We start from the raw sequence: 144179 nt of genomic DNA on the forward strand, positions 1-144179 counted from the left end.
TATTTTAACATTATAGCAGCATATTTATTCTGAGGCTTTCCCATGTTACTAATTTATACTATGCTGTTTTCAGTATTCTATACTATTCCCACCCTCCGCACATCATAATTGTTAAGACATTAGTATATTATAGTATGTATAGTCTTAAATATTGGACAAATATTGTGTTCTCACTTCCCGAATTTCCTAATTATCTAAGCTATGCTGCACTGTTGGTATTTATAATTTATGATAAAGGGGTATAAAGCATATTATAGCTTCCCCTCTCTACGCATAGCACTCAGAAGAATTATATGTTCTCGCTCTATACTCACAAATGTTAAACTGTACTTTTTCATATGACTGATGCCTATAGCACCCGTATATATTTGTTCTTTTCTGTAGAATAACAATCTCCTACTGAGCGATTATAGCTAGCTCTCAAGGTACTAGATAGCCAGTAGTCCAGATAGCACCTATTACCTCACAACAGAGCTTTATCTCCCTCATAACTATGCTATTAAGAACAAATGTCAGCATCCATTTACCTGTAAGATTAATTATTCTTTTGTTTATACATAACCAACTATTATCTCAGTGGTTTATTATTTTCTGGTCATGAGCTGTGTGTGTTATTGCTCTGATGTATATTTATAGATTGTGTATCATTCCTAAGTCCCTGAGTATAATATACTATTTACTATATATTTTTAATTAGCTTTATTTGTAATCCATCTTTAGCTGAGCTTCCTATGGACCACTCCATATACTATTCCTCCTATATTTTGTTCCTAATTTTAGCAAGGTCCTAGAGTGGCCTTAGAAGTCTGCTTTGGAGGATCATCCTACAGTAAACATTGTAAAACTGAGGGTCAAGACACCATCTATCTGCCATATATTATTTTGTCACTTAAAGGGACAGTCTACACCAGAATTTTTATTGTTTTAAAAGATAGATAATCCCTTTATTACCCATTTCCCAGTTTTGCATAACCAACACAGTTATAATAATATACTTTTAACCTCTGTGATTATCTTGTATCTAAGCCTCTGCAAACTGCCCCTTTTTTCAGTTCTTTTGACAGACTTGCAGTCTAGCCAATCAGTGCCTGCTCCCAGATATATTCACGTGCACGAGCACAGTGTTATCTATATGAAATATGTGAACTAACACCCTCTAGTGGTGAAAAACTGTTAAAATGCAATCTGAAAGAGGTGGGCTTCAAGGTCTAAGAAATTAGCATATGAACTTCCTAGGTTCAGCTTTCAACTAAGAATACCAAGAGAACAAAGCAAAATTGGTGATAAAAGTAAATTGGAAAATTGTTTAAAATTACATGCTCTATCTGAATCATGAAAGTTTATTTTGGCCTAGACTGTCCCTTTAAGTTTAGATTGATATATATCCTTAGTTTGACACGCCCCCTTCCCCCCTTCCTCTACCCGTTTTATATAGCGTCTCTTTGCCCGCTGACTCCCCCCCCCCCTTATATACATTTTGAATTTTCATCTCATCATAAGGTCCAGGAGAGGCCTTTCTAGAGACTACCATATATGTTTTATTTCCATGACCATACGACCCACAAGTGGTCAGCTCAGTAGTCACCCCAATATGCTATTATTATTACAAAATGGAGGATTCAGAAGCTCATGTCACTTACTATTTCAATCACTAATTTCAATATAACTTGTTCATGTATTTTATATATTACTGTGTCTAAAATTGTAACACTTGTGACTGTTACTATCTGTTGTACTGCTTGAAAATCCTCAATAAAAAATTATTTTAAAAAAAATATATATATATAACAGTACACATGTCATGTCATAATCATTGTAGTGCAATGTAAACAGGTGAGCATAATTATTATAAAATGTGTCTGTACCTAGATAATAGAAGAGGTCACCAATTGAAATTGTAATTTTTGCAATCATTTATATATTAATAATAGAGCTTACTGTAAGTAATATGCACCGGGAAGAAAAAAGAAAAAATAACCGGTGTATGATTAGGAATTCATTTGGACAAGTAATAATAAAATAAACCTTAGTTTTTAAATAATATTGAATGATTCCCAAATTACACGTAGGGTCGCTCTTGGGCCCTCAAGTCCTAATCTTTCTACACAATAGGGAGGGGAATTGGCTTATTGACGTGGTTGCTTTTGGACCTTAGTATTTAAGTGAGCAAATGAAATGCTATGTGATATTGACCATTGACTTTTAAATACCTGATTGTACGCTAATCTTAGCATGGTCATGGGCATCCAGAGGGGGGGGGGCAAGAGGGGGCACTTGCCCCCCCCCCCCTGAATTTGCAAGCACACAGCATTTGCTCCAGGTCACTGTAGATGATATTATTAGGACCAGTGGTGGTACAGGTACAGAGGTCCCAGTGACTGCCAAACTGTTTTTGTTTATTTTCTTATCTCACATTGCAGCTCTACCGATTGTGGCAAAGCTGCTTTACTGTCATTTCCAGTGCTGTTTCAGCACAGTCTGCTTGTTCCCTTATTGTGAAGTTCCTGTGCAGTGACTCACATAAACTGGAGTGGCTTGTGCTTCTAAATGCTGCTGAGGGAATGGAGGTGCAGAATAGGTGTGGAAGCCAGCTAATGCTCTGAATAATGTCCAGCCCCTGGAGTTGTGCTGTAGGAGGTAGAGTGTCAGCAACTGGCATGTAAGTGTCAATGTTTCTATATTTATGTTAAAGTGGGTTTTATATGTATGTGTGTGTCACTGTAAGCAAGTGTGTAAGTTTGTTCCTGTGTTTGTATGTGTGTGTGTGTGTGAGAATGAGCAAGAGTGTGTGTTTGTTCCTGAGTGTGTATATGTGAGTGAGCAAGAGTCTGTGTAAGCAAGAGTGTGAGTTTGTTTGCGTGTGTGTCAGAAAGAGTGTGTTTGGTCATGTGTGTGTGTGTGTGTGTGTATCAGAGTGTGTGTGTTAATTTTTGCATCACAAAAGAGTGTGTATGTGTATGAGTGTCAGAAAAAGTGTGAGCTTGTGTGTGAGAGTGTGTTTATTCGTGTATGTGAATAAGAGTGTGTATCCGTGTATGAGCAAATGTGTGCATTATGGGTGCTGTAATAAGCATATATTGCAGAACTAAGTTGCAGTGTTTAGATTGGGATTTTTTTTAAATGAACCAGTAGATCTACCTGTGTGCCTGGGTAGAGTTAAAGGATGCTGGGGGCTACAGGGGCGGTGTACATGATCTAAAATGTAATTTGGGCATATATCGGACATGAAGAATATCTGAATATTCTTCATGCCCAGATCTTATTGGGCACAGAGCTGGCATTAAGTGTTGGTCTGCAAGCATCAAACAATTAATGTTAGGTGGTATCTGGGCATATAGCAGCAATAAAGGGGGCTGCTAAGACCATATATCTGTTCAGATATCTAATTTAGGCTGTGCGGCCATGTATCTGACCTGATCTCTCATTAGAGCATACTGCTGGGCTGATGTCTCATTTGGATGTGTATTTTGCACAAATAGAGCTACAGGGGCATAGGAAGTGATGGAATAGCATGTATGTGATCTAAACTATTACTTGCATATATAGCTGGCAAATCATTGATACTATTTGGTAAATAAATTGACTATATACACTCACCGGCTACTTTATTATGTACTCCTTTCAATTTCTTGCTAACACAAATTGCTAATCAGCCAGTCACATGGCAGCAACTCAATTCATTTAGGCATCTAGATGTGGTGAAGATGACTTGCTGAAGTTCAAACCGAGCATCAGAATGGGGAAGAAAGGGGATTTAAGTGACTTTGAACGTGGCATGGTTATTGGTGCCAGACAGGTTGGTCTGATTATTTAAAAAACTGCTGACCTACTGAGATTTTCACGCACAACCTTCTCTAGGGTTTACAGAGAATGGTCCGAAAAATAAAAAATATTCAGTGAGCGGCAATTGTATGGATGACAATGCCTTGTTGATCAGGACAATAATATATTACTGGCACTTCGTAAGTATTATAGGGTAAGGAGGAAAAAGGACCCAAAATAAGGTACCGGTGCTGCCCCTTTAAATATAACTTAAAGATAATAAGAGAGAGAAAGAATAAGGGACTCTAGTAGCACTCAATCCTGCCTATTAGGTATCAACATAAAATAAAACTTTAATTGTAAATGATTGAAAATCAGAGTGGACTCTGTCCTCCACATACCATACCCCTTCCCCGTAAAATACGGTGAGTCACTCCACTGTTTCCCGGCCGATATCTGGATGCGTTGGCTTCAGGTGACAGAAGTGACAACCACGGTTTAGTGTATATAACAGATGTGTTTCGTCCGTTACCCGGTGTTTCTCAATGTTCACGGATGTGAAAACGGTGTAAAATGAACAAGCCGAAGCTCTCCGGTAAGCTGCCTTATAACCGTCCATAGATATTAAGGTAGCCAATCGCACAGTGACCAAAATCACACACCCCTTTACACGTCATTAAGGGTGGGTGTGTTGTCCTCACTAAGTACTGATAGGTAACCTAACTGTAGGGCTTCCTGTTATATAAGCGCAGCGTCACTATAACAGTGAATAATATAGACTGACATAAGGGACAGATATGACAGATGATCATTTTTACAATATGACTGGTAAAACACTTATATAGTGAGATATAGCGAGATGTAACTCATCTCTACTGGGACTAAAGAAATAAAATCCCTTTATACAGTTGTACACACTTACGGTCCTTTAATAGTGTAAAACCTAAAACTATCCTGCCACTTATAGATTGATCTCTTATAAACAAACAAATTAAAGCAATTCATGGGGTAAATGTAACTGGAATTGAGTAAGAACTGACACTGAACGATATGATCTTCAAAATGGTATACTTAGCATGATAGTTGTGTAAAAGGATTACGAGTTATTACTACGTGTATGAAAACTTCCGCATATATACTGCCAAACGTATATCCTTCACAATGTAAGGTTAAATAACGTGTAAATATAGGTTCACCTGTCAAGATAATATCTTATCTATGGATAACAGTAAGCGCTATGCAGCTGAGAGGATAGCTTTGTGGCTATCATATAGAATAGAAGAGGTCAAGTGGGTTGGTCCTATTGTTATTCAGTCTACAGGATAGATCTAATACATCCCTCTGCCGCTAAGTGGTCATTGTATGGAAAGGGATGAAAATTATGAATACCACCCAAAATATTAGGTATAAGGTGTATATAGTTATAACTAGTGACAAATAGCTGAAAACACAGCTTCATAGATTATAGTTAAATGTTAGTGCCTTCAGTTTAACACTATACACGTTCATATTTCATAATAGAACATGGAATAAATACAATTATAAAACATCTTCTCAAATAATGGAAGAAACTATGTGGTATAGAAGGCCAAAATAAAGTAAAGTCCATTTGATAGTAAGATCCAACTCAGTATACATAACATGGAAGGAACTATAATCTATGAAGCTGTGCTTTCAGTTATTTGTCACAAGTTATAACTATATACACCTTATACCTAATATTTTGGGTGGTATTCATAATTTTCATTCCTTTCCATACAATGACCACTTAGCGGCAGAGGGATGTATTAGATCTAATCTGTAGACTGAATAACAATAGGACCAACCCACTTGACCTCTTCTATTCGATAATATAGCCAGAAGGCTATCCTCTCAGCTGCGTAGCTGCTATACTTACACGTTATTTAACCCCACATTGTGAAGGATATACGTTAGGCAGTATATATGCAGAAGTTTTCATACACGTAGTAATAACTCGTAATCCTTTTACACAACTATCATGCTAAGTATACCAGTTTGAGGATACCATATCATGTTGTTTAGTGTCAGTTCTTACTCAATTCCAGTTACATTTACCCCATTAATTGCTTTAATCCGTTTGTTTATAAGAGATCAATCTATAAGTGGCAGGACAATTTTTAGGTTTTACACTATTATAGGACTGTAAGTGTGTACAACTGTATAACGGGATTTTATTATTTTAGTCCCAGTAGGGATGAGTTACATCTCGCTATATCTCACTATATAAGTGTTCTACCAGTCATATTGTAAAATTGATCATCTGTCCCTTGTGTCAGTCTATATTATTCACTGTTATAGTGATGCTGCACTTATATGACAGGAAGCCCTATGGTTAGGTTACCTATCAGTACTTAGTGAGGACAATACACCCACCCTCAATGACGTGTAAATGGGTGTGTGATTTTGGTCACTGTGTGATTGGCTGCCTTATAACCGCCCATAGATATTAAGGTATTTTACGGGGAAGGGGTATGATGTGTGGAGGACAGAGTCCACTCTGATTTTAATAATTTACAATTAAAGTTTTCTTTTATGTTGATACCTAAGACGCAGGATTGAGTGCTTCTATAGTCCCTTATTCTTTCTCTCTCTTATTATCTTTAATGCCTTGTTGATGTCAGAGGTCAAAGAAGAACAAGCAGACTGGTTTGAGATGATAGAAAGGCAACAGTAACTCAAATAACCACTCGTTACAATCAAGGTATGCAGAATACCATCTCTGAATGCACAACACTTCGAACCTTGAAGCAGATGGGCTACAGCAGCAGAAGACCAAAACGGATGCCACTCCTGTCAGCTTAGAACAGGAAACTGAGGCTATCAAAATTGGACAATAGAAAAATGGAAAAACGTTGCCTGGTCTGATGAGTCTTGATTTCAGCTGCGACATTCAGATGGTAGGTCAGAATTTGGCGTGAACAACATGAAAGCATGGATCTATCCTGCCTTGTATCAACAGTTCAGGCTTTTGGTGGTGGTGTAATGGTGTGGGGAATATTTTATTTGCACACTTTGGGCCCCTTAGTACCAATTGAGCATTGTTTAAATGCCACAGCCTACCGGAGTATTGTTGCTGACCGTGTCCATCCCTTTATGACTACAGTGTTCCCATCTTCTGATGGCTACTTCCAGCAGGATAATGTACCATATCACAAAGATAAAATTATCTCAAACTGGTTTAATGAACATGACAATGAGTTCACTGTACTCCAATGGCCTCCACAGTCAAAAGATCTCAATCCAATAGAGAACTTTTGGGATGTGGTGTATTTGCAGCTGACAAATCTGCAGCAACTGTATGATGCTATCATGTCAATATGGACCAAAATCTCTGAGGAATATTTCCAACACCTTGATGAATCTATGCCACAAAGAATTAAGGCAGTTCTGAAAGCAAAAGGGGGTCCAACCAAGTACTAGCAAGGTGTACCTAATAAAGTGGCCGGTGAGTGTATATATACCCAGGGAGAAAGGGATCTTGACGTGGCCCTGGGCCTATCACTATTTGGCTAAACTCTGTAACTAACTCTTCCATTTTGCTTTTAATCTAGCTGTGTGCTTGCAAGAGAGTGCCAGACTTTATATCTTTTTTCATATACAGTGGATATAGAAAAAAATCACCCCCCTTGAAAATAATCACATTTTGTTTCTTTGTAGCCTTAAATAAAGACAGATACATTTTTTGTTTATCCAGTTGTAATTACTCAGTGCAACTTATAACACCCAAGTGAAGGATATAACACCAACATGTCAGGCAAAAATAAAGACAATTCAAAAACAGAATCACTGAGTTGGAAAAGGGATCACCCCCTTGTGTCAGTATTTTGTTGAACTACCATTTTCTTTAATTACAGCCTTTAGTCTGTTGGGATATGTCTCTACTAACTTTGCACATCTAGACTGTGCAATATTTGCCCACTCTTTTTTTGCAGAACTGCTCCAGTTCTGTTACATTTGTTGGTGACCGTTTGTGGACTGCAGTCTTCAAATCATGCCACATATATTCAATGGGGTTTAAGTCTGAGCTCTGACTAGGCCATGCAAGGACATACACCTTTTTCTCCTTCAACCACTGTGTGGTCATTTTTGCTGTGTGCTTTGGATCATTGTCATGTTGGAAGGAAAACCTTCTTCCCATTGACAACTTCCTGGCAAAGGGCAGCAGATTTTCTTCAAGAATTTGATGGTGTTTTGCCCCATCCATTATTCCTTCTATCCTGAAAAGTGGTCCACTGCCTGCTGCAGAGAAACACCCCCATAACAGGATATTACCACCTCCATGCTTTACTGTAGGTATGGTGCTATTTAGATGGTGAGCTGTATTGGATTTCCTCCAGACATATCGTTTGTTGTTGAGGCCAAATAATTCCATTTTAGTCTTTTATCGGACCATAACCCCTTTTTCCATGTGGCCTCAGAAAGTATCTCCTAGGTGTGTTATGGCAAAGGGTAGTCATGACTGCATGTGGCCTTTCTTGAGGAGTGGCTTTTTTCTTGCAACCCTCCCATACAAGCCACATTTTTGGAGAATTTGTGATATTGTTGTCACATGCACACAATGACCAATCTTTGTCATAAATTCCTGCAACTGCTTCAGATTTGCTGTGGGCGTCTTGGTAGCCTCCAGTTTCCTCCTGGCTCTTTCATCCAGTTTGGAGCGACGTCCTGATCCAGAGAGGGTCTGTGTTGTACCACATGCCTTCCACTTCCTTATAATAGACTTCACTGTGCTTCTAGGTCTTTGATATTTTCTTGTATCCATCTCCTGACTTGTGCCTGTCCACAACATTATTACGGAGATTTTTTGACAGTGCCTTGCCACCCATAGTTGATTGTTTGCTTCAGTTGCACTACCAGGGACTGAGGAAAGCTCTTTTCATGCTGAGCTAATTAATATGCCCACAGCTGATCACAGTTGAAGGTCAAATGGTTTTGTGTGTGCCATTGAAGGTGATTAGCTACACCTGATTGAGTTTACAAGTAATTTTAGGAGGGGGTGATCCATTTTCCAACTCAGTGATTCTGTTTTTGAATTGTCTTTATTTTTGCCTGACATGTTGGTGTAATATCCTTCACTTGGATGTTATAAGTTGCACTGAGTAATTAAAAAATTAACAAAAAAATGAGTCTGTCTTTATTTCAGGATTCAAAGCAACAAAATGTGATTATTTTCAAGGGGGGGGGGGGGTGATTATTTCAATACCCACTGTATATATCTGTAAATAAAATGTTTTCTCATCATATTGCAGGCCTACTTTTTGAATTTGTTTCTCAAGCCCTGTCTTATATCTAAGTGTAAGCACTCACTTGAGTTAGGGTTTTGACACCAATGAGTTATAAAATTATCTGCAGCTCATGTGCATGACAAGCAACTCTGTCTGCTTCACATGTTGCCACTAATATTATTATGCTTAGGCCAGTTTATTTATTTTTTTGCCTCCCTCTAGAAAAATTTCTGCGGACGCCCATTAGCACAGTCCACCAATATTGATAACCCATCCTGATCTATTAAAGGAGCTCCACTTGTAATCTGGGCCTCAGTCATCCCAAAAATTAGACTTATTAGTTGTAAATAGCAAACACAGACACACAGAAAAGAATTAAAGGAATAGTCTAGTCAAAAATAAACTTTCATGATTCAGACAGAGCATGCAATTTTAAGGAACTTTCTAATTTACTCCTATTATCAATTTTCTTCGTTTTTTTGGTATCTATATTTGAAAAAGCAAAAATGTAAGTTTAGGAGCCGGCCCTTTTTTGGTTCAGCACCTGGGTAGCGCTTGCTGATTGGTGGCTACATTTAGACCCCAATCAGTAAGCGCTACCCTGGTTCTGAACTAAAAATGGGCCTGCTCCTAACCTTACATTTTTGCTTTTTTAAATAAAGATACAAAGAGAACAGAGAAAAAATTAAGAGTAAATAAGAAAGTTGTTTAAAATTGCATGCTCTAATTTTGACTAGACTATCCCTTTAACCTCTTAAGGACCAAGGATGTACAGGGTACATCTTACAAAAACTTTCACTTAATGACCAAGGACGTACCCTGTACATACTCAGGGTTTTCAAGCGCTGGATGCGATCATGAGCCACTTTTAGGGTATTGCAGTGATGCCTCGATATTGAGGCATCCTGTAATACCCTTTCTTAAGCATCCGATGCAGAGAGAGCCACTCTGTGGCCCTCTCTGCATCAGCCAGTGATGGTGCCGATCGTTGGTGGGTGGGAGCCATTGCAGGGAGGTGGGTGGGCGGCCCATCGCTGGGAACTTCCGGCCAGTGGGGGATCTCATTTGCGTGTGTGCGTGGGAGCACGGGCGCAACCGCTTACCAATAAGTGGTGGGAGAGGAGGGTGGGAGAGGATGGTGGGAGAGGGAGGGGGGAATAATGTTGGGAAAGGGATCTGGGAGGGGGAGAGTATTGAGGGGGCAGCTACACTACAGAAAAAGTTTGATTTATATAAAAAAGGGAACATTTTATTAAAAAGTGGGTAATGGCAGACAGCTGCCAGTACCCAAAATGGGTGGCAAGGGGGGGATCCTACACTGCAGAAAATATATAATTGAAAAAAACATAAAAAAAACAAACAAAAACCTTTTATTTTTATACTGGCAGACTTTCTGCTAGTACTAAAGATGGTGGTGACAATAGTGAGGTGTGGGAGGGAAGAGAACTGTTTGAGAGGGGTCAGGGAGGGAACAGGGGGTGGGATGTGTCAGGTGGGAGGCTGATCTCTACACTAAAACTAAAATTAATTTTCAAGCTCCCTACAAGCTAGTGCTACCTAATTAACCCCTTCATTGCTGGGCATAATACAAATGTGGTGCACAGCGGCATTTAGCAGCCTTCTAATTACCAAAAAGTAATGCCAAAGCCATAGATGTCTGCTATTTCTGAACATAGAGGATCCCAGAGAAGCATTTTCAACCCTTTGTGCCATAATTGCACAAGCTGTTAATAATTTCAGTGAGAAACCTAAAGTTTGTGAAAAGGTTTGTAAAAAAGTTAACGATTTTTTTTTATTTGATCACATTTGGCGGTGAAATGGTGGCATGAAATATAAAAATGGGCCTAGATCAATACTTTGGGTTGTCTACTAAAAAAAATATCTACATGTAAAGGGTTATTCAGGGATTCCTGACAGATATCAGTGTTAAAATATAGCTTATGCAAATTTTTAAGAAAAAATGGTTTGGAAATAGCAAAGTGCTACTTGTACTTTTTGCCATATAACTTGCAGAAAAATGGTATATAATATGTGTGGGTGCTGTAAATGAGTAAGAGGAAATATACAGCTAAGCACAAACACCTCAGAAATGTAAAAATAGCCCTGGTCCCAAACGGTAAGAAAATTGAAAAGTGCTGTGGTCACTAAGTGGTTAACGCATGACGCCTTGAAATGAAGATGTTTTCAAGAAATTCCCCAAAAGATTATAAACCCGGTGATCAAACTTTTTCCAGCATGGAGAGAAATTGTAGTGCAGACTTATCAGGGGCTGAACCCTCTAACTTCTCTAAGAAAAAGGGTGAAACCTGGAAGTCCCAGAGAGATAAAAGATGCCTCCCATAAAACTCTCCGCTCAGATGATATGGTCTAAAATTATCCTCCACCACTGCTAGATCTCTCACAAGATTCTAGACATGATAATCTTGCTATATTTCTAATTGCTAATTTGTAAAATCACTGCTGTATACAAAATCTAAATGCATTAAATTACAAAATAGAAAGTGCAAAGTCATATAAAATACAAAGTGCAATGTGTAAATGCAGCAGAACTCTCAAGCCATGCAGTGCTATATTGCACTGGACTTGTCTCTCCTTCATATACAGAAATGGAGGGAACACCCCTTAGAGAAGTATAGCACAATCTGCCTTTCTAAAAGTTTGTGAGGGATCTCAAAGTGCTGGAGGAACATTTTAGATAATCTCATCTGAGAGTAGAGATTTAGAACATCAAGCCCTATATATGATTGTGACTATATTTGGGCATAAATAAATGAGTTAGGTTACTCATTATCTAGTGCTACGTTGGTGGTCTTTGCAATACAGGATAATTTATGTTTCCTTGGATAGATCTATGGTGGGGTTGATGGTGGTCCCCTTACACCAGAGAAGAGGTCTGAAGAATATTCGCATTTCCAAATTTTTATATTAGAGAGAATCTGGGAGTTTTCTGGATCCCATTACAGAGATACATTTAGGAAATCTTTACTTATAAATATTAAAATTCAGTTTGTTCTGTTATTTTTTACTTTTGGTGTAAAGGGTATAGGGATTTATTAGCCTATCCAATTTTATATTAGAATGTTATATAAATATATTTTTGTACAAATGTTATTTTAATGTATTCATTTTTTTGGGGCTATTCTACAATGAGTAAGTATCATGATCATGTACTCTACGTTGTTGTATAATATTTTACAGTGTTTTACAGTGTTTAATTCTGAGATATATATATATATATATATATATATATATATATATATATATATATATATACTGTATATATATATATATATATATATATATATTACACATACATATATATGTCTAAATATGTAATGTATGTATACAGATATATATATATACAGGGAGTGCAGAATTATTAGGCAAATGAGTATTTTGACCACATCATCCTCTTTATGCATGTTGTCTTACTCCAAGCTGTATAGACTCGAAAGCCTACTACCAATTAAGCATATTAGGTGATGTGCATCTCTGTAATGAGAAGGGGTGTGGTCTAATGACATCAACACCCTATATCAGGTGTGCATAATTATTAGGCAACTTCCTTTCCTTTGGCAAAATGGGTCAAAAGAAGGACTTGACAGGCTCAGAAAAGTCAAAAATAGTGAGATATCTTGCAGAGGGATGCAGCACTCTTAAAATTGCAAAGCTTCTGAAGCGTGATCATCGAACAATCAAGCGTTTCATTCAAAATAGTCAACAGGGTCGCAAGAAGCGTGTGGAAAAACCGAGGCGCAAAATAACTGCCCATGAACTGAGAAAAGTCAAGCGTGCAGCTGCCAAGATGCCACTTGCCACCAGTTTGGCCATATTTCAGAGCTGCAACATCACTGGAGTGCCCAAAAGCACAAGGTGTGCAATACTCAGAGACATGGCCAAGGTAAGAAAGGCTGAAAGACGACCACCACTGAACAAGACACACAAGCTGAAACATCAAGACTGGGCCAAGAAATATCTCAAGACTGATTTTTCTAAGGTTTTATGGACTGATGAAATGAGAGTGAGTCTTGATGGGCCAGATGGATGGGCACGTGGCTGGATTGGTAAAGGGCAGAGAGCTCCAGTCTGACTCAGACGCCAGCAAGGTGGAGGTGGAGTACTGGTTTGGGCTGGTATCATCAAAGATGAGCTTGTGGGGCCTTTTCGGGTTGAGGATGGAGTCAAGCTCAACTCCCAGTCCTACTGCCAGTTTCTGGAAGACACCTTCTTCAAGCAGTGGTACAGGAAGAAGTCTGCATCCTTCAAGAAAAACATGATTTTCATGCAGGACAATGCTCCATCACACGCGTCCAAGTACTCCACAGTGTGGCTGGCAAGAAAGGGTATAAAAGAAGAAAATCTAATGACATGGCCTCCTTGTTCACCTGATCTGAACCCCATTGAGAACCTGTGGTCCATCATCAAATGTGAGATTTACAAGGAGGGAAAACAGTACACCTCTCTGAACAGTGTCTGGGAGGCTGTGGTTGCTGCTGCACGCAATGTTGATGGTGAACAGATCAAAACACTGACAGAATCCATGGATGGCAGGCTTTTGAGTGTCCTTGCAAAGAAAGGTGGCTATATTGGTCACTGATTTGTTTTTGTTTTGTTTTTGAATGTCAGAAATGTATATTTGTGAATGTTGAGATGTTATATTGGTTTCACTGGTAAAAATAAATAATTGAAATGGGTATATATTTGTTTTTTGTTAAGTTGCCTAATAATTATGCACAGTAATAGTCACCTGCACACACAGATATCCCCCTAAAATAGCTATAACTAAAAACAAACTAAAAACTACTTCCAAAAATATTCAGCTTTGATATTAATGAGTTTTTTGGGTTCATTGAGAACATGGTTGTTGTTCAATAGTAAAATTAATCCTCAAAAATACAACTTGCCTAATAATTCTGCACTCCCTGTATATATATATATATATATATATATATATATATATATATATATATATATATATATATATATACAGCACACCATTTTTTGTAATAATTATTATTATTATTAATATTTTTAATATTTTATATTTCAAGAACACGCTTTGAGATTTGTAATTTTTCATGTGCGCTAACCCGACACCGCATTAGCCCTAAAGCGCAAAACAGAAATCGCGTTACGCATATTTTCCATTCCTATGTTCTTCACATAGAAATCTTTAAAAAAAATTATTATTAAATATATTTGTCTATAAATGTATCTGATAATGCTAATGTAAATAGATATTTATACCTATACGTCTATAGGAATATATACTAATAGAAATATATATTTACAATAAAATAATGTATACATGTTCCTTATATGAAGTGCATTGGCTACAATTGTTTACTAGTAGAGCAATTAATTTAATGAGATAATGGTAAGTTATGAATACACAGAAATATGTCAGTGTGCAGTTAGCATATGGAGCTGTACCCTCTAGACTACAGTGGGGGAAGAGGTTAATACACATGCCGTTCTACCTTATTGTGCTGTTGTGACTCCCAGCAGCTTGCCCTGTTCCTCTGAGAGTTGCTTGTTATAAGAAGCATCAGGTGAAGAGATGGGTGCTGATGAAACACTTAATGAGAGTTTGTCACCCTGTCAGGGGCTGGAGCTGACTTGCAGAAGAAGCAGCCAGCCAAACTGTTATTTACATATGTATTTATAGTTTGTTCAATTCACCATCAGTTAGACTTTAAATAAGAAATCTGAATATTTCAGAAAATTAGCACCCGTTATTTTATTAAATATTTTTTTTATCTGTATCCTTTATGAGTGACTACCATTAAATGATGTAGATATACAGTTTATTCAGAGGTTAAGAGGGATACATTTAGTACACACTGACAAAAATATGAAATTGCAATGAAACATACACACTAACACATAAATTGACACAAACATAAAGTGCAAGAGTAGCTAGAATGTGCACATAAATAACTGTACTTTGTGAGTGATGCTATAGCTTGCTAGCATGACTCACAACATTTTGGGTGATGATTTTTGAATTGTCATGAGCGGATCTGGGTAGTCTAGGGCTGGTCTTGCCAGGCGTGAGCTCGCAAATAGTTTGAAGACTTTGGGAAGGGCACACAAGGAGGAACAGTATCGAGAACAGAGGTTCCAGTTCAGAACATACTTCAGGAAAACTGAGACCTGTTTGTAGTATTTTCCTCTTGTAATTCCCAGAATCCCATCTATTTTTACTAAATTTAGTTAACTGATACAAATATAGATACCTACAGACACAAACAAATATGTACACATTTACACATAGACACAGACTGCTAAATATACAATTCCACTGTTTCTGTCTAAATGTGAATGAAGGGGTTTATTTTCTATCCAGTATTACCCAGTTTTCAGTTGAACAGTATTTGCTTTAGATTTTTTCAGAAGAGTATGAGGTTATACACACCACGCAGTGAATTATTACTGTATAGCTGATTTTAGAGGAATGCCTGCTAGCATATTCAGATTAAAAAACGTAGAGGAATACATTTGATCTGACTCTTCTGAATGATGGACTATTCACCAGGTCATTGGGAACCAGTAATATATATTAGTTTAGGGCCTTACCTACACCTATAGGTATGCACAAGAATCCATATGGGGGTTTTTCTATACAAAACCTCATCCTTGTCACTAGGAGGCATAGTCTAAGTATTTCAGTAATTCATGAGACCCTTGGTGGTATTTATTTCTCCATCATTTCTATGAATCAGATATTAGGATTCAGCTTAGGAATCTGATATGCTTATAAGGCCCTTGTGGGTTATTTTATTACAGGGCTCATTCTCTATTTTTGGAGTAGGATTTCTAGGTATACTATAAGTCTATAACATGGCATGATTTTTATTTGTATTTAGTCTCTATTGGATACAATGTAAGAAGGATTTTAATTGGTTTTCTAGAACACAAACAAAGATGTGGGATTATTTTTTTTTTAGATTTTATACTTTTTATATTTTATCTTCTGGTTAGAACTAGCTCTGGATTTAAGAGAACACAGTCAGAACTTAAGCCTCCATTCAGTTTCATGACTTATAATAGGCCTTCAAATGACATTGTACTGTAAAGTGTCCTCCCCTTTATTGTCTTCCTAGTGATCCATTTACCTGCAGAGGTGAACTGTTTAATGATAATTCATTTACATGATTTTGTCTTTTGAAATAGCTGATTTTGCCTGTTGAATACACCTCCTAAACTGAACATTGCATTACTGCAGTACTGACTATAGTAAAACTATGTAATCAAGAGGCAGAAACAGAAATTAACCTCCCACTGGGTGGTAGAAAAAGGAAAGCACAGCCTATTTGAAAGAATGTTTCAGCAACAGTTATGAATCTAATGGAATCGTATCAGCTGGTTTCCCAAGTACATTGTTCCTCTAAAGGGTCTCAGATTTGAGTTAAATGTGCATTTCCTGTGGATGAAGAGTGACATCCAAAGATGTCAACCCCTTTTCTACTGGCTCCCCTACAAGCAACATCCTGCACTTAAAAATACAGCAGTTGCAGCCTTACAAGAATCAATAAATAGCAGCTGATACTACTTTCTATGGGAGTAGCAAAAACCCATTTACTTGCAGTGTTGCAAACTGGTCACAATTACATGTGACTTGTAATAAACCAGCTGATCATATATTTTTCATTCCACCAGCGTAAACTATAAGAAACCAGCTGCAACTATAGTCCTGACTAGTATTTAAAGGGACAGTAAAGTCATAATTAGGCATTCATGATTCAGACAGAACAGACAATTCTCTTGTCTCTTGTTATCTTTTGTTAAAGGGTTTATCTAGGTATGCCAAGGAGCATCTAAGCACCTGGGTACTAGCTGCTGATTGGTGGTGGCATATATATGCCTATTGTCATTGGTTCAACCCATGTGTTCAGTTAGCAACCAGTAGTGCATTGCTGCTCCTTCAACAAATGATACCAAGAGAATGAAGCAAATTTGAATAGAAGTAAACTAAAATATGTTTATAATTGTATGCTCTACCTAAATCACAAAAGAAAAATGTTGTGTTTCATGTGCCTTTAATATTGTGCATCAGCTAGGTGAGAAAATACAACTGGTGCAAAGTCTTACACCAGCCTGCGGAATCAAAGATACTGCTGGTGGTAAATATCCAGGATGATGCGAAGAGAATATTAAATTCAAAATGCAAGGCCTCATAAATTTGTTATTATGTATATAAAATTATTAATGTACTCATTGTTTATTTTACCCACTTTTTTCTGCAATGTAAATTACCCACTCCTTAATACAATTGACATAGACAAACCTAAAGTTCACCCTTAGAAATAAAACTAATCATGACTCATGTCACAGTCAAGGGGCAAGCATACATAGCCCCCCCCCACACACATAAACCCCGTAGCAAGCCGTCATAATCATCATCAAAAGCATCCCAACCCCAGAAGTCCCCTGAAACTGGCACACAGGCAGCAGATTTCCCAGAACACATGTGCAATAATGCCTTGTATATTATACATGCACATAGTCTTTGTTACAGTAATGAGTTAGGTGGCAGATTGTTATGTGAAAAGAAAACAACACTGTGATAAGGAGAGTAGATACTTGTGCGGAGCAATTCTAGGAATTTGCTGCATATGAGTGCCCTATGTCTATGACACTTCTTGAGAGTATGAGCCCAAGTTCTCTGAAGAAAACAGAAAAAAGCCTTTTTGGACAGTTTGGTAGCACTTAAGGTTGTGTGGAAACAATTGTTTTGTACTTACCACCTTGGTCAATTCCACCAAATTTCACCACTCCTGGTCTAGGAGCTTTACTTACCTAAATTGTACCCGTTCTGTGATTAAACTATTTTCTATATGCTCCAATTATATAATAAACACAACCATACTCTTTGACAAACCATCTATATTAATAATTTTAATTTCTTTCATTTTAGAAACACTGCAAAAAAACAAACAAAAATAACCATACAAATACTGTGTAATAGATGGACTACAGAATCTGGCTGGCACGTTCAGGATACAGATAATGGGGGAGTATCTTTAGATTAGTTAAGGATGCTAAGTGATGCTTATATTCCCAGGCTAGTCTATAGTAGAATACAGGGCATGAGCTCCCTGATAAGTATTAGGATCATTGCATTTCACCCTCGCATAACTGCAGGTTACAGTGCAGAGAGAGCACCATGGGGTATTGCTGGATGCAGGTCATATTTACCTGAAGGTCACTACAGGATTTAAGCCCTATTTCATGCTTCTGTTTTTATTCACAGTGTGCAGTGGGCAGAGTAACCAGAGACAGCTGTGTTACAGTTGGGATCCAAAACCCTGAAATAGTCTGATAAATAATTACACAAGTGAGAAACACAGACAAACAGAAATGCTTCTGTGGTTTGTGACTCACAGAGGTTTTGAGACAGCTGTATTGCTATGTGTTTGTAAGCTATTGCTTACAGTTTCCATTTAAGGGCACTGACTCCATATTTCTAATAATACTCCTTCTGAGTAATGTTTGTATGAAGACTACAAAAGGATATCCTAGGCCATAAATTACTGCAGGTAACCTGTAAGTCTGTACTGAGACAGAAAGGTCATCATTACACCTAAGACACATTAAATACTAATGAAAGCCATAATGCAAAATTAAGTCAGTCAGAAAGCAAATAAATTGCTTAGCAAAGACATTGTGAGGTTACTTGGAAAATAAAGCTTCAGGTTAGCTTAGCCAGCATCCATGATAGACAATCTGAATTCTCCATGCAAAGCTTTGCTTCAAATAGAAGACACTGCACAATATCTGTGTGTAATGGTGCTGAAGTGTGAAGATTAATTACAGGTATTAATGTCTCATAAAGGATCAGAATAAGATTCCTGAAATAGCACACACATCCCAGACCTCTCAGATCTCCAAAGATCTTTTTGTGTGATATACAGAAGCTTCACTCTGGGATTCTGGGAAAGAAAAGCCCAGCTGTATTAATCAGTGTAGGAGTTGACCATCCACAGGAGTGATTTTCACTACACTTCAGCATTCTCAGATGAATTCTGTAGGAGAAACCAGAGCAATATTACAGCATTTTAGTGCATAATGAGGTCAGATTGTTGCATATGGGGACATCATTAGCAACCGAGCAATTAACAACTTCAGGAATAATAAATGTTATGTGTGTTTTTAATGTTTCTTATAAAGAATTAAACATCACTAGCACATTACACAGTTTCTAGTAAGGAACAATCCAATATATTTTACAGAATGTTGAGGTATATATTGTTATGGAGCAAACAAAATATGCTTTCTGGGTTTTACTGGTTTTGGATTTCTATAACTACAAAACTGTCAATCAGAAAACAAAGTTGTACTTGTCTATAATCTAATAGACTGTGGTGTGATCAGTAATAAAGTACTTAATACCACTATCACTTTAAATTTCCATAAACCAGTCATTTGCTCATCCCTAGTTATACAGGTTACAAAGCTCCTCCCTATCCTTTATATTGTGTGATTGTCACAGTTTGCAAGCCCTGTACAGTTGTGCACAGCACTCTGGGTTATAAATATCGGAAGTGAACATACAAACAAATGTATGGCCTATCCTAACCACGCCTACTATATAACAATTTGGCTGTGGTGTGCCCCAGCTCCGCCTACAGAACATCTGCAACTCCACCCTCAGAACTCCAGTCCCAGATAGTATCCAGAAAATGAATCTAACATAATTTGATGCCCAGGTAAAGCACTAAGGACACACGGCATCAATACATTTGGTGCTTCAGGCAATAATAACTACAATAGTAACTCACCAATGCATAGATATTATATTTACTACTAACTTACTACCTCACTAGATAGAAATGAATAACCTTTTGTCAAACTTGATTAAAGGGACTTTAAACTCATAAAAGTACTCCCATACATATAAAAGAGCACTCTTTAAACATGTTATAAATATGTTTTTTTCCATAAAGATAAAGCTGTTTATTTTAAAACTCTCAGGAAGTGCCACTGGTCCATGGAAGAGAACCTTAGTGCTTATATGGAAAACTCACACAGCAACACACCCTCAAACACAAAAAAACAATCTTTTATTATTTGTCAGCACAAAAACATCTGTTTTTCATTTAACACAAAACTGTGATCATTTTAAAATGTCCTATTGTAGATGCAACAAACATTACCTTTATGCCCCTTTAAGGGGCTTTAAACACTTAGGGCCAGATTACGAGTGGAGCTCTAATTAATACTCCAGCATGAGTGTTAATTGCGCTAGAAGTAAGCTTTTTGCACGCATCGGGTTGCGCTCGTATTATGAGTTGAAAGTAAACTGTTTTCACTTGCACACTAACCTGACGAGTGCAAAAAAACTAACTTAAAATAGCATTTGTGCGTTCACGTATTCCCTCATAGAAGTCAATGCAAAAAAAACACCCTACAATCACGCATATTGCATATTCTCATGTGCGCTAACCCAACATGAAAATATGAATATTTCACATTCCAATGATCTTCACATACAAGAATATGTTCTATGTATTCATAAATAAATACATACATATATATATATATATATATATATATATATATATATATATATGACGGTTTTTGGTAAAATATATATTTATACCTATATACTGTATATATAGATGATTATATATAGGTATAGCTATATACATATATATTTATATATAGAAATATCTATTTAGAATGTTTTAGAACATATTGTGCTATGTGAAGAACATTGGAATGTGAGATATTTACAGTATAACACTTTATTAAACCTGAATATTGCATAAATATTTTTTTTCAGGTTTTCATCTACTTAATTGCAAAGGGCTCCAATGCACTGATATCTATCTAGATATAAACTGTATACGTATGTATTTATGTGTTTATATGTGTATAAATGTCTGTAAATACATATATACACACAAATACGTAAAGACATATGTATACATATATAGAAATACATATATATATATATATATCATTAGACATGTATATGTATGTATCTCAACGTTAAATCCCTTTACCTGACTTTTTTTTCTAACAACTTTGCAATATATTTGTGAATAGTTTTTATTAGATAGGGCTCCATGTACGAAGCAGCAAAAGCTGCTCCGGAGCCTTTGCGGGGCAGGTTCGCATATGCGAGCCTGCTTCCTGCAATGTAAGAAGCAGCGGTCATTAGACCGCTGCTTCCTACACCCTACGCCACCTCTTAGGTGGCGAGGCAAAATCACAGAGAGCATGCTCGCTCTCGGTGATTGACAGCCCCTTCAGTCGCGTGATTGGTCGCATGATTGAAGGGGCGGGCATTACACACTCCGATGAGTGTGTAATGATACATACGGGCAAGCGGATCAACAGATCCGCTGCCCGTGTGTAGCGAAGGCGGGCAGACAGCTTCGCGAGTTGAGAAGCTGTCCGCCCGCCATTTAGTACATGGAGCCCTTAGTGTTATTATGAATATGTGTAATTTGTAATGTATTTTTTATTTGTTTTGTGATACTTTTTAGTTTTGCAAAACAGTTAACCAGAGCTCTGAAGTCGCGGTAATCATTCTAGCGTAAATCGCGATTGCTCTCTAATGATCGCGTTCACTTTCAACTCTTAATACCTGCGGTAAGCCTGATGATCGCAAAACCCGCGATAAACCCCTTATCGCTCGCGTGCAAATGTTTGCGCTCCACTTATAATCTGGCCCTTAATAAATTCTAGGCAGAATGATGCATTCAAAGTAAAGGTTAGCCTGAGAATATGCAGATGTATTTTAAAAAATATACGGTATTAGTTCTTAAAATATAGATAAAATAGGGGTAAAATCTGTTTCCATATTGTAATCTAGTTTTCTTTCTCTGCTGAGGCCAATAAGGGATAGCTATAAATAGAAGGTTCAACCAATGCCTATACGGAATATAGTATATATATATATATATATATATATATATATATATATATATATATATATAAGCCTGGAGTCTGCTTTTCCACTTTTAACAGGAATTGGAATGTTCAAATGAAATGATCATAAAAGGTGAATAAAATAAATAAATCATAATGCAAATATTTTTTACAAAATATAATTAAAGATTTTATATTACAAGCTCAAGATTTTAAATGTCCCTTTAACCTCAGACTCACGTTAGATTTCATGCTTCTTTTTTTCAGCAGCGAGGAAAAAAAAAACATAAACTGACAAAAATGCATGAAATCTTACAATTTTAAGCACTTCTCTGATATTTTTCCTGAAATCAAGATGTTTGTTTTTCAAGTCACTTCCCAGTAAAAGGTATGAGAGAACGTCATTGCTGCGTTATATAAAAACACGCTATAATTTGATGGTAATTATTGTTTTGAAAGGGTGGCACACAGAAATAAACCAACGGAATGCAAATTGTCTTTTTTTAAGTGATTGTGGGTTTTAAAATTCCATGGATTTCAGCAGAAAGCACTGCCAAAGAAAAAGGTTTATTTGGTAAAATCAGAAATAGCTTCACTAGCTATAAATTATAGACAGGAGAAAGGAGTCTGGAACAGACAATGCTTGTAGGAGATGACTTTAACCAGCATGCAATTCAAAGTACTAGCAACAGACAATATGCTATTTACTAGCAACAGACAATTTGTTATTTGCGCGCACAGGAGTAGAATCTCATTTTGAATAAGATATGGTTTGTGTGATGTCTGTACCAGATTTTAATCTTGTTTATAATCAGGGAAAAGCTACCAGTGTATTTCTTTGAGCAAAGTGCTGTTTTAAAACATGCATGTTAGGTATATCTGTATATGCTCATTATTTCTAAATACATCTGTGCAATTAATGTAATAAATTTTGTTAAGCATCAATGAAATGTGTTCTGCCTAAGATTTTAACCTCTGATTCGGAATATAAATAAGACTGAATTCTCAGTTTCAAAACATATTTATAGAGATCCGTAACACTTTCAGTTGCTGTAGATTTTTTTTTTTTTGTCTAAACCTTCAAAGGGGTCTGTTCCAGTATGTTATAAGAGCTATGCTCTTGCAAGTCTTTTTAAAATTGAGGTCATTTAATTCCATTAGAATACTGTGGTATATTTTATTCCTTTAGAAAAGCATTTTGTAGCATTTAGCTTCAAAATTTGTACTGTAAAATGTTCTCCCCTTTAATTGGCTCCTAATGATCAATGTTACCTCCAGGAGTATATTCAGTTAAGCTACAAATAGCTTATTTGTCTTTTTTTTTATCATTTGAAATATCTTATTTTGTCTGTTGAACTTCCTACTATACTAAAAATTTCTAAACCATAGCTCCGGTTATAGAAAAGCTGTGCAAACGAGAGGCAAAAGACGAAATCAACCTCCAAATTGAGTGGGAGAGCAACACCCATACTTTAAAATTATATAAAAAAAAGTTACACAAGTAAAATACAATAATCAAAATGTGAATTTATGATGTCTGGAGAGCTAATTAAAGGGATATGATACCCACATTTTTTTCTTTCATTATACAGATAAAGCATGCAATTTAAACAACTTTCTAATTTACTTCTGCTATCAAATTTTCTATGTTATCTTTGTATCTTTTGTTGAAAAGCAGGATTGTAAGTTCAGGAGTGTGCACATGTCTGATATGGCAGCAATTCTGCAAGAATGTTATCTATATGCAAGAGCACTAGATGGAAACTGGAATGTTGTTTAACATTGTATGTTCTATTTAAATCATGAAAGAAAAATGTTGGGTTTCATGTCCCTTTAACATCCTTGAAGGTCTCTAAAAGTCCACACATGTTTTATGTTTAACCAGATAATTTTGTTATATTGTAAATGTAAGTCAGCTTAAAGGGACATTCCAGTCAAAATTAAAGGGACATTCCAGTCAAAATGTAAATGCACTTAAATGAATTACACCAATTTGCAATATACATTTATTGACAAAAATTATTCTAGTCAAAGTTATCACTGTTTTAGTGTTAACATTTTTTTCTGCACGTGCATGTGAAGCATAGCTAGATATTCTCAGTGCACCAGCATTTTAAATATTGCATGTGCTCATAGCGCCAGTGGGGCTTGTACCATGTCAGAAATTAACAAATTGAGTCATTACCAGATGGTACAAGCACCTTAGGCTCTCTGAGCAAGTGCTGTGTTTAAAATGCTGGTGCACGGTGCATACTTAAATACACTTTTGAAACATCTATAGCTTTTATTAGAAGAATTTTGCTTATAGATGTATATTACAAAATTGCTTCTGTTCAATACTGAAATGCATCCATGTGGATTCCAGTTTTTTTCTGGAATGACCCTTTAAACTTTCATGGTCTAGATAGAGCATGCAATTTTAGACAACTTTCCAATTTACTTCTATTATCAAATTTACTTTGTTCTCTTGGTATTATTTGTTGAAGAGTAAACCTATTTGGGCTCATAGGACTTTACAAGAGCACACGTGTCTAGCAGTCTATTGAAGTAGTGTTTGCAACATTGTTTATAAAAATGTTATAAAAAGTTACAAATACTGCTGCCATAGGGGCCGATTTATCAAGGCATCAATCTCATCGCATTTGCGATGGGCCATACATCGCTGGCGCGAATCTACATTCGACAGCCTTATTTATCAAAAAGTCTGTCAAAAAGACGCGCGTAAAGTCCGGCGCGATTAGCATCGGACTGTTGATAAATAAGAATCATCGATGTTGCGGATATCGTTATTTATCAAATGATCTACCCTGAATATCTATCAAATGAAGATATTTTAGTCTTCTTATTCCAACTTTATTTATAACATTGTACATATATCTTTGCATATACTTGTGTATTTATATATATATATGTTTAAATGTATGTGTGTGTATGTGTATATATATATATATATATATATATATATATATATATATATATATATATATATAAAACACAGGAATGGACCGCACTCACAGACTGGACTGGGTACACATCCTAAGCCACTGTTAACTCCACAGCCCTGAACACTGACAGACAGCTGCAAAGTTCCCAGCAACCCAGGCAGTTAACCCCCGAGCAACCTAGGTGTCAGGTCCGCAGGGGAGCATTACAAACATTAACACAAAAAACCCAGCACTCACTAGCAGATTCACAGCAATGTTTAAAAGCAAAACTGGGGGAAGTCAGTTACATTTGGCGCCAAAGGATCAAGCCCAGGACCACGACAAGGTCTCCCCCTTCCTGGGACCCTAACCAGCACCCACACAATGCATACTTCCAAACAAACCAACTGGGAACCTCCCAGGGTGACACAGGCTTTTGTAACCTTCCCTATGTAAATACAAAACACAGGAATGGACCGCACTCACAGACTGGACTGGGTACACATCCTAAGCCACTGTTAACTCCACAGCCCTGAACACTGACAGACAGCTGCAAAGTTCCCAGCAACCCAGGCAGTTAACCCATGAGCAACCTGGGTGTCAGGTCCGCAGGGGAGCATTACAAACATTAACACAAAACACAAAAAACCCAGCACTCACTAGCAGATTCACAGCAATGTTTAAAAGCAAAACTGGGGGAAGTCAGTTACATTTGGCGCCAAAGGATCAAGCCCAGGACCACGACAAGGTCTCCCCCTTCCTGGGACCCTAACCAGCACCCACACAATGCATACTTCCAAACAAACCAACTGGGAACCTCCCAGGGTGACACAGGCTTTTGTAACCTCCCCTATGTAAATACAAAACACAGGAATGGACCGCACTCACAGACTGGACTGGGTACATATCCTAAGCCACTGTTAACTCCACAGCCCTGAACACTGACAGACAGCTGCAAAGTTCCCAGCAACCCAGGCAGTTAACCCCCGAGCAACCTGGGTGTCAGGTCCGCAGGGGAGCATTACAAACATTAACACAAAACACAAAAAACCCAGCACTCACTAGCAGATTCACAGCAATGTTTAAAAGCAAAACTGGGGGAAGTCAGAGGGAGACCTTGTCGTGGTCCTGGGCTTGATCCTTTGGCGCCAAATGTAACTGACTTTCCCCAGTTTTGCTTTTAAACATTGCTGTGAATCTGCTAGTGAGTGCTGGGTTTTTTGTGTTTTGTGTTAATGTTTGTAATGCTCCCCTGCGGACCTGACACCCAGGTTGCTCGGGGGTTAACTGCCTGGGTTGCTGGGAACTTTGCAGCTGTCTGTCAGTGTTCAGGGCTGTGGAGTTAACAGTGGCTTAGGATGTGTACCCAGTCCAGTCTGTGAGTGCGGTCCATTCCTGTGTTTTGTATTTACATAGGGGAGGTTACAAAAGCCTGTGTCACCCTGGGAGGTTCCCAGTTGGTTTGTTTGGAAGTATGCATTGTGTGGGTGCTGGTTAGGGTCCCAGGAAGGGGGAGACCTTGTCGTGGTCCTGGGCTTGATCCTTTGGCGCCAAATGTAACTGACTTCCCCAGTTTTGTTTTTAAACATTGCTGTGAATCTGCTAGTGAGTGCTGTTTTTTTTGTGTTTTGTATATATATATATATATATATATATATATATATAAATATGTGTGTATATATATATATATATATATAGATATATATATATATATTTATGTAAATATATGTGTTATGTCTTAATTTTTTTCAAACATATTTACATGTATTATTTATCTTTTAAATTCTTTTCATTCAAAAGTAATGCAAGTTCAAGTGCTGGCCCAGATTTTGTGCTACACCTGTCTATTGTTTCCTGATTGGAATCTCTATTTTAAGACCAATACTACACAGGTGTTAAAATCCTGGGCTGGCCTTCTAGATTAAACATTTAAACTCTAAAACAATTCAAGAGATAATAGGAAAACATTATAGAGGTGACTATAATTGCTGCTTTATCTGAATCATGACAATTTCATTTTTTGAAGACTATCCCTTTCTGCTTAAAATTATATTGAATCAAACATCATTTCCAGATTTTATTTGATTATAATACACTTACAAATGTTGACTAATTATGTATTTTCTGAATATTAAATTGTCTGATCTTTTTTGGTTATGTTCATGTGACAACCAATTGTTCATGTAGTGAAAGTGACAGCCATTGTATGTCTTAGCAATTATAATACACAATGTCACTTACAATTTTTGACAATTGATTTTTTTGCATCGTCAAAGGTCACTTTATCGCCTTATACATATTATTCCCCCGTCATATTTATCCCAAATATGCGGTACGTGCATCCCATCATCTCATGAATATTATAATCCCTTTTTTGTCATCTCTAACACTAACTACTACTGCAACACCAATTCCACCAGTATTGACCAATTTGATTCGTTATTGAGAGTAGAAAACATATGTTAACTTTTGATTCGCTTATTTAATTAATCATGTGATTATGGATTTCCCAATAAAACATGGTCGATAATTGACTTATTTGGTAGTTATTAGAAGTTAGAGTATTGCGTGGAAGAAGGAGCAGAAATGTTCTTTTAACTAGGGAGCAATTGTTCCATGCGTTAAACATGCCGCAAATTTTTTTATTAACAAATGAAGTTATACTCTTTGGTAATCTAAATATATAATGTAATATCTTGTTTGTTCTCTTTTATCCCTATAAATTTGACAGCATCTAGTTCTAGTGAAAGGAGTTCATCCCTTTGACTCAAAGGATATAGACCAATTCTTGGGAGAAATACTCTTGGCACTCTTATGCGTTTTTGTTGACGCACATCTACTTGTGCAGCCTGTTGCTGGTTTATCAATCTCCTCCTTCTGCATCTAAAAGGTCAGGGACTGTGTTCCTTTCTTTCATTCCTGTATAAATAATTTGTCCCCTTGCTTTGTAATGAACTCTACGATAGAGAGATGAAACATAACCCATAAGAAGGGTAACATCTCCCTACTTGATTTTATTTAGTAATAAGGGCAGATCTTAATATATTTTGTTATCACAAATGGTTAAAGGGACATTTTTATTATAATTCATGATTCAGATGGTTCATTAATATCCTTGTGTCATAAAAGTATTGCAAATTGGGGCAGATCCGAAACCTTGATCTTACATGGTCGCATCTTCTCTGTGCTCTCACTGATCACTTGAAACCCGCCGGTAACAGGAGAGATCCAACAGCACAAAATTATACCTAATTGTCTATGAGGACAGACTACTTAACAGTACCTGAAATTTTGAGAAATTTGAGCTGTATTTGTGAAGTTTGAGGCAGACATCAGACGTAGAAGGCCTAGAGTGGCGGCTCACACATAGGCAACGCCACCCCCCTCGAACATTCAAGGGTATTTGTCCTAACTGGGTGCTCACTATTACAACCCGATATATATACTTACCTGCAGATCCAAATCAACTTCACAAAGCCTGAACAACAGAAGATATTATTTAATCTCCTCTTATTGCTGCATCGCAAAATGGATGCCGAACAGGATCTAGGCCTGCACGCTGGCTGCGATAGCAGCATGAAAAACTGGAACACTGTCTCCAGAGCCTTATGGCCAGAGCACCTTGGGACTTCCTTATGCATCTTTACCAAAAGCGGCAGGAACTACACCAGTCAGCTAAAGCCAACAAAGTGGACACAATGCCGGACCTACCAGAGGTTGTTGATCTTGCAGTGGAGCTGCTATGCTTGCCCTTGACATTTACTCCGCAGCCGTCTAGCTACACGGGGGGTATCAAGAAGATGAGCGGCTTTTGCCATAGGGAAGCTGCTGCCATAAAGCCCAAGAAGCTGTCAGAGTCCGATTTGAGCTTCAATGCCATTATAATGGAGACGACCACACCTGTTAATGCACAGGACTTCACGACACCAGAAGGTAACAAATTTAATTCTGCTCCAGATCGGGTGCCTGGGGAGGACACTCATGCGGCTCTAAACAACAAAAAGAGTCTTAGACTATCGGGTGTTTATAAGGTAAATAAAACTGGGCAATTATACCGGCTGGATTATGTGGACAAGAATCGATCTGAAAAGTTGTTAGAGGAAGGTTGTTCAAGATCTTCAAAACCACTACCTAGTTACCACTCTCAAGACGTTGGCGGCCACATATGGGACACTGGGACAAAATTTACACTTTTGCAGGATATGCCTGGATTCAGAAGTAAGGTGAGGGTCTTTCCTGAGCACGTAGTGCTTACTAGTTACTAAGGGAGAGTCATATGGACATCTTGGGCTGCTTGGTCATATTTTACTTGTAATTACAAAATGCTAGCTTTTATTTGTTGTCTCATAATGTTATAATATTAGGGGTGAGATATGAGTCCACACTGTTAATTAACCATGCTTTTGATATTATACAGAAGTTCCTTTACTTTTTTATTATTAAACTATCCTACTTCCCGCGGTTTGCGGCCGAGACCGAGGAGGGGGCTAGGTATGTCACTGCAAAATTATTGGAACTGTCTTTATTTAATTATGATCAGACTGGTGAAATTTATGCTAATCAAACCTATATCTCTGGTTTATTACGCCCTTGCACTCTATATAACGCTTTGATGTATTAATTTCCTTTTTATCTTGTTTGGTAGACACCACTACTGTTATAGTACCCTTAAATATAACCGCATGGCCCCCGAGGGAGACATACTATATAACACAGACAAAAAAAGGGTCCCTAAATATGAAATATCGTTGTCTCCAAATGTATGAAGGATATATTTCCCTCAGAGCGCTTGAGTAATAAATTTCCTTATCCTAATCGCTGAAAGTTCCCAAATACATAGCTATTTGCAACACCCACTCAATAAATAAATTATAGAACATATTAGTGATGGTGCACTGCTACCCAGGCTGCTCTTTTGGCCTCAAACTGCTGTATGCTACCCTTCAGGAGAGGTTATAAAAGTAAACCTGAATACTCCTTGCTGTATCGAATTGCAGCCTAAACTTTTTCAAATTAAGCAGCTTAAGTTCTATTACCCAATAGAGGTTGATTTGTCTCTTCTTTATATGTTATGGTTCATGCTTAATTGTTTTTTGTGTTAATGTTTAAATTCAATGAGTGAGTACCCAGTTGGGACCTTTGCATCTTCTATCCTTAAAATGTAACACATATTCAGCATTATTATCAGCATTATTACCTTTAGAGATTCTGTGTATTTTATGTTATTGTTGTTTAATAAACCCCTAAAGGAAGTTATCTACAAATATAGGATCCAAGAGTGATCTACTATGACAGGAAGAGGGGAGAAAAATGAAGGGGAAGGTTATTTTATTTTTAATTATTGTTTGCTTCTGGTGCATTGTATATTTTCAGATATGCCATAAATGTTTGTAATGATTAATGTACCATACAATTTATGCCTGTAAACGTCTTTACCTTCAATAAAAAAACTTAAAAAAAAAAAAAAGTATTGCAAATTTCGAAATATTCTGCCTGTTCATTGTTAACTGTCTGCGATGACAAACAGCATAGAAAAAACCTTTTCAGGATCCAATTGATTTCTATGGCATTCGCGGCCTCAGAGGTGGTGGTTTGAAGGCTAGGTACGCTGCGTCAGAATAGACGCGAGCGTACATGTTGAATGTTTGATAAATTGGTAAGAGGGTCAAATAGAGTCGAATGTGAAGGCGGATCATCAGTATTACGCTCGAATAGAGTCGAATGTGAAAGCGGATGATCTGTATTACGCTTGAATAACGCAAGTAACGATTTGCATCGGTTTGATCTCGCGGGAGTGTATATTATGTCTAACATTTCAACATTGACGCTGTGTTAACTAGGGCGGATCAACTTTGCGTCTAAGTTGAAGCTTTGATAAATCGGCCCCATAGATTGCTAAAGAAAAGTGCACTCTCCTAAAGCCCTATGAGCCCAACTAGGTTTAATAATACAAAGAGAACAAAACAACTTTGATAATAGAAGTAATTTGTAAAGTTATTTAAAGTGAAGGTAAATTTAGATGATAAAGTGCCCGGTTTTTAAAAATCTGATTAAAAACAGGGGCACTTTAATTCATCAAAATTTACATTTCACTCGTGTTGTGAAAATACTTACATTTTAATCTTGACAGCCGCTCCAGCGATTCCCCCGGTCGTCGCAAGCCTCTTCATACGTCAGAAATAACGGATCATCCTCCAATCACAGCTCCCCCCCCCCCCCCCGGGAATTCAGTGTCTGATTCAACGCCGTGATTGGAGGAAGCCGGATTCCTCATTTTAGACCCAGGAAGAGGCTTTGCGACGGACAGGGGAAGCGATGCAGCGGCTGTCAAGATTAAAAGGTAAGTATTTTCACAACACAAGTAAAATGTAAATTTTGATGAATTAAATTGCCCCTGTTTTTAATCAGATTTTTAAAAACCGGGCACTTTATCATCTAAATTTACCTTCACTTTAAAATGACATGCTCTATCTAAATCATGAAAGTGTAATTTTGACTTTACTGTCCCTTTAACTATGTCATGTGGTAGCTATTCAAATAGATTTGAAAGTTTTAGAAAAGGAAGACAAAAGTCACATGAGTTTAAATACAATATCTTCACACAGCTCTTTAATAGGATTGGAATGGGGTGAAAATAAGTCAATTTACCCATATACATCCTAATCTAATACCAAGATGCTCTGTTGTGTACAGCATTTTATTTTTTAAGTTATTTACCCTCAAACTACAGGGTTTGTTTTAAATTTTTTGTGGGCAAAATGCGGGTTTTCAAATCCATTCGAACATCATTAGAAAACAGGTTATTTTGCTGTTTTCTAATATCTTTGCATCACATAAACTCTATCTCTACTTTGCATTGAACAATATGACAAGGGCATTCCAATCAATCAGAAGAGAACACTTTTCTAGCAGTTTTTTTTTTAATACTTTTCTTTAGCAGTTTTGACCTCCCATTTTTTTAAAATAGTAAGGCCTAGATTTAGAGTTCTGCGTTAGCCGTTCAAACCAGCGTTAGGAGGTCCTAACGCTGGTTTTGGCCGCCCGCTGGTATTTAGAGTCTTGTAGGTAAGGGTCTAACGCTCCCTTTCCAGCCACGACTTTTCCATACCGCAGATCCCCTTACGTCAATTGCGTATCCTATCTTTTCAATGGGATCTTTCTAACGCTGGTATTTAGAGTCTTGGCTGAAGTGAGCGTTAGAACTCTAACGACAAGACTCCAGCCGCAGAAAAAAGTCAGGAGTTAAGAGCTTTATGGGCTAAACTACTGTGCTCTAAAGTACACTAACACCCATAAACTACCTATGTACCCCTAAACCGAGGTCCCCCCACATCGCCGCCACTCTATTAAAAAATTTTAACCCCTAATCTGCCGACCGCACACCGCCGCAACCTACATTATCCCTATGTACCAATAATCTGCTGCCCCTAACATCGCCAACACCTACATAATATTTATTACCCCCTAATCTGCCCCCCCCCACATCGCCGCTACCTACCTACACTTCTTAACCCCTAATCTGCCGACCTGATCTCGCCGAAACTATAATAAATGTATTAACCCCTAAACCGCCTCACTCCCGCCTCAAAAACCCTATAATAAATAGTATTAACCCCTAATCTGCCCTCCCTAACATTGCCGACACCTAACTTCAAGTATTAACCCCTAATCTGCCGACCGGACCTCGCCGCTACTATAATAAATGTATTAACCCCTAAAGCTAAGTCTAACCCTAACACTAACACCCCCCCTAAGTTAAATATAATTTTTATCTAACGAAATAAATTAACTCTTATTAAATAAATTAATCCTATTTAAAGCTAAATACTTACCTGTAAAATAAACCCTAATATAGCTACAATATAACGAATAATTATATTGTAGCTATTTTAGAATTTATATTTATTTTACAGGCAACTTTGTATTTATTTTAACTAGGTACAATAGCTATTAAATAGTTAATAACTATTTAATAGCTACCTAGTTAAAATAATTACAAAATTACCTGTAAAATAAATCCTAACCTAAGTTACAATTAAACCTAACACTACACTATCAATAAATTAATTAACTAAACTATTCTACAATTATCTTCAATTAAATCAACTAAACTAAATTACAAAAAAAAAAAACACTAAATTACAAAAAATAAAAAAAGATTACAAGAATTTTAAACTAATTACACCTACTCTAAGCCCCCTAAAAAAATAACAAAGCCCCCCAAAATAAAAATAATGCCCTACCCTATTCTAAAATAAAAAGTTAACAGTTCTTTTACCTTACCAGCCCTTATAAGGACCTTTTGCGGAGCATGCCCCAAAGAAAACAGCTCGTTTGCATTTAAATAAACATACAATACCCCCCCAACATTACAACCCACCACCCACATACCCCTAATCTAACCCAAACCCCCCTTAAAAAACCTAACACTAAGCCCCTGAAGATCTTCCTACCTTATCTTCACCACGCCGGGTATCACCGATCCGTCCAGAAGAGGGTCCGAAGTCTTCATCCTATCCGGCAAGAAGAGGTCCAGAAGAGGGTCCGAAGTCTTCATCCTATCCGGTAAGAAGAGGACATCCGGACCGGTAGACATCTTCATCCAGGCGGCATCTTCTATCTTCTTCCATCCGGAGCGGACGCGGATCCATCCTCTTCTTCCTACGACTCCCGACGAATGAAGGTTCCCTTAAGTGACGTCATCCAAGATGGCGTCCCTCGAATTCCGATTGGCTGATAGGATTCTATCAGCCAATTGGAATTAAGGTAGAAAAAATCTGATTGGCTTATTGCATCAGCCAATCAGATTCAAGTTCAATCGGATTGGCTGATCCAATGAGCCAATCAGATTGAGCTTGCATTCTATTCTGATCGGAACAGCCAATAGAATGCAAGCTCAATCTGATTGGCTGATTGGATCAGCCAATCCAATTGAACTTGAATCTGATTGGCTGATTCAATCAGCCAATCAGATTTTTCCTACCTTAATTCCGATTGGCTGATAGAATCCTATCACCCAATCGGAATTCGAGGGACGCCATCTTGGATGACGTCACTTAAAGAAACCTTCATTCGTCGGTAGTCGCCGGAAGAAGAGGATGGATCCGCGTCGGCTGCTTCAAGATGGTCCCGCTCCACGCCGGATGGAAGAAGATAGAAGATGCCGCCTGGATGAAGATGTCTACCGGTCCGGATGTCCTTTTCTTGCCGGATAATATGAAGACTTCGGACCCTCTTCTGAACCTCTTCTTGCCGGATAGGATGAAGACTTCGGACCCTCTTCTGGACGGATCGGTGATACCCGGCGTGGTGAAGATATGGTAGGGAGATCTTCAGGGGCTTAGTGTTAGGTTTGGTTGGGTTAGATTAGAGGTATGTGGGTGGTGGGTTGTAGTGTTGGTGGGGGGTATTGTATGTTTATTTAAATGCAAAAGAGTTGTTTTCTTTGGGGCATGCCCCGCAAAAGGCCCTTTTAAGGGCTGGTAAGGTAAAAGAGCTGTTAAATTTTTATTTTAGAATAGGGTAGGGTATTTTTTTATTTTGGGGGGCTTTGTTATTTTTTTTAGGGGGCTTAGAGTAGGTATAATTAGTTTAAAATTCTTGTAATCTTTTTTTATTTTTTGTAATTTAGTGTTTGTTTTTGTAATTTAGTTTAGTTGATTTAATTGTAGATAGTTTAGTTAATTAATTTATTGATAGTGTAGTGTTAGGTTTAATTGTAACTTAGGTTAGGATTTATTTTACAGGTAATTTTGTAATTATTTTAACTAGGTAGCTATTAAAAAGTTATTAACTATTTAATAGCTATTGTACCTAGTTAAAATAAATACAAAGTTGCCTGTAAAATAAATATAAATCCTAAAATAGCTACAATATAATTATTATTTATATTGTAGCTATATTGGGGTTTATTTTACAGGTAAGTATTTAGCTTTAAATAGGATTAATTTATTTAATAAGAGTTAATTAATTATACGTTAGATAAAAATTATATTTAACTTAGGGGGGTGTTAGGGTTAGGGTAAGACTTAGCTTTAAGGGTTGATACATTTATTAGAGTAGCGGCGAGGTCCGGTCGGCAGATTAGGGGTTAATACTTGAAGTTAGGTGTCAGCGATGTTAGGGAGGGCAGATTAGGGGTTAATACTATTTATTATAGGGTTTTTGAGGCGGGAGTGAGGCGGTTTAGGGGTTAATACATTTATTATAGTGGCGGCGAGGTCCGGTCGGCAGATTAGGGGTTAATAAGTGTAGTTAGGTAGCGGCGACGTTGGTGGGGGGGCAGATTAGGGGGTAATAAATATAATATAGGGGTCGGCGGTGTTAGGGGCAGCAGATTAGGTGAACATAAGGATAATGTAGGTTGCGGCGGTGTACGGAGCAGCAGATTAGGGGTTAATAATAAAATGCAGGGGTCAGCGATAGCGGGGGCGGCAGATTAGGAGTTAATAAGTGTAAGGTTAGGGGTGTTTAGAATCAGGGTACATGTTAGGGTGTTAGGTGCAGACTTAGGAAGTGTTTCCCCATAGGAAACAATGGGGCTGCGTTAGGAGCTGAACGCTGCTTTTTTGCAGGTGTTAGGTTTTTTTTCAGCTCAAACTGCCCCATTGTTTCCTATGGGGATATCATGCACAAGCACGTTTTTGAAGCTGGCCGCGTCCGTAAGCAACGCTGGTATTGAGAGTTGCAGTGGCGGTAAATATGCCTGTACGCTCCCTTTTTGGAGCCTAACGCAGCCCTTCAGAGAACTCTAAATACCAGCGTTGTTTAAAAGGTGCGGGGGGAAAAAACACGCGTAGCTAACGCACCCCTTCTAACGCAAAACTCTAAATCTAGGTGTAAGGGATTAAATGCCCTACTTTTTCTGAGTAGCTGACCATAAATAAACAAATAACTCAATAACTTAGCTTAACATAAATAACTTTCACCTAGATTACAAGTTTTGCTTTGCGGCTTTTAACGCTGAAATAAATTTCAGCGTAAAAGCAGTAACACCACTATTGGGAGTCGTGCTGGTATAGCTATACCGCAAGCATTTTAGCCTGTAACGCAACGTCAATCCCGCACTAAAAAAAATTATGATTTTGCGTGGGATTTCCCACGCCGGTATTACAGGTTGTGTGGTGAGGCTAAAATGCTTGCGTTACAGCCTATACCGACACGATCCATACCGCCATCTGAGAGCAGTAGTTATGGATTTTGTGTAACAAAAATGTTTCACAAAACTCATAACTAAACTGTTACAAAGTACACTAACACCCATAAACTACCCATTAACCCCTAAACCGCCACCCCTGCATCGCAAACACTATATTAAACCTATTAACCCATAATCTGCCACACACACATCGTGACTATTAAATAAACCTATTAACCCCTAATCTGCTGCCCACCCACATCGCCAACACTATATTAACCCCTAAACCGCCGCTCCCCGACATCGCCGCCACTATAATAATGTTATTAACCCCTATTCCGCCTCTCCCCGACATCGCCGCCACTAAATAAAGTTATTAACCCCTAAACCTCCGGCCTTCCACATCTCCGCCACTAAATAAACCTATTAACCCCTAAACCGCCGCCCCCACATCGTAAAACACTAAATTAAACTATTATCCCCTAAACCTAATACCCCCCTAACTTTAAATTAAAATTACAATATAACTCTATTTAAATAAATAAAAACCTGTACCTTACCTGTAAAATAAATATAAACCTAACATTAAACTATAAATTAACCTAAAATAACTAATCTAATAAAATAAAAAATACTACCAATTAAAAAATCTAAATTACAAATTTAAAAAAACCTAACACTAAGAAAAAAATTTAAAATCTAAATTACAACTAAAAAAAACAAATCCTACGAAAAATTTTAAAAATCAAAGTTTACCAAAAATAATTAACACTAAAATCACGAAAAATAAAAAACAATAAACAAAATTATCAAAAATAAAAACAATTACACCTAATCTAATAGCCCTATAAAAATAAAAAATAAAATAAAAATAAAAACACCCACCAACCTACAATAAACTACCAATATCCCTTAAAAGGGCCTTTTGTAGGGCATTGCCCTAAAGAAATCAGCTTGTTTACCTGTAAAAAAATACAAAGTGCCCCAGCAGTAAAACCCACCACCCAACCAACCCCCCAAAATAAAAAAACTAACTCTAAAACAACCTAAGCTACCCATTGCCCCTAAAGGGACATTTGTATGGGCATTGCCCTTAAAAGGGCATTTAGCTCTTTTTTCAAGCCCTAATCTAAAAAAAAACCCACCCAAAAAACAAACAAAAAAAAAACTATCACTAACCCCAGAATATCTACTCACGGTTTCTGAAGTCTGGACATCCATCTCCATCCAGGCGGCGAGGTCTTCATGCATCCCGGGGGCATCTTCTATCTTCATCCCGGCAGCGCGCATGATCCTGGAAGCCGAAGACATCCTGCACGGAGCGTCCTCTTCATACTGCCGCCGCACACTGAAGTTGAATGCAACGTAGCCATTTCAAAATGGCGTACCTTGCATTTCTATTGGCTGATTTGATTCTTCAAATTCAAATCAGCCAATAGGATGAGAGCTTTTGAAATCCTATTGGCTGTTCAAAACAGCCAATAGGATGAGACCTACTGAAATCCTATTGGCTGAATTAAACACCCCTGCACCCTAACCAATGTATCACAACCGTGGACGATGGGAATCCTAGCTTTTGTCCTCCTGGCATAGTCGCAGCTTGAATAGAAGCCCAGTGTACATAGGAAAGGCCTATGATCCACACTCGAACAGGACCTAGATGTGTGCCTGTAAAAAAAAATAACAATTAGTGTCCTGCCGTAATGGTCCTGACATCCAAGCTTACATAGCCAGAACCCATACACTCCTTCGCCAAACACCTTACCATGTGGGTAACCCCATTATTGCTTGCCACTTTTAACAACTACAATTATAACTGCCTTACGTAAGATCTATACCGTTGTGATCTCCAATGCCCCAATGATCGATTGCGGTCCAAAGACCAATGCACAAGGAGTCGAGGCCAGCCCGTTGAGCCACTATCCCCAATATTCTCCTAAATTGAAAACGCATCAACGGATCCCTGTGCGCATGAATCAGAAACCTGGAAGATCCTCCTGGTGGTATTTCTAGGTAAGAGGACACCAGCTGCTGAGGACAGCAAGCCACTCCAGGTTGCCCTGGAAGGGAAAGCCAGACCCCACGTCCATCCTGGTCTGTCTTAGACATTGGGATAAACAGCAGAACTGAGTCATCCGTCACCCGAACGTGGTCATGCATGATACCCCCTCTTACTGCTGCTTTAGAAGGCGGGACCAACTCTCCCACTCTCAACACTCCATGGAATGCCAAACCAAAGGCTGCCCCAAAAAGCCTGAGCTCGAAGGGAGAGGAGCAAATTGCTGAAAAATACTTCCAGTAACTTGGCTAATCGGTCGTAATTGGTTCCCTGCTGTCTCTTAGTGGAACTTCCATATGCCCCCAGCCTCGCACTATCTTCCGGATGAGGAAGGTATGCACCGCGTCTTGGAAAGCGTACAGCCTGCAAAATAAAGCAACATCAGAAAGCCTGGACACCACTGCCCCCTTTGTCACCTGCTTACCTCTCAGCTCAGCGAGCCACTGAAGTAGGAAGCGTTGCTCACCCTCACATGAAGGAAATCCATGGTGATCGCAAAAACTCACCCATTTGCTCCAGTACCTCATGTAAGCCTTTCAAGTAGCCGGTGCCAGGGAAGCACAGATTAGAGGAATCAGCCACTGCAGTCCTTCATCATCTGCCACAAAAAGGAGGGGCAAGGAAGACCATTAGCAGCCGCTGCCGAAGCAGTGGTCCTGAAAGCCTCCCACTAAAAGTGAGATTATGCATCTGCAACTATATTCTGCACCCCGGGCACATGGCGAGCTCTGAAGTCGATATTCAACTGCAGGCACCTTAACACCAAGTGTCTCAGGTAATGCACCACCACAGGCGATGAGGCTGAAAGTCTAGTAATGGCTAAAACCACACTGAGATTGTCCATCCAGAAAATCACAGCCCGGTCGTGGAAAAGGTGCCCCCATAGTTCAACAGCTACTATAATTGGAAACAACTCCAGGAAGCATAGGTTGCACGTGAGACCAGTCTCAGCCCAACCAGGCGGCCGCCACTTCGCACTCCATGCTCCATCAAAATATGCACCATATCTGGATGCTCCAGCTGCATCCGTGAAAAGGTGCAATGTCTGATTCGACACTGGATCGCCTCTCCACATGCATATGCCATTGAAGTCCTGTAAGAACCTCTCCCATACCTGTAGGTCTGCCATCAATTCCCTCGTGATTCTGATTTGCGAAGTTGCCTTCTTTCCACCTCCCAGTTGCCTCTCCAATCTTTTCTGGAAAATCCTGCCCCATGGGATGACTCTCCCTGCAAAGTTTAGAAGACCTAGGATTGATTGCAACTCCTTCAGTGAACACGAGGTCGATGCAGCAGTTGCCCTAATGGTTTCCAACATCTCATCTTTACTCATCTTATCTCTGGGTAACCTGCATTCCATTGCCACTAAATTGATCTCAATACCCAGGAACGTTAGACACGTACACAGACCTTCCGCCTTGTCCTCTGCTAAAAGGATCTCCTCAACATTTTTGACTTCGGGTGGGCATGCAGGCTATGTACAGTACTTGGCATGAGTATGTAGCACCGTGAAGTGCAGCCTTTCTGTCTACAGCCTGTGGTGAGCCTACCTCCACCCCTTGGGGTCGAGACACCTGAGCTGGATATCCCACACTACTGCCCCCAGACTTCATTTTGCTAATTTTCCTGAGCATCCTCTACATCCTCTGATGCCCTTTAGTATGCAAGCCCAATGACCTATCACTTTCTGACCCTGACCCACTAGAAGTGGATGACTCATACCCACCCCGGGATTAATCAAATTGAAACTCACCGGTGGTAAGCGCCAGAGGTCCTTGTCCAGATCCAGATGTACTCGGACCATCTGATCCCACTGTGGCCACCCTGGGAACAAGAGCCTGTGATCTCTGAGGGGCTGAATCACTGCCAGTCATAAACACCATCAAAACCTGAAATACAGAAGACAAGAGGGGAGTACCACGGGAAGAGCCAGTCATCTCCTCCCTAACCCCAACAGCCCCGTACTCCTGTACACACTTGTGATCACTGTCACTCACACCACATTGCATATTTGGTTCTTCATCCGTACTGGCCACAGGTATACAATCATACTCATCCTGAAACCTAACTGCCCTGCTACGCCCTTGAGCGCGTCCCATTCCTGATGGGCCTGCATCCCCGCTATCACTGCGCACTAATCCCTCGCACAGACTAGTGCTGATTTTTGCATGCCCTCTTTTTACAGCTCCCCTTGTTACCACTTGATCCTGCTCATTCACTCCTTTTCTACTGGGCATTAACGCACCCTGCAGCACCCCTGCATTTAGATCCTGTGAACAAGCGGCACTAACATTTAGGATCGCAGATGTTTTTGCCCCTTTAGACCCTGCTCGGGCCACAGGGGTTTTCCCCTTACTTTGTGCCACAGCGTGTGAAAGGACCACCATGGCCTTGCCAGCACCTACATTGGGCTGCGAGCATGAGGAGGGAGCCCTAACAGCTTCCCCTCCCTTATTGCCAGCTATAGTTGAAGCCCTTGTACATACTTGAGACCCACCTTGAGTACCTCAAGTGGTGCTCCCTTCTTACCTGTGGAGCCCAGGGGGACAATCCACTCGGTTCGCTGACCTGATTCTGACTGCCGCAACAGAAAATCATGTCACCGGAAACGACAACAGGAAGCATCACACGACCGGAAGTAGACTCGGCGGCCATCTTGGATGGGGCGCTCACCGCTGGAGACGACAAAACATGCGCAATGCCGAGAAGCTGATCCTGGGACTGAATGGGCACCGCACCCGAGGATGAAGCCCCCGCAAGTACCGACACCAGGGATTGGAGCAGCGCCACCGCGGTCACGACGGACTCACCGGAAAGGACTACTGACGCAGGTAAGGCCCCACTGTTCCCACTACACGTGCCACCCATTAGTGGACCTACCAGACCCCCACTAACAGGATTCCCCACACTAACCTGGGACCAAGGTCTAAAACCTACTACCATAACCTGGGACCCCGGCCTACTTCCTGCTCCCAGACCCTGGGACCCTGGCCTAGTGCCCACAGTGGGGCCTTATTCCGACAACTGCTCTACCCGCTTCATTCCCCTCCTCAACCCCCCCCACATTCAGGGGAGGGAAACAGGCTTTGACTCCTCTTCCAAACTGAAGGAGATGAGGGGATAAAAAGCCCAAAAGCATGGCCCTGACCCCCGTAATGGCCCTAGAGGGGGATGGCGCAATCCACTCAATGTCCTCAAGGTCCATCTCTTCCCACTATGCAGGTTCGGGTTTTTCAACAAAAACTCCTTTGCCACTGTCCATGCTGAAAAAACTTCCAGGGATCCACAGAAACAAAGAGGAAGGGGACTCCCTGCACATCCCATATAAAGGGTGAGTAAATCCCTCCCCCACACAATGCAACATTGTAACATTAACACACGCAGCATCAGCACTCACTCAAGCAGGCTTTAACCCTTAGTTACGCTCAAGGCTAGGCACCCTGCACTTTCTATATCTTGGATATTCAGAGGGTTACGTTTTTTTGTGCATGTTCATTTCACTTATTAGTAACAACTAGACATGGACATTAGGCCGCTTCGTTAGCTGTTTTTGTCTCTTTTTGGAGACAGATTTATGCTTGTGAAAAATCATCACTAAGATCTGTGGAATTCCAGATCTTAGTGGTTACCTTTCACAAGCATAAATCCAGTTCCCAAAAGAGCCAAAGTCATTGAGGGGCCGCCTACTTCTGCATTTGGCAGCAAACGATGCTGCCTAATGCCCATCGGCTAGATTACGAGTTTTGTGGTAAGAGCTGTGCGGTGCTAACTTGCACGTTATTGTCACCGCTCACTTACCTACAGCGCTGGTATTACAGGTTTTCCTAAACCCGGCGTTAACAGGCAAGAAGTGAGCGTAGAGCAAAATTGTGCTCCATACCACACTCCAATACCAGCGCTGCTTAAGTCAGCGGTGAGCTGGTTTTACGTGCTCGTGCATAGACATCAATGGGGAGAGCCGGCTGAAAAAAAGCCTAACACCTGCAAAAAAGCAGCGTAAAGCTTCGTAATGCAGCCCCATTGATTCTTATGGGGAAAAAAAATTTATGTTTACACCTAACACCCTAAAATGAACCCCGAGTCTAAACACCCCTAATCTTACACTTATTAACCCCTAATATGCCGCCCGACATCGCCGACACCTACATTATATTTATTAACCCCTAATCTGCCGCTCCCAACATCGCCGCCACCTACATTATACTTATTAACCCCTAATCTGCTGCCCCCAACATCGCCGCCACCTACATTATACTTATTAACCCCTAATCTCCCACCCCCAATGTTGCCGCAACATACCTACACTTATTAATCCCTAATCTGCCGCTCCGGACATCGCCGCCACTATAATAAAGATATTAACCCCTAAACCGCCGCACTCCCGCCTCGCAAACACTAGTTAAATATTAACCCCTAATCTGCCGTCCCTAACATCGCCGCCACCTACCTACATTTATTAACCGCTAATCTGCCGCCCCCAACGTATCCGCCGCTATACTAAATTTATTAACCCCTAAACCTAAGTCTAACCCTAACCCTCACACCCACTAACTTTAATATAATTCCTATCATTACCTAAATTATCCCTATTTAAAACTAAATACTTACCTGTAAAATAAACCCTAAACTAGCTAAAATATAACTAATAGTTCCATTGTAGCTAGCTTAGGGTTTATTTTTATTTTACAGGCAAGTTTGTATTTATTTTAACTAGGTAGAATAGTTACTAAATAGTTATTAACTATTTACTAACTACATAGCTAAAATAAATACAAATTTACCTGTAAAATGAAACCTAAACTGTCTTACACTAACACCTAACATTACACTACAATTAAATCAATTACCTAAATTAAATACAATTACCTAAATTACAAAAAAAAACTAAATTACATAAAATAAAAATAGAAATTATCAGATATTTAAACTAATTACACCTAATCTAATAGCCCTATCAAAATAAAAAAGTCCCCCGAAAACAAAAAAAACCCTAGCCTAAACTAAACTACCAATAGCCCTTAAAAGGGCTTTTTGCGGGGCATTGCCCCATAGAAATCAGCTCTTTTACCTGTAAAAAAAAATACAAACAATCCCCCAACAGTAAAACCCACCACCCACACAACCAACCCCCCAAATAAAATCCTAACTAAAAAAATGTAAGCTCCCCATTGCCCTGAAAAGGGCATTTGGATGGGCATTGCCCTTTAAAGGTCATTTAGCTCTATTGCTGCCCAAACCCTAATCTAAAACTAAAACCCACTCAATAAACCCTTAAAAAAACCTAACACTAACACCCCCGAAGATCCACTTACAGTTTTGAAGACCGGACATCCATCCTAAATGAAGCCGGGAGAAGTCCTCAGCGAAGCGGCAAGAAGTCCTCAACAAAGCCGGGAGAAGTCTTCATCCAAGCCAGCAGAAGTGGTCCTCCAGATGGGCAGAAGTCCTAATCCAGACGGCATCTTCTATCTTCATCCATCCGGCGCAGAGCTGTTCCATCTTCAAGACATCCGGCACAGAGCATCCTCTTCTTACGACGACTAAAGGTGAATGAAGGTTCCTTTAAATGATGTCATCCAAGATGGCGTGCCTTGAATTCCGATTGGCTGACAGAATTCTATCAGCCAATCGGAATTAAAGGTGAAAAAATCCTATTGGCTGATGCAATCAGCCAATAGGATTGAGCTTCAATCCTATTGGCTGATCCAATCAGCCAATAGGATTGATCTCGCATTCAATTGGCTGTTCCAATCAGCCAATAGAATGCAAGCTCAATCCTATTGGCTGATTGGATAAACCAATAGGATTGAAGCTCAATCCTATTGGCTGATTGCATCAGCCAATAGGATTTTTTCACCTTTAATTCCGATTGGCTGATAGAATTCTATCAGCCAATTGGAATTCAAGGGATGCCATCTTGGATGATGTCATTTAAAGGAACCTTCATTCGTCGTTAGCCATCAACAGAAGAGGATGCTCCGTGCCGGATGTCTTGAAGATAGACCCGCTCCGCTCCGGATGGATGAGGATAGAAGATGCCGTCTGGATGAAGACTTCTGCCCGTCTGGAGGACCACTTCTGCCGGCTTGGATGAAGACTTCTCCCGGCTTCGTTGAGGACATCTTGCCGCTTCGCTGAGGACTTCTCCCGGCTTCGTTTAGGATGGATGTCCGGTCTTCAAAACTGTAAGTGGATCTTCGGGGGTTAGTGTTAGGTTTTTTTAAGGGTTTATTGGGTGGGTTTTAGTTTTAGATTAGGGTTTGGGCAGCAATAGCGCTAAATGCCCTTTTAAGGACAATGCCCATCCAAATGCCCTTTTCAGTCAGGGCAATGGGGAGCTTAGGTATTTTTAGTTAGGATTTTATTTGGTGGGTTGGTTGTGTGGGTGGTGGCGGGTTTTACTGTTGGAGGGGATGTTAGTATTTTTTTTTTACAGGTAAAAGAGATGATTTCTTTGGGGCAATGCCCCACAAAAGGCCCTTTTAAGGGCTATTGGTAGTTTAGTTTAGGCTAGGTTTATTTTTATTTTGGGGCGGCTTTTTTTATTTTCATAGGGCTATTAGATTAGGTGTAATTAGTTTAAATATCTGATAATTTGTTTTTTTATTTTGTGTAATTTAGTGAGGTTTTTTTTTGTAATTTAGGTAATTGTATTTAATTAATTTAATTAATTTAATTGTAGTGTAATGTTAGGTTTTAGTGTAAGACAGGTTAGGTTTTATTTTACAGATAAATTTGTATTTATTTTAACTAGGTAGTTAGTAAATAGTTAATAACTATTTAGTAACTATTCTACCTAGTTAAAATAAATACAAACTTGCCTGTAAAATAAAAATAAACAAAAAGATAGATACAATGTAACTATTAGTTATATTGTAGCTAGCTTAGGGTTTATTTTATATGTAAGTCTTTAGTTTTAAATAGAAATAATGTAGGTAATGATAGGAATTTTTATTTAGATTTCTTTTAATTATATTTAAAGGGACAATCTACCATAGAATGTTATTGTTTTAAAAGATAGATAATCCCTTTATTACACATTCCCCAGTTTTGCATAACCAACAGTTATATTAATATACTTTTTACCTCTGTGATTACCTTGTATCTAGCAACCTTCTTCCAGCCCCCTGATCACATGACTGTGACTGTTTATCTATTGTCTTAAATTTAGCATTGTTTTGTGCTAAATCCTAAATAACCCCCGTGCCTAAACACCGTTATCTATATGGCCCACGTGTACTTTCTGTCTCTTTGTGTTGAAAAGAGATTTAAAAAGCATGTGATAAGAGGCAGCCCTCAAAGGCTTAGAAATTAGCATATGAGCCTACCTATGTTTAGATTAAACTAAGAATACCAAGAGAAAAAAGCAAATTTGATAATACAAGTAAATTGGAAAGTTGATTAAAATTAAAAGTCCTATCTGAATAATGAAAGTTTAATTTATACTAGACTGTCCCTTTAAGTTAGGGGGTGTTAGGGTAAGGGTTAGACTTAGGTTTAGGGGTTAATAAATTTAGTATAGTGGCGGCGACGATGGGGGCAGCAGATTAGGGGTTAATAAATGTAGGTAGGTGGCGGCGATGTTAGGGCGGCAGATTAGGGGTTAATAATATTTGACTAGTGTTTGCGATGCGGGAGTTCGGCGGTTTAAGGGTTAATATGTTTTTATAGTGACAGCGATGTCGGGAGCGGCAGATTAGGGGTTAATAATTTTATTTTAGTGTTTGCGATGCTACAGCTTTCTAGCGTACAACTCATAACTACTGACTTTAGCATGCGTTACGAATCTTGCGGGATAGGCTGTATCGCTCACTTTTTGGCCTCCCAGAAAAAATCGTATAATATCGGCGCTATGGAAGTCCCATTGAAAAAAGACTTTACGCAAATTGCGTAAGTTAATTTGCGGTATGGCCAAAAAAGTGTGCGGGACAGCTATACCTACAAGACTCATAATAGCAGCATTAGTGAAAAAGCAGCGTTATAACCCATAACGCTGCTTTTTTACTCCTAACGCAAAACTTGTAATCTAGCCATAAGTCTAGTAAAAACAATAATTTCCTGATTTACAAAAAAATATAAAAATAATGCTCAGATCACACTTTGGGGTCGATTTATGAAAGTGCTGTCGGCATTTATCATTGCACAGACAGTTCTTGTGAACTGCTTGTGCAATGCCACCCCCTGCAGATTCGCAGACAATCAGCCGCTAGCAAGGGGTGTCAATCAGCCCGATCGTATAGGATCAGGCGGATTGATGTACCCAGCCTAAGATCAGGCGTACAAGTTATGAAGCAGCGGTCTTTAGACCTCTGCTTCATTACTGCTGTTTCCGGCAAGCCTGAAGGCTCGCGCAGATACACGGGCATGAAGCTCCATTCGGAGCTTGATAATTTGGCCCCTTTCAGTCAGACCTCTGGTATTATTTTGATAATTTTGTTTGTTTAAGATTTTCCCTTCTTGCAATTTTCAGGTTTGGTTTGACTAGTTTTGCTCATGAATCTTGATGCATATTATTTTCTCACATACAGTATACTGCTTTAGCTGACACCAATACGTTTACTTTGAGAGCCATTTATTGTTTGTGGGTGTGTTTATTTTTTCTGTGTTTCTAGATCCTGACCTGGGCTGTGTGTGTTTTACTGACTTTACTTTAGCATGCCTATTATGCATGTATTAAAGGGACACAATGCCCAAATGTTGAGGCACTTGAAAAAATGATGCTGAATATCTGTAAACATCTGACTAGAAACTAGGACATGAAAAAAATCTGTGAAAAAGCAAGATATTTTACCTCAAATTAATTTTCTCAGTAGTAACACTGTAAAGGGATTTTAAACATCCAATCAAGATGCTTGAAATGGGACTTGCAAGGGAGTGTGCATCACACATTTAGCATAGGGTATAATTCCCCTTTAAGCAGTGAGGTGGGGGTCTGGGGGACTGAGTCTAGAAAGCAGTAACAAGATTTATTTTTATTTGTTTGTGGGGGGGTTTGCAATAAATCCACATGTATTTTCACAATTTCAAGTATTGGTGAGTTCAAGTCTGATGTGCTTTTGTAGGATTGTGGTAAATGCAGCATAGAGCTGATCATACAGGGTAGTGGTATTGAACCAGGGGCAGAACTACCATTGGTGCAGCAGGTGTGGTGGCACCAAGTGCTGGGGGGGGGGGGGACATACCAGCCAGTCTATATATAGGTGTGGTCAGTATATGTACAATTCTAATACAGTCCAAACATCCAACACCAGAATTCAGCACATAAGCTAGAGACAGTGCAAGCTGATTAAGGGCTGAGTCCCAAAACGTTGTGTTTCTGTTTCTCTGTACCTCAATACATTTATCTGTTAGATTTCAACAAGTGCTAATGCTTTTTGTGTTGCTAACTATTCTTATACAGGGGGCCTTTTATTAGTGCAGGTTGCAGATCCATCTATCTAGCCTCAATATCATTATTCAGCGCAGCATGTATATTACTATTGCTTACTACTGAGTTACCATTGGGGGGTCCAAAACAATTTTTTGCACCAGGGTCCTCTGTTGAGTAGGTCTGCTACTGTGTTGAAACACCAGTTTCAAATACTCCAAAAGACCAGATTTATTTTGGGGGGAAAAAGATCCACTAGTCTACTAAAGCAGAGCAAAATACTTATAGTCTTGTCTAATAGGTAAACTTGCAGACATGAGAAATATGACCCTATATGATTATTGTGTTATCACATTTTTAATACAGCCACTGTCCTTGGTTGCTGTATTTACCCTTCATTTTACTAGCAACAAAATAGCTGTTTGAGTTTGTATAAGTAGAATCTCATTTTAAATAGGATGTGGTTTTTGTGGTGTCTGGACTTGAGCATTAGCCATATTCTTAATAAGCGATAAGCTCAGGCCATGAACAAGTTGGATGCATAGAGATGTATGTATTGATTTTCTATATTTGTATGTACAAATGATTTCCAACTATTTAAGTCTATGTGGTAAATGTCTTTAAAAATATTTTATAAAATAAATACACTAAATGGTTTACTGCCTAGGAGCACAACCTTGGATTCAAGGTTTATTGGTTTTTCAGACTTTAGTACACAACTTAACAAGGATTCACAACCACGTTTTTATCTGTGTACATTCAATCAGAACAAAGCTGATAGAAAAAATAAAAAAGGGACATTTTATTGGTGTAGCAAATTATGTGTTTTTCACAGCATTTCTACAAAATGATATGTTCTGTGTGTGATACTCACTGTCTTTATGAACTGTAGAGTGTCTATTGTCAATATCATTTCATGGATATCAAATCCAGAGATACTCATAGGACTAGATTTATAGAAACCTGTGAGACTGCTGCGGGGCCAATATCTTGTTAGGGGCCATTCCTACCATTCGTCTCTATAGTTGTGTTAAAAGGAAACTAAATTCAAAATTAAACTTTTATGATTCAGATAAAGCACACAATTTTATTATTTTTATATGCACACTTTCTGAGCCACCAACTCCTACTGAGCATATACAAGAATTCACAGTATATATGTATTTGCATTTTGTGATCGGCTGATAGCTGTAACATGATACAAGGAAAGGAAAATTGAAGTAAATTTGAATGTTAAAAGAAAATAAAAAAATCTGCTTATTTGAAACTCAGACTAAGGTCCAGATATTCAAAGGATCTTTGTCTGCAGAAAAATGTTCATTTCTGTCTGATCAGTCTCACAAAGCACTAGACATAAGAAAGTATAGGGCTTACTATCTTTGAACATTCCAACATCAGGATCATGGAAACAGGTCAGAAGCAGAATGCCAGTACATTCATGCGTTCGCATTGCAGGCCACTTCAAATACCAGTGCACAATTGCATATGCTGGTATTATGAGTGGATCGCAAATATCACGCTCACGAAAGCGCATTTTGCACTCCACTCCTAATCTGGCCCTTCGTTGGAAATATTTTCTCTCTCTTCACAATAAAGTTCTTAATAAATCCCGTAATACATATTTTTCAGAAATATTTTCAATTAGAAAGAGCAAGCTATTTTGTCTTTATAACTGATGGTGGCTGATAATCTGAGAACGTGTTATATTATTTTGTATACCACATAGATATAAATGCAAACAAAGACATGACAGCAGACATGCAATGACATGAAGGCAGCCGCAGAGGGAGATTGCTGTAAGATCGCATCAAACAGGATTCTCTTTGGTTCAGGGACTTATTGATCACTGCATAGCGACAAATCTCTCTCTTTTTAGACTTAAAACAGAGAACAAGGGAGATATTTGTTCTTTTTACTCCTCAACAGTTATCACATATTTTCTGTTAAAAAAAAAAAGACCACAGAACCTATTTCTGGAATTTATAATGTGAATGTTCGTTGATTATCACATGATATGATCTGAGATACTGTAGGGTGTGGATAAGACAAAATAGATTTTTTTTTATTAACTGCTCTTTTCTATTTCTCAGCATTGGAGTAGCTTTTTGAGTTAAAGGAACATTCTATTGCAACAATAAAATGCTGTAGTTCGTTTGAATGTTTTATTACTATAAAAATGCCTCTTGGTAATGGCAACAGGGTTAAAGGGACGGTGTACTGTAAAATGTTATCCCCTTTAAATAATGTTCCGATTTAGTAACTAATCTACCTAGTTAAAATTGTTTACAAATAGCTTCTTTGGGGCATATTTATCAAAATCCGTATGGGGCTTGATGCCCCTTGTTTGGCGCGCCGGAAAGAGAAGTAATGAAGCAGTGGTCTAAAGACCGCTGCTCTATAACTTGTCCGCCTGCTCTGAGGTCGCCGACAGAAATCAACCCGATCGAATACAATCGGGTTGATTGACACCCCCTGCTAGCGGCTGCGAATCTGCAGGGGGCAGCATTGCACCAGCAGTTCACAAGAACTGCTGGTGCAATGATAAATGCCGACAGCGTATTTATTGATGTGCGGCAGACATGATACGCCCCCATATCTTTATTTTGTCATGAGAAATAGCTGACTTTCCTGTCGAAAACCTCAACCTATGCTAAAAGTTTCAGTACAGGAGTACTGGATGCAGAATAGCTATGTAAACCATTTGCAGGTTTATTTGTGTATATGTTTAGCGGGTTTTGTGCTTTTAAACCACAGCCTATTACAATGGGTTAAGCTTCAGGTAATATCAGACCTCATTATGTTATCAATTTGTGTACACACACTTGCTTCCTTATCTTATATTTGTCTGTAAACTAAAGCTCAAACAATAAAAAAAATCAAATGTCCACAGAAATCTCTTGCAAATCTTCTTCTTTTATTTAAAGGGACAGTATACACTCATTTTCATATAACTGCATGTAATAGACACTATTATAAAGAATAACATGCACAGATACTGATATAAAAATCCAGTATAAAACTGTTTAAAAACTTACTTAGAAGCTCTCAGTTTACCTCTGTTGAAAAGATAGCTGGAAAGCCCACTGCAAATGGGAAATAAGACACTCCCCCTCCCCCTTCTTTTGCATATGAAAAGACCCTTTACACAAACAGGAACAAGCTGGAGAAGGTAGCTGACGGTATTCACATAAAACTTTGGGGCTTGGTTAGGAGTCTGAAAATCAGAGCAATGTTATTTAAAAATAAGCAAAACTATACATTAACCCCTTAATGACCACAGCACTTTTCCATTTTCTGTCCGTTTGGGACCAAGGCTATTTTTACATTTTTGCTGTGTTTGTGTTTAGCTGTAATTTTCCTCTTACTCATTTACTCTACCCACACATATTATATACCGTTTTTCTCGCCATTAAATAGACTTTCTAAAGATACCATTATTTTCATCATATCTTATAATTTACTATAAAAAAAATTATAAAATATGAGGAAAAAATGGAAAAAAACACACCTTTTCTAACTTTGACCCCCAAAATCTGTTACACATCTACAACCACCAAAAAACACCCATGCTAAATAGTTTCTAAATTTTGTCCTGAGTTTAGAAATACCCAATGTTAACATGTTCTTTGCTTTTTTTGCAAGTTATAGGGCCATAAATACAAGTAGCACTTTGCTATTTCCAAACCACTTTTTTTTCAAAATTAGCGCTAGTTACGTTGGGACACTGATATCTTTCAGGAATCCCTGAATATCCATTGACATGTGTATATTTTTTTTTAGAAGACATCATAAAGTATTGATCTAGGCCCATTTTAGTATATTTCATGCCACCATTTCACCGCCAAATGCGATCAAATAAAAAAAATTGTTCACTTTCTCACAAATTTTTTCACAAACTTAAGGTTTCTCACTGAAATTATTTACAAACAACTTATGCAATTATGAAATAAATGGTTGTAAATGCTTCTCTTGGATCCCCTTTGTTCATAAATAGCAGAGATATATGGCTTTGGCTTTGCTTTTTGGTAATTAGAAGACTGCTAAATGCCACTGCGCATCACACATGTATTATGCCCAGCAGTGAAGGGGTTAATTAGGGAGCATGTAGGGAGCTTTTAGGGTTAATTTTAGCTTTAGTGTAGTGTAGTAGAGAACCCCAAGTATTGATCTAGGCCCATTTTGGTATATTTCATGCCACCATTTCACCGGCAAATGCGATCAAATAAAAAAAAACTTTAATTTTTTCACAATTTTAGGTTTCTCACTGAAATTATTTACAAACAGCTTGTGCAATTATGGCACAAATGGTTGTAAATGCTTCTCTGGAATCCCCTTTGTTCGGAAATAGCAGACATATATGACTTTGGCATTGCTTTTTGGTAATTAGAAGGCCACTAAATGCTGCTGCGCATCACACATGTATTATGGCTAGCAGTGAAGGGGTTAATTAGGTAGTTTGCAGGGAGCTTGCAGGGTTAATTTTAGCTTTAGAGTAGAGATCAGCCTCCCACCTGACACATTACACCTCCTGATCCCTCCCAAACAGCTTCCTTCCCTCCCCCACCCCACAATTGTCCCCGCCATCTTAAGTACTGGCAGAAAGTCTGCCAGTACTAAAATAAAAGGTTTTTTTTTTTTTTTTTTTTTGGGGGGGGGGCATATTTACATATGCTGCTTTGTAGAATCTCCCCATAGCCCCCAACCTCCCTGATCCCCCCCCCAACAGCTCTCTAACCCTCCCCCTCTGCCTTACTGGGGGCCATCTTGGGTACTGGCAGCTGTCTGCCAGTACCCAGTTTGGAGAAAAAAAATGGTTTTATTTTTTTTTTTTCCACCCGTTTTTTTCTGTAGTGTAGCTTCCCTCCCTCCACAGAGCACCAAAACATTCACTGATGACCTTTTTTTCCCTTTTTTTTAAATTTTTACTTACATTGTTTTCTGTAGTGTAGCCATTCCCTCCCGCTCCCTCCCCGTGCACGCGCCCGCCCCCGCCTCCCCGTGCACGTGCGCACGTCTGTGCGCATGTCCGGGCATCCCCGCCCACGATCTCGCCCCCCTCCACATCATCTGGGCCATCGATGGCCGCCACCCGCCTCCCACACACGCTCCCACCCACCAACGATGGAAGCCATAGATATCCGGTGCAGAGAGGGCCACAGAGTGGCCCTCTCTGCATCGGATGGCTACTAAGGGTTATTGCAGGATGCCTCGATATCGAGGCATCACTGCAATAACCGGAAAGCAGCTGGAAGCGATCAGGATCGCTTCCAGCTGCTTTCCACACCGAGGACGTGCAGGGTACGTCCTTGGTCGTTAAGGGTATTTTTTTAGAGGACGTACCCTGCACGTCCTCGGTCGTTAAGGGGTTAAAAAAAAACTGTATGGACTATATAAATAGATCATCTACAAAACATTTATGCAAAGAAAAAATGAGTGTATAATGTCCTTTTAAGAAACAGACATCTAAAGCTTTAGATGTCTGTTTCTTAAATAAAAGAAGATTTTCAAGAGATTGCTGTGGACATTTGATTTTTTATTGTCTGTTACTGGAGATTTGGGAGTATCTCTGTCTACACCGGCACTTGACACTCAGTAGCTGCTGTTATATTGCTGTTTGTAATCTAAAGCTTAATACTTAGGGAGAATAATGGAAAATTATCATTTTATTACTTAACTATCCGGCATCCCACTATTAGGAGTGTAATTTCTTCTGCTGACTATGTTATATGTTAGGCTTGTCAATAGCATATACTCCAGAATAGAAACTTTCAGTATAGGTGGGATACCACAGGCTAAGTCAGCTATTTTTAAATGCCAAAATAAGGGTTCAGGAGCTTCTTGTAAACAATTTAATACACTCCAGCAGGTAAAATAGATCATTGGGAACCATTTAACTGGAAAGTTGATTTAGATCAGGACACAAGCTGTAATTGGTGGCTACAGGCACATACTGCTCTTTATTTGAATTTCTTTATACAGAAATAAATTAATCTGTTTTAAAGGGTAATGTTTCATATTAAATAATGCAGGCAACTGGCTAGGCATCTAATAAACTTATATGGATGTTGTGGATGTGATTCAGCCCTGCAAATGTTAAATAAGTATAGTAGAGTTGCATAATTAACAAATAAATCATAAGAATAAAATGCAATAGCTCTTAGGGCCTGATGATAAAGATTCTTCTGCTTGGAGAGAAATTATAGTGCAGACTTCACAGGGGCTGAACTCACTGAATGCTAAAAAAAAGGGTGTAACCTGGAAGTCCCAGAGGGATGAGAGATCTCTCCCAATAAGCTCTCCGCTCAGATTAGCTCATCTAAAATGATCCTCCAGCACTGTGAGATCGTGCACAAGATTTTAAACAGGGGAATTTTGCTATACTTCTTTAAGGGCTGTTTTCTGCATTTTTGTATGTAAAGGAGACAAGCCTAGTGCAGTATAGTAATTCATGACATAAGAGTTTTGTTACACTTACACTTTGTATTTTTTTTAAATATTAATTTTTATTGAGGTTTTCAACAATAATGCTGTAGACATCAATTGTGAGAGTGCTAAAGAGTTTCCTAAAAAAAAAGTCTCCCCTTTAATTTGTTCCCAATGATCCACTTTACCTCCTATCTTTACAGTATATATAGAAACATAGAATTTGACGGTAGATAAGAACCAAAAAGGCCCATCAAGTCTACCCATATTACATGTTACTTTTTCCTTAGGATAGCCTTATGCATGTCCCAGGCATTTTTAAAATCCTTTACAGTCTTTGTGTTTACCACCTCAAATGGAAGTTCATTCCATGAATCCACCACCCTTTCTGTAAAAAAATGCTTCCTTAAATTTCTCCTGAATCTGCTACCCTCTAACTTTAGATTGTGACCCCTTGTTTTGGCATTTATTTTTTTGTGAAAAATGCTTTCAGCTTCTATTTTATTAAATCCCTTCATATATTTGAAGGTTTCTATCATGTCACCTCTTTCCCTTCTATCCTCTAAACTATACATATTTAGATCATAGAGTCTTTCTTTGTACGTTCTATATTTTAGACCATGTACCATTTAGTAGCCCTCCTTTGGACAGCTTCTAGTTTATTTATATCTTTCTGAAGATATGGGCCTCTAGTTATCAACGTGTCTACTTACCTGCCTTCGCCGGCCCCAATACGCCCGCCTAAGCTCGCCTCACATCGCCGCCATGGACCTGAATACGCTCACCAATCAGATTTTTCCTACCTTAATTCCGATTGGCTGATAGAATCCTATCAGCCAATCAGAATTCGAGGGACGTCATCTTGGATGACGTCACTTAAAGGAATATCCACTCGTCAGGTAGGCATCGTTGGAAGAGGATGGCTCCGCGTCGGCTCGTTTGAAGAAGGCTCCGCTCCACTCCGGATGGATGAAGATTGAAGACGCCGCCTGGATAAAGACTTCTATCGGATGGAAGACCTCTTCAGCGCCCCTTGGATGATGACTTCGGCCGCTGCGGATGTCCTCTTCTGTTCCATCGGTGGTCGGCTGGCTGAAGACGGCTAAAGGTAGGATGATCTTCAGGGGGTTAGTGTTAGGTTTTTTTTAAGGGGGGTTTGGGTGGGTTAGAGTAGGGGTATGTGGGTGGTGGGTTTTAATGTTGGGGGGGTTGTATTTTTTTTAACATGCAAAAGAACTGAATACTTTGGGGCATGCCCCCGCAAAAGGCCCTTTTAAGGGTTGGTAAGGTAATAGAGCTGTTAACTTTCGTAATTTAGAATAGGGTATGGCGTTTTTTGTTTTGGGGGGCTTTGTTATTTTATTAGGGGGCTTAGATTAGGTGTAATTAGCTTAAAAATCTTAATATTTTTTTATTTTTTGTAACTTAGTTTTTTTAATTTTTTTACTTTAGTTAGTTTATTTAATTGTATTTAATTGTAGGTATTTGTAGTTAATTAATTTAATTTATTTAATGATAGTGTAGTGTTAGGTTTAATTGTAACTTAGGTTAGGTTTTATTTTACAGGTAATTTTGTATTTATTTTAACTAGGTAGCTATTAAATAGTAAATAACTATTTAATAGCTATTGTACCTAGTTAAAATAAATACAAAGTTACCTGTAAAATAAATATAAATCCTAAAATAGCTACAATGTAATTATTAATTACATTGTAGCTATCTTAGGGTTTATTTTACAGGTAAGTATTTATTTTTAAATAGGAATAATTGTGCCTAGTTAAAATAAATTTAAATTTGCCTGTAAAATAAAAATAAATCCTAAAATAGCTACAATATAATTATTAGTAATATTGTAGCTATATTAGGGTTTATTTTGTAGGTAAAGATTTAGTTTTAAATAGGAATAACTAATTTAATAAGAGTAATATTTATTTAGATTTATTTAATTAATATTTAAGTTAGGGGGGTGTTAGGGTTAGGGTTAGACTTAGGTTTAGGGGTTAATAATTTTATTATATGTTGCGGCGGTATAGGGGGGGCAGGATAGGGGTTAAGAAATTTATTATAGGTGGCGACGGTGTAGGGGGGGCAGATTAGGGGTTAATAAGTTTAATATAGGTGGCGTGGGGTCCGGGAGCGGCGGTTTAGGGGTTAAACAATTTATTTAGTTGCGGCGGGGTACAGGATAGGCAGGATAGGGGTTAATAAATTTATTATAGGTGGCGGTGGTATAGGGGGGCAGGATAGGGGTTAATAGGTATTATGTAGGTGGCGGCGGGGTCCGGGAGCGGCAGTTTAGGGGTTAATAAGTTTATTAGAGTAGCGGTGGGCTCCGGGAGCGACGGTTTAGGGGTTAACTTGTTTAATATAGGTGGCGGTGGTGTAGGGGGCAGATTAGGGGTGTTTAGACTTGGGGTACATGTTAGGGTGTTAGGTGCAGACACTTCCCATAGGAATCAATGGGATGTCGGGCAGCAGCGAACATGAACTTTCGCTATGGTCAGACTCCCATTGATTCCTATAGGAATCCGCCGCCTCCAGGGCAGCGGATTGAAAATCAGGTACGCTGGGCCGGAAAAGTGCCGAGCGTACCTGGTAGTCATTTGATAAATTCCAAAAGTAGTCAGATTGTGCCAAACTTGCGTTCGGAACATCTGGAGTGACGTGAGAATCGATCTGTGTCGGACTGAGTCCGGCGGATCAAAGCTTACGTCACAAAATTCTACTTTTGCCGGGCAGCAGGGCTTGATAACTTAGGCGAATCAGCCTCGCCACAAATACGATGCGGAATTCCAGCGTATTTGAGGTTGACGGCTTGATAACTAGAGGCCATGGTCTCCAGAACTGTTCACAGCATTCCAGATTTGGTCTAACTAATGATCTGTAAAGTGGCATAAGAACCTTGCTATTTCTGCTACTAAAACCTCTTCCAATGCAACCAAGCATTTGACTGGCCTTGCTGGCTGCACTGCGGCATTGTGTACCAAATTTTAAATAATCTGAAATAATAATTCCTAAATCCCTTTCTTCTTTAATTACAGTCAGTAATGTACCATTGAGACTATAATCGGCCTTTGGGTTTTTGGATCCTATATGCATAATTTTGCTCTTGGTATTATTGGTAATATTAAATTTCAGATCCCATTTATTTGACCAGTCCTCTAGTTTATTAATATCATAGTTCATTCTATCAACTCCTCCTGGAACATCTACCCTGTTACAAATTGTTGTATCATCAACAAACAAGCAAACCTTTCCCTTAAGCCCACTTCCAATATCACTTATGAACATGTTAAACAGAACAGGCCCAAGAACTGACCCTTGGGGAACACCACTAGTAACTGATGCCTCATTTGAATGTACTCCATTAATTGAAACCCTCTGTTGTCTATCTTTAAGCCAACATTCTACCCACTTAACAATCTTAGCATCTATTCCAAGGCAATACATTTTGTGAATATGTTTGTTGTGTGGGACGGTGTCAAATGCTTTGCTTAAGTCTAGATATGCAACATCTACGGCACCTCCCTGGTCTATTATTTTAGTTACATGGTCAAAGAAATCAATTAGATTAGTCAGGCATGATCTTCCAGCAGTGAAACCATGCTGTCCTTTGTCTTCTAAGTTGTTTGTCTGAATGAAAGATATAAGTCTTTCCTTTAAAAGAGTTTCCATTAATTTCCCTGCAATTGAGGTCAAACTGACTGGCCTATGGTTAGCAGAATCTTCCCTACTACCCTTTTTATGAAGAGGGACTACATTGGCAATTTTCCAGTCTTTTGGAACAACTCCTGTTAGAAGTGACTGATTAAATAAATCAGCTAATGGAGTAGCTATTACGGTCTGAAGTCCTCTTAGAACCCTTGGATGAATATTATCTGGACCCACAGACTTATTAACTTTTATTTTTGATAAAGCCCTTGAAACCTCTTCCTCTGTAAAAAGAAAAGTACTACTCAGATTATTTACAGTAACATCCCTTAATAGCATCTCACTATCTTTACCATCTGTTGTAAAGACTGAACAAAAGTAATCATTTAAACAGTTTGCTATTTGTTTATCTTCTTCCACTACTTTATCCTCATTCTTGAGTCTAACTATCCCTCTGTTAGGCCTAGATTTGGAGTTCGGCGGTAAAAGGGCTGTTAACGCTCCGCGGGCTTTTTTCTGGCCGCACCATAAATTTAACTCTGGTATCGAGAGTTTAATCAAATGCTGCGTTAGGCTCCAAAAAAGGAGCATAGAGCATTTTTACCGCAAATGCAACTCTCGATACCAGAGTTGCTTACGGACGCGGCCGGCCTCAAAAACGTGCTCGTGCACGATTCTCCCATAGGAAACAATGGGGCAGTTTGAGCTGAAAAAAAACCTAACACCTGCAAAAAAGCAGCGTTCAGCTCCTAACGCAGCCCCATTGTTTCCTATGGGGAAACACTTCCTACGTCTGCACCTAACACTCTAACATGTACCCCGAGTCTAAACACCCCTAACCTTACACTTATTAACCCCTAATCTGCCGCCCCCGCTATCGCTGACCCCTGCATATTTTTTTTAACCCCTAATCTGCCGCTCCGTAAACCGCCGCAACCTACGTTATCCCTATGTACCCCTAATCTGCTGCCCTAACATCGCCGACCCCTATATTATATTTATTAACCCCTAATCTGCCCCCCTCAACGTCGCCGACACCTGCCTACACTTATTAACCCCTAATCTGCCGAGCGGACCTGAGCGCTACTATAATAAAGTTATTAACCCCTAATCCGCCTCACTAACCCTATCATAAATAGTATTAACCCCTAATCTGCCCTCCCTAACATCGCCGACACCTACCTTCAATTATTAACCCCTAATCTTCCGATCGGAGCTCACCGCTATTCTAATAAATGGATTAACCCCTAAAGCTAAGTCTAACCCTAACACTAACACCCCCCTAAGTTAAATATAATTTTTATCTAACGAAATAAATTAACTCTTATTAAATAACTTATTCCTATTGAAAGCTAAATACTTACCTGTAAAATAAACCCTAATATAGCTACAATATAAATTATAATTATATTATAGCTATTTTAGGATTAATATTTATTTTACAGGCAACTTTGTAATTATTTTAACCAGGTACAATAGCTATTAAATAGTTAAGAACTATTTAATAGTTACCTAGTTAAAATAATAACAAAATTACCTGTAAAATAAATCCTAACCTAAGATATAATTAAACCTAACACTACCCTATCAATAAATTAATTAAATAAACTACCTACAATTACCTACAATTAACCTAACACTACACTATCAATAAATTAATTAAACACAATTCCTACAAATAAATACAATTAAATAAACTAGCTAAAGTACAAAAAATAAAAAAGAACTAAGTTACAGAAAATAAAAAAATATTTACAAACATAAGAAAAATATTACAACAATTTTAAACTAATTACACCTACTCTAAGCCCCCTAATAAAATAACAAAGCCCCCCAAAATAAAAAATTCCCTACCCTATTCTAAATTAAAAAAGTTACAAGCTCTTTTACCTTACCAGCCCTGAACAGGGCCCTTTGCGGGGCATGCCCCAAGAATTTCAGCTCTTTTGCCTGTAAAAAAAAACATACAATACCCCCCCCCCCAACATTACAACCCACCACCCACATACCCCTAATCTAACCCAAACCCCCCTTAAATAAACCTAACACTAATCCCCTGAAGATCTTCCTACCTTGTCTTCACCATCCAGGTATCACCGATCCGTCCTGGCTCCAAGATCTTCATCCAACCCAAGCGGGGGTTGGCGATCCATATTCCGGTGCTGAAGAGGTCCAGAAGAGGCTCCAAAGTCTTCCTCCTATCCGGCAAGAAGAGGACATCCGGACCGGCAAACATCTTCTCCAAGCGGCATCTTCGATCTTCTTCCATCCGGAGCGAAGCGGCAGGATCCTGAAGACCTCCAGTGCGGAACATCCATCCGGACCGACGACTGAACGACGAATGACTGTTCCTTTAAGGGACGTCATCCAAGATGGCGTCCCTCGAATTCCGATTGGCTGATAGGATTCTATCAGCCAATCGGAATTAAGGTAGGAATTTTCTGATTGGCTGATGGAATCAGCCAATCAGAATCAAGTTCAATCCGATTGGCTGATCCAATCAGCCAATCAGATTGAGCTTGCATTCTATTGGCTGTTCCGATCAGCCAATAGAATGCGAGCTCAATCTGATTGGCTGATTGGATCGGCCAATCGGATTGAACTAGATTCTGATTGGCTGATTCCATCAGCCAATCAGAAAATTCCTACCTTAATTCTGATTGGCTGATAGAATCCTATCAGCCAATCGGAATTCGAGGGACGCCATCTTGGATGACGTCCCTTAAAGGAACAGTCATTCGTCGTTCAGTCGTCGGTCCGGATGGATGTTCCGCGCTGGAGGTCTTCAGGATCCTGCCGCTTCGCTCCGGATGGAAGAAGATCGAAGATGCCGCTTGGAGAAGATGTTTGCCGGTCCGGATGTCCTCTTCTTGCCGGATAGGAGGAAGACTTTGGAGCCTCTTCTGGACCTCTTCAGCACCGGATTATGGATCGCCAACCCCCGCTTGGGTTGGATGAAGATCTTGGAGCCAGGACGGATCGGTGATACCTGGATGGTGAAGACAAGGTAGGAAGATCTTCAGGGGATTAGTGTTAGGTTAATTTAAGGGGGGTTTGGGTTAGATTAGGGGTATGTGGGTGGTGGGTTGTAATGTTGGGGGGGGGGTATTGTATGTTTTTTTTTACAGGCAAAAGAGCTGAACTTCTTGGGGCATGCCCCGCAAAGGGCCCTGTTCAGGGCTGGTAAGGTAAAAGAGCTTGTAACTTTTTTAATTTAGAATAGGGTAGGGAATTTTTTATTTTGGGGGGCTTTGTTATTTTATTAGGGGGCTTAGAGTAGGTGTAATTAGTTTAAAATTGTTGTAATATTTTTCTTATGTTTGTAAATATTTTTTTATTTTCTGTAACTTAGTTCTTTTTTATTTTTTGTACTTTAGCTAGTTTATTTAATTGTATTTATTTGTAGGAATTGTGTTTAATTAATTTATTGATAGTGTAGTGTTAGGTTAATTGTAGGTAATTGTAGGTAGTTTATTTAATTATTTTATTGATAGGGTAGTGTTAGGTTTAATTATAACTTAGGTTAGGATTTATTTTACAGGTAAATTTGTTATTATTTTAACTAGGTAACTATTAAATTGTTCTTAACTATTTAATAGCTATTGTACCTGGTTAAAATAATTACAAAGTTGCCTGTAAAATAAATATTAATCCTAAAATAGCTATAATATAATTATAATTTATATTGTAGCTATATTAGGATTTATTTTACAGGTAAGTATTTAGCTTTAAATAGGAATCATTTATTTAATAAGAGTTAATTTATTTCGTTAGATGTAAATTATATTTAACTTAGGGGGGTGTTAGTGTTAGGGTTAGACTTAGCTTTAGGGGTTAATCCATTTATTAGAATAGCGGTGAGCTCCGATCGGAAGATTAGGGGTTAATAATTGAAGGTAGGTGTCGGCGATGTTAGGGAGGGCAGATTAGGGGTTAATACTATTTATGATAGGGTTAGTGAGGCGGATTAGGGGTTAATAACTTTATTATAGTAGCGCTCAGGTCCGCTCGGCAGATTAGGAGTTAATAAGTGTAGGCAGGTGTCGGCGACGTTGTGGGGGGCAGATTAGGGGTTAATAAATATAATATAGGGGTCGGCGGTGTTAGGGGTAGCAGATTAGGGGTACATAAGGATAACGTAGGTGGCGGCGCTTTGCGGTCGGAAGATTAGGGGTTAATTATTTTAAGTAGCTGGCGGCGACGTTGTGGGGGGCAAGTTAGGGGTTAATAAATATAATATAGGGGTCGGCGGTGTTAGGGGCAGCAGATTAGGGGTACATAAGTATAACGTAGGTGGCGGTCGGCAGATTAGGGGTTAAAAATTTTAATCGAGTGGCGGCGGTGTGGGGGGACCTCGGTTTAGGGGTACATAGGTAGTTTATGGGTGTTAGTGTACTTTAGGGTACAGTAGTTAAGAGCTTTATAAACCGGCGTTAGCCAGAAAGCTCTTAACTCCTGCTATTTTCAGGCGGCTGGAATCTTGTCGTTAGAGCTCTAACGCTCACTTCAGAAACGACTCTAAATACCAGCGTTAGAAAGATCCCATTGAAAAGATAGGCTACGCAAATGGCGTAGTGGGATCTGCGGTATGGAAAAGTCGCGGCTGAAAAGTGAGCGTTAGACCCTTTAATCACTGACTCCAAATACCAGCGGGCGGCCAAAACCAGCGTTAGGAGCCTCTAACGCTGGTTTTGACGGCTACCGCCGAACTCCAAATCTAGGCCTTAGTTTTTCTCTTTTCACTGATATATCTAAAGAAGGTTTTGTCACCATTTTGTACAGATTGTGCTATTTTCTCTTCTGCATCAGCTTTAGCCTTTCTGATTAACTGCTTTTTCATCTTTTGATGGGTTCTCCATTTTTCTTTATCCTCTTCTGCACAAATTCATTGACATATACCATATCCCTTGTAACCCTTATAAAACATTTTTATTAGAATTTATAGCAAATATTTTTTATCGGACATTGTATATATGAGTGTAATAGTTTATTTTAATGTGTGCAACTTTTTACCCTTACACTTTGTGGCTGGTCTTAAATCACACTAATATGCCTATATACAGTATATTATACAGTATATATATATATATATATATATATATATATATATATATACATATACATATATATATATATATATATATATATATATATATATATATATATATATATATACTGTATATATATATTTATATATATTGTACCAAAAAACATATCACATATATGTAGAAATATGTATTGAGTAAATAGAATTAATAAATATTCGAATGCAAAATATTAATAGTTCATGTCTGGTTAGCGCACTTGAGAAAATGTGATCAGGTCTGTTCTACTTGTTAGGTGCTAGTTGTTTTTTTACACTTGTCACGCGCTGTTGAACTCTATGGGGAAATACGTAAATGCGGTTGTGATATTTGAAGTTCGTCTTTTTTCGTTGGGTTAGTGGTTGAGTGAAAACTTTTAATTTTAACTTGTAATATGCGCGCTGTGATGAGAGCAGGATGTGATGTCAGTAGTATGTGGGCGGGGCTTAGGTCGGGTGTCTGTGTCGTAGTTAGTTTAGTACAATCAACCTGACTAGATGTGTATTGTTATGCTCTGCAATAAAATAGAGTTGTACCATCATTGCTGTGTCCTGCATATGTCCTGCATCTCATGACATGGTGTCAGAAGTTCTGGACTGCGCTTCTGTTCCTGATCGATTGCGATGTCAAAGTTTACCCCACCTGAGCCTTTTGACTTTTCTCAGCCTGCAGCTTGGCCCACATGGCGTCAGCGGTTTCAGCGCTTCAGGATTGCATCCAAACTGAACAAGGAGAGTGGTGAAGTACAAGTTAATTCTCTTTTATACTCCATGGGGAAAGATGTAGAGCCAGTGTTCAATGCTTTTACTTTCCAAGAAGGGGAAGAAGTTAACTTTGATATAGTTATGGATAAACTCAGTGCCCACTTTGTGCCCAAAAGAAATGTGATTCATGAGAGAGCTTGTTTTCACAAACGTAATCAGCGTGTGGGAGAATCTGTGGAGTCATTTGTGCGTTGCCTGTATGAATTAGCTGAATTCTGTGAGTTTGGTGTTGCTAAAGAAGAGCAAATCAGAGACAGAATAGTTATTGGAATTGCAGATGCTGAAGTCTCCCTGAAGCTGCAGTTAGAGCCTGATTTAACGTTAGACGGGGCTATTAGGATGGCCCGCCAGAGTGAACTGGTGAAAAAGCAAAGTGCTGATCTGTGTTCTGAGAGTATTGTGGATGAAGTGCAACAGTCTAGAAAAATTACTAGTGAAAGGCACAGTGTGAGCGGTAGATCAAAAGTACTGGAAAGGCCTAGAAGTGGATGGGCGCAACATGGCCGATGCACACGGTGCTACCGGGCTCATGATCAGAGTGCTATATGCCCGGCCAGAGATAAAAGATGCAGAAAATGTAACAGAATAGGCCATTTTGAAGTGGTGTGTAAAACTGAATACATTAAGGAGATGCAGGTGGACAGTGACCAGGAGGGTCAGGAAGTGTCTTTTGTGGGGTCTGTTGTGGAACGGACAAGCTCAGAGGAAGATTGGAAAGTTACTTTTACTGTAATGGGAGCCAAAGTTGATTTTAAGATTGACACAGGAGCTGATATCACTGTAATGTCTTTTGCTGAATTTATGAAACTGCCTCGACAGCCCCAGCTGGCGAAGGTTACTACAAATGTCCATAGTCCTGGTGGCCGCATTGATTGTGTGGGGAAATTTCTTGCCAGCTGTGAGTACAAACAAAAAAAGTTCACCATGTGGGTGCATGTGATCCGAGGTCAGTGTGTTAACAGTTTATTGAGCAGAAAAGCAGCCTGTGACTTGGGCCTCGTGGCCAGAGTGAATGAGATCTCTGAAGATATGTTTGGCGAGTTGGGCCTACTGAACTGCAAACCTGTCCGTATAGCACTTAAAAGTGACGCAGTCCCATACAGTATTTCTACTCCTCGTAGAATTCCGTTCCCGCTCATGCCTCAAGTGGAGAATGAGCTCATGCGTATGAAGTCTATGGGGGTTATTGAAGAGGTTGTTGAAGCAACTGATTGGTGTGCCCCCATTGTTCCAGTTGCAAAGAAAAACGGAAAGGTGCGCATCTGTGTGGACCTGAAAAGGTTGAATGAGGCAGTGAAGAGGGAGAGATTTGTGCTGCCGACATTGTAAGATATAGCCCCGAAGTTGGCTGGGGCGAAGTTCTTTTCCACATTAGACGCTTCTAGCGGCTTTTGGCAGATCCCCCTGGATCCTAAGTGCCACAAACTGACTACCTTTATCACACCGGTAGGTCGGTTCTGCTTCTGCAGACTCCCCTTTGGGATATCCTCCGCTCCTGAGATCTTTCAAAGGGAAATAAGTTCTCTCCTGAGTTGCCACGTGGGCACAGCAGTCGTCATGGACGACATTCTAGTGTATGGGTCTACAGTGGAGGAGCATGATCAGCGTTTGAGTTGTGTGCTGCAGGCTATCAAAGAGTCTGGGCTGAAGCTGAATAAAGAAAAATGTCATTTTAGGAAAACTGAATTATGCTACTTTGGGCATATCATCAACGGGGATGGCATCAAGCCGGACCCCGAGAAAATTCGGGCTATCGAACAGATGAAAAGCCCTTCTGATGTACATGAGCTGAGACAGATATTGGGCCTTGTAAATTACGTGGGCAAGTTTCTTCCAGATTTATCTACAGTTTTACACCCTATCACAGAGTTGCTTAAGAAAGATGTTGCCTGGGTCTGGGGACCCTCACAAGAAAAAGCGTTCCTGCATGCCAAGTCCCTGCTGGGGTCTGCCCCAGTGCTGGGGTTCTACGACCCTTCAAAAAAGACTGTGGTTAGTGCTGATGCAAGCAGTTATGGGTTGGGGGCTGCACTCCTGCAGCTGAATGACAACAAACTACAGCCCATCGCCTACTGTTCCCGCACACTGACGGCTGCGGAGTCAAAATACGCTCAAATTGAAAAAGAGTCTGCCTGGCTGCAGTTTGGGCCTGTGAGCGCTTTCAGCGTTATCTAGTGGGTTTGGAGAAATTTAGTCTGGAAACTGACCACAAACCGCTAGTCCCTCTTATCAATTCTTATGACATTGACAAAACACACTTGAGATGCCAGAGACTTTTAATGAGACTGCTCAGGTTCAATGTTCAGGCAGTGCATGTGCCGGGGAAGCAACTGGTTGTGGCAGAAACACTGTCCAGGCTCCCGCTGGCTGCTGCTGAAGAATCCTCCACCGAGTCGGATGTGAAAGTGTATGTTGATTCAGTTCTGGCCTCTAAGTCCATTTCTTCAAGGAAACTGGAAGAGATAAAGAAAGAGACATATTTGGACACAGATCTGCAAGAAGTTATAAGGTACATAAAAGATGGCTGGCCCGAGAGCCGGGCAGCCTGGATGTCTTTAAATGCTTACCAGCCAGAGAGGTCGCAGCTCACGGAGCTGGAGGGGTTGGTGCTGTTCCAAGACCGCATTGTAATTCCTGTCAGCATGAGGAAGGAGATGTTAAACAGGATTCACGATGGCCACTTAGGCATTACAAAGTGCAGAGAAAGGGCAGCTACAGCTGTGTGGTGGCCTGGGATCAGCTCCGACATTGCAAATCACGTGTCTAAATGTGCCTTTTGCCGGGAACGCCAGCCTACTCAGAGAAGGGAGCCCTTAATGTCTACTCCGCTGCCTGCGGGGCTGTGGCAGAAAATAGCTGCTGATTTGTGTGAACTGCACTGGAAAAAGTTTCTTGTTGTGATCGACTACTATTCCAGGTATTTGGAAATTGCACCCCTGAATGATATCACAAGTCAGGCCGTTATCATTCGCCTGAAGAGCTTGTTCGCCCGCTGGGGCATTTCAATGGAGCTGGTGAGTGATAATGGTATGCAGTTCGCTTCTACAGAGTTCAGTGCTTTCAGCAGGGAATATGATTTTGTACATTCCACGTCAAGTCCACATTATCCGCAGGCCAACGGAATGGCTGAAAGGGCAGTTCAAACTACAAAATTCATTCTAAAGCAATCTGAGCCGTACCTGGCCCTCTTGTCATACAGGGCGACGCCCATTCAAGCCACCGGGTTTAGCCCGGCACAGCTGATGCTAGGACGCCAGATTCGCACCACTTTACCCTCAGTGGGTGTCTTCAAGCCGCCTGGCCCTGTTCCTCGGGACGAAGTCCTTAGGAGGGATGAAGAGGCCAAAAAGGGTTATCGTTTCTTCTACGACAGGAGACATTCTGTCAGGCCTTTACAGGAACTGAAAGCAGGCCAAAGTGTCAGAATTAAACTGGATGATAAGAAGAAATGGAAGACGCCTGCTACGGTAGTGGGCCGCTCTCCAGAACCAAGGTCTTACACAGTCCTTACAGAGGGAGGGACGGTTACACGCCGTAACCGAAGACATCTTCAGCCTGTACCTGAGAGTCTGGAACCGGATACCTCAGTACCACCGCCGGTGGGATCCCCTGTTCTAAGAGAGGTGCCTCCCCTCAGCAAGATCACAGCGGGGATATATCTTTGCCTCCAGCAGACTCTTGTTCACCACCTTCTGTATCAGAGGACAGTTCATGCAAAGTTACATCAAGCGGAAGAGTGGTGAAACTTCCGGCCCGATACAGGGACTAACTTTAGCTAGAACAGTGACCGGAAGTATGGGCAGAATAATCCCATGGTCACTGTGGACTAGGGTAGTCTACCCCAATGTCCAAGTCAGGATGTAATTTATTTGTTCATGTTTTCTAATCTATCTGTTTTTATAATGTTCAAAAACAAAAATGTTGTTGTATACCCTGTTGGTGTACCTTGTTATTTATTATATGCAAATGTATGCTTTGCCTTTGAAAAAGGGGAAGATGTGATGAGAGCAGGATGTGATGTCAGTAGTATGTGGGCGGGGCTTAGGTCGGGTGTCTGTGTCGCAGTTAGTTTAGTACAATCAACCTGACTAGATGTGTATTGTTATGCTCTGCAATAAAATAGAGTTGTACCATCATTGCTGTGTCCTGCATATGTCCTGCATCTCATGACATGCGCTACCCAAAGTGTGCAAAAAGCTTACTTCCAGCGAGCGATAAATAGCGCTTTACTCGCAATCTAGCCCTTAACTGACAGAAAAGTAAGGTATACTAAATTAGACGCAAAATCAAGTTACATTTCAGTGAAAACATTTCAGTTTAATTTGTATTTGCTGCAAACTGTGGACCAGATTACAAGTGGCGTGCTATTGTTAGTTCGGGGCGTGGTAAGCAATATTGCGACTGCTCTAACTAGCGATCTTATTACGAGTTTATAAGAAAACTGTTGCACTTGAACGCAAACACATTTGTGCTCAGCAGATTAGTGCGATTTAAGACCAGCCACAAAGTGTAAAGGTAAAAAGTTGCACACATTAAAATAAACTATTACACTCATATATACAATGTCCGATAAAAAATATTTGCTATAAATTCTAATACAAATGTTTTATAAGGGTTACAAGGGATATGGTATATGTCAATGAATTTGACTGGAAAGGGCTTTAATGTATACATATATGTCTAAATATGGGTGTGTCTATAAATATACATATATATATGTGTGTATATATATATATATATATATATATATATACTGTATATATATATAAATGTGAGTGTGTATGTGTACATATATTTGTATTTATGTGTTACTATGTGTAAATATGTATATACATACATATATAATACACACATATATATATATATATATATATATATATATACACAGTATATATATATAGATATATATACACACACTTTTGAGCCCTTTTCAGTCAAATACCTTTGAACATTAAATATAATTTTTAACATGTTTTACTGTGTTTTGAATATAAATATTTTACATTCCAATTTTCTTCACTTAGAATAAAATGTTCTTTGTATTTTTTAAATAGATATTTCTATATACAGTACTGTGCAAAAGTCTTAGGCCACCATTCGATTTGCTGTTTTAGCAAAGTTTTAATGACCATCTATATTTATTTTTCGGTCTCTTTATTTAGATACAAACAGAAAATACAGGAAATATGTACACAAAATATAAAAAAAAAAAAAAATTTCAGAACAAAATGGCTTCTTCAGGCAAAAGTCAGTATTTAGTGTGACCTACCTTGGCACTAAGCACATCTTGAACTCTTTTGAGGAGAAGAGCTGAAGTTTTATGAAGTAATCTTCTGGTATATTATACCAGACTTCTTTCAGCACTTCCCAGAGTTTTAGATTTAGGATGTCTTTTATTTATTTTTCTGTCCAAGTGATCCCATACTGCAACTGTAATATTAAGGTTTGGACTCTGTGGAGGTCAGTTCGTGACTGTCAGTGTTTTATCATCTGTTTTTCTCTCTAAATATGATTTCACTGCATTAGCAGTATGCTTGGGATCATTATCATGCTGAAAAATAAAACTATTCCTAATAAGGCGCTTTCCAGAAGGAATGACATGATGAATAAAAACCTTTCTGTACTTTTCAGCATTCATGATTCCTTTAATTTGGATGATATCGCCAACACCACTGGCAGAAATGCAGCCCCAAACTAGGACAGACCCTCCATCACATTTCACTGAAGGCCGCAAGTACTCATCCTTCCATTTCTCTCCAACTCTTCTTTTCACATATTGTCGACGATTGGACCCAAACATTTCAAACTTGGATTTGTCACTCCATAATACTCTTTTCCACTGATCTTCATTCCAATCTTTGTGAGCTTTAGCGTATCTTAGCCTTTTAACCCCTTTCGACAAAGTGGTTTCTTGGCTGCTATCCTTCCACAAAGACCATTCCTGATCAAGCTTCTTAGTAATGTAGAAGGGTCAACTTGGCATCCTAATAAATCTGCCAGATGCTGAGCCAGGTTGTTGCTGGACTTCTTCCGGTCTCTCAAAGAAGAAACTCTGAGAAACTTCTCATCAGATTTTGAAATTATTCTTGGCCTTCCAGTACTTTTTTGTTCTTGAACTCTCCTAATTCTTCAAATTTCTTTATAACAGCTTGAATACCACATCTTGAGTATCCAGTTTGTTTGCTGATTTCCCTTTGACAGTGGCCTTGCTAATGCAAAAGTATGATTTTATGTCTGTCAAATTCTGTGATCTTTTGCATTTTGAATAGAATGATATGATTGAAGGTTGGTCTTATTAGCAAGCTTCCAATTAATTAAATTTATACCACATGTGCATGTAATGATGAAGCATGTCTTGCACAAACCTGGTGTTATAGACCTTTGTAACCCCTTAATGACCACAGCACTTTTCCATTTTCTGTCCGTTTGGGACCAAGGCTATTTTTACATTTCTGCGGTGTTTGTGTTTAGCCGTAATTTTCCCCTTACTCATTTAATGTACCCACACATATTATATATCGTTTTTCTCGCCATTAAATGGACTTTCAAAATATATCATTATTTTCATCATATCTTATAATTTACTATAAAAAAAATTATAAAATATGAGGAAAAAATGGAAAAAAACACACTTTTTCTAACTTTGACCCCCAAAATCTGTTATACATCTACAACCACCAAAAAAAACATATGCTAAATAGTTTCTAAATTTTGTCCTGAGTTTAGAAATACCCAATGTTTACATGTTCTTTGCTTTTTTTCCAAGTTATAGGGCCATAAATACAAGTAGCACTTGCTATTTCCAAACCACTTTTTTTCAGAATTAGTGATAGTTATATTGGGACACTGATATCTTTCAGGAATCCCTGAATATCCATTGACATGTATATATTTTTTTTTAGAAGACATCCCAAAGTATTGATCTAGGCCCATTTTGGTATATTTCATGCCACCATTTCACCGCCAAATGCGATCAAATAAAAAAAATTGTTCACTTTTTCACAATTGTTTTCACAAACTTTAGGTTACTCACTGAAATTATTTACAAAAAACTTATGCAATTATAGCATACATGGTTGTAAATGCTTCTCTGGGATCCCCTTTGTTTATAAATAGCAGACATATATGGCTTTGGTTTTGCTTTTTACTAATTAGAAGGCTGCTAAATGCGACTGCGCACCACACGTGTATTATGCCCAGCAGTGAAGGGGTTAATTAGGGAGCATGTAGGGAGCTTCTAGGGTTAATTTTAGCTTCAGTGTAGTATAGTAGACAACCCCAAGTATTGATCTAGGCCCATTTTGGTATATTTCATGCCACCATTTTCACTGCCAAATGCAATCAAATTGAAAAAAAAACGCTAAATTTTTCACAATTTTAGGTTTCTCACTAAAATTATTTACAAACAGCATGTGCAATTATGGCACAAATGGTTGTAAATGGTTCTCTGGGATCCCCTTTGTTCAGAAATAGCAGACATATATGACTTTGGCGTTGCTTTTAGGTAATTAGAAGGCCGCTAAGTGCTGCTGCGCATCACACGTGTATTATGGCTAGCAGTGAAGGGGTTAATTAGGTAGTTTGTAGGGAGCTTGCAGGGTTAATTTTAGCTTTAGTGTAGAGATCAGACTCCCACCTGACGCATCAGGCCCTGATCCCTCCCAAACAGCTCACTTCCCTCCCCCACCCCACAATTGTCCCCGCCATCTTAAGTACTGGCAGAAAGTCTGCCAGTACTAAAATAAAAGTGTTTTTTTTAAAAATAAATAAATACATTTTTAGCATATTTACATATGCTTCTTTGTAGGATCCCCCCTTAGCCCCCAACCTCCCTGATCCCCCCCCCAAAACAGCTATCTAACCCCCCCCTCTGCCTTATTGGGGGCCATCTTGGGTACTGGCAGCTGTCTGCCAGTACCCAGTTTGCAAGAGAAATTGTTTTTTTTTTTTAATTATTATGCTCTTTTTCTGTAGTGTAGCTTCCCCCCCCACCCCACAAACCAATCCCCCACCCCCTGACTAATGTATTTTATATGAATAAATACAATTTTTTTAAACTTTTAATACACCTTTTTTTCTGTAGTGTAGCGGTTCCCACCCGCTCCCTCCCCGTGCACGTGCCAGTCACTTTGACATGAAATAGTAGGACAAATACAGGTGTTTGCAATGACATTAATTAGGGTTGCATTCCATTTAGGTTTACAAGAGCCAGGTTTCTGCTATTGCTCACGTGTAAGGGGAGGTCACACTAAATACTTGCCATTTTAGCCTATAGAAGCAGTTTTTTCATATTTTTTATTTTTTTTAATACTGCATACAAATATCTTGTATTTTCTGGCTATATTCTAATAAATTATACCAACATAAAGACATAAAAGTTAGGAGTTTCTGAAGGTCAGATAAGCGGACTGAATGCCTGATGGAAGAGGTGGATCTATTATCTATTATTATACCATTGCTAAAACAATAAATATAATGGTGGCCTAAGACTTTTGCACAGTACTGAATATTTGTATTTATAGCTATACCTGTATGTATTCATTAGATATATAGGTATACATATATATATATATATAAATTTAAAAATGAGAAACGAACATTTTCTTATATGTGAAGAAAATTGAAAATGTAAAATATTAATAACTACCTTTGGCATTAGTGCAGTTGGTCTACTGCAGTTTTGGATTAGTGCACAAGTTATGTGGGGGGTTTTTAACAGCGCACTCCATTGAAGACTATGGGAAAAGAAGTTAACACGGTTGTAATATCGGAGGTTAGTGTGCATCAGACTTTTGCTTGTGTTGAGGCACATTTGCTTGTGCGCTACTTTCAACTTGTAAATCCACTGTTACCCACCCACGTTAAAAGTTTACTTTAAGCACAATTAACGCCAAGCAAAAAAACTGCACCACTTGTAATCTGGACCTGAGTCTTTATTTAATTTCCAGGTGTTCTCATGTTAACATATCTCTCCCCTGTGAAATTCTGTATCCCAGAGAGACTCGTTACTTTCTATGGAAGGCACATCTCTCTGGGACTTTCTTTTTCTTATAGAAGTAAGAAGTAAGTGAGTACACTTACACCCATAAACTACACTATTATCCCCTAAACCACCATCCCCCCACATCACAAACACTAAATAATACTATTAACCCCTAAGCTGACATCCCCACATCACAAACTAACTAAATAAACTATTAACCCCTAAACCGCCATCCCCCCACATCGCAAACTACCTAAATAAACTATTAACCCCTAAACCGCCATCCTCCCACAACGCAAAGTAGTAAACTATCATCTAAACCCCCTAACCTAACACCCCTTAACTTAACCCAAATTCAATTTCCTATAGCTAGTAGCTTAACAAAATCTTAACCACCTTAAAATAAAAATAAAAACTTAGCTGTAAATTTAAATTAAAACCTAATCTTACCTTAAAAAAAATCTACCATTACTGACAAAAAAACTACAAAAAATAAAAAACCTACATTTACAAAAATAAAAAACCCTAACATTTACAACATTTTTTTAAAAACTACCATTTACAAAAAAACAACCCTACCATTACAAAAAATAAAAAAACCTACCCTTAAAAAAATAGCAAATGAAATTACCAAAAACAAAATACAATAATACTATTCTAATACACCTTAAAAAAACACCCCAAAATAAAAAAAACCCTATTCTATAAATAAACTACCAATAGACCTTAAAAGGGCCTTTTGTAGGGCATTGCCCGAATACGATCAGCTCTTTTGTTTAAAAAAACACTAACCCCCTAACATTACAACCACCCACAACCCGCAAAATAAAAAAAAAATAACTAAAAAAATCCTAAACTACTCATTGCCCCGAAAAGGGTATTCACCCCCCAAAAAATATATGTATAGCTCTAACCCAAAAGTTGTTACTCACTGATGATGATGCGCAGCGCTCCATCTTCATCCATCTTCATTGCGGGTTCATCTTCTTCCTTCTTCATCCTGGTGACAGCCGTCCATCTTCTATCTTCATCCCAGTGGCAGCAGTGAGGTCGGCGGCGACGTTGGTGGTCCTCTTCAGACCTTCAACAGGGAGGTCCTCTTCATGCGGTCTCCAGCCGCACACTGAATAGTAAATGCAAGGTACCCCTTTTATATAGGAGTACCCTTGCATTCCTATTGGCTTATTTGAATCTTCAAATTCAAATCAGGCAAAAGGATGAAAGGAAAAAGCTTTTTTTGTTAACCAATGTAATTTATGTTATTACATTATTATTCAGGTTTTTTTTTTCTCCCTTCTAGTTTTGCATATATGTGCATATAAACCTATGGGAATTTTTCTCCCTAAGGGCCTGATATTCAAAAGCTTAGTGCATAGTGAGATAAATATCTTTCAAATTAAAATATGTGTTTCTAACATTTTTCTAAGGGACCTCTCCATATTGACGAGATGTCTTAGATCATCTCGCCGGAGGGGCAAGTTTTTGAATATCATGCCCTAAGAGTGATTAGGACAAACAAACTTAGGCCTTGATGATGAAAGCATTGTGGTAATGGCAATATTTTTAAAAGGATATATATTAATTTATTCATTATTCCTTTCATACAAAAAGAGCAGCCCAATAAACTCGCTACACAGCCCTACACTATTAACCCCTAAAGCGCCATAACCCCCATTGCAAACTAACCCTACTACACTATTAACCCCTAGCTGCTAACTTCCCCAAGACCCCTAACCTAAAACACCATACATTCAAAAGAATAGTAGACTTAAAGATAAAAAACACTTAAAAATAAAAAGCCCGTCTAAAAAATACATATCCTATAACTAAACTAAAAAACATACTGAAAATAAAGCCCACACCTTAAAAAATACCTAAAAAGAAAACTAGAAACTGTAAACATCAACAACAATTTTTTTATTACTCATCATCTCCTCTTCTTTTCTTTATCCGTCATAATCTACAACAAAAAAGGGCAATCCTCATAGCCAAAGAGGTCCGGAGTCGGCATTGACTCCTCGGCAGTGGCTCCTCGAAGGCAACTCCTTGAGAAAGCTCCTCCTCTTCTTCTGGAGTCCTTTTTTCATGCTGTCTACACAGCACACTCATTTTTTGCTGTCAGTTTCCCCAATTTATTGGGGCATCCTGGCAGTTCTATTGGCTGATTTTTAAAAGAATTTCAAATCAGCCAATAGGAAAAAAGCAAGTTCTACTGACTAATTGTTTTTATAAATCAGCCAATAGGAATAAAGTAAATTAAGAAGAAGAGGACCCCTTTGGCTTTTTTTCTAGATTACCCTTTCCTGTTGTGGAATATGATAAATCAAGAAAAGGAAGAAGACTTCAGATGGTGAGCAATAAAATGTTGTTGTTTATTTTAGTTATAGGATATGCATTTTTAGGGGGACTTTTTTTTACTTTTTTAGTGTTTTTTATCTTTAAAAGTACACTGTTCTTATTAACTTAGAGGATTTAAGGTTAGGAATCTTGTTGGGTTAAAAGCTAGGGGATTAATTGTCCAGTGGGGTTTGTTTATGATGGGGTTATGGCACTTTAGGGGTTAATAGTCTAGTGGGGTTAGTTTTCGATGGGGGTTTTGGTGGATTCATTAGTGAAAGTAGGACATGAATAATACACTTCAAAGAGCTGTAGGGATGTTGGTATATTATACGTGTACAGTATATACAATGATTTATTTACATGTATTTTATTGTATAATGCGATACTATGTAGTTTAAGTTTGAGATGATTTTAAAAAAAAATAATCTTTTTGTGTTTCTCTTTTTTTTTTAAGAAGTAAATTTCTTAGCCCCGACTTCCTAGTTTTATATAAGTGCATTTCTCTAACTTTTTACTATAAAAATAAATGCACATATGTAGAACTACAAGAAGAAATCTTCTCACTATTAAAGGCTATGCATATAGACACAATGGGGAAATACCTCCATGAAGATGGTGCACTGGTTTGAAGGTGAAGTGCCAAGGTGTGGAGAGAGACAGCATTGAGGAGAGGCATTGTCAGCAGGAGTGTGTGTTATGTGAGATAAGAAGGGCCTTGGTCTGTCTGATTTGAGGTCTGGAGGTGAGATAAAAGTAGGGGATGGGGGAATATGTAAATAAAGAAGGCTGATTGGCCATCAGTTGTACCAATTAAGCAGCATCTATGAATTTAGGTGTGAAAGAGCTGTGCACATAAAATACTGAGCAAAAAAAAAGGTAGTTTAAGAGAGAAATGCTCTGTACCCATAGAACAGTTAATTTTTATCTAATAACTCCCTTACAGGGATAACTAACTCAGGCAAGTAGCTGATAATGGGCTGGGAACTTTCTTCTACCCACACTGCCACTACATCTTAATGACATGTTTTTTCTATAGTAAATAGTGCAGTATTGACAAGATCAGTATAGATGGTAGTTTCCACAGGCAAAATCAACTATTGCAAATTAATTTCCGTTTTATAAATCTAACAGCCTTATATAATGAACCTGCCCTAGTTTACACAACCTTGCATTATGTGAGAGGGAGATAAATGCTGTCTATACACTGTGCCAAATGACCAGTAAATGTATATATATTTATATATAAACTGCTGATCTACTGGGATTTCCACGCACAACCATCTCTAGGGTTTACAGAGAATGGTCATAAAAAAAGAAAATATCCAGTGAGCGGCAGCTGTGTGGACGAAAAGGCCTTGTAGATGTCAGAGGAGAATGGGCAGACTGGTTCAAGATGATAGAAAGGCAACAGTAACTCAAATAACCACTCGTTACAACCAAGGCATGCAAAATACCATCTCTGAACGCACAACACGTCGAACCTTGAAGCAGATGGGCTACAGCAGCAGAAGACGACACCGGGTGCCACTCCTGTCAGCTAAGAATAGGAAACTGAGGCTACAATTCACACAGGCTCATCAACATTGGACAATAGAAGATAGGAAAAACGTTGCCTGGTCTGATGAGTCTCGATTTCAGCTGCGACATTCAGACGGTAGGGTCAGAATTTGGCATAAACAACATGAAAGCATGGATCCACCCTGCCTTGTATCAACGGTTCAGACTGGTGGTGGTGGTGTAATGGTGCGGGGGATATTTTCTTGGCACACTTTGGGCACTTAGTACCAATTGATCATTGTTTAAATGCCACGGCCTACCTGAGTATTGTTTCTGACCATGTCCATCACTTTATAACTACAGTGTACCCATCTTTTGATGGCTACTTCCAGCAGGATAATGCACAATGTCACAAAGCTCAAATCATCTCAAACTGGTTTCTTGAACATGACAATGGGGCCAATTTATTATCGGTCTGTTTGACATGATCCACTCAGCAGATCATGTCCGACAGAATACGCTGTCGTCATTTATCATTGCACAATTAGTTCTTGTGAACTGCTTGTGCAATGCTGCCACCTGCAGATTCGCGGCAAATCAGCTGCTAGCAGGGGGTGTCAATCAGCCCGATCGTAAAGGATCGGGCGTATTGATGTCCGCAGCCTCAGAGCAGGCGGACCAGTTATGGAGCAGCGGTCTTAAGACAGCTGCTTCACAACTGCTGTTTCCGGCGAGCACAGTAACCAGATCTAAATCAAATAGAGCACCTTTGGGATGTGGTGGAACGGGAGATTCGCATCATGGATGTGCAGCCAACAAATCTGCAGCAACTGCATGATGTTATCATGTCAATATGGACCAGAATGTCTGAGGAATGTTTACAACACCTTGTTAAATCTATGGCACAAAGAATTAAGGCAAAAGGTGGTCCAACCCGGTACTAGCAAGGTGTACCTTATAAAGTGGCCGGTGAGTGTATATGTTGTAATTTGAGCAGTATTTTTTTTTTTACAAATATTTACATGATTCTCTGCATATAGTCACCTAGATTACGAGTCTTGCGTTAGCCTTAAAAAGCAGCGTTGAGAGGTCCCAACGCTGCTTTTAACGCCTGCTGGTATTACGAGTCAGGCAGGTACAGGTGTACCGCTCACCTTTTTTCCCACGATTTTCACATACCGCAAATCCCCTTACGTCAATTGCATCTCCTATCTTTTTAATGGGATTTTCCTAATGCCGGTATTACGATTGCTGGAAAACGTGAGCGGTAGACCCTCTCCTGTCCAGACTCCTACCGCATTTAAAAGTTAGTAGTTAAGAGTTTTATGGGCTAACGCCATAACATAAAGCTCTTAACTAAAGTGCTAAAAGTACACTAACACCTATTAACCCCTAAACCGAAGCCCCCCCACATCGCAAACACTTAAATAAAATTTTAACCCCTAATCTGCCGACCGGACATCGCCGCCACTGTAATAAATATATTAACCCCTAAACCGCGTCACTCCCGCCTCGCAAACACTAGTTAAATTTGATTAACCCCTAATTACCTATCTACATTTATTAACCCCTAATCTGCCGCCCCCAACATCGCCGCTACTATATTAACTGTATTAACCCCTAAACCTAAGTCTAACCCTAACCCTAACACCCCCGAAACTTAAATATAATTTAAATAAAACGAAATAAAATTACTACAATTAAATAAATTAATCCTATTTAAAACGAAATACTTACCAATAAAATAAACCCTAACACCTAGATTACGAGTTCTGCGTTAGCTTTAAAAAGCAGCGTTAAGGGGTCCTAACGCTGCTTTTTAACGCCCGCTGGTATTACGAGTCTGGCAGGTACAGGTGCACCGCTCATTTTTCTTCCGCGACTTTTGGCTACCGCAAATCCCCTTACGTCAATTGCGTATCCTATCTTTTTAATGGGATTTTGCTAACGCTGGTATTACAAGTCTTGGAGAAAGTGAGCGGTACAGCCTCTACCTCCAAGACTCCTACCGCACATAAAAGTCAGTAGTTAAGAGTTTTATGGGCTAACGCCGGAACATAAAGCTCTTAACTACAGTGCTACAAAGTACACTAACACCCATAAACTACCTATGAACCCCTAAACCGAGGCCCCCCACATCGCAAACACTATAATAAAATTATTTAACCCCTAATCTGCCGACCGGACATCGCCGCCACCTACATTATACCTATGAACCCCTAATCTGCTGCCCCTTACATCGCCGCCACCTACATTATATTTATTAACCCCTAATCTGCCCCCCCCAACGTAGCCGCCACCTACCTACACTTATTAACCCCTAATCTACCGACCGGACGTCGCCACCACTATAATAAATGTATTAACCCCTAAACCGCCGCAATCCCGCCTCGCAAACACTATAATAAATTTTATTAACCCCTAATCTGACCCCCCCAACGTCCCCACCACCTACCTACAATTATTAACCCCGAATCTCCCGCCCCCAACGTCGCCGCTACTATATAAGTTATTAACCCCTAAACCTAAGTCTAACCCTAACACCCCCCTAAGTTAAATATAATTTAAAGAAATCTAAATAAAATTACTATAATTAAATAAATTATTCCTATTTAAAACTAAATACTTACCTATAAAATAAACCATAAGATAGCTAAAATATAACTAATAGTTACATTGTAGCTATTTTAGGATTTATATTTATTTTACAGGCAACTTTGTATTTATTTTAACTAGGTAGAATAGTTATTAAATAGTTATTAACTATTTAATAGCTACCTAGTTCAAATAAGTACAAATTTACCTGTAAAATAAATCCTAACCTAAGTTACAATTACACCTAACTCTACACTATCATTTAAATTAATTACATAAACTAACTACAATTAACTATAATTAAATTAAATAAAGTACAAGAAAAACAAACACTAAATTTCAGAAAATAAAAAAATAATTATAATTTTTTTAAGCCAATTACACCTACTCTAATCCCCCTAATAAAATAAAAAAGCCCCCCCAAAATAATAAAATTCCCTACCCTATACTAAATTACAAATAGCCCTTAAAAGGGCCTTTTGCGGGGCATTGCCCCAAAGTAATCAGCTCTTTTACCTGTAAAAAAAACAACATTAAAACCCACCACCCACACACCCAACCCTACTCTAAAACCCACCCAATCCCCCCTTAAAAAAGCCTAACACTACCCCCTTGAAGATCACCCTACCTAGAGACGTCTTCACCCAGCCGGCACAAGTGGACCTCCAGGGGGCAGAAGTCTTCATCCGATCTGGCCAGAAGAGTACATCCAGACCTGCAGAAGTCTTCATCCAGGCGGCATCTTCTATCTTCTTCCATCCGGAGCGGAGCGGGACCATCTAGAAGACATCCGAACATCGGAACAGCCAATAGAATGCAAGCTCAATCCTTTTGGCTGATTGGATCAGCCAATAGGATTGAACTTCAATTCTATTGGCTGATTGCATCAGCCAATAGGATTTTTCCTACCTTAATTCGGATTGGCTGATAGGATTCTATCAGCCAATCGGAATTGAAGGGACGCCATCTTGGATGGACCCAATGGAAACAATGGGGCTGCGTTGGGAGCTGAACACTGCTTTTTTGCAGGTGTTAGGGTTTTTTCAGCCAGCTCAGCCCCATTGTTTCCTGTGGGGAAATCGTGCACAAGCACGTTCAGCCAGCTCACCGCTGACTTAAGCAACGCTGGTATTGAGGTGATATGTGGAGCTACATTTTGCTCAACGCTCACTTTTCTGAGGCTAACGCCGGCTTGCAAAAAACTCATAATACCAGCGTTGTCTTAAGTGAGCGGTGAGAAAAAAAGGCTTGTTAGCACCGCACACTATTACCGACAAAAACTCGTAATCTAGCTGAGTGTGACTGATGAAACAACACATATACATAGGCATGTCCCCATACACTTCAACAATGTTATAGAAGTGCCTAGCAGGTCATAAGACAACACACTTGGGCCACTTAAAATTTGAGCATCTCAAACTGTACAGCAACCTCTACTTAATAATAATGGCTGTTACTTTCAATGGGAATGAGACAAAATGTCACAGTAGCAACAGTAATATCTTGTAGATTTTTGCATCCTAAATTCATAAGTTATTGTGTTAAACTTTAGCTTCCACTCATTTGTCCAATCCTACAGTTTATAACATGACTTCTCAATTCAACTACCCTTCCTAGAATGTGAATTTCTCTTGAAGCCTGCTGCAAATATCACTGATATGAAAGAGTTAACAACTAGTGCATCTCACAAACCGTTGTTGCCATCCCAAAAAATGGTGCCCAAAAAAAGACATTGGCCTCTACTTATCAAGCCGTCTACTTTCCTGCATTTGCCGGCATCAATACGCTCGCCTAAGATCGCCTAACATCGCTGCCGCGGACCTGAATACGCTCTCCAAAATTATCAAAAAAGCTGTCAAAAAGCCGTGCATCAAGTACGGAGCGATGGGCAGCAGACTGTTGTTAACTAACAGTCATCGATCTCACTGCTCTTCGGCTTATTCACAGCTTTCTTGCTACCCTGTCACTAAGCACCCACACTATACTATACCGCACCTAAATAAAGTTATTAACCCCTAAACCGCCGCTCCCGGAGCCCACCGCAACTCTAATAAAGTGTTTAACCCCTAAACCGCTGCTCCCGGAATTCGCTGCAACTCTAATAAAGTGTTTAAACCCTAAACCGCCACTCCCTGAGCCCACCGCCACCTACATTATACATATTAACCCCTAATCTGCCCCCCCTACTCCTCCGTCACCTACATTATACTTATTAACCCCTAAACCGCCGCTCCTGGACCTTGCCGCAACTAAATAAAATGTTTAACCCTTAAACCGCCGCTCACGGACCCCGCCACCACCTACATTAAATTTATTAACCCCTAATCTGCCCCCCCTACACCGCCGCCACCTACATTAAATTTATTAACCCCTAATCTGCCCCCCCCCTACACCGCCGCTACCTACATTAAATTTATTAACCCCTAATCTGACCCCCTACACTGCCGCCACCTACATTAAATTTATTAACACCTAATCTCCCGCCCCCAACGTCGCCGCCACTATATTAAATTTATTAACCCCTAAACCTAAGTCTAACCCTAACCCTAACACCCCCTAACTTAAATATAATTTAAATTCATATCATGAATATACAGTATATATAAATATTCATATCATGAAATAATTTATACCTATTTAAAACTAAATACTTACCTATAAAATAAACCCTAAGATAGCTACAATATAACTAATAGTTACATTGTAGCTATCTTACGGCTAGATTTGGAGTTTGGCGGTAAAAGGGCTGTTAACGCTCCGCGGGTTTTTTTCTGGCCGCACCATAAATTTAACTCTGGTATCGAGAGTTCAAACAAATGCTGCGTTAGGCTCCAAAAAAGGAGCGTAGAGCATATTTACCGCAAATGCAACTCTCGATACCAGAGTTGCTTACGGACGCGGCCGGCCTCAAAAACGTGCTCGTGCACGATTCTCCCATAGGAAACAATGGGGCTGTTTGAGCTGAAAAAAAACCTAACACCTGCAAAAAAGCAGCGTTCAGCTCCTAACGCAGCCCCATTGTTTCCTATGGGGAAACACTTCCTACGTCTGCACCTAACACTCTAACATGTACCCCGAGTCTAAACACCCCTAACCTTACACTTATTAACCCCTAATCTGCCGCCCCCCGCTATCGCTGACCCCTGCATTACACTTTTAACCCCTAATCTGCCGCTCCGTAAACCGCCGCCACCTACGTTATCCCTATGTACCCCTAATCTGCTGCCCTAACATCGCCGACCCCTATGTTATATTTATTAACCCCTAATCTGCCCCCCACAACGTCGCCGACACCTACCTACACTTATTAACCCCTAATCTGCCGAGCGGACCTGAGCGCTACTATAATAAAGTTATTAACCCCTAATCCGCCTCACTAACCCTATCATAAATAGTATTAACCCCTAATCTGCCCTCCCTAACATCGCCGACACCTACCTTCAATTATTAACCCCTAATCTGCCGACCGGAGCTCATCGCTACTATAATAAATGGATTAACCCCTAAAGCTAAGTCTAACCCTAACACTAACACCCCCCTAAGTTAAATATAATTTTTATCTAACGAAATAAATTAACTCTTATTAAATAAATGATTCCTATTTAAAGCTAAATACTTACCTGTAAAATAAATCCTAATATAGCTACAATATAAATTATAATTATATTATAGCTATTTTAGGATTAATATTTATTTTACAGGCAACTTTGTAATTATTTTAACCAGGTACAATAGCTATTAAATAGTTAAGAACTATTTAATAGTTACCTAGTTAAAATAATTACAAATTTACCTGTAAAATAAATCCTAACCTAAGATATAATTAAACCTAACACTACCCTATCAATAAAATAATTAAATAAACTACCTACAATTACCTACAATTAACCTAACACTACACTATCAATAAATTAATTAAACACAATTGCTACAAATAAATACAATTAAATAAACTATCTAAAGTACAAAAAATAAAAAAGAACTAAGTTACAGAAAATAAAAAAATATTTACAAACATAAGAAAAATATTACAACAATTTTAAACTAATTACACCTACTCTAAGCCCCCTAATAAAATAACAAAGACCCCCAAAATAAAAAATTCCCTACCCTATTCTAAAATACAAAAATTACAAGCTCTTTTACCTTACCAGCCCTGAACAGGGCCCTTTGCGGGGCATGCCCCAAGAATTTCAGCTCTTTTGCCTGTAAAAAAAAACATACAATACCCCCCCCCCAACATTACAACCCACCACCCACATACCCCTAATCTAACCCAAACCCCCTTAAATAAACCTAACACTAATCCCCTGAAGATCTTCCTACCTTGTCTTCACCATCCAGGTATCACCGATCCGTCCTGGCTCCAAGATCTTCATCCAACCCAAGCGGGGGTTGGCGATCCATAATCCGGTGCTCCAAAGTCTTCCTCCTATCCGGCAAGAAGAGGACATCCGGACCGGCAAACATCTTCTCCAAGCGGCATCTTCTATGTTCTTCCATCCGATGACGACCGGCTCCATCTTGAAGACCTCCAGAGCGGATCCATCCTCTTCTTCCGACGACTAGACGACGAATGACGGTTCCTTTAAGGGACGTCATCCAAGATGGCGTCCCTCGAATTCCGATTGGCTGATAGGATTCTATCAGCCAATCGGAATTAAGGTAGGAATATTCTGATTGGCTGATGGAATCAGCCAATCAGAATCAAGTTCAATCCGATTGGCTGATCCAATCAGCCAATCAGATTGAGCTCGCATTCTATTGGCTGATCGGAACAGCCAATAGAATGCGAGCTCAATCTGATTGGCTGATTGGATCAGCCAATCGGATTGAACTTGATTCTGATTGGCTGATTCCATCAGCCAATCAGAAAATTCCTACCTTAATTCCGATTGGCTGATAGAATCCTATCAGCCAATCGGAATTCGAGGGACGCCATCTTGGATGACGTCCCTTAAAGGAACCGTCATTCGTCGTCTAGTCGTCGGAAGAAGAGGATGGATCCGTGCTGGAGGTCTTCAAGATGGAGCCGGTCGTCATCGGATGGAAGAACATAGAAGATGCCGCTTGGAGAAGATGTTTGCCGGTCCGGATGTCCTCTTCTTGCCGGATAGGAGGAAGACTTTGGAGCACCGGATTATGGATCGCCAACCCCCGCTTGGGTTGGATGAAGATCTTGGAGCCAGGACGGATCGGTGATACCTGGATGGTGAAGACAAGGTAGGAAGATCTTCAGGGGATTAGTGTTAGGTTTATTTAAGGGGGTTTGGGTTAGATTAGGGGTATGTGGGTGGTGGGTTGTAATGTTGGGGGGGGGGGGTATTGTATGTTTTTTTTTACAGGCAAAAGAGCTGAAATTCTTGGGGCATGCCCCGCAAAGGGCCCTGTTCAGGGCTGGTAAGGTAAAAGAGCTTGTAATTTTTGTATTTTAGAATAGGGTAGGGAATTTTTTATTTTGGGGGTCTTTGTTATTTTATTAGGGGGCTTAGAGTAGGTGTAATTAGTTTAAAATTGTTGTAATATTTTTCTTATGTTTGTAAATATTTTTTTATTTTCTGTAACTTAGTTCTTTTTTATTTTTTGTACTTTAGATAGTTTATTTAATTGTATTTATTTGTAGCAATTGTGTTTAATTAATTTATTGATAGTGTAGTGTTAGGTTAATTGTAGGTAATTGTAGGTAGTTTATTTAATTATTTTATTGATAGGGTAGTGTTAGGTTTAATTATATCTTAGGTTAGGATTTATTTTACAGGTAAATTTGTAATTATTTTAACTAGGTAACTATTAAATAGTTCTTAACTATTTAATAGCTATTGTACCTGGTTAAAATAATTACAAAGTTGCCTGTAAAATAAATATTAATCCTAAAATAGCTATAATATAATTATAATTTATAATGTAGCTATATTAGGATTTATTTTACAGGTAAGTATTTAGCTTTAAATAGGAATAAGTTATTTAATAAGAGTTAATTTATTTCGTTAGATAAAAATTATATTTAATTTAGGGGGGTGTTAGTGTTAGGTTAGACTTAGCTTTAGGGGTTAATACATTTATTAGAATAGCGGTGAGCTCCGGTCGGCAGATTAGGGGTTAATAATTGAAGGTAGGTGTCGGCGATGTTAGGGAGGGCAGATTAGGGGTTAATACTATTTATGATAGGGTTAGTGAGGCGGATTAGGGGTTAATAACTTTATTATAGTAGCGCTCAGGTCCGCTCGGCAGATTAGGGGTTAATAAGTGTAGGTAGGTGTCGGCGACGTTGTGGGGGGCAGATTAGGGGTTAATAAATATAACATAGGGGTCGGCGATGTTAGGGGCAGCAGATTAGGGGTACATAGGGATAACGTAGGTGGCGGCGATTTGCGGTCGGAAGATTAGGGGTTAATTATTTTAAGTAGCTTGCGGCGACGTTGTGGGGGGCAAGTTAGGGGTTAATAAATATAATATAGGGGTCGGCGGGGTTAGGGGCAGCAGATTAGGGGTACATAAGTATAACGTAGGTGGCGGTCGGCAGATTAGGGGTTAAAAATTTTAATCGAGTGGCGGCGATGTGGGGGGACCTCGGTTTAGGGGTACATAGGTAGTTTATGGGTGTTAGTGTACTTTAGGGTACAGTAGTTAAGAGCTTTATAAACCGGCGTTAGCCAGAAAGCTCTTAACTCCTGCTTTTTTCAGGCGGCTGGAATCTTGTCGTTAGAGCTCTAACGCTCACTGCAGAAACGACTCTAAATACCGGCGTTAGAAAGATCCCATTGAAAAGATAGGCTACGCAAATGGCGTAGGGGGATCTGCGGTATGGAAAAGTCGCGGCTGAAAAGTGAGCGTTAGACCCTTTAATCACTGACTCCAAATACCAGCGGGCGGCCAAAACCAGCGTTAGGAGCCTCTAACGCTGGTTTTGACGGCTACCGCCGAACTCTAAATCTAGGCCTTAGGATTTATTTTTATTTTACAGGCAAGTTTGTATTTATTTTAACTAGGTAGAATAGTTATTAAATCGTTATTAACTATTTAATAACTTACTAGTTAAAATAAAGACAAATTTACCTGTAAAATAAAACCTAACCTAAGTTACAATTACACCTAACACTACACTACAATTAAATTAATTACCTAAATTAAAATAAATGAAGTACAAAAAACAAACACTAAATTACAAAAAATAATAAAATAATTACAAGAATTTTAAACTAATTACACCTACTCTAATCCCCCTAATAAAATAAAAAAGCCCCCCAAAATAATAAAAACCTCTACCCTATACTATATTACAAATAGCCCTTAAAAGGGCTTTTTGCGGGGCATTGCCCCGAAGTAATAAGCTCTTTTACCTGTAAAAAGAAATACAATACCCCCCAACAGTAAAACCCACCACCCACACATCCAACCCTATTCTAAAACCCACCCAATCCCCCCTTAATAAAACCTAACACTACCCCCTTGAAGATCACCCTACCTTGAGACGTCTTCACCCAACAGAGCAGAAGTGGTCATCCAGGCTGTCCGAAGTCTTCATCCTATCCAGGCAGAAGAGGTCCTCCAGACGGCCAGAAGTCTTCATCCAGGCGGCATCTTCTATCTTCATCCATCCGGAGCGGAGCGGGTCCATCTTCAAGCCAGTCGACGCGGAGCATCCTTCCAGGCCGTCAACTACCCGACGAATGGATATTCCTTTAAATGACGTCATCCAAGATGGCGTCCCTTGAATTCCGATTGGCTGTTCCAATCAGCCAATAGAATGCGAGCTCAATCCTATTGGATGATTGGATAAGCCAATAGGATTAAACTTCAATCCTATTGACTGATTGCATCAGCCAATGGGATTTTTCCTACCTTAATTCCGATTGGCTGATTCTATCTAATTCTATCAGCCAATCGGAATTCAAGGGACGCCATCTTGTAGGATGTCATTTAAAGGAATATTCATTCATCGGGTAGTCGTCGGCCTGGAAGGATGCTCCGCATCGGCTGGTTTGAAGATGGACCCGCTCCGCTCCGGATGGATGAAGATAGAAGATGCCGCCTGGATGATGACTTCTGGCCGTCTGGAGGACCTCTTCTGCCCGGATAGGATGAAGACTTCGGACCATCTTGAGGACCACTTCTGCCCGGTTGGGTGAAGACGTCTCAAGGTAGGGTGATCTTCAGGGGGGTAGTGTTAGGTTTCTGTGAAACGCGCGTCAGGGGTCCAGCAGGAGAAGCTAGTTCTCTCCTGTCTGTCGCTTTTTAACAGCTTACCTAAGTTAAAAAAGAACCTTTATTTTTATGAATATTTGTTGATTCCTGGTGCCTACTATTTACCTAAAAATATAAAAACTTAAAAGTAAATCAGCCCTCGGATTGTAAGGGCTTAGCTTATCTTACATTATATTGTTGTGGGCATCAGGATAAATATACATATTATTGCTTATCATATCAATCCTATTTAACTGGGTTTAAGTGTTTTTAACTCTTTCAGGCTACTTCTGTGTGAATGTTTGTTCCTAGTTGCAATAATAAAGAATTAAAGTATGAATGATATGGAACATTTTAATAGATAGAGTAATCCTACATCTATATGAATAATTGGAGTTAGAGAAATTTATTTTTTCTGTGGTATTCTTTTCTATCAATCCTAAGTGTATCTCTTTGTACAATTAGTATTCCTAGTTGTTTAGTTCTGCTCTCTAAGAATCCACAATAGATACGTACCTTAACTATTATAAGTGACTACAAAGTACTGGTATATTACATACCCCTTCTGATTTATACAATAGGTACAAAATCTATCATCGACTAACTCCTACCATCCCCTATCACATTGCAAAGCTTTTATTAAGGGGGGATTGGGTGGGTTTTAGAGTAGGGTTGGGTGTGTGGGTGGTGGGTTTTACTGTTGGGGGGTATTGTATTTTTTTTTACAGGTAAAAGAGCTGATTACTTTGGGGCAATGCCCCGCAAAAAGCCCTTTTAAGGGCTATTTGTAATTTAGTATAGGGTAGGGATTTTTATTATTTTGGGGGGCTTTTTTATTTTATAAGGGGGATTAGAGTAGGTTTAATTAGTTTAAAATTCTTGTAATTATTTTATTATTTTCTGTAATTTAGTGTTTGGTTTTTTTGTACTTTAGTTAATTTTATTTAATTGTATTTAATTGTAATTCATTTATTTTAATTTAGGGAATTAATTTAATTATAGTGTAGAGTTAGGTTTTATTGTAACTTAGGTTAGGTTTTATTTTACAGGTACTTTTGTATTTTTTAACTAGGTAGTTATTAAATAGTTAATAACTATTTAATAACTATTGTACCTAGTTAAAATAAATAAAAACTTACCTGTAAAATAAAAATAAATCCTAAAATAGCTACAATGAAACTATTAGTTATATTGTAGCTAGCTTAGGGTTTATTTTATAGTAAGTATTTATTCTTAAATAGGTATAATTTATTTAATGCTAGGAATATTTATTTAGATTAATTTAAATTATATTTAAATTAGGAGGTGTTAGGGTTAGGGTTAGACTTAGGTTTAGGGGTTAATAAATTTAATGTAGGTGGCGGAGACGTTGGGGGCGGGAGATTAGGGGTTAATACATTTAATGTAGGTGGCGGCAGGGTCCGTAAGCGGTGGTTTAGGGGTTAAACATTTTATTTAGTTGCGGCGGGGTCCGGGAGCGGTCGGTTTAGGGGTTAAACATTTTATTTAGGTGGCAGCAGTGTAGGGATGGCAGATTAAGGGTTAATAAGTATACTGTAGGTGGCGGCGGTGTAGGGGGGGCAGATTAGGGGAGTTTAGACTCGGGGTACTTGTTAGGGTGTTAGGTGTATACATTTCCCATATGAATCAATGGGATATCGGGCAACAGCGAACATAAGCTTTCGCTGCTGTCAGACTCCCATTGATTCCTATGGCATCCGCCGCCTCCAGGATTGAAAACCAGGTACGCTGGGCCGGAATAGTGGTGAGCGTACCTGCTAGTTTTTTGATAACTAGCAAAAGTAGTCATATTGTGCCGAACTTGCGTTCGGAACATCTGTAGTGACGTAACCATCGATCTGTGTCGGACTGAGTCCGGCGGATCGTATGTTACGTCACTATATTCTACTTTTGCCGGTCTGTAGGGTTTGATAACTACAGCGAACCAGGCTCGCCACAAATACGCTGCGGAATTCCAGAGTATTTGCGGTTGAAAGCTTGATAAATAGAGGCAATTGTCACTCAGAAAATATTTTCATGGTGACAGCTTTAATTTTGAAATTATCACAAATAAGTTAAATCCTAAATCTATCAAAAGTATGATGTAGTTAGAGTAAACAATGACAACGCTGGGGAAGCAGAAAGTGTAGGGTAGAAACATTAGAATGAATAGTCTAAATAAGTTAAGATAAATAAGTATTATAGGAGTATGGGGATAGATATATATTCCACAAAAAATAGAATTGAATACTAGGTTTATAGGTTGCCTTTAAAGGGATAGTCTAGTCAAAATTAAAATGTCATGATTCAGATAGAGCATGCAATTTTAAGCAACTTTCTAATTTACTCCTATTATCAATTTTTCTTCATTCTTTTGCTATCTTTATTGGAAAAAGCAAGAATGTAAGCTTAGGTGCTGGGCCATTTTTGGTTCAGCACCTGGGTAGCACTTGCTGATTGGTGTCTAAATGTAACCACCAATCAACAAGCACTACCCAGGTGATGAAGCAAAAATGGACTGGCTCTTAAAGGGACAGTATACACTCATTTTCATATAACTGCATGTAATAGACACTACTATAAAGAATAAGATGCACAGATACTGATATAAAAATCCAGTATAAAATGGTTTAAAAACGTACTTAGAAGCTTTCAGTTTAGCTCTGCTGAAAAGGCAGTTGGAAAGCCCACTGCAAGTGGGAAATAAGACACTACCCCTTCTTTTGCATATGAAAAGACCCTTTACACAAACAGGAGCAAGCTGGAGAAGGTAGCTGACGGTATTCAAATAAAACTTTGGGGCTTGGTTAGGAGTCTGAAAATCAGAGCAATGTTATTTAAAAATAAGCAAAACTATACATTTATTTAAAAAAAAAAAACTTTATGGGCTTTATAAATAGATCATCTACAAAACATTTATGCAAAGAAAAAATGAGTGTATAATGGCCCTTTAAGCTTACATTCTTGCTTTTTCAAATAAAGATATCAAGAGAATGAAGAAAAATTGATAATAGGAGTAAATTAGAAAGTTGCTTAAAATTGCATGCACTATCTCAGTGGTCAGCAACCTTGGCCCTCCAGATGTTTTAAAACTACATTTCCCATGATGCTTAGGCAGCTTAAAGACACAAGCATAATGGAAAATGTAGTTCTAAAACATCTGGAGAGTCAAGGTTTGTTATCTGAATAATGAAAGTTTAATTTTGATTAGACTATCCCTTTAAGGTTGCCCAGAACTCTTCAAGTCTATTGCCTGTTTAGTAAAAACTCTTTACTCCAGGCAAAAAGTTCTTCTATTAATCAGTACACTGACGTGTGAACAAAGTGAGCCTATTCATCTAGCACTAATCACAGCATTCTGAAACCTTTGATGCTTAAAACAAAAGGCTGAACTATCATAGAGTCTGAATAGCAATTATAGCAAAAAGTGCAAATGCAGAGACCAGATAGCCTGTCATATTAACTATGACTGACTACTTGGTGTGTTAAACTGTCACTCTGTTGACAGAGCTGAAGTGCCATATTAGTGGTAATGGATGACAGGCGTATAACACCAAATGCAGAAAAAAGTTGTCACAATGGCCATACAATTTGTTTTACCTAAAAGAGGGAACTTGTGTTCCTGTCCTGAACAAACAGATGTTTTCTTACCACACTTACAGAGGCGTGTTCCTCTCCACCAATAAAGAAGAAGCAGTTGTTCTTATTAGCCTGTGACTATTAATAGGAAGTAAAAATCAATCCTGCAGTATTTGTTTTTAATTTCAATTTATTTCTTTTACTTAACATTTTACTTTACTTTGAAGCCAAAAAAGATATTTTTTCACACTTTATTTTGCATGATACAAAAGTTTTTAGTTATATATATTACAGTACAATGTAGGTATATAAGGTTGCCGAGGAGCATCGTAGTAAAGGTGAGATTGTGTTTGAAATTCATTGAGCATCACTTCACTGATATGTGTCACACTTTCATTAGTAGTCGTTCCTAATGTAATCTATAGTAGTATGAGATGGCCAATACATAAAATATCTTGCACATGAAACGAGGACCACTAACCATGCGGAAAAAACAATCATTATGGGGGGGTCAAAAGAATGTTTATCTAACACTGGAATTTCACCCACGATGTACATTACCATATCACACCACTAGGATGTACACTACAGTATCACACCACCAAGATGTACACTACAATATCACACCACTAGGATGTACACTACTGCATCACACCACCAGGATGTACACTACAGTATCACACCACTAGGATGTACACTACAGTATCACACCACCAAGATGTACACTACAATATCACACCACTAGGATGTACACTACTGCATCACACCACCAGGATGTACACTACAGTATCACACCACTAGGATGAACACTACTGTATCACACTTCCAGGATGTGCACTACTGTATCACACCACCAGGATGTACACTACAGTATCACACCACTAGGATGTGCACTACTGTATCACACCATCAGGATGTACACTACTGCATCACACCACCAGGATGTACACTACTGCATCACACCACCAGGATGTACACTACAGTATCACACCACTAGGATGTACACTACTGCATCACACTACCAGGATGTACACTACAGTATCACACCACTAGGATGTACACTACTGTATCACACTACCAGGATGTGCACTACTGTATCACACCACCAGGATGTACACTACTGTATCACACCACTAGGATGTGCACTACTGTATCACACCACCAGGATGTACACTACAGTATCACACCACTAGGATGTACACTACTGTATCACACCACCAGGATGTGCACTACAGTATCACACCACCAGGATGTGCACTACTGTATCACACCACCAGGATGTACACTACTGTATCACACCACCAGGATGTACACTACTGTATCACACTGCCAGGATGTACACTACTGTATCACACCACTAGGATGTACACTACTGCATCACACCAGCAGGATGTACACTACTGTATCACACTACCAGGATGTGCACTACTATTTCACACCACTAGGATGTACATTATCATATCACACCACCAGGATGTACACTATTGTTTCACACCACCAGGATGTGAACTACAGTATCACACCACTAGGATGTGCACTACAGTATCACACTGCCAGGATGTGCACTACTGTATAACACCACCAGGATGTACACTACTGTATCACACCACCAAAATGTACACTACTATATCACACCACCAGGATGTAAACTATTATATCAAACCACCAGGATGTACACTACTATATCACACCACCAGAATGTGCACTAATGCATTACACCACCAGGATGTACATTACTGAATCAGGATGTACACTACTGTATCACACCACCAGGATGTGCACTACTCTATCAAACCACCAGGATATGCACTACTGCATCACACCACCAGGATTTAAATTACTGTATCACACCACCAGGAGGTACACTACTGTATCACACAACCAGGATGTGCACTACTGTATTACACTACCAGGATTTACACTACTGTATCAAACCACCAGTATGTACACTACTGTATCACACCACCAGGATTTACACTACTGTATCACACCAGCAAGATTAACACTACTGTATCACACAACCAGGATATACACTACTGTATCACACCACCAGGATATACACTACTGTATCACAACACCAAGATTTACACTACTGTATTACACGACCAGGATGTCTACTACTGTATCACACCACCAGGATTTACACAACAGTATCACACCACCAGGATATGCACTACTGTATCACACTGCCAGGATGTACATTACAGTATCACACCACCAAACTTCACACTACAGTATCACACCACTAGGATTTTCACTACAGTATCACACCACCAGGATTGTGCACAACAGTATCTGTCATGTACCGGTATTTTATGGCGTATACCTTTAAGGAAAAGCTATCACTACCCTATAAAAGACTCCTCCTCCCTTTCAATGTTGCTAAGTAATTTGCTAGTTTGGGTTTTCATACCGAATTGGGAGCAACTCACTCTTAGCCCTCTCTTAACTGGGATAACGATTCCTACGGTCTCAAGATTACTTTGTGGATCAACGAAGATCCCCTGGCCTAATTCATAAGCCTTCCTGTCTACCTGGATTACTCTTTCCTTTATATTAACTTTGTATCAACTCCTTCCCTGCATAGGCTGCCGAAAGTAGATCAGCTGTGAAACGCAAGCCGCTCCGGATGACGTCACATTGCACGGCCTGAATGTTCTCACAGTCGATTAACAAACATCCACCTGAAACACGTAACACTTCGAATTACTTCAGAATAAAGATCTGTAAATTACCTTAAACCTTGTTCATGAACAACTGAATACTGACTGTGTAAATATTTTATCGGTATCGCATTGCAGGCAGTTTGTATAAGGAGCACACGCTGAAAATATTGTGGCAACTAACTAACTTAATACTTGGCTAATAAGTGTCATTAGAGACAAACCTGCATGGTGATTGATGTCTATTACTGCTGTTTAAAGCTACACCATTGATCTACTACTAAGAGCTTCACGGTCAGAATATTGAATATATTTTTTACTAAACTGGAAACATGATACAAATTATTGTTTAATATTTCTATGCTAGCTCTCTACAGCTAAATACTGAGATTAGCTTACCAGGAAGAAAACAATCATATATACAGTGACACACCTAAAATCTAATTTATAATGTTAGTATAAATTGAGTTACTGAATAATTTATTCTGTTCACTCTAACTCTGAATTAATCCAAATAGAGATAGTTCTCTCTGCAGATCCAATACTCTTGACTGCCCTCAGTCAGCCTCAGATCTATGAGCAAAATCCTGGTTCTATATACAATCTTAGAACCACAGGTTTGGTGTGAGACTGAGTGGTAGCAGAGTAGGTTAACATCAGAATTGAGATATAATTCTCCTCAAATCTCCTTACAGTATCACACCACCAGAATGTACACTACAGTATCACACCACCAGGAGTTTCACTACAATATCACACCACCAGGATGTACACTACTGTATCACACCACCAGGAAGTGCACTACAGTATCACACCACCAGGATGTGCACTAATGTATCACACCACCAGGATGTGCACTACTATATCACAGCACCAGGATGTGCACTACAGTATCACATCACCAGGATGGGCACTACAGTATCACACAACCAGGATGTGTACTACAGTATCACACCACCAGGATGTGCACTACTATATCACAGCACCAGGATGTGCACTACAGTATCACACCACCAGGATGTGCACTACAGTATCACATCACCAGGATGTGCACTACAGTATCACACCACCAGGAAGTGCAGTACTATATCACAGCACCAGGATGTGCACTACAGTATCACACCACCAGAATGTGCACTACTATATCACAGCACCAGGATGTGCACTACAGTATCACACCACCAGGATGTGTACTACAGTATCACACCACCAGGATGTGCACTACAGTATCACACCACCAGGAAGAGCACTACTATATCACACCACCAAAATGTACACTACAGTATCACACCACCAGGATGTATACTACTATATCACACCACCAGGATGTACACTACTGTATCACACCACCAGGAGTTTCACTACAATATCACACCACAAGGATGTACACTACTGTATTACACCACCAGAATGTACACTACATTATCACAGCACCAGGATGTACACTACAGTATCACACCACCAGGATGTGCACTACAGTATCACACCACCAGGATGTGCACTACCATATCACAGCACCAGGATGTACACTACAGTATCACACCACCAGAATTTGTACTACAGTTTCACACCACCAGGATTTACACTACAGTATCACACCACCAGAATGAACACTACAGTATCACACCACCAGGATGTACACTACTATATAACACCACCAGGATGTGCACTACAGTATCACACCACCAGGATGTACACTACTGTATTGCACAACCAGGATGTACACTACTGCATCACACCACCAGAATTTACACTTCTCACACCACCAGGATGTACACTAAGGTAGCACACCACCAGGATTTACACTACAGAATCACACTACCAGTATGTACACTACAGTCTCACACCACCAGGATGTAAACCACAGAATCACACCACCAGGATGTACACTACAGTATCACACCGCCAGGATGTACACTACTGTATCACACCACCAGGATGTACACTACAGTATCACACCACCAGTATGTACACTACTGTATCACACCACCAAGATGTACACTACAGTATCACACCACCAAGATGTACACTACTGTATCACACCACCAGGATGTGCACTGCAGTATCACACCACCAGGATGTGCACTACTATATCACACCACCAGGAGTTTCACTAAAATATCACACCACCAGGATGTACACTACTGTATCACACCACCAGAATGTGCACTACAGTATAACACCACCAGGATGTACACTACTGCATCACACAACCAGAATGTGCACTACAGTATAACACCACCAGGATTTACACTACAGTATCACACTACCAGAATGTACACTACAGTATCACACCACCAGGATGTGCACTACAATATCACAGCAACAGGATGTACACTACAGTATCACACCACCAGAATGTGCACTACAGTATCACACCACCAGGATGTGCACTACCATATCACAGCACCAGGATGTACAGTACAGTATCACACCACCAGAATGTGTACTACAGTGTCACACCACCAGAATTTACACTACAGTATCACACCACCAGAATGTACACTACAGTATCACACCACCAGGATGTACACTACTATATAACACCACCAGGATGTGCACTACAGTATCACACCACCAGGATGTACACTACTGTATTGCACCACCAGGATGTACACTACTGTATCACACCGCCAGAATTTACACTACTCACACCACCAGGATGTACACTAAGGTATCACACCACCAGGATTTACACTACAGAATCACACTACCAGTATTTACACTACAGTCTCACACCACCAGGATGTAAACCACAGAATCACACCACCAGGATGTACACTACAGTATCACACCGCCAGGATGTACACTACTGTATCACACCACCAGGATGTACACTACTGTATCACACCGCCAGGATGTACACTACAGTATCACACCACCAAGATGTACACTACTGTATCACACCACCAGGATGTAAACCACAGAATCACACCACCAGGATGTACACTACAGTATCACACCACCAGGATGTACACTTTTGTATCGGACCACCAGGATGTACACTACTGTATCACATCACCAGGATTTGCACTGCTGTATCACAACACAAGCTGAGGTCACACAGAAAATTAAGGCTAAAAATGATTAATTAAAAATATTAAAGGTAAAAAAAAATAATAGAATTATTTGATACACATGAATACATTTTTCTTTGGTCTGATTTTAGTTCTAAAATTAGTATTTTGTTTTTATCCAAATGTGCGTAACACATTATAAGACCTTCAGGGTGTTAGTTGATTTTAAGTTTAAATTCAGTACTTAAAGGGAATAGGAAGTGATGCATTAAACTTAATGCATCCCTTTTTAATGTCCCTTTAACTGAATAAAATGGCAACAGTATTTATCTGGGGTCATAAACAAACCCATAGCATGCTACATAACAATCTCCCTGGCTTTCTGTGGAAGCTTTATTCTCAGTTTACTGGGAACAAAACACAAAGGGCAACTCATAGTGTAGACTGTATATTCAAAAGGAGAAAATAAATATCCCTAGATGGGTAACTCACAATCAAGGTGGTGCTACCAAAATAATAGTGCATGTAAGGCTGGCTTGAAGTCACAGTCACCAGCTGACTGAACCAGGTTGTTCTTTCTGGCAAATATCAAAGCCTCTATTTAGAATCCCTGGAAATCAAGCATAGAAGTACATTTCATAGTGTATACCGTACTGTTATGTAGTGACAAGCTCAAAAGATCCTAAGTGGGTAACTCATAATGGTGTGGACACTATAGGAGTAATAGTGCATAAGGGCATGTTGGATATTCTATAGTCTCCAGCTGACTCTTCTGTAAGAGTTCCTGATTGCAGGCAAATACCAAAATGAAAGGAGAAAATAATAAAGGAGCTATCTAAGTTAAAGTTAACTATATTAAAACATTAATAAAAAATTACAATAACAATAGGCTGTTTCATCAGGCATAATTCAAACAGTAAAATGGAGCTCCTTTATAGGGGTATATTTATCATATTTCGAGCAGACATGATACGATATAGCGTATCATGTCTGCTGCACATCGATAAATGGCGCTAGCATACACTATCGGCATTTATCATTGCACAGCAGTTCTTGTGAACTGCTGGTGCAATACCGCCTCCTGCAGATTCGTTGGCAATTGTCCGCTAGCAGGGTGTATCAATCAACCCGGTCGTATTCGATTGGGTTGCTTTCTGTCCGCGGCCTCAGAGCAGGCAGACAAGTTATGGAGCAGCGGTCTTTAGACCGCTGCTTCATAACTTCTGTTTCCGGTGAGCCTGAAGGCTCGCACGGAAACAGGGGCATCAAGCTCCATACAGAGCTTGATAAATTGGCCCCACAGTGTCATTAATCATGGGTTGGCCATCACTATGGAAACAACAACTGTTTACTTCCATCAATGGGCTAGATTACAAGTGTGGCGCAAATGGATTTGGCTAGTGTAATAGTGTTTTCGCTAGCCATTTTCATTGCAATATTGAGCAAAATCGTGATTTCACTAGCACAATCGCAATTCCCACTTCAATCCTTACCGTGATCTCAGAGCTGTGGTTAACTGTTTTCCAAAGCTAAAAAATTGCACAAAACACTTTTAAAAAATACATTACAATGTACAGTTACACACAAAATAACGCTGTCTAAGATATGAGATCTCGGGTGTTAGAAAAAAAAAGTCAGGCAAATGGCTTTAATATTGAGACACATACATATACATGGCTAAATATGTATTTGTATGTATAAATAAAAACCTTAATATATATGTACACATATATAGACTTATATATAGGTGCATTATAGCCCTTTGCCATTAAATAGATGAAAACATGATAAAACATATGTATGCAATATTTATATTTAATAAAGATTTTAACTATGTATTTACTGTAAATATTTCACATTTTCTCATGCGAATATGCTATGTTGTTTGCGCGATGGGTGGATTTAAAAAAAAAAAATTCTCCATTGACTTCTAAGGGGAATGCGAACATGCGATGGAGTTTGCGCATTCTCGGCTTTTAGGTAAGATAAGAGGTGGCATTCAAGGTCTTAGAAATTAGCATATGAGCCTACCTAGGTTTAGCTTTTAACAAAGAATACCCAGAGAACAAATATGGTGATAAAAGTAAACTGGAAAGTTGTTTAAAATTGCATGCCCTATCTGAATCATGAAAGTTTAATTAATTTTGACTAAACTGTCCCTTTAAACCACTATGATTCTCAGCACTAGTTGCTGAGGTCACATGATCAGAGCATTTATTAATTTAATCATGTGGGGCTCTTGACCAATCCACTCTAAAGCTTTTAAGGTGAACAGATATTTGTATTAAAACAGTAACCTGACTTCCAATTGGTCTTTTTGGTCATGTGACCGCGACCCAGTCTGATCAGCTTTGAAGCTTTTAAAGTCAATATTGCAATAGCAGCTCTATCTCAGGAACTCATAAGTGCCGATGTAGACTGGGGTATCTGCTATGCCCCCACAATGCATGTAAATGTATATAAAGTCCACAGCACAAACTGTTAAAAGGCATTCTTTTTTATTAATTCACAGACACCATAAAACACTGCAACGTTTCGAGACAAGCTCTTATTCATGCATCTTGCATTAAAGCTTTTAAGGTAGACTCTTGAGTTAGTGAATAGATTGATATAATAATAAAATTATGTGGAAAAACTCAAACCTATGAATTTAAAGAGTGTATTGGAAATAATGTGCGTGACTATGAAAAGAGTATTGTCAAACATTCTGTATATTAATAATGTGTTTGATTGTGCTAAATGAGTGTTTGAATGCAAATGACATTCATAGGGTGGTGTTTTGATGAATAAAAAAATTCTCAGTTTGCAAACTTTAGACAGTCAATCTGTACTTATCATCTCTCAGCCCTTCGCAGTTGCAACAGCAAGTAGCAGAATGTTATGTAGACTAAAATGTAATATTAGAATTTTGTTTTATTAACCATTCATTTAAAGAGTGTGCGTGCTCACACGCATTTTGATGAGTAACTAAGGTGTAATCTATAAAGCTGAATGTGTCTGAATTTTATAATAAAATATACGTCCTGCCTCAAAACAACCAAGCAGCATACCTCCTAACCTTTCCAAATGGCTTTCTGGGAAGTGAAGGGATGGTGTTTGGAGGGAGCACCATGATGGGATTGGACCACAGATATGTAAGAGGTGGGACATGGATGTAGTGTGGAAGTGGTTTGTGATGAGTCATATCATAATATGGGCAGAATCTGGGGTAGTCCCTAGAATATGGGATATTTATGGTCAGACCTCCCAACCCATGATAATCACATATGATCCAGGACAGTTGGAAAGGTCTGAGGTAGGAACTGTTAGAAAATGTGGCTGGATGGAAAAGTCAGCAGCCTTTTGAGGCAGTTTTCATTTTCCTATTCCATCTCATACCTCTGAGGTTCCTCTCCTTGTCCTGTAATAAGTTACCACTGGGGGAGTTAGCTCATGGTCAGAGCCACTGTAGAGAACTCCAAAACATGAGCCTATCCTCTCACACAACACCAGCCCTTCTGCTGACATACTATCTATATGTCAGAGACTGCCTGGGTGTGTGCATATTGAGTGATTCAGCTGCTATTGGTTAAGCACAATGAAGAGGAGATATTAAGAACAAGCTGTGCTTGTGATACCTATCATGGAGCCTGTCCTCTCTATGGACCTTTGCTGGGCACAGTAGTTGAGAGTTTCGACCCTACAGATGCTGTGCCCCCCACCACAGACATACATACAAAAAGAAAAAACACAGAACCCCCCAAAACAAACTACAGTTTTTCTAGCAAAATGGCTGTAGTTAACCTTGTCTACTCTAGTTATATGTCCAAATTGGCTGCTCCATATAAGGTAGGTGGTTGTGGCAGTTTAGCCAATGGAAAACAACTGTAGCAAGCAAGGTGTTAATCTATTCAGATTGTATACTAATTTATTGCAAGACTACATAAAAGTATTTTAAGGTATTGTATGTCCCTTTTTAAAGTGTAACCACTTTATGTTTTACATGCAAAAATGGGTTCTAAAAGATCAAGTTTGTTGAATTGGTGAAGTCCAAAAATATTATTCAAACAATGGTAGAAAAGTGTTTTCTGGTAAATTTGAATACCACTGCAGTACAAACTATTGGTGAAGCTAATACAGGGCAAAGCATCTGGAAAACCACACAATAATCAGGTTTTCTAATGGATTGGAATGTTTTCAAATTTAACAAAAAGCAAGCATAAAAAAACAAGCGTAACATTTCACAAAGAGATTGTAATTGATTTAAATGAGGTCTCTCTTTCAGAAATCACTTCCTCTATCATATGAACTATCATTTACTTCAAAAATAACTCTTGTCCATCTAACTAATAACATCATACATTTTATTTTCTTGTTTTCCCATGTCTTTATTCTCCTCACTTATACTTGTCTCTATCCTTTCCATTCTGCATCTTAAAGGGACATTAAACCCGTCTTGCTTTTGTGTAAAAATTGTACTTGCAGTCTTGCACCACACTCCTTTGAGAGTCTAAAAGTCAAGCTATATAACCTAGATTTTCTTCAAAATATCTCAAATCAATAGCTGTTTTAGACCATTATAATCATTTTGAAGAATTTACTCTTTGGCTTCTCTAGAGAGTGTGGCAAAAGCAAAATTGTACACAAAAGCAAGACAAACTTAATATCCCTTTATTCTAGAGTAATATCCTTATGGTTGGCTTTATGCTTTTATATATTAATATGACATAAATTTTGAAGAAAACAATCTTAAATGTATGTGTAAGCCAAACCTAACATGAAAAATGATTCTGTATTAAACATCACATTGTATTTCATGAACTCATTACCTAGTGCAGTAAATCCATCGTTTCTCATTTTGCTTCGGTGACATTTCAGTAATGTTAGTATCTGTACAGAATGCTCCTTCTTTAGTAAATCTGCCTAAGAATTTAAATATATTCATTGAGGCCAATGTCATCTGAAAATGTGATGGATCATTAGAAAGATAAATGTCCACTGTAATTTCAGAAAATGACCTACTTAATCCATGTTGCCAAGAATATTCTAGTATGACAGCATTTGCGCACGTATCTTTTTCCCAATCTCCCCTGTTAATGATTGCGCTAAATAAAACATCGTACACACTAGAGCTGTATCTTATTATTCTAATATAAACAGAACAGAAACAAATTACATAAACCAACCATATATAAATGACAAAGAATTGTTAAATAAATTCAGGCTCTTAGTTACATTTTGAGAGTTCTCTGAAGTATGTATATGATCTGATACAGATATAGAACTAGTTAAGATTTTCCATAGGTGTAGTATTAAAAAGGACAGAAAAAACATGTTGTAATTACAAGACTTTTTTCTGAAATCATGCAATATATTAACATACTAGGTGAGTGCGAAAATAATTTTTGAATACATTAACACCTTGTTTGCTACAGTTGTAAATAACGGCTGAAAGTGAATGTACTATACAGGGCGTTTACCATCTATGAGACTCAGGGCAAGCAGAGGAGCTGCTCCAGGTTCGTCAATATGCATAGATCTTCTTCTCACATCTATGAAACTCCCCTTCTTTAATCTCCTAGAGCAATATTTAACTCAAAATGTAAGCCCCACCTTTTATGCAATCTGGAGCAAAGAATAACTTACAATTTGGAAATACAGATGGTTAAATATTTTAACCAAAGAATTTTATTGTGGTTGAAATGATTTTAGAGTGCCCTATACGTTTTATGGACAGCATAGGGAGGGCTATTATCGTGCTTATTGCACTTGTATTACAAGTAGTGAGGGTTGAGCTTGCGTGCAATCCTAAATTCCACCGTATCATTTAGAGCTTTTTAAAGCCTAAAATAAACAATTATTTTTAATAGTACAGCACAGAACTCCACTAATTGCACAACATCAGCTTAGCACACCCTCAAGTTAGCACTTGAGCAATATCCCACATGAATGTTAATGCATACCCCCATAGAAGTCTATGTGAGGGACTCAGTACACCCATGTTATCTGACATTCATTTGTTAGCCCTATCACTTGAGTGATAAAACAAACTTCAGACTTCTAATATGAATATGTAATACTAGTCCTAAAGCCCGTTCACACGGGCCGTGTTGTGTTATTTATATCTCTTCAGACAAACTCTTGTCTTTTATAATATAGGATAAGCGCAAATATAAAAGAACTATTGATAGCACTCAAGCAATGTTAACACACAATAGCGCTAATATTTTTGTGCTCCAATTGTAATCTAGGCCATAATGTTTAATTAAGAAAATAAAACAACTTTGCAATATATATTCATTTTTAATTTTGTCAACTTTGGCTGTAAAATACCTCTGAACGGTGACATTGTTCTACCCCTTTCTGTTTCATCAGGCTTAAAAGGAGCAAGGGCTTTAAAAATGACATGCTCTTTGCTGGGGTTAAACACATAGTAGTGCAGGGTCTATAGTCTTAACGTTGTATGCTTTAATGGATAAGAGCATGCATATTTTTTTTATTTTAAGTGGACATTTAAGTCAAATTTGTAATCATGGATCCAAATGTTTTTACTGCAATAGAATCAATATGCACAGAAAATAAGGGCCATATTATAATGGCATGCTAATTTTATTCTGCTAAATTGCTAACTGCACTTAAAGTAAAAAAAATAGCTTGGCCGGATTAGATTACATACAGTTAGCGCTCCTGAGTTTTTCAGGACTTTAGGACATTGGCTATCGTGACCATGCTAACTCCTTCTGCCAATAGACTTCTATAGTCTATACGCTGTCTGTATTTATCATTGCACTAGCAGTTCTTGTGAACTGCTGGTGCAATGCTGCCCCCTGCAGATTTGCGGCCAATCGGCCTCTAGCAGTGGGTGTCAATCAACCCGATCGTATTCGATCGGGTTGATTTCTGTCCACCGCCTCAGAGCAGGCGAAGTTATGGAGCAGCGGTCTATTGAATTATTGAATAGAAAATTAGCAGAGCTAGGCAAGTATCCCCACTTGCTTACCCCCAGAAGTAACCTGTATATATTGTTACCAATACACCAGGGAACTCTGTGCAAGGTATGCAAATAAGATATTCAATATCGCACAGTTTTTGCTTCCAAGTACTCTTTCAAACACATCAATCCCCATATAACTCAAATGAGTATTGCTTTTCCTCTGGAAAGAAGCTTCACTAAACAGCAAGTTAAACCTACCTTCTGCTGATGAAAGTCAAATAACTCAAACAGCAGTCCAGAAGTGTTTTTTCTTGCTGTATCCTACCCCATGAGGCGGATTACAAGTCCCTCTCTATCATTAGTGCGTCACTTGTAATCTGGCCCTAAATAGTTTAAAAGCCTTGTGACTCGTGAGCTTGCATTGTAAAGGATGCAGAGCTTTTTCAATATGGCACTCAATTGCTGAAATATACAATGCTAATAGAAAAAATACTTTGTTGACTTTTAAACTATAAAGAAAACTGTCTGCTATTTTGTGCATTTTGACAACACTGTGTTGATTGTTCTTTTCTGTAGTACGAGAAGCCGTATTTTTTTAGCCATAAACTTTCACTGCCAACGCCATCAACAAAACAAACATACTGGAAGTAAACATATAAATGTAATTTATTTATCATTTTAGTTTAGATAAATACACCTACAAATATATATAAAAAAATGTATTTGTATGCTGTGCAGGGCTGCTGAGTCTGCACTTGTTTCACCCTTGCATTGTAACCACACATGGAATTATATATCTCTGAGGTAAACAAGAATTCTTGCTTTGCTGGTTAAGGTGATTTTAATGGTGAGTGATCAGATTTGAGTCTCTCATGAACATTCCAGCATTTTATAATGACAAAGGCTGCAACTTAAAAAAGTCTGTTTTTGTTTCATGAGCACTTAAATTAGATAATATTTTTTATTATTATTTACTTAGTGTTGAAGTCCTTACCAATCCAGCACCCAGGCGCCTTACCAGTTATTTAGGGGGCTGCTTCTGCTTAAACCCTGAATATGCCTGTTGTCATGTTCCTGGCAGCCCATGTGCATAAACCTTTCTTTCAAACTGAAATGTTAGCGCTGCGGAATCTGTTGGCGCTCTACAAACACCTGATAATAATAATGTCACTACCACTGTCTCCATAAATAAGCAGCAGAGCACACTGCCACACCTTTGCTCAAGCTGTGAACTAATGAAGAAGGTCCACAGACACAGAGCAGCTTTAGCAAAGGTGCAGAATTGCTCCGCTCTGCTATGGCTTTTGATTGGCTGTATCAGTCAATGACAGACTGTTTGGAAAAAAAGGATTATTCAAATGTGCGTCTGGGGGAGAAGGATAACAGGAAACTTTAGGGGTACAAACCCCTAAACAATTGGTAAGAAACTTGAAACTTCGACTACTAAGCACTTTATCCTGCAATAGGCGATAAGTAAAAATATTTTCTTCTTTAATTGTCCATAAAAGATGTAGCCATTCTGTTCGACGTAAAGAAAGTTACGTTATAAATGTAGTAAAGGGTGTGATACCCTCAACAACAAAAACCCCAAATATTTGATATTGTAGGGTCAGCAGTAATAATTATAACAGGATAGTCAAACATGTAAGGCACATTGGGTGTATTTACTCACTTCGGATGTTGAGTCCAGTACATAATGTCTTTAGAGGAGCAGATCAATTTAACTTAATTTAAAGGAAATTAAACTAAAAATGTAAATCCTCATAAATATCTTAATTAATCAAAACATTGTAATGCACATTATTTATTTACTTTCATTTACCTAGATTACGAGTTTTGCGGTAAGGCTATACCGCTGAAAAATTGACCATTGCGCGTGGAATGGCCGGTAATGCATATTACGAATCGCGGCAGTATAGCTATACTGCAAGCATTTTAGCCTGTAACGCAACGTCCATTCTGCACTCAAAAAATGAGTGCGTGATTTTCCATAGTGCCGTATTACAGGTTGTGCGGCCGGCTAAAATGCTTGCGTTACAGTCTATTACGACATGAGCCATTCCGCAATCTGAGACCAGTAGTTATGGATTTTGCAAAACTAATATGTTTCACAAAACGCATAACTAAAATGTTACAAAGTACACTAACACCCATAAACTACCAAATTGCGCGAACCAGCTTATGATCTTGGACAGTCAGGGTTAGCTGTGAATAGGTTTGTGCACTGCTCTAAGTAATCACTGTGTTGTATGTAAAGGTGGGGCAAGCACAATTGTTAAAGCAAAAGCAAGCAAGATAAATTATAAAAGTGTATTTGTATGTTTAATTTCCATAAATTAATTCATATATGGGTAATTCAAGTTTTAATTTAATGTCCCTTTCATGATGCCAGCTTTATTAAAAAAAACTGTATGGGGATTCAAGAATGTGGACAAAAGATCTCCATAATACCAGAACAATTTGATGATGTTTGAGACAAGATATACAAACTGACACCCCACAACCTGCAGCTGGCACCTTGATCAACAGCCCTTTTATTATAGTGCATGGATCTTGTGGGACCAGCCTGCACTCAGGAATATTTTCAGAAGCATTGAAGTGCTCAAGACCTGACATTTGAGCAGAGGCTGAGAGATGGCAGCATGAGACAACAGCTTCTATAATGGGAGACAGCAGTGGATGAGTGAGGAGTATGTCAAGTCATGTAAGACAGGATAAATGCTCTTTGAGTATATAAACTTTAGAATAAACTTTTTTTAGTTGCAGGATTTAAAACTATTCTTAAAAATGATCTGTTATTGTTATTATTGCTTGGTATTTCAGCTCCTTCAACAAAGGTTACCAAGAGAATGAAACAAATTTCATAATAGATGTAAACTGGTAAGTTGTTTGCCCTGTCTGAATCATAAATAAAAAACAATTGCTTTCCCTTACCTTTAACCCCTTAGTGACCAGAGCACTTTTCCATTTGTTGACCGTTTGGGACCAAGGCTATTTTTACATTTCTGCGGTGTTTGTGTTTAGCTGTAATTTTCCTCTTACTCATTTACTGTACCCACACATATTATATACCGTTTTTCTCGCCATTAAATGGACTTTCTAAGGATACCATTATTTTCATCATATCTTATAATTTACTATTTAAAAAATTATAAAATAAGAGGAAAAAATGGAAAAAAACATTTTTTTCAAACTTTGACCCCCAAAATCTGTTGCACATCTACAACCACCAAAAAACACCCATGCTAAATAGTTTCTAAATTTTGTCCTGAGTTTAGAAATACCCAATGTTTACATGTTCTTTGCTTTTTTGCAAGTTATAGGGCACTAAATAAAAGTAGCACTTTGCTATTTCCAAACCACTTTTTTTCAAAATTAGCGCTAGTTACATTGGGACACTGATATCTTTCAGGAATCCCTGAATATCCCTTGACATGTATATATATTTTGTTTTAGAAGACATCCCAAAGTATTGATCTAGGCCCATTTTGGTATATTTCATGCCACCATTTCACCGCCAAATGCGATCAAATAAAAAAAAATGTTCACTTTTTCACAAATTTTTTCACAAACTTTAGGTTTCTCACTGAAATTATTTACAAACAGCTTGTGCAATTATTGCACAAATGGTTTTAAATGCTTCTCTGGAATCCCCTTTGTTCAGAAATAGCAGACATATATGGCTTTTACGTTGCTTTTTGGTTATTCGAAGGCCGCTAAATGCCACTGCGCACCACACGTGTATTATGCGCAGCAGTGAAGGGGTTAATTAGGGAGCATGTAGGGAGCTTGTAGGGTTAATTTTAGCTTTAGTGTAGTGTAGTAAACAACCCCAAGTATTGATCTAGGCCCATTTTGGTATATTTCATGCCACCATTTCACCGCCAAATGCGATCAAATTAAAAAAAACTTTAAATATTTCACAATTTTAGGTTTCTCACTGAAATTATTTATAAACAGCTTGTGCAATTATGGCACAAATTGTTGTAAATGCTTCTCTGGGATCCCCTTTGTTCAGAAATAGCAGAAATATATGTCTTTGGCGTTGCTTTTTGGTAGTTAGAAGGTCGCTAAATGCCGCTGCGCATCACACGTATATTATGTCTAGCAGTGAAGGAGTTAATTAGGTAGCTTGTAGGGAGCTTGCAGGGTTAATTTTAGCTTTAGTGTAGAGATCAGCCTCCCACCTGACACATCCCACCCCCTGATCCCTCCCAAACAGCTCCCTTCCCTCCCCCACCCGACAATTGTCCCCGCCATCTTAAGTACTGGCAGAAAGTCTGCCAGTACTAAAATAAAAGTTTTTTGGGGGGTTTTAGGTTTTAAAAAAAAAAAAAAGCATATTGGGTACTGGCAGCTATCTGCCAGTACCCAGTTTGAAAAATAATATTGCATTTTAATTTTTTTATTTTATTAAAAATGTTCTTTATTTCTGTAGTGTGGCTGCCCCCCCCCTCAACATCCAACCCCCCACCCTCTCCCAGATGCATTGATTTTCAAATCCCACCCTCCCCAGACCTCTCTCCCACCCTCCAGATCTACAGCATATTGATGCTGAAACAGATCTCACGTGCACGCGCGCGCCCGTGCACGCGCGTGCACGGCTCTCGTGCACGCGCACGCACCCGCATAAGATCCCTCCCTCCTCCTCCACCAATGACTGCCCACCCGCCTCCCTGGATGAGCTCCCACCCACCAACGATAACGGCCATCAATAGCCGATGCAGAGAGGGCCACAGAGTGGCTCTCTCTGCATCGGATGGCTAAAAACAGTTATTGCAGGATGCCTGAATATTGAGGCATCACTGCAATAACATGAAAGCAGCTGGAAGCTATCAGGATCGCTTCCACTGCTTTCAAAGACCAACGACGTATGGGGTACGTCCTTGGTCATTAACTGCATTTTTTTGCAGGACGTACCCCATACGTCGTTGGTCGTTAAGGGGTTAATGTGGAAGGAATCTCTAGAAATAAAGAGGATTGGTATTAGCAGTAATACAAAAGGGCATTTTTGTCTAGTTTGCTATGTGCTTTTTGATTTTTTTGGAAAAATACCAAGTTAAGGAACAGAGCTGATGAATACCTGCAACCTTTTCACAAACAACTGCAGATAAAAAATGACTAAACCCAAATCCTAATAGTTAATTCTACTGTCTATAGGAAATGCATTCCAAGATCTGGGGGGATATTTATCAAATGTCTGACGGATTGCACCAGCAGTTCTTGTGAGCTGCTGGTGCAACGCCGTCCCCTGCAGATTCGCGGACAATGGGCCGCCAGCAGGGAGGTGTTAATCAACCCAATCATACTCGATCGGCTTGATTTTTAGCGATGTGTGTCCGCCTGCTCAGAGCAGGCGGACAGGGTTATGGAGCAGCGGTCTTTAGACCGCTGCTTCATAACTGCTGTTTCTGGTGAGCCTGCAGATTCGCCAGAAACACAGGCCCTCAAGCTCCATCCGGAGCTTGATAAATGGGCCCCTTAATGTTAGGTTTAAAATGGACATTAAACACTTTGAGATGGTAATATAAAATGATAAATCGTATATAGATTTTAAAAAAACTCTTCAGTATACTTTCATTGTTTGTTTTCTCCCCTTTTCCTGTAATTCCATTATGAAATTGTGAGCTTTTCATTTCCTATTAGAAATGGAAGTGCAGAACACTGTTATATTCCACACAGCCATTGGCTACACACTCTAGTGACCTATTTATTATAACTGTCCCTAACTGGGCACAGCAGAAAAGGTAACCTAAGTTACAACAAGGCAACTCCCAGTGTTTTTGCACTTATTTTGTCAATATTTAAACAGCTAATGAAACTTTAAAAATGCATCTACATGTTATACTTAGACAGAATGCATCATTCTATCTAGCATGTATTTAGTGTTTAAAGTCCCTTTAATGGCAGCTGCTAGACTGGAATATACTTAGTGTGGGCTGCTGAATTTTAAGTGACCCACCCCAGGGAGTTAACACTGGTTATTTTTTACTGGGGAACAAATACCATTGCTCAATATTAGGAATCCTCTGATCCTCCAGACAACCTCTGTTGCTTACCATAAACATGACTCCTATTAACCCTAAATTGCATGGAACCCATAATTTTAATTAACCCCTAATCCACCAGAACTCACAATTAACTCTTTGCCACCTAGTCCAACCAAAGCACCTAAGAGTCACAGTGCCTAGCATTTTAGTTCCAGCCTCTTTTAGTGCCATTACACCCAAACCTCCACAGTGTGAAAAGTATGACCCATTACACAGCAGATTGTGACTGTGCACAATATTGTGTTTCTACAAATTAATTCTGTTCTTATTTGGAGTGTAAGAAGCAAGTGGTTAATCACAATCCTTTAAAAAAAAGTATCTAATAATTATCAACTAAAAAACACCATTAAGTATAAGGGGAATTTGGAGTTAAATTATTTATAAGTTTTTCTAAAGGATTGTAATCGACCACTAAATTAAATATACTCAAGGGACATGAAACCCAAAGTTTTCTTTCATGATTCAGATAGAACATACAGTTTTAAACACCTTTATAATTTACTTCTGTTATCAAATGTGCTTTATTCTTTTGGTATCCTTTTTTGGAAATCATACCTAGATAGGCTCTGAAGCATACACTATTGGAAGCTAACTAATGATGGGTGGCTACACACATATGCCTCTTGTCATTGGCTTAACTGATGTGTTCAGTTAGCTCTCAGTTGACCATAGCTGCTCCTTCAATAAAGGATGCCAAGTGAATGAATGCAAATTTGATAATAGAAGTAAATTGGAAATGTGTTTAAAACTGTATGTTCTATCTGAATCTTGAAAGAAAAAAAGTAATGTAAAGTAAAGTTTATTTATCTGACTCTATGAATCCAGGATTTATTTATTTTTTACGTTAATCTAATAATAGTATTATCATTCAAGCAGGAAAATGAGTTCTATTAGAGTGCATCCTATATGCAAGGTCTAATCCATCAATTAGACGAGCTTTCTGTGTGGTTTTCAAATACAAAGCCATTTTAGTCCATTAGAAAACCTGGTTAGAGTGTGGTTTGTAAAGTGGCGTTGTCCTGCATAAACTCATCCCGTATTTTGCACTGAAAATTTTCAACAGCGGTATCTCAGTTTTTTGGACTTGTTGCTTCTTTCAAACTGAAATCTTGTTTATTTCAAAGCTTTAATAAAAAGTACAAACAAACAAAAAAATATTACAATGTAAAGTAATGAGCACAATTCAGTTGTCATAGTTCTGGGAACAAAATCAAAATGTCTTCCTTACAAGACTGATGAATAATTCTCAAATTAATTATTGGACCTGAGACTTCCATTCCTTAGTTACAACGGACTTCCAATGTCATAGAATAAGCATTTTTACTCTGTTTATAAGGATTTGAAAAAAGTTTAGTTTTCAGTTTGCATGAGGTTTTGGGGAGGTTGTTAAACAAAAATATGCTTGTATTCAATATAATATGTAATTTAAGTAGAATATTAATATATTGCATTATATCGGCCCAATAAGGTATAAGACCCAGATGATATGGCGATATACATTTAAAGAAAGTGCTCTGACCCTCTCTGTTCTGATGAGTGGTGATGTGTCTCCATTTGGAAATAATAGGGATTGCAGCTTCAGCAAAAGTCAGACAACTTTGCTACTCAATGCTTAAAATACATATTATTGCATTACACAATAAAATACTTACAAGTTAATCATTGTATATACATGAATATACCCACATCCCTACAGTATCTAAAGGTGTATTTTGCATGTTCTACTTTTACTATTAACCCCTAAAGCTCTATAACCCCCACCACAACCTAACCCCACTACACTATTAACCCCATAAAGCACCATAACCCCCAACGCAACCTAACTCCAATACACTATTAACCCCTATAGTAACATAAGCCACAACTCTAAATAAAAAATAACACATCACAAAAAACAACAACCAAAACCCAACAACAATAAACCACAACAAAATAAACAAAACATTAACCAATAGTGTAATGTGGTTAGGTTGCATTGGGGTTTATGGTGCTTTAGGGATTAATAGGATGGGGATGTGGAGCAGGTTTATTGGGTTGCTCTTTTTGCATTAAAATAAAAAAAGGATAAATTAAAGTGAAGGTAAAGTTTAGGTAATCCTAATATATCTAATCATTTTTTTTCCATTGGATAACCTAATCGCTAACTTTATAAAAAAAAAAATACAAATATTTTAATTGTATTCATTGCTTTTCTTGCTGTTCCGTCGATAAACCCTCCCAACCACTATTTCCGGATTTTTTAGTGCCATAACGTATAGAGCGGTCCCACCCGCTCTATACGTAATCTCAGAAGTGCCTTCATGGTGAGCGCTGCAAATGCGCATGCGTGATTCTGATCTTACATCCCCAATGTGCATGCGTTAATCACGGGGAAAACATAATATTGAATGAAGAGCTTTATTCATTCATTACTATGTTACGTGAGAGACGCGACTATTAGCAAAAAGAATGTAGCGCATGCGCAGTGCATCTAGGAGAGGGATGACGTAGGGTCACGGCCGCCTAACGGCCAGAATTTCAACTGGCTAATGAAAACACGTCAATCAAAAAGAAAAAAAAAAGAAAAAACGGGACGAATTTTGAAAACTGAAAAATGAGAATATAAAGTTAGATTACGGGATATGTAAGTAAAAATCTAAAAAAATGATGACTTAAAGTCGTATTCAATTTTAAAAAATATTTGAATTCTGGATCGTTAACAAGTTAACTTTACCTGTATTAAAGCTTTTCATTAAAGGGACACTAAACCCAACTTTTTTCTTTCATGATTCAGATAGAACATGCAATTTTAAGCAATTTTCTAATTTACTCCTATTATCAATTTGTCTTCATTCTCTTGGTATCTTTATGTGAAAAGCAGGAATGAAAGCTTAGGAGCCAGCCCATTTTTGGTTTAGAACCTTTGATAGCGCTTGCTGAGTGGTGGCTACATTTAGCCACCATTTAGCAAGCACTACCCAGGAGTTAAACCTAAAATGGGCTGGCTCCTAAGCTTTCATTCCTGAGTAATACCATTACCACAAACTATGGTACATTGACTAACTGACAAAGCTTAAAACAGAGACGTTTGGCCAGACTGGCCCCAATGCCCTGACAAAGTCAAGTCAATAGTGATGAAACGCATTGGTGTGTGGGGCCATAGTATTGTGTGAATCAGGTTGTAAATTTATCGAGTTGTAGTTGGAAAATGATACGCTATTATAATTGTTGAAAGTTCTACATGCAATACTAACAATGATACAGTTCATCTAAATTAATGATTGACTGTATATATAAAATAATAATAATTGGCTAAGATGATAATATTAAGCTATGATGTATGACTGCATATGGCAGTATATTAATGACTTTAAGTAATATTAAGGGCCTGTTATTACATGATTTAAAAGCATTCTTTTTCAATTTGCATCTCATTGTGAATGCTTGAATGTTATAATATGGATATTTAGTAAGCATTCGTCTGCCTGGGTAATACCCACAATGCTTGCAGGCAGGAGGACGCCTCTGAGGGCATAATAATGCCTGTTTGAATGACTGAAGAGAATGCTAAATTAACCCTATCTCTGTAATAAAATCAGCATGACCACTTCCTCCGGTACCCTGGCCTGTTTGTTTTTAAAGACGTGTTGAGATCACAATAAATTTGGGAGTGGATGTGACTTTCCCAGCCACTAATTCCCAATTTAAGTAATTATGTGGTTTTTTCTTTACTTTTTCTTTTTGAATAACGCAGTAATTTATTTTTCCTAATATATTATTTATATAGGGCTAGATTACAAGTGAAGTGCTTATTTATCCCGCGCCCGCAAACGGGCAAATAACCAGCCATTACAAGTGTCAAAATAGTCAACAGGGTCGCAAGAAGCGTGTGGAAAAACCAAGGCGCAAAATAACTGCCCATGAACTGAGAAAAGTCAAGCGTGCAGCTGTCAAGATGCCACTTGCCACCAGTTTGGCCATATTTCAGAGCTGCAACATCACTGGAGTGCCCAAAAGCACAAGGTGTGCAATACTCAGAGACATGGCCAAGGTAAGAAAGGCTGAAAGACGACCACCACTGAACAAGACACACAAGCTGAAACGTCAAGACTGGGCCAAGAAATATCTCAAGACTGATTTTACTAAGGTTTTATGGACTGATGAAATGAGAGTGAGTCTTGATGGGCCAGATGGATGGGCCCGTGGCTGGATTGGTAAAGGGCAGAGAGCTCCAGTCCGACTCAGGCGCCAGCAAGGTGGAGGTGGAGTACTGGTTTGGGCTGGTATCATCAAAGATGAGCTTGTGGGGCCTTTTCGGGTTGAGGATGGAGTCAAGCTCAACTCCCAGTCCTACTGCCAGTTTCTGGACGACACCTTCTTCAAGCAATGGTACAGGAAGAAGTCTGCATCCTTCAAGAAAAACATGATTTTCATGCAGGACAATGCTCCATCACACGCGTCCAAGTACTCCACAGCGTGGCTGGCAAGAAAGGGTATAAAAGAAGAAAATCTAATGACATGGCCTCCTTGTTCACCTGATCTGAACCCCATTGAGAACCTGTGGTCCATCATCAAATGTGAGATTTACAAGGAGGGAAAACAGTACACCTCTCTGAACAGTGTCTGGGAGGCTGTGGTTGCTGCTGCACGCAATGTTGATGGTGAACAGATCAAAACACTGACAGAATCCATGGATGGCAGGCTTTTGAGTGTCCTTGCAAAGAAAGGTGGCTATATTGGTCACTGATTTGTTTTTGTTTTGTTTTTGAATGTCAGAAATGTATATTTGTGAATGTTGAGATGTTATATTGGTTTCACTGGTAAAAATAAATAATTGAAATGGGTATATATTTGTTTTTTGTTAAGTTGCCTAATAATTATACACAGTAATAGTCACCTGCACACACAGATATCCCCCTAAAATAGCTATAACTAAAAACAAACTAAAAACTACTTCCAAAACTATTCAGCTTTGATATTAATGAGTTTTTTGGGTTCATTGAGAACATGGTTGTTGTTCAATAATAAAATTAATCCTCAAAAATACAACTTGCCTATTAATTCTGCACTCCCTGTAGTGCTTACTTAAAAAAAAAAATATATATTAGCATTTAAAAAAAAAAAAGAACTGCACGAAGCAGTTATCAGGTGTTAATTATATACATATATATTTACATTTGCTGACCATCACTGTGCGACTTACCCCCCTTCGCTGCACTAGTTCCTATGCCGTGTTTGGTGGCATGAGAACGAGGCTCCATTTAGAGTCTATTGAAACGTGCTCTCATACGCGCAATGCTTTCGTGCAGTGCGAATGCAAGGTTGCGTTCGTATTGCACCTAACTTGTAATACCAGGGCACATTTGTGTGTGCTGGTTTTACAAAGTGGAGTGCAAATATTGTTTAGCGAAAGCAATATTTTGTGCTCCACTTGTAATCTAGCCCTAGATTTCCGCGTGAGCCTTCAGGCTCACTGGAAACAAGAGTTAAGAAGCAGTGGTCTTAAGACCGCTGCTCCTTAACTCGTCCGCCAACTCTGAGGCTGCGGACATCGATCCGCTGGATCGCATACTATTGGGTTGATTAATACCCCTGCTAGTACCCGATTGTCCGCGAATCTGCAGGGGGCGGCATTGCACAAGCAGTTCACCAGAACTGCTTTTGCAATGATAAATGCCGACATTTATCGATGTCTGGCGTACATGATCGCTACAGCGGATCATGTCCACCAAACTCATGATAAATCGGCCCCTATGTGTTTAACTGTTTGACGCTCCAAATCCTTTACAAACCCTAAGTAAAAGCTACAAGAGGTTTTGCTCTGAAGTTAGATAATTATTGTTGAGAAAACACTTTACAGAAAATGCAATAAATAGCTTATAAGAAAATATGGTAATGCTTAAAACATAAAGATTATTTGTTTTCAGTGGGTAATTGCTATTCTGTAATAGGGACAAAACTAATTCTTCCATAGAAATTTTAAAATAGATGTTAGGAATTGTCTGGAAGATATTGTAGGAAGATTCATCAGAGCACCTGAGGGTCTCAGGTTACTAAAATGGCAGATCTGAAGTCAGAAACCAAACTGAATATTTGCAGCAATCACCAGACCAAGATTTTGTTTCACAGATGGATCTCCAAGCCACAAAGAGCACTTAATATAGTGTATTGTGTATTTGCATGTGCCCACTGCTGGGCTGCTGCCTTAAAGATATAATCCACATACTTAATAATGCAGACCCTGACAGAGTCACAGGATGGTTCTTAATCTGAGTGCCCATTACAAAGGTTTATTAGATGCATAATATCACAGTCCACTGGAGCTCTCGAAAATAACTACAAAGTAAATCACTCCAGGCAATCAGTTCTGACCATACATGAATACAACACATTATAAAATAGAAACATAAATTAGCATAGTAAAACTAAAAAAGGATAACCCCTGTGTATTATAAATTAGATAAATAAACGCTATTCTAAATTGTTTGCCGTCATTACAATAGTGGTTGTGCATCCCTGCTTGATATTTGGAACATCAAGTCTACAGTTTTATAGATTTCTAATATAAATTGTCTATTGGTCTGAAATTATTAAATCTATGTGGACTTAATAGATAAACTGCATTCTGGGCCCAAGGGAAACATTTCGGTTGATTTGGTTATTGATGCAGGGTGCTAGTGAAACCAATAGATGAGAAAAAACAAACCTGCCCTCTCTGGCCTTTTCAAAAATCGTTTACTGTGAACAGTGACGTTTCGGGGACAAATTATCCCCTTCCTCAGACACAGTGTATACAAATTGCAACAAATATATAGCAGTGATTAATGGCGGATTTGACAACTAAGTTCTTTGTGTAATCTATGTTGTATCTATATTACTGGTTCCTCCTGATATATGAATGTCACTGTATAATATTGAATCACTGATTATAAGAAACGCTCAGACAGTTTTTATATGATACACAATCCTAGTATGTAAGTTTTTGTTTAGTATGTGACTAAGTGGTTACTATGGTTACCTTTTGGCGTTTTTTGTCCTAATTGGGAGGTTGGCTTTGTTTGTTCACTGCTATATATTTGTTGCAATTTGTATACACTGTGTCTGAGGAAGGGGATACTTTGTCCCCGAAACATTACATACTATAGAAGCATGTTCTTGTGAGCGCAATGCTTCAGTGCAATGCAAATGCCAAGCCTTGTTCACATTGCACCTAACTTGTAATACCAGCGCACATTTGCGTGCGCTGGCATTACTAAGTGGAGTGCAAATATCGCCCTTGCGAAAGCGATATTTTGCGCTCCACTTGTAATCTAGCCCTAAATGTTTTATTTTGACTGTCACTTTAAATAACAAGAAAATAGAGCAAAGTAAATAATGTAATTATATTGCAAAGTTTCCTTACTACTCATAACTAAATAGTTTATATTACAATGTCAAAAAATTCCGATTATCCTAACCTTGTGAATGAATAATCTAGATTTTATTAAAGACACAGAGACAAATATTTTGCTATCTCTTTCTTTTACTACTGCCGATAAAAAGATAGCAAAATATGATGTCTCTGTGCTTGTAATACATTTTGCTGTCCTTTTAAACTGTTGAAAACTCTCTTTGGTCTGTTTTGAGCAGTGTTAATTTTGACGGCAAGTTTCAATTTAGTCTTAGTTTTAGTCTTTTGACTAAAATGCCATTTTAGTTTTAGTCATATTTTAGTCATCTGAATTGTTTTAGTTTTAGTCTAGTTTTAGTCGACTGAATCTCCAATACATTTTAGTCGACTAAATCTCCAGTAGATTTTAGTCAACTAAAATCTAAGGGGTTTAGTTAAAGTGTAATGCATTATTTAAGCATTTCTCTATAATTTGCAAACTGATTATATACTCCAGGAGTAAACATAACACCTGTTAATATTTATGGTATTAAGGTTTAAACATGCAATACAGACAAAGCTTTAGCCGTTGTGATATGTAACATCTTTATTAAACTTAAAATTAAATAAAACCAAGTGCAACTTTAAAATATAAAAAAACAAAACTGTAAACTGTATTGAACATATTACCCAATATAAAAACTTTAACAGTTCTCTGTTAATAATTAAAACAAGTATCAAGAAACTCAACACAACAAAAAGTTTCTGCAGATAGCAGAGGCACAGCATAACTTAAACCCATATTCGTGGTTTATGCTTATTTCTATAGGAAGAATCAATTGATTGATCACAGATTCAAAAACGTTTCAGCAACGATATTAGCACTGCTCTAGAACTTCCAAACTTATTATAAACTCCTGGAGTAAAGGTTTATTAACCTGTTTTATTTTATGGTATTAAGGTTTGAACATGCAATACAGATTTAACAGATTTAACTGTTGTGGTATATAACATGTCTTTATCTTAAAATTTAATAAAATGAAGATTCATAAATTTTACAAAAGAGCAGTAATTGAATATGGATTGATTATAACACCTTGCATAAAATGTTTTTGTCAGCAAATTTTGATTTAGTTTTAGTCATAGTCTTTTGACTAAAATGTCATTTTGATTTAATTTTAGTCATAGTCTTTTGACTAAAATGTCATTTTAGTTTTAGTCGTATTTTAGTAATTAGAATTTCTTTAGTTTTATAGTCATTTTAGTCTAGTTTTAGTCGACGAAATTAACACTGGTTTTGAGCTGCATTTTCTGTTTTTTTGCATATTCTGTTAAAGATTTTTGAAGTGTGCATTGGTCACATCACGGTTTTAATCTAAGAAATGTGCTTTCAATTGAAGTGTTTAAAATGTGAATTATAAAATAATTTAAAATGATATGAAATTATTAGTTGCACACCTCATACGTTTATATTTATGGTTATAGGAGAAACCTGTATTCTGATACACTAAGCAGCCATATTAAATACTGAATTTATTAACACAGAAATTCTGATGGATTAGAATTGGGATCCCAATTAGTTCCTCACATCTTACGTTGGAATCTGCAGAGCAGCTCCCATGAGGTTCTCCTTAGGTTTTGTCCTGGACCCTCCCCTTTTCTAGCTAAACTCATAAGACAGGGATCCTATCCTACTGACTTACCTTAATCTCCTTACTGTATCTGGGTACCCTTACTTTATAATAGTAATACTTATACCAGGCATTAGATTAGCTGTTTTCAGCATACTATATTATAAAAGGCCAGGTATGTTTGCCCGATGCAGTCATGCATAGTAGAGACTGCAGCGCGAGACAAACATACCTGGCCATAAGAAAGGATCATCAGTGACCTCCGCAAAGATCAGACAGCAGAGAGGGTGGGCGGGAGTGGGGCGTGACCAAGCGGGAGTGGGCATGGTGGAGATGGGTGGGCGTTGCCGGGTGGGACCGCTCCACTGCAGAAAATGGCTTGTGTACACAGGCTTTAGGACTAGTTTAAAATAAATGGTCACCTAAGAAAGTGACCTCTCTTATCAGATCAGCAATATGTTTTAATTTTAAGTAAATAAATGTGTGTCTTCAGTGATCAAACAATCACTGTGCAGCATGTAGCCGTGTCAGTGTTCTGAATACTGCAGAGTTAATAATGAGAGGAAAAATAGGCTCCTATTACTTTTATAGCTCCATCAAACCTTAAAGGTCCCACAGCATTTTTTGAGCAATTCAATTGTAAATATAGCATCACTTTAAATATTTTAGAAATGTGCTTCTTATGCAGTTATCCTACAGTGTTTGTGTAATCACCAGCATATGACACAAAACATTTTTCTCACTGAAAAGTTATTTTAGAGAATCTTGACTTCCATACTATAGTTAGATCCTAATTATATATTCATTTTAAGGGACAGTCTACACCTTAGTCATCTTAAAGTCTTACCTTAGATTAAGCTGCAAATAGCCTCCTGCACCCTTTCTATATCATGCAGCAATGACAGTAAACCTTATTTTAAAATGAATAGTGTTTCTAGCCAGTTTGAAATGGCTGCCAAGCTCCACCCACTGATGACATCATGATCTGGGCAGCATCTAGGCACTCTGCTGAATAGCATTGACAGTCTGTTGAATCCAACTAGTGAGCCTTTTGTGATTGGATACCATATGCAGCCCAGATCGTGATGTTATCAGTGGGCTGAGCTTGGCAGCCATTTCAAACTGACTAGAAAGACTATTCATTTTAAAATAACCTTTTTTACTGTTCCTGCTGCATGCTATAGAAAGGGTGTAGGAGCCTGTTGCAACTTAATCTAAGGTAAGACTTTAAGATGGCTAAGGTGTAGACTGTCCCTTTAATAGAGAAGATACTGAAGGGAAATTTTGCTTTGGAAATATATAGGGATACTAATCAGAATAACCATAACTGTAAAGCAATATTTCATTACAGTTGGCCATATGCATTTTCATGTTTCAGAATGATAACTAACAAATACTCTATATACTTAAACTACAAGGACGGATAAAGGCCAGAAGCCATAGACTATGTCTTAGATGTGTTAATTGCATTTTTTCCTGGTCCATATTACAGATAATTTAATATCAAAGGATAGCTTTGCCATCAATGTGGATAGATTTGTAAAATGTGGATCTGTAAACATAGATAACAGACAAGAATGACTTATGTGAATGCTATCATACAAAATGGAGAAGGAAAATAAAATTTCCACACTTAAAATGTTTCATCACGTATCAGGACAAAATGGTGGATGAGTGATATATTATGCCAAATGTAATCTTGACACTACACGTGTTAGGTTATTAAATGGGATTATTGAGAGGATAACGTTTACAAAACCAGTTACTCAGCTCTCCGTTTTCATAGTAAAATACTAAAATTTACTTTTATTTAAAGTTTCAAATGGAGGTAACATAAAAGTGTGGAACAGATTTCCTTGCTGTGAGAAAATTGTCAGTGTTTTCATTACTGGCATTAATGACAGACTGCTGACCTAAAAAAATGGGGCACCATTACATATGCGGCATCTCCCGCAAAAGCCGGCGACGCTGTTTTTTTTGCTGTTTTGGTATCCTATATACAGTGCTGGATATAAATGTGGCACGTATATTTCCCCCGTCACCCGCAATTTTTACTCCCATAAGCTAACATGGGACCACTTCGCAAATCGGTATCCAATATTCAGCGTGGCGAAAATTGAGAAATCTTACTTCATTTTCACCTCACCACACAAGGCAGCCGCAGCAAGCCTTGTGCTGAGTATCGGAGCACCGTAACGCCCGAAAATGCCTGCAAAAATAAACTAACATCTAACGCATGCGCAATATCTAGCTACCTGTCAACTGCAATCCCCCACCGCAATAAATAACAAAGTGTATTAACCCCTATATCCACCATCAAACCCACACCGCAAGTAATAACAAACGGCTAGATTATGAGTTTTGGGTTATGAGCGGTGCAGTGCTAACTTGCACGTTATTGTCACTGCTCGCTTCCCTACAGCGCTGGTATTACAGGTTTAAAGTGAGCGTAGAGCAAAATTGTGCTCCATACCGCACTCTAATACCAGTGCTGCTGAAAGCCGCAGTGAGCTGGTTTTACGTGCTCGTGCACGATTTCCCCATAGTCAATAATGGGGAGAGCTGGCTGAAAAAAAGTCTAACACCTGCAATAAAGGAGCGTAAAGCTCTGTAACGCAGCCCCATTGATTCCTATGGGCAAACAAAATGTATGTTTACACCTAACACTCTAACATGAATCCCGAGTCTGAACACCCCTAATCTTACACTTATTAAACTAGACTTGTGCATGATCGAAAAATTCGTTTCGGTTCGGATCGATTCGGATTTTTTTTAATTTTGGTTCGGATCTATTCGAATTCGGAAAAATTTGAATGAATTTGTTTCGGATTCGTTTCGGATTCATTTGGATTCGAATAAATTCGGCTGGATTCGGTTCGATTCGATTCTGAAATTCGGAATTTCGGTATGTGTTAGGTGGGATGTGCTGTGTATTAGACTAGTATTATGTACTGTATATTAGGAGTAATCCATAGCAGAGTGATATAACCTAATATACTGTACAATACTAGTGTAATCCATAGCCATCCGAATCTACCGAATAAATCCAAACTAATTCAGATTTATTCGGTAGATTCGGTACTACCGTAATTCGGAAATTCAAATCGATCCGAATCTCCGAATTTAACAAATTCGTCCAAATTTGGATTCGGAGCGAATCGAAATGCACATGTCTATTAATAACCCCTAATCTGCCGCCCCTGACATCGTCAACACCTACATTATACTTATTATCCCCTAATCTGCCACTCCGGACATCGCCGCCACTATAATAAACATATTAATTCCCCTAAACCGCTGCACTCCCGCATCACAAACACTAGTTAAATATTATTAACCCCTAGTGTAAAATAGGTTAGGTTTTATTTTACAGGTAAATTTGTATTTATTTTAGCTAGGTAGTTAGTAAATAGTTAATAACTATTTAGTAACTATTCTACCTAGTTAAAATAAATACAAACTTGCCTGTGAAATAAAAATAAAACCTAAGCTAGATACAATGTAACTATTAGTTATATTGTAGCAAGCTTATGGTTTATTTTATAGGTAAGTATTTAGTTTTAAATAGGAATAATTTAGGTAATGATAGCAGGTTTTATTTAGATTTATTTTAATTATATTTAAGTTAGGGGGTGTTAGGGTTGGACTTAGGTTTAGCGGTTAATAAATTTAGTATAGTGGCAGCGACGTTGGGGGCGGCAGATTAGGGGTTAATAAATGTAGGTAGGTGGTGGCGATCTTAGGGGCGGCAGATTAGGGGTTAATAATATTTAACTAGTGTTTGCGATGCGGGAGTGTGGCGGTTTAGGGTTTAATATGTTTATTATAGTGGCGGCGATGTCTGGAGCGGCAGATTAGGGGTTAATAATTTTATTTTAGTGTTTGCGATGCGGGAGGGCCTCGGTTTAGGGGTTAATAAATAGTTTATGGGTGTTAGTGTACTTTTTAGCACTTTAGTTATGAGTTTTATGTTACAGCTTTGTAGCGCAAAACTCATAACTACTGACTTTCAGTTTACAGTATGGATGTTGACGGTATTGGCTGTACTGCTCACTTTTTGGCCTTCCAGGCAGACTCGTAATACCGGCGCTATGGAAGTCCCATTGAAAAAGGACTTTTTGAAAGCTGCGGTAATTATGTTGCGTTACGGACAAAAAAGTGTTGGGTGCAGCTAAACCTGCAAGACTCGTAATAGCAGCAGTAGTGAAAAAGCAGCGTTATGAGCCTTAATGCTGCTTTTTCACCCATACCACAAAACTCGTAATCTAGACGAAAGTTACCAAATTTTAAAAAATTATACTTAATCCCTATGAAAATAAAAAAAAAAAATAAAAACACTCCCTACTCTAAGAATAAACTACCAGTAGCCCTTAAAAGCACTTTTTGCATTGCCCCAAGATAATCAGCTCTTTTACATCAAAATACACAAAGTCCCCCTAACAGTAAAACCCCCCTACCCACCAAACCCACCAAAATAAAAGAACCTAACACTAAAAAACCTAAACTACCCATTGCCCTGAAAAGGGCATTTGTTTGGGCATTGCCCTTAAAGGGGCATTTAGCTCTTTTACTGCCCATCCCTAATCTAAATAAAACAACCCCCCCCCCCCAAAAAAAAAACTTAAAAAACCTAAGTCTAACCCCCAGGTTGCTACTCACCATTCCTGAAGTCCAGCGGAGAAGGTCCTGTCCCATGTGTTGAAGTCTTCTTCCAAGCGGCGACCTCTTCTTCCAGGAACAATCTGGCGCGGAGGGCGGACCTGAAGACCCGTTACCCTGCAACTGAAGACTGGTGACCCTGGAACTGAAGACCGGCAACCCTGGAACTGAAGACCGGCGAGCGTGCAGGCTCCTCTTTGTCCGATTGCCGCCGTACACAGGATAGAGAATTCAAGGTACGTGATTAAAAATGGTGTCCCTTGAATTCCTATTGGCTGATTTCATTCTTCAAATTCAAATCAGCCAATAGGATGAAAGCTACTGAAATTCTATTGGCTGATTTGAATAGCCAATAGAATTTCAGTAGCTCTCATCATATTGGCTGATTTGAACAGCCAATAGGATTTGAGTAGCTTTTATCTTATTGGCTGATTTGAATTTGAAGAATCAAATCAGCCAATAGGAATTCAAGGGAAGTCATTTTTAATTGCGTACCTTGAATTCTCTATCCAGTGTACGGTCGCCACTTGGAAGAAGACCACCACCTGGAACAGGACCTTCAGGAACGGTGAATACCAACCTGAGGGTTAGACTTAGGTTTTTTGAAGCTTTTTTTTTGGGGGGGGGTTGTTTATTTAGATTAGGGATGGGCAGTAAAAGAGCTAAATGCCATTTTAAGGGCAATGCCCAAACAAATGCCCTTTTCAGGGCAATGGGTAGTTTAGGTTTTTTAGTTTTAGGTTCTTTTATTTTGGGGGGTTTGGTAGGTGGGGGGGTTACTGTTAGGGGGGACTTTGTGTATTTTGATGTAAAAGAGCTGATTATCTTGGGGCAATACCCTGCAAAAAGGCCTTTTATGGGCTACTGGTAGTTTATTCTTAGAGTAGGGGGAGTTTTTATTTTGGGGGGCTTTATATTTTCATAGGGTTATGTATAATTTTTTAAAATTTGGTAATTTTGCTTTTTATTTTATGTAATTGTACCTTAAAGGGACAGTCTACACCAGAATTTTAAATTTGACTAGACTGTCCCTTTAATTTATACTTTGTTTATTTTTATTTTTAAAGTAGTGTTAGTTTTTTTTATTTTAATAGCAACTTTAGTATTTTGTAATTTAGGTAATTTGGGTACATTTAGGGAGTGTTAGGTTAGGGGGTATTAGGTTAGGGGGCTTAGTAATTTCATTATTTGCGTTGTGGGCTTTAGCGGTTTAGTGGTTAATACTTTGATAGGTTTATTGCGTTGTGGGCTTTGGAGGTTTAGGGGTTAATACTTTAATAGCTAGTTTGCGTTGTGGGTTAATGGTGGATTGGGGTTAATAGTTTTAATAGGTAGTTTGCAATGTTTAGGTTGGCGGATTTAGGGGTTAATAATTACGTTATTACTTGCGGTGTGGGTTTGAGGGCAGATATAAGGGCTAATAGTTTAATTAGGCATATTGCGTTGTGTGGGGTTGTCAGTTTAGGGGTTAATACATTTATTATTAGTTGTGAGAGGGGGAAATTGCAGATGTAGAGGTTTTACGTGTCGGGCTTATTTTTTTTTAACTTTTCTTAGGTGCCGTGAGTTTCTAAAATGCCGTAAGTCACTAGCGACTCCAGAAATTTGTATTTACGCTCATTTCTGGACATCGCTAGTTTATCCGACTTACTTTATGACCTGCCGGCGGGGTTTATTGGATACCCCGATATGCAAGGTGAAATTACGGGCGGTGCGGGTTGCAGCGCTTGCACTCAAGCCTGCGCCGTATATGTAATCTCGCCCATGATGTTCATGTTAAAAACCCAGACCGTTCTTTTTTATTTAACCAGCTTGAAAATGCTATTGTTGTTACCAATATTTTTAATTATCTGCCCTTCTCAACCATTTCTAAAAGACAGGTGTTTTGATATTACATAGTTTGATTGTTCCATCCTCTTCAGGTAAATTAGCACTTTACTTTTCAGAAATTTTGAATATTAATAAATCTATACACATTGTAGACTAAGGGGCCGAATTATCAAGCTCTGCTGCTCCATTACTTGTCTGCCTGCTCTGAGGCATCACTGCTTGTGCAATGATAAATGTTGAAAGCGTGCAAAGTTAGAGCGTATGAGGATTAGTAGGCAATAAGGCAGCAGTAGTGCGAACCTGTCACTTTTGATGTCATTGCAGTTGTATTCTTGCAAAAATGAAATTCAATTAGAGGTGCTGCATAAGACAATATTAGGCAGTATGCAGTTTTTTAAGTAGCAGTTCCGAGTTTATAGCCAGTGACCCTCGACAGGGATAATCATGCCTCTCTTATTTGAGCACAAGTCTACAGTCAACTCGGAGTGCAATGTTAAATGCAGACAGCGTATGCTGTCGGCATTCAGCAATGTCTGTCGGACATGATACGCTACAGAGTATCATGTCGGACAGACAATGATAATTCGGGCCCCCATGTATCAAAGCAGATCAGAACCCTAGTCCTGCAGCTCATCAGAAATATTGCCACTGATTTAACGAGAGCATGACTTGTCAATCCTAACCACTATGATTTCATTCCGCCCCCAAGACCAATGTCTAAAATGCACAGGCCCCAAAGCGGCATCTGCAGCTGCATAAATGGGACCCACTGTGTCTAGTCTATTTACTCAACGGTTATTCAACTTTTATGTTTAGGGGCAGTCATCAGTTTTGCGGTGTTGTTTTGCTGAATATTAAAATGAATTTATTTTAAAAAACAAAAATAATGATCCTGAAAACGAGTGGGTATTTTATAAAGTGAGTCATACTGCCTACTCCTGAATTCTTGCCAGGTAATATACATTTTATATATGAGTTATTGCCAGGTAATATACATTTTATATATGAGTTATTGCCAGGTAATATACATTTTATATATGAGTTATTGCCAGTTAATATACATTTTATATATGAGTTATTGCCAGGTAATATACATTTTATATATGAGTTATTGCCAGGTAATATACATTTTATATATGAGTTATTGCCAGGTAATATACATTTTATATATGAGTTATTGCCAGTTAATATACATTTTATATATGAGTTATTGCCAGGTAATATACATTTTATATATGAGTTATTGCCAGGTAATATACATTTTATATATGAGTTATTGCCAGGTAATATAAATTTTAATAGATTTACTTTGATGCTATTTTATTTTAATTAAACCAGAGTGTGTACATTTCACAGACAAAAGATAGATGTCCAAAGCAAAAGTAAAAATGTTTTGTTAATTGACCTAATATTAATAATGATTGGATAATATGTTTAAATTGTTTTGTTTGTTTTTTGCTTGATATTAATAGCCGCTCATGACTCATACAGTAACAATTTCATATCATTTTGAGTAATTTTTAATTAATAATTTTTTTAAACGTTGTTAAACACAGTTTTATACAAGCAATAGCACAATAATACTAGGTTCTAACATTTTCTTTTGTCATTTTTTTTTAATCATCTGTGTCCTTTAATCTTAGACAACATATCATGTTATGTGTTAATCTCATTTTTGCAAGATTAAAATAGCTGCTTGTGTTTATTTCAGTTCTAGGGAGTCAAGAAAATCTGTTATGCTGTTGCTACTTTTGGTGCTGGTCAACTCTGTCTGACTTATGGTAAACATAAGGGGCTAGATTACAAGTGCAGCGCTAAATATCGCTTGTGTGCAAGTGATATTAGTTCTCCTCTTTGTAAAACCAGCGCACGACAATGTGCGCTTGTATTACAAGTAAATCGCAATGCGAACACGAGCTCGTGTTCACATTGCTAGGAAGCATTGCGCTCACAAGAGCGCAGTTCCATAGGCTCTCGTGAACGAAGGGGGTAAGTAAGGCAGCGATGGGCAGCATTTTTAATATATATGTATATGACTATATACATATATATTTATGTATCAATATGTGTATAAATAAGAAAAACGAGGAAACCCAGTAACTATGATATAGCTAGTTATAGCATAGCATGGTCTCTGAGTGCTGTAGCACTAGGTGTGTGTAATATAATATTGGCTTGTAAAAAAGGGGAAAAGGGGTAACTCACCAAAACTGCTGAACGGATCCTCATCAACGGACCACTGGGACCCACCATTCGATAAAGCCTTGTGCTGTAATTGAAGTAGGGACAGCGTCTCACTCACTTCCTGATGATACAGCTCACAAGTTGTCTCCAGCGTGCTCCTCTGCGTTCTTCGGTTACCCCCTACGTCACGCTCATGTGACCTACCCTCCAGCCAATACAAAACAACAACACCTGCTCTAAACACCGCATCCACTATCGTGTCCGTATTAAACTGGAATAAAGATACTTGGAGGAGAGGAAAATCCGACACTGGGTTGTAATAAAACTGATTCTTTATTAAATCCACAAAGGTTAAAAACATAGAAGGATACAGCAAATCCTGTCTTGGAAACTGGCATTCACATGTGTAGCACTGAAAGGCTTACGCGTTTCGGATTTACATCCATAGTCATAGCCTGCAGTACAGGCGTGAGGTTCAGTACTGCAGGCTATGACTATGGCTGTAAATCCGAAACGTGTAAACCCTTCAGTGCTACACCCATGAATGCCAGTTTTCAAGAAAGGATTTGCTGTATCCTTCTTTTTTAACCTTTGTGGATTTAATAAAGAATTGTTTTTATTACAACCCAGTGTCGGATTTTCCACTCTTACAAGTATCAATATGTGTATATACACATATTAAAACATAAATATACAGTATATAAGCATATATATATATATATATATATATATTTTGGTGGATGGGGTTTGCGTGGATATGAGTGAGCTTACATCTTGTCTTCTCCTGCTGATATTTAAGCAATTGTTTCAGATTGTTCATTATATAGTGTGAAGCTATATACACTATTAAAATCCTTTGTTGAAAGATTTCTAAGACTCATTGGCTGGGATTATTTAGTATTATATATATATTTACATTGCGGTCTATGAGAAAACACAGTCCCCATAAACCGCAATGTAAAAGGAACTTTTCAGTGCCGTTTTTTTTAACACCCCACTCACGCCAGCTTTAAAGCCCCAATACTGCATAGTGCAGTTATTTTTTATTAAAACAAAAACAAAATCTAAGATCTAATCTCTCGTTAATTTTCTGAGGCTAATTGCTACCGCGAGGTCGTGGTAGCAATAACCATTGCGCGATAATTTAGTGCTCCACTTGTAATCTAGCCCAATGTTTGTAATAAGATGATAATTCCATAATTTTATTGTGTTTAATAAATATCAAATTGAAAATACATAGCTTTCCTAGGTTTATTTTATTTCACAATAAAATATTTAATTATGCAGTTTTCTTTTTTATTTAACATGTTTATCTTTTTAATTGAAATCTGAAAACTGCATTCTGTGGAATTCAGAACCCTAACCTTCCTACATACAGCACTGTAATTGGATGGTCAGCTCAGTTACTTACTTTTACCTTTATAGGAAAGAGAAAACTCAATAGGCTTTTCAAGAGGTGCATTCCTGGACTCCCCAAAAAATGCAAATTTTGGTAACAAAGGCATCTATCACAATCTTTCTGATATTGGCTCCCTACAGCTGTGAATGAGTTTACAATAGAGAAGTTCCTGAAAACATGTGTTCAGTTGCAAAGTATTTGTTATCGAGATCAAAACTCTGAATCCAACCAAAACTTTGGCGGAGGTAGGTAAACGTTAGCGCTAACTTTTATCCTATATTGGCCACTCTAAATACTTATTTCCTTCCTAAATAAGAATAATGGGTTGTGATATGTTTTAGAAAGAGGGCGCTTAAAAAGCTAATAGAATCCTCAGTAAAATATTGATGAAAATATTGATGACTAGATTAATTAACACCCACTTTATGTGCAAAACCTGTGTATTTGTCTATAAGTCGGTTTATATAGAAAGTGATATACTCAAACAGTGCAGTTCTTAATTAACTATAATCATAGATAAATAGATATCTTATATATAAATCCGATATATCCTAAATGGATTCTTAGGTTCAAAAATAATTTCTATTTGTGAATAATTTATTGTTGCTTTAGCAATTTCTAATAGTGAACAATTGATTGTTGCTTTAAAACATAGCTATTTTTCATTTTTAAGTGACTATATTCAAATAAACAAAAGTACTTATAAAGTACTGGGGTGGGTAAGTTTAGGCCAGCTATCTCACCGGCAGATTAAAAACTGTGTCACTAACTCACTATATACAGTACTGGTGGGTTAAACAATGTCACTATATACAGTAATAGGGGGTTAGACCATCTCACAGACTGTGGGCACAGGGTATCTCCTTTTGCAGACATGCAATCTGATTCACTTTTTTTTCAGTGTTAAATTTAAAAAAAAAAAAACATATGTTTCAAATTCACCATTTTTTTGGTGTGTGTGGGGGGGCCCTTCTTAGACTCTTGCACCTGGGCCCTGTGGTTTCTAGTTACGCCTCTGCCTCTGCCCCTACTGCCCCTTCATGTTTTTTTCTTTTTGCCTTTGTCCCTGTGCGCCACTCCTTTTTTATTCAGTATCAGTATCTACGTGTTGTGTATCCAACACTGACATCCCATCTGTCTCTACTAAGTCATTGTTAGAATCATGCTCAGAGGTGTCTAAATAATACTCTATTTCTGCAAATTGTACTTTCTTGTTTTTCTTAGACAGAATATCTGTTTTGTTTTTCTGAAACATTTTAGTATGATATTGGCCCCTCTCTGTACCTTGCCACTTATAGACTTTATTAAATTAAATTCCACCAACAGGGGGAAACACAATCTTAAATTACAGGTCATGTCATCCAGGACATGTGAAAAAGGCTATCCCGAAGGGACAATATATAAGAACTAGAAGAATATGTTCACAGGAAAAGATGGATGAGGAACAATGCAAGGTGCTAGAGGAAAGACTACTAAATAGAGGGTATCCAGATACACTCCTAAAAAACACCAAGAGGGAAGTAGATCAAATACCACTGGATGATCTCCTAAAATATAAAATGACATCAATTAAAAACCAGTGATAAAGTAGTATTTAGCACCCTCTACAGCAGTGCTTTCCAAACTGTGTGTCGGGACACACTAGTGTGTCGGCAGCAGTGTGTAGGTGTGTCCCTGCTTCAGCACAATTTTTTTTAAATTTGATTATTTTTTTTATTTATTTTTTTGGCTTCTGACTTTCCACCTGCCTGCTATGCATATCACATGGTTGACACATGATTGATACCTAGTGGGTTACAGATCATCTTAACTAATTGGCGCAGCTAGTGGGAACTGAAACTATTCCCATTGGCGGTACATTGGCTCATGACTGCACGTGTAGTCTCCTTATTTGGCTTGTGACTGCATGTGTAGTCAGTGACTGGGACAGCAGTGTGTTTGCAGCGCATGCAGTAGTCAGTAGGGCTCACGAAGCTCTGAGGGCGGCAGCTTAAACGCTGAGCTGAAGTCAGAGCGTATTTTTTACAGCTATCTCCCAGTAGTGCATTGCTGCTTCTGCTCTTCATATATGGCTAGGAAATGGAAGCTTAAAAATGCTTGATGATGAAATGCGAGTATCTTTATCTAATATTCCACCAAATATTCAGAAATTGTGTTCATCCCATCAACCTCATAAATCCCATTAAAATAGTAAGTAGCTATTGGTGTTATTAAAAAAAATTTTTAATTCTTGCACATACATACTGTTACTTGTAAATACATATTATTATTATATAATTTATGTATGTGTCCGTATATTTTTAAACAAGTTAGTGTAACCTCCTTTTTGCTAGTACAACTGAATTAAATACCGTGTCGCGAAATGATGTATGTCTAAAAAGTGTGTCACCAACATGAAAAGTTTGGAAAGCTCTGCTCTACAGTCTAGAGTACATCAAATTCTGTAACATTGTAATACAGTGTCTACCTATCCTTGCAGTAGATCCTAGTTTGGAAAGATTGGCAATGGGGGGTTGGAAATTTGTGGGGGAAAAAAGTAATACCATTGGAAACATTTTAGCACCATCTGATCTCCCCACAAATAATACAAGAACATGGTTACGGAACAGACTGGTTTTCTATAAATGTAAGGCCCAACGCTGTAAAAATTATCTAAAGGAGGGAACAAGTTTTACCTCAACTGTTACAAATCGAACATATGAGATTAGATTCAAGCTGAATTGTAACTCTAATCATGTCATTTAGCTCCTCACTTGTAGGGGATGCCAAATCCAATATGTGGGCTAAACGAAACGCCTTCTGAAGGACAGGGCCTTAGAACATGTAAGTAGAAAACCCAGAAACATTCACCCCGGTGGCCAAACACTTCAAATCCATACATGCAGGGGATGCCTCGCTCTTGTCTATTCAAGCTATTGATCATGTCCCTTTACACAAGAGAGGGGGGGATAGGGAGTATAAGCTTAATTACAAAGAGGCACAGTGAATTTTTTATTTAAACACCAGACATCCTTTAGGAATAAACATGGACTTATTTATCAAGGTATAAAGCTCTACTATGAAATACCACATGAAATATCCACAAAAAGTTTAACAAGTTAATAAACTCACAACACGTATAAAAACAAATTCCACTAAAAATGTGACATACTAAATGTGATACGGAATATGAGTAAGTGGTGACTGCATAGGCTAGGTGTCAGACAATACACTGCAATGATCTGTGTTAAGAATAACTGATGAAAAAGGCAGGTAGGGGTTAACTAATTGTTTTTAATTAAATTGTATATTTCTCTTTAAATAGAGGTCCCAGCAGTGATCAAGTGTGGAAGACCCACACGAAACATGTCTTTATTTTTTTGCCGTGCTGTGACCCTGGATCTGCCGTTTTGAGTTGTAGCTCATTTGTTTTTATCTGCTGTACTCAAAATAAAAGTTAATTTTTATCTGAATCAGCTTGACCCCGCATATCTGCTTTACCTCTGCTGCCCTAGGTAAGTGCCTTGTTTGCCTAGGCCAAAATACGCCCCTGTACAATAGCTTTAAATAGAGCGTTAATTAATCTTGACCATGTATACAAATACACCTCTAAAATGTAATATGTGGCCATTTCAGAGTGTCTGGCATATGTGCAACATAATATAATTATTCATCAAGAAAATGTATTATGATCGGTGACAAAATAATATGTCAAAAATATATCTTCTTCAGCAATTATTTTAACCAAGGCTATATACAGTCTATAGAGTAGTTATACTGAGCACCAGGATTGTTACTGGGCAAACTGTTATTTATTAATAGTTGGAGAGAAGATATGGAGCGGTACTGCAATCCAATCAAAGAAACTTGTTAAGGGGGACACAAAACTCTTTAATTTCAATTTAAAATGTTTTATTATTGCAATATACTTTTATAATTTATGTTTTCCCTTTTCCTATAATTTACTTTTCAAAATTGTAAGGTTTCCAGCTCTGAGAGTTAAATGAACACACTGCAGATTTCTCAAGTCTGTCCCTGATACATCTATCCTTAAATGGCCTCTGCAGAGGTGATAAGATAAAGATACAAGTTTCACAAACAAAATGACAGTGGCTAGCCTTGTCCACTCCAGTAACAAGTACAGATTTCCTCCTCCAAATAAGGCAAACAACTGTAACAAACAAGATGATAATGTATTAAAAAAGTGTTCACCCTCTACTGGTATGTGAATTTATTGGAAGACTTCATAGATTTATTCTAATTACAATGTGGTATATGTCCCTTTAAAGAGAGAAGCATAGTTTGAGGTTATATGAACTATTAAAAAGGTTAAAGGGAAGAGGTTGAGGAGTGGATATATAATTTAATCACTTCAGCACAATGGATAGCTCCTACCCATCCTCTGTATCACTTGCCTGGTATTAAGAACATACCAGAGACATATTTCTAACCACTCACGTGCTTGTTGTCCAGAAGTTAATTTACAGATGACTGACTGGAGGTACTTTGTAATTTAAAGCATGGATGGTCAACTGGCGGACGAGAGCTACATGTCACCCTTAGTACCAGTTTTTGCAGTCCTTCAGGAATAGCAGAACAATGTGTGCTATAGCTTTTGTGGCCCTAGGATAAAAATAAATAAATTGTGCTTTGGAGTGACCACAACTAAGTTAGGTCATTAGGTCAGAGCAGGATGAACTTTCATTACAAAGGGATCTCCAAAAATTAGAAGTATGGGCAAGTAAATGGAAAATGAGATTCAATATGGAAAAATGCAAGGTTCTACATTTTGGAAGTAAAAATAAGCAGGCAACGTATTTTTTAAATGGGACAAGACTTAGTAATAGATAACAAGCTAAAGATGGGTGCACAATGCAGGGCAGCGGCTTCAAAGGCTAATAAGATACAAGCATGTATTAAAAGAGGCATTGATTCAAGGGAGGAAAGCATAATTCTGTCACTATATAAAGACCTGGTAAGACCTCACCTTGAATATGGAGTGCAGTTCTGGGGACCGATCGCAAAAAAAGATATTGCAGAACTAGAAAAAGTTCAGAGAAGGGCCACAAAGCTAATAAGGGGATTGGAGAAATTAACCTATGAGGAGATGCTAGCCAAACTGAGTCTGTTTTCTTTAGAAAAAAAGCGCTTGAGAGGTGACATGATTACTTTATATAAATATATTCAAGGCCCATATTCAGAGATGGCAGAAGCTCTGTTTATTCCTAGAAAATTGTTCTGAAAAGAGGTCACAATTTAAGGTTGGAGGAAAGGAGATTTAATCTCCTGCAACGGAAACGTTTTTTCACTGTAAAAGCAATAAAATTGTGGAACTCATTACCAAAGGAGGTAGTGAATGCCAATACCCTAGATACATTTAAAAATAGTCTGGATACATTTCTGTATATAAACAAAATTCATGGATATGATTGCTAGTATTAAATGAGTCACCTTTTAGTGGGGTTATTTAAGCTTAACTGGAGCTTTTTGTAAGTATTTTAGATTTGTATAGGTTGAACTCGATGGACTTCAGTCTTTTTTCAACCTTATCTACTATGTTACTATGTTACTATGTTACAACTCAAAAGAGCCCTCTGGATGGAAGAACTGCAGAATGAGGGTGTCATGCAACTCTCTCTAAAGCTGGCCCACATTTTTAGGAAACATATTAATTGTTTGTTGAATAATCATATATTTATATGAGGTCCTGAAGGCTTCTGAAACATTGATCTGTGTCCCCTGTGTGCTAGGAAGTTGGCTATCACTGATATGAAGCATCATCTGAGGTCATTTATGTATTGTGAGATGATCAATAATTGTGTTATAACTTCACACTCAGGACCTGATGTTGTAAGTCTAAATGCTATGTTACATAGGGATCCATATCCCGATTAAAAATGCAGGTGACATATTCTAAAGGGATGAAATCAGAGTTAGAAGGCAGTATCACTCAGTGTTTTACTGCACTTCACAGAGGGAGGTGAAGCTTCTCTGCCACTGGCAGAATTTACAGCAAAGGTGTAATATAAATAATCCCATTAGACAGAATGGAATGACAACACAATTTGTATGTGTGAATCAAACACATCCTTTTTTGTTACAATGGAGCAGTGAAACTTGATCATTAATAATAAACCTATATGAGCTGGAGGATTGTGGGTTTATTGTACATGTGCATGTGATGTGTTATATGTATGTATTATATTGTAAAGGGGCGTGGAAGTCAAAATTAAACTCTCATGGATCAGATATAACAGCACTTTCAATAGAATCTCTTTTTTCTATTCTGTTCTATTTTCATATTTACTTGAAAAGCATACCTAGGTAGGCTCAGGAACAGCAACGCACTACTGGGAGGTAGCTGGTGATTCGTGGCTACACTCATATGCCTCTTGTCACTGACTCACCTCATGTGTTCAGTTAGTCCCACTAGTGCTTTGCTGCTTTGGAGCTGACTTACATTTGTATTTTAAACACATATTTATATGCAAGAAATACAGCAAATATAAAAATACTTTAATGCATTAGAGAGTTTCCTTTTTTTGCACTTTTATGACCTTAGATACTTTTCATTTTTGTGACTTATTTTGGTGAAATCAGATGAACACTTTGACAATAGTAATAGTAATAAAATCATCTAAAAGCATAAGCATATTGGAAACAGACACAGGGCTGGACTATCTTGCCCTCACACAACATGAGGCATGAGACCCCTTATTTAAATGACAATATCCTGTGACCCTACATGTCATGTTGTGTTTATAGGAATAGCAATGACCTTATTCCCATGTCATTACTTTTGGGTGTTTGTTTAAATAGTTTGGATGGAAAATAACAATCATGGTTTTATGTTCCAGAAACTGTTGCTAAAATAGGAGCCATCAAACATGTTTTGACATGGCTTTTTTTGTGATGGTACTTACTGAAAAATGAATATCTATAAATCAGAATAAAAATAGTTGTAAAAGAGCGACAGTCTAAAAAAATGACAATTGCGCGGTAGTGCATTTTATATGTGTAAATATGTATTTGCTTTGCTAACCCCAGAGTGATCCGCGTTATGATGCCCAGTCCAAACTGCTTGTGAAAAAAGGTGGAATAGCGGCAACAGTGCGCAGGGAGCCCACACCCCTGTGCAGCCTGCTCTGAGTAGGAGGGGTATGTGTGATAAGCGGAACAGGCTGTGAAGAACAGGGCTTGCACAACTGTACTGTGCCCAGCTCTTTGACTTCCCTACCATCCATAGTAATCGATCACTGTGAGTGGTCTAAAGCAGTGTTTCTCATCTGCGGTCATCATCAAGTACCCCTAACAGGCCAGGTTTTCATTATAGCTGAACTAAAGCACAGGTGAAATAATCAGCTGATCAGTAACCATGGTTACTAACCTGCTCTCACCCATCAGCTGATTACTTTACCTGTGCTTTAGTTCAGCTATAATGAAAATCTGGCCTGTTGGGGGTACTTGAGGACCACGGTTGAGAAACACTGGTCTAAAGCACCAGCCCATAGAACTGTGGTTGACTGGCACTAGTAGCTGCAGCCCGACAGTCCACTCCAGCCATGCACGTTTACAATTTACTAAATATATTTAGTTCTACTATCACAATTGTACCGTACAAATATAATGTAATATAAAAACATGTTTGGTGAAGTGCGCCCACAATATTAGTAAACCCATCCAGTACAGTTTGACTTTACTTTGGTTTATTTCTAATATTGCAATCACACTATACCAAATATATCAAAGGAGGGGAACTTCCGGGCGGCGGCCATGTTAGGTCGCATAACTGTGTGCTGCTCAAGCTTTTCTCTGCTAAACTTCAAAATCTGCCTTATCTGCCTTATCCCACATAACTGCCTGCAGGAACTATGTTGTATTTTGAAAGCCACAACTTTTGATGATAACAATTTTGAGAATCGCCATTGGCGCCAGTGCCCGGGGCCATTGTAAGATCTAGGCCTTTCTATTATACCCCCCGGCGGGACGCCTGCAGTCCTGTCGTTAAGCTGCACTAAATTTGCTTTATCTATACTGCATTATTGTACCGCAAGATTTTCCTATACTTAGGATTGCACGAGTCTACTAGATCTACATCATCCTCAGACGCTTAATATGGAGGCTGCTAAACTCATCCACGAAGACATACGTAGCATGCAAGCAACATATCTAATTGCCTTTGATGCGGCTTCGCAGGACCAGCATGATAGCGGTGAGGAATGTGCAATAGAACGACCTACCCTAACAGAAGTATCTACCTTGTTTCAGGGGGGTGGTGGCGCTTCAGGGCCCGGGTGTCCACCATTCACCTGCACTGAATCCTGGTCAGCTTTTGAAAAGGGCTTGGGGGAGCCGGAGACACGGAGCGGTGGAATGGCGGCCGAGACTGTGAGTACTAATAAGAGTCATTGCGCATCGCTGACAACCGCTAGCAGCTTTATACCTGTGGACTGCTCCCCCTTCATGCTGCCGAATGACACCATGCTGGTTAGCCCCATACATACCTCTGATGGAGCCTCTCTTGAAAATAACAGTGGAGCATTGCCACCGCCGCTGATCTCCCTAGGACTTGTCCCTTCACAGGCTAAATACTCCTTAACTGTGACTCTAAACTTAGTGCCGAGTGTTGGGACAATGAGGGAACAGTTTATTGACCCGATATATGATGCCATTAACTACTACACTATTGCTGCACATCGCATCTCTCATGAAAAATCCGGTATTGGGTAGAGGTTGCCCCACACTTGGACTGACACTGTATACCCAGATGGCTCTGGTACTGGGGACACGCCGATATCAATGACTTCTACCAGAAGTTCAGTTAATATGTTAAATGCACATATCCAAGTTTTCACTGCTGGATGTTTTGACTGCACTGAATATGGGAGTCACCTGTTTATATTTGTTCAGCATGTTTCATATACTCCAATAGCCTGGGTTGGGTCTTCTTGATTATCTTAGTTATTGAATTTATATGGTTTAATCTGTGAATGCTCCCAGAGAATTGTATACCTGTAGACGTAATGACCACAAAGCTCATTTAATGTCAGTTTATCATATGCCTTTTCCCACAGAGCTGATGCTATGTTGATGATATATGTTGCTATGTTTCTGCCAGCGGCCGAGCTGGAAGCTATGGTTAACTTTCTTGTAACTAGCCCTACGCTCTTCAGATACTACCTTACTACAGTATAGACCTCTATTAGCTCATTGGTTCGTGAGATTTTATGTACATAGTTAGGGAGCTCAACCCTACTTAAACTTGAGCTATATACTCTCATACCAGTCCTGTTTATGTGGCGTCAAGTCTGTATTCTAACTAATTGGAGCTGTATATATACACCTTGTACAATTCCAAGATCCATGTCACACCCATACCCCCAATCCTATCTGAGAGGCTAAAACCTCATTGCACCTTGGCCTGAGTTATTTCAAAAGTTTTCCACCATATTTTTTCATGTTCCATACATTTATCTACTTGCTTTCTTATGACAGTGTGGAGCAAAAAGCATATGAGCCTCCAATAATATATTCATTTGTAGTTTAGATATTTGCGAATGAGGATGTGCATACTACTTTATTGTTGTGTAATCCATTTTCACCTGCTTATTATATATCATTTTATACTATCATTTGAGACCCAGAAATAAGCTCTTAAAACTGAAAAAATGAGGTTCTTGTCTGGAGATCCAAAAGTGGTTTCCGTCATCATCAATAGTCTCCCATACCGTTTTATACACACATGTTTGAGGTCCAAGAGAGGCCTCTTATGTCATTTGGGAGGCACTCAAGAATATTAGGCATTCCATTTGTATTCTATATAGCTAAAGTGTAATTTTTGAACCATGTTATATATCTCTAGATTTGTGTCATATGAAGTTTATATGTTACTATGTGCCTGGTCTTATATTTCATGTATGCCTTGCTCTGAATCTCAATAAAAATATTAAAAAAAAAAAAAAAAATATATCAAAGGAAATAAGAGAACTGAGTAATGTTCTCAAAATCTATGTAAGATAATTTTTTGTACGTTTGTTAGTTTAATATTATTTTTTATACTTTAATATTTACTTTGTTAGTTAGAAATTCTATTGATTTTCATTTTTTACACAAAATGTAAGATGATAAAATCCTACATTTTTATTGTTTTGGAAAGAATCCAGATAAGTCTTGGCACCTCTGATTTTAGAGTGATAGCAGTCAAAATGAGGACTTACAACAATGGCTATGGCATGTTGTGAATTTGATCTCTGGTATAGGTAGTAAAACACCTTTACCTTACACAAATGTCCCTTCATTGGAAACAGTAAAGCCTGGCATGGTCATAATGAAAGTGCTAATTTCTTAGCCTATTACACTGAGTTGTTGAATAAAACACAGGAAGTGCTAAATCTGTCTTATTTTCCCAATGCAAAATAAATCTACACACTCCTTAGACCCCGTTAATTGAAAGTGAAAAGTTATAGGACCCTGTAGATATTGGGAAGTAAATGGTGATTAAAGGGACATTAAAATCAAAATCAATACTTTCAGGCTAAACATTACCTACAAACTCTAATAGACTCACAAGCAATGGGACCTCACACAACAAAAATAGATAGTATAGTACATTGGGCCAAACACAGTATCAGATCTATAACACACATCTACAGCCTACTTCAAGAAATCCCAGGCGATACAGCGATAACACAATTGGCAATAGAGTGGTCACACAGACTAGAATCAACTATCATGGACACCCAAATTATAAAAAGCTTTGACATTCGTAAAAAACCTACTCTCTCAATGGGCATAACGGAAACACATACGAAACTCATACACAACTCATACATCACTCCTAAGGACTTCCAAAAGTGGGGAACTAAAAAACCACAAACTTGTAGAAAATGCCATCACCCAATACCAGACCTCCTACATATGATGTGGAAATGCCCACTTCTGCAAAAATGTTGGCATATGACCTCCCACTGGCTAAATAATATATGCAACACTCAGACAAGACTCCCTCCGGAGGAAGTGTTATTTTTAGACTTCAAACACGCTACTAAAATACACAAGAGATTGATAGGAAATACTGTACTGATGGGAAGGAAACTCATACTTCATAACTGGTTGGAAAAGAGACCCTCAACACTCACCATGCTAAAACATGCACTTACCCGCCAAGTATTCTGTGAAAAAGCAGACTTTTTAGGAGACATCAATTCTAGAACAACCAACTTTATTATGAAATGGGAACCCTATATACTTTCACTACCTATCACAACCCAGAAACAGATTATGGCACCCCTTAGAAACACAGAACATATCTTAAACGCACAACTCAGAGGGGAAAGGCAGCTATGGGACTAAATGTTTTTAAAAAAAGTCAAAGGTACCCCTCTAATAGAGATCAAGGGACAATGACACCAAATCAAAGGGCTCATTTAGGAGACCGGAGTGGACAGGACTTAAAGAGAGTATGTTTTAATGCAAAGCTAGCTAACCAGAATTAATACTGTTGAACCTTTAAGTTATTTCACCTATGTTGTTAAGGTTAATTTATTTTATTTTGTTTGTTTAATTTACTTTTACTAGAAAAGTGGAAAATATGTGAATGGTACCTTGTTTCTTTAATATACTATGCCAATCTTCAGAGCTATCTAATAAAAAAGACTGTAATCCAGACTGGTAATGAAATATGATGACACAGTCATAAAAACTGGAAAGGAGAACCCCAGAAAGTCAAACTGATGGATATCATACTCATATGACTGGACTTACCGATAATACCAAATACAAATGGTCTTCCTGTAATGGGACTCATGAGTACCAGCTAAACATTATATATCCTTGCAATATACCTATAACACGTGTATATCATGGATTGCTCTGTTAAAGTTAAATGTATGCAAAACAAGGTGACTTAATAAAAAGATATTTGAAAGAAAAAAAAAATCAAACTGTCATGATTTAGATAGAGGTTGTTTTTTGTTTTTTTTGAGAAAGAGAGAAAGAAAAAACAAAGATTAATGAAGGCTGTTTATTAATCTAAATGTGTTCACATGATTAATACTCAGTACTACTGTTTTCCTAATACAGGCGTTCATGAAATCATATATGATAGACAGACAGACAGACAGACAGACAGACAGACAGATAGATAGATAGATAGATAGATAGATAGATAGATAGATATAGCATAAAATAATTTGCTTTGAAAAAAGGATGACTGTAGTTGGAGAATATAAGGAATATTACGTGGTGATATATGGAGAATTATCAGTACATTTTATGATTGGATAACTAGTGAAGATTGTGCAGTTTTTAGCATTGCATAAAATAATGTCAATTATAATTCCTGCATCTAAAGTGTTTTTCATCATGTGAGTGACAAAGTCCTTATAAAAGTAAAATAAATTAACATCAAATCTACAGATACTTTTTATGTCTGTTCTTGAGGTTAGTTTACCTTAATATTAACTTTTTTTCATTTGCTAATTTACTCATCAGAATGTCCTTGTAACCTAGGGTCCAGCAGCCCAATTGCATCCTGGGCTGTTGTCATACACATGTTGAGAAAGAAGACAACATTGCTCCACAGACAGCAAGGAATATGCAGAGGTCACGTCTGCAGCATTCCCCAGCACCCAGACATTTCACTCTATTTTTGCTGGTGGATAATCCCACAGAAGCAGCTGACTTCAGACACATTAGAGCTAGCAGCTGACTAGCAGAAGGACTGATGTGAGATAAAACGCACACTACCGCACACAAAACCAGCTCACGCTTACAAACTCAGATCATTAGATGCTTTTCAGCTGTCAGCCAAATAATGTAATCATGTTCCTTGTCTTACTGACTGTGTCACACCCCACCAGATTAACCCATTACTGCACTGAATAAGTCCTGCTGTGATAAGTAATAGCATGACATTGTCACATATGCTCTCCTGATTTAGGCCTACAGCAGACTTTTCTGTCTGTCATGTATAATTAAGATTAAGATGATAACCATTAGTTAGAAATGCAGCTAAAACGGCATTTACATAACACACAAAAGGTATACAATGCCAGCCTACCATGATCTGCGCAGATGGTTCCCAATGAAAATCATAACAACTTTGTAGAAAAACTGGTTATTTTGTAAAATGTCATTTCAGTCAAATTATAAGGAAAATACCAAATTCTGAATGCAATTATTTGGAAATCTTGAATTATTGTTAAATTATTGTCAGTGTCTTTACACTCAATTTAGTTCTAGGTAAAGTATTCAGTGCTCCAGAGATACTAGACATCCTCTCATAAAGCTGTCTGGAAATATTTGTTCTAAGGCACAAGGTGATTTACTATACTGGATCCACATAATTATTTACATAGAATTTATATTGTATAATTATTATGTGATAAGAGATGTCCAAGAGGGGCCTCTAATGTTGCTTGGGGAGACCAATTATACTATATAATATATTTATATACTTCTATTATCTACTCATTTCTTTTGGTCCATTTAGTTAAGTACATAGAAACCAAAGTCTATCCCTTGATATGAATCTAATGGGATAAGCGTGGGCCCTAGAGTGGCCTGTACAGTTGTTAGGGGAGACTAATTGTTCTATATAAAATTTGGATACTTCTGAAATTTATTCATAAACAGAAAAAAATAAGGTTACTACACCTAAAGCTTCATAGTCTGCAACTAAGTTCTCCTACTTGAGGAAGATGTTTCTCTTTATTTTGTAATGAAAATCTAGTACAATTTATTACTAGATGTGAATTCCTAGCATAGGAATACTATAGCATATTGAACTGATAGCTCTAGTATTTTATTTTACAATGGTCACTATTGTTTTTAGTTCCATTATATTGAACTAGACCTCTATATCTAGACATGATCATTGCAGACATGATAAGCATTATTTTTGTATGTACATTTTGTATTGACAATTTCTTTTGTGCTATTATTCTGTCATTTTGACATGCTACTGTATAACTTTGTCTTTTTTTCTTGTAGCCTCAATGTACAGTGAGGTTTGGAACTTTTAGCGATATATTTAAAAATCTTGTGCCTGAGTCATCTCACAATTTATAATGTGAGAACTGTTAAAATACTGTTATAGAAGATACGTTGCTGCCACTTTCTTTTTATGGAAATGTATATATTGCAGTGTACTTCTGAAAATGAGGTTTTCTTACATATAAAAAAGTAAAAGTCTAAAAAACATCATGACTCAAAAATGCTAATACACCTATCATGCCCATATACTAAAGGCATTTAGATTGTTTACACTTTATCATAAAGACCATTGTATCCAAATGCAAAACACACACAAATAAACTCTATTTACCCACATGGGATTTCAGTTATCAGCATTCATTATAGTCAATTCCAAGTGCTGTTGTGGGAAAATAGAGATGCAAATTCATTTGAGTTAACAATCTCGTAAATAATCTCGTCCAATAATTGTTTTGATTCCCTTTGAAGATGAGGGGTTAGATCAGTGATTCCCAACTGCAGTACTCAAGTACCCCCAACAGTCCTGGTTTTTATTATAGCTGAACTAGAGCACAGGTGAAATAATCATCTGATGGGTGAGAGCAGGTAAGTAACCATGGTGTTACTGATCAGCTGATTACTTCACCTGTGCACTGGTTCAGCTATAATGAAAACCAGGACTGTTGGGGGCACTTGAGAACTACGGTTGGGAAACACTGGGTTAGATTCAAATTCAAAACTGGATTTTGCGTAGTATCTTCCAACTGTCTAAGGGCTTTGGAGACAAAATCTGTCATATTCCCTACCACAACCAATTTTTTGTTATTGAAATGAGTGGTATTAATGATTAATATTATTTATTGTGCTATATCAGAATATTAAAACCATAAAACCATTAAATCATCTAAATAGTCTAATTTCACATACTCTGTTTCCCCTACCTTTACATTTTCCACTCTCCTCATCTATTTTTTGGGCTATAATCCAGTGGGGGTATATGCACAGTATGCAGATATTTTGAATTAATGTATAGTTTGAATTGAAACAAACAATATGCTAAAAAGTTGTTGTTTGTTGGATGTATAAAGCCAGATGTATTTTAAATAAGTACATACATGGTAATGTGAAAGTGTGAATTACTCCACAGTTATAAAGGGGTGTGAGAATGGATCAATAACACTTTTGAATATACATGCTGCAGCTTAACTCTCGATAATGATAAGTAGCCATTTGTTTAGTTACAATGTGTAATGAGATGCTTTTTGATTGGAGAAAGTCCTTTTGTGTTTTAACCAAAAAGACTATACTTGACTTGACAAACCAGGTGGAAGATCATAGCTAAGACTACCGCTAACACCGAAACGTGTCAGCTGGTTCCACCTTTTCCAACGGCATTGTGCTTAGTGCCTATCATATGCTTTTAGCTTATGCTAATAAAGTTAAAGTTTTAAAAGCTTTAATCTTGTGCTTGTGTTATGCAGATGCAGTTGTATAACCTCCATTTTTTTTCTCCTCTAAGGCCATGTACCATTTAGTAGCCCTATTTTGAATGGTTTCTAGAGTCTAATCAAGTAACACTGTGAGACAGAGTGACACACTGTTTTGAGTGTCTTCCCCAGATCACACTTTGGGGCTGATTTATCATGTGTCTGGCGGACATGATCCGCTATAGCGATCATGTCCGCCAGACATCGATAAATGCAGACAGCGTACGCTGTCAGCATTTATCATTGCACAAGCAGTTCTAATGAACTGCTTGTGCAATGCTGCCCCCCTGTAGATTTGCAGCCAATTGGCCGCTAGCAAGGGGTGTCAATCAACCCGATCGTATGAGACTGGGCGGATTGCTGTCCGCCACGTCAGAGGTGGCGAACGAGTTAAGGAGCAGCGGTCTTAAGACCGCTGCATCTTAACTCCTGTTTCCGGCAAACCTGAAGGCTCGCACGGAAACAGATGTATTTGGCCCCATTTGGGCCATGATAAGTCAGCCCCTATGGATAATCATTTGTGTTGTAGTATGCCTATATAACAACAATTCTTCCAGTTTTCTTTAAC

The 144179-nt window shown here is 38.4% G+C and overlaps 1 protein-coding gene across 1 annotated transcript; it reads left to right on the top strand.

The window, feature by feature from the left end:
- Nucleotides 1-41165: 41165 nt before the first annotated feature.
- LOC128657242 (zinc finger protein 14-like) lies at nucleotides 41166-94926 on the top strand. The gene is made up of 3 exons (XM_053711514.1): nucleotides 41166-41341; nucleotides 90013-90071; nucleotides 93836-94926. The coding sequence occupies exons 1-3, from the start codon at nucleotides 41166-41168 to the stop codon at nucleotides 94924-94926; spliced, it is 1326 nt and encodes a 441-aa protein (XP_053567489.1).
- Nucleotides 94927-144179: the final 49253 nt, after the last annotated feature.

Source organism: Bombina bombina, chromosome 4 (assembly GCF_027579735.1).
Source record: "Bombina bombina isolate aBomBom1 chromosome 4, aBomBom1.pri, whole genome shotgun sequence".
Taxonomy (NCBI): Eukaryota; Metazoa; Chordata; class Amphibia; order Anura; family Bombinatoridae; genus Bombina; species Bombina bombina.

What these genes read in the sequence shown, in the direction of transcription:
- LOC128657242 (XM_053711514.1), top strand. Translation starts at nt 41,166, where the DNA reads ATGGCCCTAGAGGGGGATGGCGCAATCCACTCAATGTCCTCAAGGTCC. An exon ending in CTGCACATCCCATATAAAGG is followed by an intron (nt 41,342 to 90,012) that starts GTGAGTAAATCC and finishes CATGATGCTTAG; the next exon opens with GCAGCTTAAAGACACAAGCA. An exon ending in AAAACATCTGGAGAGTCAAG is followed by an intron (nt 90,072 to 93,835) that starts GTTTGTTATCTG and finishes ATCTCCTTACAG; the next exon opens with TATCACACCACCAGAATGTA.